The sequence below is a fragment of the Electrophorus electricus genome, chromosome 3 (assembly GCF_013358815.1).
Source record: "Electrophorus electricus isolate fEleEle1 chromosome 3, fEleEle1.pri, whole genome shotgun sequence".
In the NCBI taxonomy this organism is placed as follows: Eukaryota; Metazoa; Chordata; class Actinopteri; order Gymnotiformes; family Gymnotidae; genus Electrophorus; species Electrophorus electricus.
Window position 1 is genome coordinate 17110451 of NC_049537.1, and position 144179 is coordinate 17254629.

General features: G+C 38.1%; 10 protein-coding genes across 15 annotated transcripts in view; 4 read left to right on the forward strand and 6 right to left on the reverse strand.

Moving 5' to 3' along the window:
• Positions 1 to 4312: 4312 nt before the first annotated feature.
• ahcy (adenosylhomocysteinase) lies at positions 4313 to 16876 on the reverse strand. The gene is given in 12 exon segments (XM_027010760.2): positions 4313 to 5313; positions 5963 to 6111; positions 6316 to 6471; positions 6473 to 6511; positions 7288 to 7405; positions 8127 to 8214; positions 8383 to 8590; positions 12818 to 12930; positions 13302 to 13454; positions 14532 to 14607; positions 15211 to 15401; positions 16744 to 16876. Coding segments are annotated over 11 exon segments (1302 nt in total). The 5' UTR covers positions 16772 to 16876; the 3' UTR covers positions 4313 to 5313; positions 5963 to 5979.
• Positions 16877 to 18053: 1177 nt separating this feature from the next.
• On the reverse strand, positions 18054 to 23617 carry chmp4ba (charged multivesicular body protein 4Ba). Its single transcript, XM_027010768.2, has 5 exons — positions 23247 to 23617; positions 20559 to 20736; positions 19923 to 20037; positions 19623 to 19749; positions 18054 to 19457 (listed from the first exon to the last, which is right to left on the reverse strand). Exons 1-5 carry the CDS (start codon positions 23428 to 23430, stop codon positions 19390 to 19392), a joined length of 672 nt encoding a protein of 223 aa, XP_026866569.1. The 5' UTR covers positions 23431 to 23617; the 3' UTR covers positions 18054 to 19389.
• A 1485-nt stretch (positions 23618 to 25102) lies between these two features.
• On the forward strand, positions 25103 to 26041 carry atp5f1e (ATP synthase F1 subunit epsilon). Its single transcript, XM_027010764.2, has 3 exons — positions 25103 to 25219; positions 25633 to 25757; positions 25905 to 26041. Coding segments are annotated over exons 1-3 (159 nt in total). The 5' UTR covers positions 25103 to 25187; the 3' UTR covers positions 25907 to 26041.
• tubb1 (tubulin, beta 1 class VI) lies at positions 25899 to 30211 on the reverse strand. Of its 2 annotated transcripts, none has more exons than XM_027010762.2 (4): positions 30136 to 30211; positions 29220 to 29328; positions 28645 to 28755; positions 25899 to 28320 (listed from the first exon to the last, which is right to left on the reverse strand). In XM_027010762.2, exons 1-4 carry the CDS (start codon positions 30190 to 30192, stop codon positions 27188 to 27190), a joined length of 1410 nt encoding a protein of 469 aa, XP_026866563.1. In that variant the 5' UTR covers positions 30193 to 30211; the 3' UTR covers positions 25899 to 27187. The 2 variants fall into 2 exon arrangements, with proteins under 2 accessions (XP_026866563.1, XP_026866564.1); XM_027010763.2 differs by having other exon boundaries at positions 29220 to 29371; positions 30136 to 30180.
• A 20251-nt stretch (positions 30212 to 50462) lies between these two features.
• On the forward strand, positions 50463 to 74177 carry gnas (GNAS complex locus). 3 transcript variants are annotated; one of them, XM_027010742.2, is made up of 14 exons: positions 50463 to 50723; positions 51106 to 51855; positions 54512 to 54584; positions 56027 to 56081; positions 56221 to 56340; positions 59210 to 59236; positions 60734 to 60831; positions 70527 to 70581; positions 70719 to 70792; positions 71204 to 71262; positions 72146 to 72266; positions 72389 to 72519; positions 72756 to 72823; positions 73041 to 74177. In XM_027010742.2, the coding sequence occupies exons 2-14, from the start codon at positions 51717 to 51719 to the stop codon at positions 73185 to 73187; spliced, it is 1167 nt and encodes a 388-aa protein (XP_026866543.1). In that variant the 5' UTR covers positions 50463 to 50723; positions 51106 to 51716; the 3' UTR covers positions 73188 to 74177. The 3 variants fall into 3 exon arrangements, with proteins under 3 accessions (XP_026866543.1, XP_035379807.1, XP_026866544.1); XM_035523914.1 differs by having other exon boundaries at positions 50463 to 50600; XM_027010743.2 differs by lacking the exon at positions 59210 to 59236 and having other exon boundaries at positions 50463 to 51855.
• A 4302-nt stretch (positions 74178 to 78479) lies between these two features.
• nelfcd (negative elongation factor complex member C/D) lies at positions 78480 to 85775 on the forward strand. The gene is made up of 15 exons (XM_027010770.2): positions 78480 to 78636; positions 78992 to 79104; positions 79239 to 79348; positions 79499 to 79608; positions 79902 to 80009; positions 80309 to 80461; positions 80891 to 81021; positions 81208 to 81373; positions 81676 to 81810; positions 82046 to 82185; positions 82347 to 82461; positions 82968 to 83063; positions 83207 to 83347; positions 83499 to 83628; positions 85278 to 85775. The coding sequence occupies exons 1-15, from the start codon at positions 78583 to 78585 to the stop codon at positions 85310 to 85312; spliced, it is 1737 nt and encodes a 578-aa protein (XP_026866571.1). The 5' UTR covers positions 78480 to 78582; the 3' UTR covers positions 85313 to 85775.
• Positions 85776 to 85996: 221 nt separating this feature from the next.
• ctsz (cathepsin Z) lies at positions 85997 to 90671 on the reverse strand. The gene is made up of 6 exons (XM_027010772.2): positions 90362 to 90671; positions 88649 to 88812; positions 88163 to 88342; positions 87526 to 87676; positions 87177 to 87342; positions 85997 to 86529 (listed from the first exon to the last, which is right to left on the reverse strand). Exons 1-6 carry the CDS (start codon positions 90496 to 90498, stop codon positions 86395 to 86397), a joined length of 933 nt encoding a protein of 310 aa, XP_026866573.2. The 5' UTR covers positions 90499 to 90671; the 3' UTR covers positions 85997 to 86394.
• A 403-nt stretch (positions 90672 to 91074) lies between these two features.
• Positions 91075 to 100524, reverse strand: npepl1 (aminopeptidase like 1). Its single transcript, XM_027010771.2, has 12 exons — positions 100349 to 100524; positions 98681 to 98866; positions 97842 to 98012; positions 97513 to 97602; positions 97315 to 97396; positions 96720 to 96862; positions 95493 to 95570; positions 95316 to 95416; positions 94874 to 94997; positions 93623 to 93799; positions 92461 to 92571; positions 91075 to 91460 (listed from the first exon to the last, which is right to left on the reverse strand). Exons 1-12 carry the CDS (start codon positions 100496 to 100498, stop codon positions 91296 to 91298), a joined length of 1578 nt encoding a protein of 525 aa, XP_026866572.1. The 5' UTR covers positions 100499 to 100524; the 3' UTR covers positions 91075 to 91295.
• Positions 100525 to 100727: 203 nt separating this feature from the next.
• Positions 100728 to 111488, reverse strand: stx16 (syntaxin 16). Of its 3 annotated transcripts, none has more exons than XM_027010758.2 (9): positions 110890 to 111488; positions 106936 to 106947; positions 106645 to 106752; positions 106123 to 106263; positions 103847 to 104009; positions 103408 to 103496; positions 103175 to 103318; positions 102825 to 102905; positions 100728 to 102716 (listed from the first exon to the last, which is right to left on the reverse strand). In XM_027010758.2, the coding sequence occupies exons 1-9, from the start codon at positions 110968 to 110970 to the stop codon at positions 102615 to 102617; spliced, it is 921 nt and encodes a 306-aa protein (XP_026866559.1). In that variant the 5' UTR covers positions 110971 to 111488; the 3' UTR covers positions 100728 to 102614. The 3 variants fall into 3 exon arrangements, with proteins under 3 accessions (XP_026866559.1, XP_026866557.1, XP_026866560.1); XM_027010756.2 differs by having other exon boundaries at positions 110839 to 111488; XM_027010759.2 differs by lacking the exon at positions 106936 to 106947.
• Positions 111489 to 134930: 23442 nt separating this feature from the next.
• apcdd1l (adenomatosis polyposis coli down-regulated 1-like) overlaps positions 134931 to 144179 on the forward strand; it is an 11523-nt gene continuing 2274 nt past the window's right edge. The window contains exons 1-3 of the mRNA XM_027010765.2: positions 134931 to 135311; positions 143269 to 143452; positions 143796 to 144179. The exon at positions 143796 to 144179 is cut by the window's right edge and continues 139 nt beyond it. Coding sequence (XP_026866566.2) covers positions 135251 to 135311; positions 143269 to 143452; positions 143796 to 144179 — 629 coding nt within the window. The 5' untranslated portion in view covers positions 134931 to 135250. The remainder of the gene's footprint in view (positions 135312 to 143268; positions 143453 to 143795) is intronic.

Below are 144179 nucleotides of genomic sequence, written 5' to 3' on the forward strand. Positions count from 1 at the left end.
TACTAAGATTTAAATGCATTTGCATTTAAAAAAGGATAGCCTTTTTGGATGATTAGTGAAGGTTGCTAATTCTTGTTTAAATACCACAATCTATTATAAACCTACAGACTCTCATTCCTATTTCTAATTCTTCACATCCCAAGGCCTGTAAAAACTCCAACCCTTACTCACAGCTACTAAGATTTAAATGCATTTGCAATGAGAATGAAGACTTTAACCAGAAAAACATAGGAATGTGGGAATATCTTCAAAGCTGTGGGTTTCCTGAGGAAGTCATAGATGATGTCTTTGCTCATGTTTTACCTGTTCAGAGCGTATGAATATATGGGATACTTGTAGCCATGCATATTGATGTTATATAACTCCCCCAGGTTTCCCCCAACATCATATCTTGTTTTCTCATTGGTTGTAGTTCAACATCGTGCTTACTACCAGTCATAACCTGGTCACTACAGGATTTGGACTTGCCAAACTATAGGAACGGATATTCAAGAAAACCATAATAAAGAATTTTACAACGGACCATGCCAATTACATTTACTGATTACTCATTTTATCAAGATTATTCAATTGCAGACTTTGAGGAAGGTTCTATATAAATGTTACTTCATTCATTCATTTTCAGGTTGACCTGAACTGTGCTGTTAGTTTTTGCTGGAGCTGAAAGAAGAAAAGAAAAAAATTCATTCAATAAAACTGAACTGTTCAAAGGTCATTCCTAATTATGTTTTGATCATATAATTGTCCATTCGTTTGTCTAGGAACTTTCCTCCTGCTTGCATTCACAACAGGGTTTTCTTTGAAAATGTCTGACATCACTGTGACTGGAATATCCTTCTACATTGCCAGTAAAACTTCATCCTCTCTTCTTTGAAAAGGCTGGGAAGTTTAGTTTTCATTAGCTTTAGTTTTGTGTCATGGTTAGTCCCTCCCAGCTTCCATGTTCCATGATTTCCCTGTCTTCTGTATTTTAGTTCCATGCCATAGTTTCATTTTCTCTGCCCCTCGTTTCTACCTTGTTAAGTTCATGTATTTAAACTCTGTCTGATTCCCTGTGATTCTGGATGTATGAAAGCCCGTCCGTTTCAAAGCTTTCGTTTGTTAGCCTGTTTTGTTATCCTGTTATAGCCTGCTTCCCTTGTTTACCTTCGAGTGTTTGTTTGTTTGTTTGTTTGTTTATAATGTATCCCTGTAATCTATGTAGTGCCTTTACAACCCTGAACTACTCTGATGACTACGACTCTGGATTTGCCCCTAATAAATCTCGCTCCTCTCTGCACATGTCTGCCTCCTTACCTTTCAACGTTACATTTTGAGAAAGAACTTTAAAATTGTTTGGGGGATTTTGCTGGGTCACTTTCTCAAATAAATGCACGATAGCTTGAAGGATTTTCCTCATAATTCCAATCACAATTTCTCCACATTCCCACTCTGACTGTCGGATAGCTTCTTCAATTCCACTGGATGCTGATCAGAGTGCATTTCCTTCTGCATTTCAATAAAGGCAGAATGTTGCTTTGAAGAGTTGGAAAAAACAAATAAAATGCCAGCCCAGATGTTATCTACTTCTATCTTATTTTCTTCCACTAGAGTAGATTTTCAAGAGCATCTGCTTGTTTAATGCACATTACACAACTGTTTCTTGGCACTGAAGCAAGGGTCAGGTGCACAGGATAAAAAAAATCAGGTGCTTGGTATGGGGCAGGTGCTGTGTGTGTGTATAAATGTGTCCCTTCTCCAGGGTGCTGAGAGCACCATGACACTTGATGGGAGATTCAGGCAATCTTTGCAATAGATAATTATAATTAAAATGATAAACACAAAAGCATTATCAAAAAGGCTACTGTGAATATCAATGTGCAAGGTGTCACATTTTTAAAAAATGTGTTGTGTATGCCCAGCCTTGGTCTGGAGCCCTGACTCTGGTCAATTGTTTCAAACTCTCTTGCAGCTAACTGTTAATTAGAATGCTAACACAGGTAAATTACACATTCATGGGAGATCGTTACAAAGAAATATTGGACAGTGAAACACTAGAACCATTCTCACAACAACAAATGATGAGGCAACTTTTTAAAATTGTTTATAGGTGTATACTTTTATGACCAAGAAGCTAAAGAACATGACATATCATGGAAATGCTAATATCACACCCCCCCCAAACACAGGAGTTTGATGCCCACTTGGACCAAATGGCACTGCTATACCAAGAAGACTTTGTAGAGAAATAAGACTCTGAAAAAGAAGTGTAATTGTATGTCTTCAAAATTTGTCAGGCAGAGAAAATAAATTCATTGGTGAGGGGAGAACAGCATTGTAACCCTCTCTGGATGTTGATCAATTATCTAAGCTCCTGCATACACACATTTCCCACCTGAAATAATAGCAAGCAAGCATTATTAAAATATAAACAGCCTACCTCAAGTCATGACAACTTCGGTAATGCTAGAAAACTGTAATTAAACTCCACTGACCACCATACTCCACACTAAAACAGGTAAATGGGTAAACACAAATAAATATTTGTGTTTTGGCTACACTGCCATTTTCAATGTATTTTCCAGAAGTTCTTCATCCACAATAAAACACATAAATTATGGAAGAAAATGAATGATGAGCCTGCATCTTTGTATCTGAGCTATGACTCCTATGTAATTTCCAGCATGGTATTTTGTTTACACACTGCAGTCATTTCAAATACCCATTGAACAAAAACAATCCATCCTGCACACCAAACTGTAAGCCCGAATATTGCAGAGCAGCTAAACGTGCAATTAAAAATATCTACTGCAGTAAATAGTTAACAATAGGTTCAGCCATTTTGAAATTTGTAATAACACCAAAAGCTGCATTTTCATAATTTCAAAATTGGAGAGCAGATTTGAAAAGATGCACTTTCAGTGGGGTAAAACATGATTTTAGTGTGGATGGATGGGCAAAATGTGTGAAAACAAGATTTTTCCCAATGTTTCCCCAATTTACCCTGTAATGGGGGCAGCACAGAGGGAGATAGAGGTGAGGATAAAATGAAGGAGTCTTTATTCTCCGTATCAAAAAACAGTAACAAGCTGCAATGCAGCGACAAAGAAAACAAAAGGTCGTTGAAAGCGTCTGGTTAGCATAGGGCTGGTGAGCAGAACGTTGCTCCAAGGTCCTCTAACGTGCAGTACTGACTTCAGGAACTTGTGGGCTTACATAAGACAGGGGAAACAAGGGACAGGTGAGTATGATTAATAAATGGGTGATTGGGACTGGGGCATGGTATGGTTCTGTGCAGCAGTGGGCATGTCCCTCCTGTTAGAAGACAGGCCTACCGTGACAACCCATGTTAGTGTGGACTAGAAGGAGGATCCAGAAAGGAAAAAATAATAATTCATGTTGTTGTGTTCACCTGCTTATCTGCTAGAGGTGGTGCTTCTTGAATCTTGAATAATGCACCTGTAAAACACCTCCACACATTGTTCTCCACTTTTCACAGAGAGCCAAACTAAATTGTTTGCATTTTCTTTTTTGTCTTTACAAGAACGGCAATTACTGTGACTGATGAGAAAGTTGTAAACCCATAAATGATTAAATATAGCAGTATTGTTTGACAGGAGAGTGAGACAAGCACTCACGCAAACCACATTCGGTTGTTTTTGCCAGACACTGCAGGAACATTGGCAGAGAGAAAACTACTCTTTAGGCCATTTTAGATGAGTGCATGCTATTTAACTTAATTATAGCCTTAATCCTAGCCTTCATCCCATGCTGATAAACCGCTTAACTGTGTTTTCATCAAAGTTCAACTGAGGGTGCAATGCTTAGTTTAATGTATCCCAGAAGACCCGGGCATGCGTTAAGCCATTCTTCCTCATTTTTATATATCACAGCACCAATTGACCAATTGGCTAAAGGATGTGTGTGCAAGTAATATTTCTTTCCTTCACTATTGGTTGGTTTTAATGGTTGTATAACTTGCATTAATGCAAAATTAATTTGATGTGCGATCATCCATGTGTATCAATTATCTCTGCCCTTCTATTTTAACGCTAATGGACACTGCATTATTGACATGTTTGCATTGCTATATATATATATATATATATATATATGCGCGCAGTGTTTTAAGAACATGGGAACTAAAACAGAGGCCTGATTTTTCCATACCCAGATTAAGCCTGGTCATTAAAATACGCATAGAAAAATTATAAACTGACAAAATAATTTAACTCAAGACAAGTTTTTATGCACAGGATGTCATCTTTTAAAGGTCCCAGATGTTACACATGGTTCCTATTGCTTTGTAATGGAACAGCAAGAGAAGAAAAAGAGGAAACCTTTAAAAAGTACATCCTTAGGTGTCTTAAGGGGTGTTTTTAGTCATTCAAATGCCAAATGTCTAATTACTTGCAGACCATTTCTAACAGTGACAACAAAGATTTTACTATGGCACATTCAAGGGACATCTCCACATTTTGAGGAAGACCAAATTACATTGAATCCATACAATCATAAAAGTCATTTCCACTCCCACATCTTATAAAAATATGACTGGAAACTCAATAGGTTCTCATGTAGTTTCATCCAACTTTCAAGCATTGAAGCAACACAAAACTAAATCCAGTTATTTTCACCTTTACTAAAATCTAGTGGATTTTTTAAGTATTTAATTTTGAAAATAAACCAAACCAACAATTTTACAGTATTTAAGTATAATCTAACAGCTATAGGTGCCATATTTGTGGTTCTATAAAAGCATCTTATTTTTAATAATTATAGGCTGCAGTTCAAATTGAACAGGTCCTCCGTGGCACTGTCCTACAAATGCTGTCTCAATATTAGGACATACAAAATAAGATTAACAAGGTCATGTCATTAGTTCTGCCCTGAAGAAATGAACAAGAAAAATACAGTTATGGAATTAACATATAAATATTTGTTGTCCCATTGTATATAACTAATTTTCAAATGTAATATTTTTCAAACATGATTTGTGTGCTGTGATAAATTTAACAATCCCATGCAACAAAAATGCAAATGTTTATATTGGTTTAAATGTTTATTCTCTAAAGAATTACTGTCAAACAGGGCACGCAGTAGCGTAAAAGTATACTGAAATTCATAATAAAATACTATAAGTACATGTAATTTATGCTAACAGATATGTGCAGAAGATTAACTGAGAAGGATATGCCATTTGTGTCCTTGAAACCTCTGAGAATATAGGCTGCGGTTACTCATATTTGAATGATGCGCCATAATGGAACAGCCTTCAGTGACAGTGACAGTAATGGACCTTTCTCCAGCTGCAGCCTAAACTCTGGGACATACCTAACAAAAAGAAAATGCAAACAATACAAAACTAAAACTTTTATTTTATCTTAAAAAGGTTCTAATGAAACATAACATGCAATATTTCATGATGAATCCTTAAGGACACTCAGCATCCACTTTGACCAAAATCAAAGCAATGACAGTCAAACAATTAAAATCACATGATCATTCATTTTAAGAAACTTCCACTTTAAAACATTTATAGAGACAGCTTTCTCTCTCGTCATTGACTATCTTCCAATGTACCAAGATGCCGCACAAACAACTTTTTGGGGAAGGTATGAGGACTCAAAAGTAACCCAGAGAATTCACTTTGCTGGGTCCCAAGGGCCACTCACTTCAATGTGCATTGAATTACATTACTAGCTGCTGAAATCTTATAGCATTTCTCCAAAGTCACCAATTAAGGCAGGAAATGCTAGTGATAAAATTACCATTCAGAAGTCAGTGAAGAACTTGCTGAGGTCATAAAGACAGAAACACCATAGTCAGACTTTGCAGGCTTTCACTTTGTGTGAAAGACTAGAGTGAGTACTTTTAGAGCAACCTGGAAAAGCATCATATATGATAATTCAGGCAGAAAATAACTTCTATTCCTATGCATGGTCACTCTTCTCTGTCCACATGCTTGACTGTGGAGGCTCACCAGTTGGCAGAAGCTCCTTAGTACCGATAGTGGTCTGGTTTAAAAGGACCCTCATGGGGTAGGCCCAAATATTTAGCTTGACTCTCTGTCAACTTCGTGAGTTTCACACCAAGTTTGTCCAAATGGGCAGCAGCTACCTCCTCATCCAGCTACAATTATAAGGACAGTAGAGAAACAATGCGAGTGGAATTAGAACTACACAGAAACAAATCTAACAACCACAATCTTGTCATGTCATAACACTCTTGCATTGCCACATACTGATACACAGTCACAAACTATACTTTATTATACTGAAAATATTTGTGATGAAGACAATATGTTAAAATAAAATAAAAAACTATAAAAAAAACCTTTTTTGGCAGGAAGTAGACTCCAACAGGATATTTGTCAGGATTGGTCCAAAGCTCAATCTGGGCGAGGACCTGATTGGTGAAGGAGTTGCTCATTACAAAGCTTGGGTGTCCCATGGCACAGCCCAGATTCACAAGACGGCCTTCTGCCAGAACAAATGATATGACGTCCATTCTTCAAGTGGTAACGGTCAACCTGATGGGGAGACAGGCAAGGTTATGAAAGGAACAGGTCAGTATAAATTAACTGATTCTTTAGGCAGCACATGGCATACAGAATTTTTCAAGAAAAGACTGGTATCTGACCTTATGACAATGACTATAATAATATATGACATGCTTGACCAATTAAATCTGTTTAAGTGAATTTTCAACCAAGAAATTATCTGCGAGAAATTGGGATTAATCAAAGTCCTGAAGGCCTCATTGATCCGTCAAGATGAGCTGGTACTTTTAATCACTGTTGTCACCCTAAACAGATTTACATTAGTTTTCCTCTTTGTTTTTCCATAAGAATTCTAGTTCATTTATTACTTTCAGCACTTGCTGTGGAGATTGCTGAATACATATTAACAAGTGGTGGCAAAACATAAATAAAGGGGGGGAAAAAAAACCACATTCATCAAACGTACATTATTCAAAAGGTACCCTGTGACTTTAGGTAATTTTAGGATTCAAGTTCATGCATCCACAATGGAAACCTTAGACTAATAAATTATTTTAAAAAATTATAATGAAATAAATGCCATGTCTTTTATACTGTGGAAGGAATTTATGTTGAGTGTAGTGGGATTATGAACCACCAGTCAGTGCAATATTACTAATATGACATTATAGCCCAGTATCAATGATGTACAAGAGAACACTTTGAAAATACTTTAGCACTGTCAATTGTTACATAGCTGTGTCACAGAGTACATAAATACACAAGACAGTGCTCAATAACATGTTTTCTACGCCTCAGTCTACTACCTGAGGTTTGACATTGATTTTCCCAGCAGCATTTTGGTTCAGCCACTTCATGTCAATCTCACAATCAAAATGGCCAATGTTGCAGACGATGGCATCATCTTTCATTTGTTCAAAGTGTCTGGGGTGATTCAGAGAAAGACAGGAAACAAAACACATAAGAAAACATGCAGATAAAAAAAACATGAAAATTCTCAAATTCTTTACTATGGCCAGTTTGAGATTAAATCTATTTAAAGGGCCACTGTTTTTGGCTCTCCTACGAATGAGTCCCATCAACTGAGATATCCTTAGAGAAAGCCAATAGTTCTCACATCTGTACATAATATCTAACTGCAGTCTGTTCCCCCAGCTGCTGCACTTACCTATCCCTACAACTGATCACTGCGCTAGGGCCCAGACACACACTATACAGTCTACAAGCCACTGCCCATTCACACCTCTACCATTGAAAATATTCGCCACAAAACGCCACACTAAGTGAAAAGTAACCAGGCTTCACCTCGACTAAATACCAGCACACCCCACAAAGTATATATGGACTGCCTGTGTTTTCAATTAATATATTTTTCTTTAACTAGTCATTTTTCTATTACCTCTAAAATACTTGCATCAAATCACATGAAACAAAGATAAGTAGTAAGACAGAAATAGAATACAGAAACAGAAATCCATTTATCAAATGAATATCACATGCACAGACATGTGACCAAGACAATAACTTTCATCATTTTCTGGCAAGATGTAGATTTGTGTATATGCGCATATGTACATTCCATTTGCCTAATGCTTTGGGATATGCCTGCTGAGGTTGATGTGAACATTATTTGGAGGTCACACACCTGCCCAGGATAATATCCTCACAGCCAGTAGTTGTCACAAATATATTTCCCTCCTTGCTGGCCTCATCCATTGTTGTCACCTCATAGCCTGTAAAGTAGTAAGGGTAAAGGATTCAAATCCATTTACCAATTACACTGCATCTTTCCCTGTAATTTTGGGAGTTTGGGGTGGGGGAAGGCATACAAATATAATAATTGAAATTCACTTCAAAAATCTTTTTAAACAATGTCAATGTCAAACAAACAAAACAAGCACCTTCCATGGCCGCCTGCAGGGCATTGATGGGGTCGATCTCGGTGACAATGACTCTAGCACCAAAGCCTCGGAGAGCCTGGACGCAGCCCTTACCGACATCGCCATAGCCAGCTACAACAGCTACCTTGCCAGCAATCATCACGTCTGTTGCCCGTTTGATGCCGTCAATAAGGGACTCACGGCAGCCATACAGGTTATCAAACTTACTCTGGGGCAAGACAATATAAGGCAAGATGTATCCAAATCATCACAGAGTAAATACTGCAACTACAGAATGCCAATGTATTTATAAAGACATTGACTCAGTGGCACCATCTCTGGTTGGGATACCCATGTATTCTTCCCACTGGATACCTCCAATGATTACGAAAATGACCCAAATATGATAATTTGATTAAATCATTCTTTGGGGCTGCATTTTGGGGAATTTTAGGTGTTTTTGTTTGAGATTAAGATTTGTGTTTTTGTCACCTAGCCATCAGCCCATAAAAGGCTTTATTGTTACAGCAACACTGGGAGAGGTCAAAAGAAAAATAAACTGCTGATACTGAACTTCCCATTTTCCTGTAATGTATTTTAATCTTTGTTTATAATGCTTAAGAAAGCAATCTCAAATTTAGTTTGTATCTAACCACACAAGAGAACATTTCATACAATTTATACTTATCTAGTATAAAATCCCTTCAGAAGTGCACCTATAAATTGCTGCAATTTATTTTTCCTTTCCGGTTTCACTGATTAACATTTTAAAAAATATTCTAAGTCGCTTCAGCCACTAATGATTCTCAAACAATGGCACTACAATCCATTACACAAATTCTGACATATCTTATGACTGGAGTTTCAGCCTGGTAAGAATATATTAAACAAGTACTTGGGAGTTTTATAAGCAGGATCATGTTTTATTTACCAGAGATCTCACACTGCGCTACCTACAGATATACCGAATTCACAAAACATGGAGAATGAACTATACTTCAATTAAATAAATAATAATAAATTAAAAAAAGGATGTATAAAATAGAACAAATGTATTAAAAGCAAGATTTACATTTATGGCATTTAGGTGGCACTTTTATACAAAGCAACTTACAATTATGACTGAGTACAACTTGAGCAATTAGTGGCAACTTGCCAGCGGTAGGGCTTGAACAAGCAACCTTCCAATTACAAGTCAAGTACTACTGAGCTACCACTGCCCTATGTATGAAGGGTGAGAATAGGGTTAAGTAGATGAGAGGTAATGAGATGGGTAATGAGAGCCAGAGCTAGTGAACAAAATGGTCCTTTCTCATTCTGCAAGAGTTGATGGCTTTGAGACTTCTGCGGAGTTGGAAGACGTGGTGTCCAGGGTGAGAGGAGTCTTATGATTTTGCCTGCAAGCTTCATAAAACTGCTGTTGTAAAAGGTCCTGATATTACATTTTACATCCGCTAATCCTCTCTGAAGTCCTGCTTATGAGCTCGATTTGGGCTCGTTCCTGTCAGGAGATGGAGGCAAATGGATTACTTTCCTGGAACTTCATAATCAAAACCAAAGATCCATTGGTGTGGAGATGGTGTGGAGAGGCGTCACCCCATGTAAACCATTTCTAGTCTTTAGCATCAGGTGGTTGAACTGCACCAGGACATCAGTTGCTCAATTTAATTTCTGCAAGCATACTCGTTACATTTGGATATTAGGCCAACCTCCCTGGTGGCACCTGCAAACCTTAGGATCTGAGATTGTTATCCTTCATAGAGGTCTTATATGTTATCCCAGGCATACCTGCTTCATCCTCCCTTTCAAGAAATCTGAGATCTGAATCAAGAGAGACATCTGCATGGGTTTGAGCATGGTGTTGAGTTCTGTGATCATGTAGGCCTGTAAGCCTTGTTTTTTTTTAGGTACATGGATGATGGGCTTTAAACCATGGGAACAGAGCAGATGTCCAAGGAACTGTTGAATATCTAAGTGCTTTAAGGTGGATGAAAGTACTAGTTTAGACCATGGAGTGTTCCAACATCTAGCCTCTGAAGAGCCTGTAGACATACTGGCTTATGCTTAGATGTGGAAGTGGCAAAATAAGGGAATTGAGTTTGGATAGAAAGGGCAACGTGGAGGTGAGTGAGTATGAGGCTGGAGTTTGCACTTTCAGATCTGCAAGAGCACTCAAGTCATTAAGATGCATTTGTTACCCCCGACCTGTCTATGACCTCCTTAAAGGCCATTTCAGACTGTTGTTGGGCCATAAACAGCAAACTATTTTTTCAGCTTTTCTTAATATTTTTCTGTTGCTGCAATCCCCTTCTCCAACCTCTGTGTAGAGTACTTTGCCAAAATTAGGCATACCTCCATTTCCCCTCAAAGCTGTCTAATTTTGGCTGATGGTACATCACCCATACTCTAGAAAGACAAGTACTTTCTTCACAGAAACTAATGTATTATATCACAGTAGCAGTACATTTGTTCAGGCTGTTTGGGGACAACCCAGTCTGTGGAGTCAGAGCAGTGTTGTAACTCTCAAACATCTCTTGGTTTTTGCCTGCGCGTTACAATGAGGTGAATGACGCTGATCAGCACATGAGAGCCACTCACTTGATGCAATGTGTGTCTTTTAACAGCAATTTTGTAGTGGTCCATATTTGTCCCTTCCTTCATGGCATGAGTAACATGTCTTTTCCTAGGACACTTCTTTCATCAGGTTAGCACTGTTAAAGTCTTCCAGAGTAATAAGTCTGGCTCTTTTTCATTCCATAATGAATGCAAATTGTAGAGAACCGAGATGGTATGTAGGAAATGTAGGAAATTCTTGTTGCCTATAATGCATGAGTGCCCCAGCACACCTTCCTCTCCTTTATCTTCTCATAAGATTAACTAAGGGAGCCCACTGTGAGAATTTTCACAAATCTGTGAAGGTTTGGAAACAAACTGAGGAATAAATGTAGGTGGACTGCTGTGCTGAGATCAGCAACTAATCCTTGCACTGAGGCAGACATTAGTGGCACTATCTTGAAATAACAAAAAACCTATTTCTTTTCCACTCAATCAGGCTGAGAACTGTTATAATTCCACTCTAGTGGATATTTGTTGTCTTAACACTATCGGTTTCTCCAGTTTTCTTTTGCACCAAAGTCTGCACCAAATATTTTAACCCTTTTTTGATAAATGTTTTGCCAGTTTTCTACCAAAATACCAAAAGCTAGCCATCACTGATGCACTCCCTTCTGCTGTAGCACACCACCATCATGAATATGGAAGGCTGAACTGACGTCCTCTAATCCAGTGACTCCCAAACCTTTTCTGCAGTGCCCCTTTTGTATATAATATTTGAGCCCCCCCCCCCCGAATACCCCACTTTGAGAACCACTGCTCTAATCCATGTGAAAATGCCACTGTTAACCGGTCAGCTCTGCAAAGTAAAAGGTAAATATCATCACCTCTCCTCATTTCATCACCAAGAAATATTTGCTAATCCAGAATGTTAAGCATTGTCCAATAGTACAGTAGTAGTAGAGAGTAAAAAGCTTAAACCACCAGCAGAAATGTCCTTGCACAGGGGTGTGAGCATTACATCTCCCAGAATTCCACAATTTATGGTCACATATGAAATCCATCAAATCTCTATATATGTAAAACTTGGCTCTTAATGAACAGTGACATCTGTCTGTCGTAGCCTACATTTACATTTGGTAGATGTTCTTATCCTGAATGACTCATATTTATACATATTTTTTCAGTATGAAAAAATGACCTTGGTGCACGACTGCCTGCAGTCAGTCATAGCCCACATGGTTAATTCAGGTTACACATTTAAATTCTTGGCTGGATTAGTATAAAACATCTCTGTTCTAAGGAATCAGTTTAAGTTTAGATGTGTAAAAGGTAACAACAATCAATGTGTAACCAGGCAGATGTTCTAATAAGATAGCATATCTCCTACAGAGGAGTGGGGAAGGGGTTTGGTCACCTTTCATAACCAAAGAAGAGTCAGTAATGTACTAATTGCAAATTTGGTATCCAGATGACAACAGGAAATATTACATATACTTTGAGACTTTCTACAGACATCTGCACACAAATGTGTGTTTTGATCGAAATTCTATTTTCACATAATCCACACCTTTGGTGCTACAATATTTGGCACTATGGTCAACAAGAAATTGGCTAAAATACTTTGATTGTCCTCTTGGTTAATACATGATGTTCCATCTGCAATGACATTCCTATGCAAATATCCATATTTCAGCACTCAGCACCATATCTGTCTACCCTCTGAACAAAGGTTATGCAAGAGATGTCTATAGAGCTACATTTCAGATTCAATTTTATGTGAAAATGCTAGTAAAATGTTAAATGTGTAAACATGGTGATGTACATGTTATTACAAAGAGGGATCTGATAAAGGAATATATTTGTTTACCATGAATCTGATGCACTAAAAAGTTGGAAGTACCTTAGTAACCGAATCATTCACATTAATGGCAGGAACTTTGAGTTCACCAGTCTTCATCATCTTATAAAGGTTGTGAACCCCAGTAGTTGTTTCCTCAGACAGGCCCCTGATTCCTGCAAAGAAAAATTCAACAAGTTGTGGACTACCACCACCTGGTGGTCATAAAAAAAAAATCTCTAAAAACTGCTTCAATTATGATAAATATGGAACACAGAAACAGAAAGCAATAAACTTCAGCATAGGAGCCAAATCCAAATTTTAGCAGAAGTCATTGAACATCTATAAATATAATAGTTTTTCAATAATGGACAAAAAAAAACCAAAAAAAAAAACAACAGCGCTGATTTTATAAACTTACCAATGCACGGCTGACATATGAGCATGCAAATAAAAATGGATAATAAAAGTACTGCACCTTTTGTTTGGGTATCGACGTAGCAGTGGTATCTCTACCATGTAGTGGTACATAAAGTTTACAATTTACCTTCTAATAATTTTGGGTATTTTTGGTGAACAAGATTGGTCAGGTCTCCTCCATCATCCAGGATCATGTTGAGCGGCTGGCCATCCTTGAAGTACAGGGTCTGCTCAATACACCACACATACTCCTCATCTGTCTCCCCTTTCCACGCGTACACTAAAAATACAGTTGATTATACATTAATATGACAGACTTCACAGAATCAAATATGTCAACTCTATTGCTCACAATAGTGTTTACTGATTCAATAATTGATCTCTGGACTGAATGCCTGGTGGGCTACTGATGAACAGTATTGCAAGCCCAAGGTACATTCAGGCAACTAATGTAAAACTCACTAGCACAAACAGTACAAGGTTAAGGTAAACAAATCTGACCCTAGATCAGGATACCTACTCAGCATGGCTTTGCAAACAGGACAAGTATATAGCAAGAACGAAGTTCGACATGATAGTCACGTTTTAAATAAAGCTGGATTTACCACAAATATTCAAAACATGCCTAGTTAGGCTTAACTAATACCACAAAGGCAGAAACCAAAAGTGAACTCGTGCTTTAGCCTTTCACATTACAGTAACAAATAAAATAGTTGTACTTAATGTTTCCTTCAGGCTTAACCTGCTGAACATTAAAGATAAAACACAGAATGTACATTACAATCTAACTTGCTCATGTCATCTTAAAATCAAACAATGGTAGTATTAAGAAGGGTAGAGGACCATCAGTTAAACACTACAGTTAGCTTAAATGGAAACAATAACAGCCAAATGGTCTGGTACTTCTTTACACAAAGTTCCCCGAGTTGTCCATCTCAGCATAGCAGGCAACTATGACCTTTCAAAATAATTCCACTGGCCTGTGGAAAGCCCCCATTATTTTTGGGGGTTGGTGCTCTGCAGTCAATCTGGCAAAATCTGCATATGTCAAGGTCACATTTTATAAAATATTAACATGAAATTGCATGTACAACTATTATAAACTCATATCCATGCATAAAACTCTTGTAAATGCAGACTGCAAGCAGGTTCAGTGATATATACATAGCCACTGTGTGTATACAGTGCTCAAGATGTAACAGCAGGTTCAGTGGTTGGCACACACACATACACATACACACAAACACCAGGAACACCAGTCTGGGCAGGTTCAGAGTTGTATATATACACACCCACCAGGAACACCAGTCTGGGCAGGTTCAAAGTTGTATATACACCCCCACCCCCAAACACCCACCAGGAACACCAGTCTTGGCCATAGCAGCTGCAGCATGATCCTGGGTAGAGAAGATGTTACAGCTTGACCACTGCACCTAGAGTTGGAAGGGAGGAAACAGATAGAGTAGGGAAAGAGAGAATACAGGAGAGAAAGAAGGAAATTTAAAAAAAAAAACTGGCAATATTTAAAATCTTTACTGGTTGTGCATATAAAGCTCACATTGAATTGATGTGCCACTCAATTTCCAAAAAAATTCCTCTTGCTTACTGAGAGCAAGCACAACTAGTTATAATCTGCTAAGTGTACATTTTGTCCTAAAATTGAATGGCCTTGTGCAAGGACATTCCAAACCCACAGGCAAAACAGAGTAACAAAGGGGCTGAAACATGTAATGAGAGATGATGTAATGATAATAATAATAATGTATATTATTATTATTATTATTATTATTATTATTATTATAATACTCCATTAAACACCAATACCAAGATTTCAGAATATTGACCTTGGTATAATTCCGTCTTTTTTCCCCATTTAATTTACATATATGTGAACAAATATAAAGGGATCTGTTCAGGAATCAAAATGTACTTAAATTTCAAAATGGTATAAAAGGCAATGATTTAATGGCCTTCCCTGTCCGGTTTAAACATAGGTGTTGGTAAAACCATCCTGAGTATGCATTGTTTAATCCCACCTCAGCTCCAAGAGCAGTGAGCGTCTCAATAAGCACAGCTGTCTGTAGGGTCATGTGCAGGCAGCCAGCGATGCGCGCTCCTTTCAGAGGCTTAGACGACCCGTACATCGCCCTCATCTTCATCAGACCTGGCATCTCGTTCTCCGCAATGTCAATCGCTTTACGCCCCCACTCTGCTAGACTGATATCAGCTGAAAACACAAACTGGTTTAATATAATGTTTACTTACTCATTTAAATGAAAAAGTCTGACCAAGCCTGACAACTTTAGCAAGACATTAGAGTGTTATAGCAATGCTTCACTCAAGGAAGAATTAGCTAAGATAATTTTAAACATGGAAATTCTCAAAAACAATTTACTGTAAAAAAAGATGCTAACGAGCAGCAAGATGAGTTTCGTCCTAAGTAGATACAGTTGTTAATTTACACAGACAGACGGACAGACACACACAGGATAAGGCCTCTTTAATATAAAGTAGAATCATCTGTTATTATTACTAGTATTACATGTGTGTACTTGTTATTATAATGTGGATTATTCAGAAATAAGGCCAGCCCTTATTTAAAAGCCAAGCGTCGTAGTCATGCTTCTGAAAACTGAACTTTGGACCATCAAGCCAACTGTGCAAAGTTCAACTAACACTCTGGTATTTAAATACAAATATTGTGTCAAAAACAAACACAGAAGCTGATCAAGAATATAGCAATCAACATTTAACCAAAAAAGCAAGTGGCTTTGTCGGCTCTAAAGGGGTCCTGCTTATTTTAATATGCTGATTGAGTTAACCACTGAGGTTAACCAGTTATTTAAACATTTAACAAGGGAGAAAGAATTGTACTGAATTAATTCAATTTTAAAATCCCTGCCTAATAATATGTGTCAGCCCAATGCGTAAATGTCATTCAAGAAATGCTGTGAGGCACTTCAGAGTATTATGGGCATGTAGTTTATTGACGTCGCGCCCCTATATGCACAAGAGAAGTTTGTACAAAAAGACTACAACTCAATATGGCTACCTCAACTCTTCTAAATGAATCCATGCTCTCCAGAGAAGTGACCAAGTGTTATGCATGCGATATGTGTAATGTAAAATGCGTATGCATCTATACACATCTCGTCTACTCTTCAAAAGGAATAGCCTAAAGTACACAACAATTAAAGTGTAAGCCAACTAGCTGGCTAGCTAGCTAAGTTCATTCACTGTGACTGAACTATAGCTGCTAGCGGTGCAAATGCCGTATGGCCAGCTTCATTACCATGTGGTAGCTGGCTATCTAACTCCATATCTAGCTTCCCCAAATTCTCTGAATATCAAAACACATTGCGTTAACTAGACCAGTCAGAAAACGTTTTAAAAGTATGTCTATAAGGTGCCCTTCTACACCGTCACGTGTTCCAGTAACATCTAGCTAACTACTGAAGCTTTGAATTTAGCTATGCTAATCTAGCTGTCTAGCTCTTAGGAGTAAAACTGAATGTTCTATGATTAATATGCATTATACGATTATTGTCCACCAGTTGAGACATACTGACCAACTTTGAAGGGCAGCTTGTCAGACATGTTTTATTCTTCTTGTTGTGGCTGGTTTAGCTGAAATGAGCCCAGTCCGAGTACTGCTAGCGTTTTGAACAGAGAGGGAAATAACTACATCGGGAACTTGATTATAAGTAGCCTGGCTAGGTAAACCCGCCTCGTCGTAATATTCATGAGATTATGGTTCCAGGTCTCAGTTCTCGTTTTTTGTTGGTGTGGCGACAATAAATATCAACCAATTAAACGTGGAAAGTAGGTGGTGGGTGTGTTTATGGTTTATGGTAGGTGACGTATTTTGTTAAAAAATGGGATTAAGATACATAATTACCATCAAAATAGCAGCAATGTTTAAAAATTAATTTGAATGTTGAGGGTTTTTTCAGTGTTTTTTTTGTCTTGTGTTCCTCAAATAAATATTACTGGATTATGTGTATCAGGCAAATTATAGGCTTGTTTCATTTTACATCAACCAGCTATTTGTGCAAAACGTTTTGTGTAAGGTAGAGCCACATTTAAGTAATAAACATAAGTAAAATTATCACAAATGTGATGCTATTATTTTTACCACTCACATAGTATTTATAGGTGGCAGTCCCGTCGCAACACATTAATATTCACATGGTTGAGTGCTGAGCACGTTTGTACAAGTAGTACAGGATTATCAGGTATGGCAGTATTGCAATGGATTTTAGACGTCGCTGTCACTGCTGTGTTGAACAGCAATTTGTCTCTGACCAAAAAAAAAAAAAAGGAAATGACATATAGAAAATGTGTACTTCACTGCAAATTTAACTACCTCTCCCTCTTTAACTACCTCACTGCACCATGTGAAAAAGAACCAGCAGGAAATACATAATCAATCAGTGAAAAATATTTAATACATTTTAATAACAGTATTAATAAATCTAACATGAAAACATACAAATTATAGATACTGCCTGTACAATCACATTGCATTACCCCATAAAGCATGTACAATCAGACTTTCCGTCAATTTTAATGATAATGAAAACCATCAAAGTGTCACTGCCAGCTACTGAAAGTATGCACATAATGTACCAACCAGTATATTACTAGGTGGAAGCATAGATCAATGGACTAGGGGATACTTTGAAAGGATACTTCAAATTTTGCCAGTTTTCTGATGACAACTAATGACATTGGAAAATCATAATCATTTCATATACTACCAACTGATGCATTCTAAGTTTTAATAATTTAAAGGAGAATTATATATGTTGAATCTATTTTCACTCAAATAAATTAGGGTCAAATCACCAAGTTTTCAACAAAATCTAAGAAAAGGGGATCATTTGGCAAAACATTTAATTTAGGTATAGTTAGAACATTGAAAGGCAAGGCAGGAAAATGTAAGAATGCGAGGGTGTATATGGGAAAACAAGAGAGTCCCATACTCGCAACCAATCAATCATCAGAAAACAAGCTCTTCTGAGCATGACAAAATAAACTTAAGTGTCATACAGATGTATTTATTTCTTTCTCTTTCCATCTCAGGGAACATATTAACAGGAACAGTACATTTTATATAACAAAAATGTAACCTTTGTACCAGGATGAACCTGAGAATATTAAAGTAACCAACTCCACAAAGTAAAACATGATATTAAATCAATCTGCACCACCACCATCTCTTGCAAACCTGTTCAAACACACTCACTTTTCTATCAGACAAAAATAAGCTTGTATTTCATTGGAGATATACAACTCTTATCCCACAACGCAAACCATTTCTAGTGTTAGCAGACTTTGGAGATTATATTTGTATACATGCTCTCACACAAGCATTTCAGAAACATCTGTTTTCAGGGATAGGAGAGAATATATTTTCAATTACTCACAACCAGCACATAAAGAGCTCAGTATGCCTTTGCTGTTTTTGCAAAGTACACATCAAACGTTTGATTTTAAATCATAGTGCCACCTAATGTATGTCCACGGTAGAGGGACTAAAGAAGAAACAAATTTTGTGTATATGTAAACACAGATTTTATTTTCGTTTTCATTGTATCAGCATGATGTGAAGTGTACCTTACAGATACTCAATATATTAAGTTAATTATAGAAAATTAGTGTTCTTTTAACATCGTGTTAATAATTGGGGAGAAAACAAAATGTACAGCACACTTTTACTCCAATCAGAATATTGGAAGGTCAATGCAGATTGTTTGTGGACATGCATGTCTGCAAGGTGGATTCAACTCTGTTGCTCTGCCAACAAAAGCATTATTCTGTGCATGGACAGAAGATGCTTTGCCAGTTAACAACAAAATGTGGATAAATGCATCAAATATTAGGGGATCACAGAAAAACAATTTTACATTACATTAAGCCTTTTTTTCTTCTTACGTCTTCTGTCTTCATGGTTCACAGATGAAGCCACAGCACTGAGAGATGCACAGCCTTCGCTTAGATAACTTGTGCTGACATTAAAAGCATGGCAAGTAGCATTTGAATAGTAGTATTTGTGGCTGAAGTGGTGTTTGCTTTTCTCTTGTCTATTCATGAAGAGGCTACTCATCTCGGTTCCAAAGACTTCAATCTAAACTATAAAGTCCTCCCGGTTCCAACAGTTGTACATATTTGTGTGTGGGGTGTATGCACATATGGATGTAGAACAGCAGTTGTTAATTGGCTGCCCAGGCCTCCAAATCTTTCATGTCATCTTCATCTTCTTCTGCTTTTTGATGCTTTGCTACAATTACAAACACAAAACTTTAAATTTGCAACAATTCTATTATCTTGAAGCTTGCAGTACAGGACTGTAGTAATCTATGTATATGATAGTAATATGTAAATGCCACCATGTTGTGGAACATTAAGTACAAGTGCATGTAGTAAATACTATTAAGAGAAGTACCTGGTCTGGCAGGTAAAGATGTGGAGGGCACATTTGGCAGTGGTACATTCTCTGTGCTTCCAATCTCCAGAAGGTTCTTATCCAGCTCCTCCTGTTCCAGCTCCTCCAATTCAGCCAGTAGCTCATCCTAGAAAAAGATTAAACACACAAAAACGCACGTGCACACACAGTAAGAACAGCTGGAAATGAACCATAACCATAACAGTGCTCATCTTTTATTAAAGAAAAAAAAAAAACATGATGAAAGAGATGTTAGAAGTTGGGTATGTTTAGAATGTCTTGTGGCATGCTCCATCTTACCTCATCAAACTCCTCACCAAAACCAACAGGTTTTGAAATTGCATCTGAGATTTCCTGTGCCAGTTCCTGCTGTTCCGTGATGTCTTGCATTAATTCATCCACTTTGTCTATGTCCCTGAAGAACAACAGGAAACAAAAAAGACACATACATATATACATACATATATATCTATATATATATATACACACACACATACATACACACATACATACATACATACATACATACATACACACACACACATACATACATACATACGCACGCACGCACGCACGCACACACGCACGCACGCACACACGCACGCACGCACACACATACATATACATACATACATGCATGCATACATACACAATTTTGATTCTGAGCATCTATATGGCTATAAACGTACCCACAAAAAAGATTAGGCAAACTGAAGCCCCCTAGCTCTGTGGTGGTTTTTAGAGCTGAGCCCTTTCCTCAAAACTAATTCACTGATATTCGAACTTTGTTGCTTCAGATATGAAATGCATTTAGAAAATGTAGCAAAATAAAGAGCAAATTGCAAATAGACTGCTTAGACTTCAGAATGCAATACTTAGCAGTACAATTTACAAAACCTCTAATCAATACAGGAGATTAGATTATTAACCACCCACATGTTATCATGAGCAGCCTTCATGGCCTTTGCAGCAAATCCCATGTTCTTGATGACCTCAGTGTTAGTGTTGGCATTCTCCAGCGCCTCCCTCTGGAATTCAATGGTGGACAAGGTTCCATCGATTTGAGCCAACTGCTTCTCATATCGCTTTTTACGCTTCAATGCCTGCAGGGCAGCTGTTTCAAACCAAAGAGGACAAACCAATTATTAAAGTTTTTATACATATATATTTAAAATATTCAAAGCGATGACAACTCCTTAGTGCAAATACATTTTATGCCATCATATTCCTTCACTTTTATAGTCAACCCAATCTGACTGATACCCAAGATATAAAAGATGTGGGCTTGAGAAAAAAAAAAAAATACTGTACACATTTTGAGTTTATTTTATACACAGTTTGATTATTCACACATGTAACAAATGAAATAAACCTTGATTACAACCACTTTAAAAGAGTTTCTAACTTCTAATTTCATAATTTGGAGATATCAATGTGATCAAAAGCCAAAAAAGCCTAAAAGCCTGATATCCACAGTCTGCAATAAACACAAGCACTGTCATCAGCACACCAGTAAATAAGGAAAAGATGACAAGACAATTAACAGGAGATGTCTGAGCAGACAATTAGTTGCGGACAAAAAAAAAAAACAGCTCCCAAATCAATAAATTTCATTAAACTCATTAACTGTATTTTCAATAAAATCACAAACATTAATTAAAACTTTTAAGCAAGAAAAGAAATGTCAATATGGCTTCATGACATGGATTTTAGTGATTGGTAGTTCTACTTCAAACCACAAGAGGGCCCATATTACACGCAATACTCTATAGATGAACCTTTCTCAAACTCATAGGAGCTACAGTAGCCTAAATTTAACATGATCTGATTAGAATTCATAAGCATAAAAGTAGAGTTTACAATGCTCTATAAGGCCATAAAGAAACCATGGGCATAGAGAAGGTGAGCCATGATAGCAATCATTATCAAAAGAATTTAGAAAACTAAGATTAATGCTTCAGTATGAAGGCACTATTTATTATCACTATTCCATAACAGGCACTTGAGCAGATATTTGTCATATTTGATTAACAATATAATGCTGAATGAAATAAAAGTGCAAAGGAAAATGCCAAATTGAAAAAAGAATAGATGCATTTGTAAATTTCTACCCCACACCTGCCATTTTAATATATTTTAGGGAAAACAAATAAGCATCACATTAAATAGGCTACATGCCCAAATCTTTACCCACCCTCAAAAATGACATCAATGACATTATAAAGCTAAATCGTGATTTTAATAAGAAATGTCATAAAATAGTAGTAACTGTTTTATATTCAAAGTGGAATTATTGACTCATCTACTTACAGCTTTTTGTACAATTACATCTTAAAACTGTGAGGCACCCGTTTGCTTGCACAGATTAAACCAAATTAAAACCAAGTGCTAAGAAGTAGTGATTTAAGAACTGTCTGCAGTTTCAGGCACCTGAGTGAAAATTTAAGCATGTATTTAGCAATTATTCAACCATTTTAAATAGATGATGTGTTAAAATAATGTGTCATGAAAATAAACACACACTACTACATCAGTCACAAAAATTAACTTGGGTATATATTAAATTTTTTGACAAATCTGAATGGTACAAATCTTCAACCACAAACTCCTCCTATGTGGTATGAATAGAACAACATATCAGATTTCTGCAGTTCTCAAATTTTGCCTCCAACATTACAATAAAGCATTATAAAAGGCATAACTTGACAAGTAAACACATGTGGCTACAATCAAACTGATATTTCTCACCCTCCCACGAGTGCAAGACTCATTGCTGCCATTGCTTATTTGATTCCCATTCAGTAATTTCTCAATATCATTTATTTCTGCTTTTCAAAAAGCACTGCTTGCAAACAAAATATTGCTTCTATTTCTGGATTCAATTTCTAAGTTTTCCTTGCTCTACCATTACTTCGGCCACTTCTGGAGACAAGAAAGAGCCTGCAAAAATAATTTCTGTTATTCTATACCACAAAAAGAAGGACGTGCTCCGTCTACAGTAACATGGCGTGAATCCATATGCCAAGCACCGGTAACTTGTGGGTCTTGTTAAATGATCTTGTTAGTCTTAGCGTGATAATGCAAGACAGGTAATTACCATGGACATCCTGTACTATAAATCTGTAATACATTCTTAAATATGAAAGAAGAACAATCCGTTCTAAATGCCACGTATTGTTTCTTTACTAACTAGCTATACTACACGGGGTCATCTTACTGTCAAATTAAAAAGTAACGTTAACACAGTTATCTAGCTCAGCCTTTTACACCAGCAATTAACAGCAATTAAGCCAGCTAGCTATTTTAATAGCGCATTCCCTCGCTAGTAATGTTACAAATATGGTTTAAAACGGCATCTCTCGAAACTAGCAAATTAGCTATCTTAGCTTAGTACTACTACCTTAGTACTACAGGTAAAATGGCAAGTTAAATTACATAGCTAATTAGCTATCATATAGCTAGATAGCTAATTAGCTATCATATAGCTAGAGTTAGCTAGCTATCTTAGCTATCTAATGTTAGCAATGCTACCTAGCTAACGCTAGGTAGGTAGTAACAGAGCTGTCGTTACTTCCTTCTCCCTGGCAGGTATCTAATTTAATATTAAACCCACCCTGACCTTACCTCTTTTGTTCTTTGTGCCGTTTCTCTTTGCCGTGAGGAGTTCCTGGTCAATCTTCTTTTCCAAAAATTCCTGTTTCTTAGTCAACATATCCTCTGTATCTCGAAGTCGCTGGATAGCCTCTTGAGGGCTGGGAGATTTACCTCCTTTGCCACCGCTACCAAACAACTTTCCAAACAAAGACATCCTGGCTCCTAATTAGAATAACGAATGTATTTTTTCTCTAAATTCACAAAAACTTTTTATTTACTTGTGACCTTAAAATAAATTCAGTAATGTATAACGGTGGCCTCTTTCTGTCACTGACCAAACGGGGATGGGGTTGTTGTTGTTTCTTCTTCCTCTTCGCTAACCAGGCCTTGTGACGATAAAACGTCACGCGGACGTGACTCACGTAGTGATATAACCGAACGTGCGAGCAGCGTAGACTTTCGGCCAATCCAACGCACAATCTACAATATCCAGTATTTTCCCCCTTTGCGGCGGACTTACATGTGCGTTCCGAGAAAGTCTGCAGAGAAGAAGGGTTAATTCTGTCATTCGTGCAGGCCATACGATTGCTAATGCACACTTTTTGCGAGCGTAGTCTTCTTGAGATGCAGATATCCAGGATTTGACGACATAAACGAAAGAAGTTATTTCGATTACAGATTTTTAAATCAGTTTAATTAATACGTTATCTACTAACATATATGTTGAACCTTAGGGCGCTTTTTAAAAAATTTAAATTGACGTATGATCTTCGTTAACAGCTGTTCTTTTCAGCTGCTCTTTGGGGAGAACGAAGGAGACGTTCTTGACAGCCTGCCATAAATCCATTTTACTCCTCAGGTGAGGAGTCACTAGAGATAGACATCGTCGCGTTAAATGCACCATTCAATGTTCATAGTTTTGACAGAGATCTACTACTCTGGAGAGTTTATAACAGCACACTTGCTCTAATATTCAGATGCCCCTGAAAGCTTTTATTACCTGGATCAAACATGCTAGAATAAGGTTGGCACTAAACTGTGCAGGATGGTAGATCTCCAGAATCAGGATTTGGGACCCCTGCATTAAAGTGATTTAGTTGCCGTAAATGACCTACATCATAGTTTGGTAACTTGATAGCCTGAAGTTAGAAACTGTTCTGTCACCCATTTGTCCTAAACTGGATGTTATAGTACTCCCTACAAGACAGTAGCCTGGTAAACTGTGTTCTTGTTAACTGCAGTCCACTGTGATTTTGTGAACCTTCCTCAGGCGTTTTTAATGACATCTACTGTAAGGCTGGAGGTTTGTTGGCAATGATGAGCACTTCTGGTCACAAGCAGAGCCAGACATGCTGCCAGTGAGGATGCTCTCAGTGATGCATCTGTAGATGCGGGTGAGAATATTAGGTGCAGCAAGTAAATCTTACAGAAACTGGGCAGATCTTAGTTTATCAAGCTAACAGCTCTGTTTGGGCAGTGGTAGCTCAGTGATTAAGGTACTTGACTAGTTAGGTACTGGACTGCTCGGGCAACCTAATCGCACACAATTGGCAACCTAATTGTGCAAGCAACCCACAGAATAAATTAGCAGAGAATTCCCATTATATTGTGCTAGTCCATAGTGCCATATGTTTTAAATTCAAACGACCACGATCAAATATTGCAATACATAAATTGTATTGAAAATATATGTGGGTTAAACATTATGTATAAGAATAATTTAATAATAAGTTATTAAATTATTTAATAATAAGTAATAATAAGTTATTTAAGAATAACTGAAGAATGGTTCAAAAAGTAGGGATGGTCTCCCTATTTAAGTGGCTGACGATTGAATGACATTGAAACTAGCCAGTTAAAAATAAGACTTTGGGTGATGACGTCGTTCCGTTTTTGCAGGGTTTTTTTTTCGCCCTTGGTAGCTACTTGTGGTTGGAAGCTCTCATCCGGTGTAGCATATTCGCCAGAAAAATGGTTTCATATTGGAGACAAGCAGGGCTAAGGTATGTTATTAATAATAGTCATTACCAAGCAGTAGACTGTTTATATTCAATAATAGCAATGTCGATGTCCTACGTCCTTAGAAATGCCTGCGTACACATGGCTAATTCGGAGTTTAGCTAGCAGGGTTACAAGCTCTCAGCTAGCTAGCTAGCTAGCTAGCTAAAGAACCTTGGCCGAGCTCATACAGAATTGCATTAATATAAAATGGTCTTTACACGGGCGTGTATCTAAATGCGTAGCTGGGAAATCTAGACAATTCAGATCTAAGTCATACAGTCATAAGGTCATACAGAAAATTAATTTATGCATTTTGCTCAACACAGATACGGAAAGATTTACCACCTTACTCGGGTAAAGCTAGCGTTACTGCATTTCTTAAAATTATTTTGCTAGATAACGTTTGTCTTTTTAGCTATATTAGGTACTCGGCAATCTGCGCCAGGGTCGTACGGGCAGCCCTGAAACCCCAGTTGAAAACAGAGGCTGTGAAAAATGCCGAAGCCAGCGTGAAAGTCACTAAATTGAAGACAGTTTCATGTGAGTATCTGTTTAAGCAAATGAGGATGATATATACATTGCAGTAACCTAGCTATTTGCCCACCAAGCGGTGCGCTAAATGTCAAGAGCCTGCAGTCGTTGTCACCAAATTGGTAGGCTATAGCTCAATTCTCTTTTTCTTTGTAGGAGCTGTGACGGAAACCTATTATCCAAGTTTCATGGAAAGATTAAGGATTAGATATTTCCACCCCACCAAAAGATGGTAGAAGACTTTAGTTTAACACAGTTTATCCATTTAATAATAAATTATGATTAATCCCAAATGTCTCCTTTCTCGTTTATGCTCAACAGCGGTCGCAGTTTTGCTTGTGGGAAATGTATTACTCCAAAGAATGTTCAGATGATGTCTTTATAATAACAATAGTATAAGGCTATTTGTTAAAATGACATTCGCATTCAAAATCAGTTTAACTGTTTGTTTGTTTTTCACAGAAAATTGCAAGGAATTAAACTGTAATACCATGTGCAGCAATGCAGATATACATGCCAGTTTTTAAGTATGCCTTTCTCAAAGCCATGATGGTTTTTGTCTAATTTATCTGCAGCTAGACTTAACTAAAGTCTGTTAAGGGAAACTGTCTTCTGTGCTGCTTATCAATATCTGCAGAGTTGGTGCTGTTTAATCATGTCCTCTCAGGCTGCAAGTCAGGAGAGGGTGACATGCCAGTTCTGAGGGACTGCTCGATGGTTCAGTTTTTCATGAGGGTATCATGCATTGCTTCATGGTTAACATGTTTTCTCTGTTTAATTTCACAAACATTATCGATGAGAATTATGTATAGTCATTTGATTATTTTATTTCAGTATTTACAATGAAGGTTTTCACGTATCCAGTATGACAGTGTATCCTGATACTAATAAAACATGCATAGAAATTTAGAAATGGAAAAAGAAGCAAGACAAGTGTTTTACACAGTCTACAGCAGAAAGTATTCACAATGATCTGAACAATCATTGTGAATAGCAAATTCCTTTGTTTTCAAAAGCTTGAAATCAGAAGTTATAAAATGCTAAACAAAATGAAACATTCCACCTTTGATAAATTCACAGCAAACAGATGAAATGGTTTTGTCATCTTAATGTTACAGCATGAAGCATGTTTCCTTTACCCATTAAAGTTAACATTTATAAATTGTATAAGACAAAGTAGAATATTGTATAAACCAAATTTCAAACATTCTCCAACATTGAAGAGGATCAAGTTAATGGACATTAAAGCATTAATCATTTCTCTCTTTCTCTTTTTATATCAATAAATAAAGGTCTATATTAAAACATGATTTTTAGCCAATTTCTGGACAAACAACGTGCATTGAAAACGTGAAATATTTAAGATATAAGACAATTGGCAGCAAAAAAATGTTGAGAAATCTTATGAAGTCACTCAGCTCTAGTTATTACATTAAGCCTCACACTGTGATGGTAGTTTCTGTCACTGTCTCAGTCTTAATCTCTACCTTAGTGCTTGTTTCCCTTGTAGAAGGTCCCTCCACTTCCATCACTTCCTCATCTGGCTCCCACTCCAGTTCAGCTGTGGCATCTTGGTACTGCTGGTACTCAGACACCAGGTCATTCAGGTTGCTCTCTGCTTCTGTAAACTCCATTTCGTCCATTCCCTCTCCAGTATACCAGTGCAGGAAAGCTTTGCGTCGGAACATCATGGCAAATTGTTCCCCAACTCGCCGGAATATCTCCTGGATAGCTGTGTTGTTTCCAATAAAGGTTGAAGCCATTTTGAGGCCCCGTGGTGGAATGTCACATACAGCTACTTTAACATTGTGAGGAATCCAGTCTACAAAGTAGTTGCTGTTTTTCTGTTGAATGGCAAGCATTTGTTCGTCAACCTCTTTGGTAGACATGCGACCACGGAAAATGCCGGCAACGGTGAGGTAGCGCCCATGACGGGGGTCACATGCTGTCATCATGTTACGGGCATCAAACATTTGCTGGGTGAGTTCAGGTACAGTTAGAGCACGATACTGCTGACTACCCCTTGCAGTGAGAGGAGCAAAGCCAGGCATGAAAAAATGAAGGCGTGGGAAAGGCACCATGTTGACGGCCAGCTTGCGGAGGTCAGCGTTGAGTTGACCTGGGAAGCGCAGTGAGGTTGTGACCCCACTCATGGTTAAGGACACAAGGTGGTTAAGATCTCCATAAGTTGGTGTTGTGAGCTTGAGTGTACGGAAGCAGATGTCGTAAAGTGCCTCATTATCGATGCAGTACGTCTCATCTGTGTTCTCTATTAGTTGGTGAATTGACAGTGTTGCATTATAAGGTTCTACTACTGTGTCAGAAACCTTAGGTGATGGCATGATGCTAAAGCTATTCATAATGCGGTCTGGGTATTCCTCCCGGATTTTGTTGATGATGAGGGTGCCCATTCCTGAACCAGTGCCACCACCCAAAGAGTGAACAAACTGGAAGCCCTGCATGCAATCACAGCTCTCAGCTTCATTCCGGACACGATCCACTACTTGCTCTACTAGCTCTGCCCCTTCGGTGTAGTGACCTTTTGCCCAGTTATTTCCAGCTCCAGAATTCCCTGTTGATCAATACAAAAGAAAATATGTATGAGGAATTTAACTGCAGTTGTACAAACAGAAACAGAACTATAACTTTTAGTTTGTAATTGGTAACAATATAATCCTATTTTGTATCTTTAGCTAACAGCAATATACATCACAACATATTTAATAAAATGGACCATAAATGTTCAATAAATTAGTTTGACAGCTAGATTAGTTACTTTAGTCCTTGCCACTGATTTTAAGTCATATTTATCTCATTTTTTACCAATTTGCTCAATGCATATTAAAGATATTAATAAGGCTCCATAGAAATGAAAAGTACTTCCTTTTGGACTCACCATGTATGAAATTGTCAGGTCTGAAGAGCTGTCCTATGCGACTTCCTCTCACACTGTCCATTGTACCTGGTTCCAGATCCACTAGCAGTGCCCTAGGAACGTACTTCCCACCTGAGGGAAGTATGAGTAATAAAATGCTCTGAATAAGAACTCTCAATTGCTTAAATATTACAGTGCACTTGTATTGCACAATATGCTGTTTCCTTTGCCCTAATGGATCTGATTCAAATTAAGATGTTGAAGACTTAATGAGCTTTTTCTGAAATGAGAAACACTGGTGTAACTTTAAATTGCAGGCTTACATTGATCACTACAACTAACAATATACAATACAGTTGTTTTGTATTTTTAATGGTGTCTATATATTATTTAATAATGAGCCAATTCCCTAGGAAAGGCCTGGTCTTGGATCAAATTGCAGTACCAATAATGAACCACCATTGTAAATTATTTTTGGTCTAAGTAAAGAGTCTGGAAAACTAGTCCCAAATGTTTTACAATTTCTCAATTAAATTTTATCCAAAACTGTTAACAAAAAAAAAACCAATATAATATTCTGAAACTGAGTATTTTACCATGTGCTTCATTAAAGTAGACATTAATCCTCTCCAGCTGTAGGTCCATATCACCCTCATATGTTCCCACTGCATTGATACCATGTTCATCACTGATCACCTCCCAGAACTTCAAACACAAGCAGAGATTTTATTCACCTTTATCAAGAAACCTAGACATAAATACAGATCATCTTCACATACTGGATTTAGCCCCAGAAATAAACTACAGAGAATTTATTACAGTAAATGCACAAGTACTATAAACTAGTATAAAATAGGTACCCAGTCTTGTAATTTGTACCAAATTTTGTCCAACACAGAACTCCGGTGTAGACCTTCTACAATATGGCTGCCTTTCTCTTACAATTGAAAGTTACTTTAGCTGTTCATTATGGAGTTATTGTCTTTCTGTTCTGTATTTGAGACCGTGCCTCACATGTCTTTTTGATAAAGCCACCCCACCCTTGCTGCACTCTTTCTCGTGTGTTATCTTTTAGTTGATATGAATGAGAGGAAACACCCTGTCACTTTGAGTACAAGTGACATTGTGCCATAACTCTATCTAAAAATACTTTATTGTTATAAAAAATTGGCTATTGGTACATTTAAACTGTTATATATAGATGTATATATTTTTTGCTGATTATAAAGTTCATTAACTTAACAGAGACACCATGAAATCCAATATATGATGAATGTAGAAACTACTGCATGAGAAATCTATAAATGTTAATTTTAACAATTTTAACTGGATATTAATAAGAATATGTATTAGTTTGGAAGTGATCATTTTACTTGAATATGTAGGAACAAATTACACTTACACACACATGCATACACACACTATATATATATATATATATATATATATATATATATATATATATATATATATAATAGTAAATTAAATTAAAATATTTTTAATATCTCTTACCTTTGAGCCGATCTGATTCCCACACTGTCCAATCTGAAGATGAACAATTTCACGCATGGTGAGCAGGTTGGCACTTCCTAAGAGAATATACAGTGAAGTGCCCACTGGGAGTATTATATCTATGCTGATGTCACCACAAGGGAGTCACCTTCTCTACCACATCATATAATATTTTGAGAGGTTATTATAGTGACTTTTCATTAATAACACATTAGTGTCTTTTACTATGGTGTTATATCATGAATGTTTATTTAATTAAAAGTTTAATACCTATGATTTGCATTTGATATTATTATAATGTAATACTATGTAATGTTACACTTACCATTAGCAACAATAAACTGAGCAATGTTTTTTTAAATGCACTTCATAACTTACGCTGTGTATGATATATAGTTATATTCTCTTTATGTGGGAAAAAGAAATCATAATAACATGTCATTTATGCTTTTTCAGTAAACACAACTAAAAAAAAAACATTTAGTTTGGCGGAGGGCTGTCCCTGGTCTGTGTATGATAAGACTCTATCTGTAACATTCAGACACAGCCTGACAAAGAGACACAGTCATTCCTGTCAGCATGTGTGTTTTTGCATAAGCATTAAGTTGGTTTAGAGATGGGATGAGTCTATGCTTTTGACAAATAAAACTGTAAAAGCACTAATTCACCATTACAGGCCACTAAAGCACTTAAGAGATAATAGGTTGGCTTTATAGTAGGTAAAACTAAATGATTGTGAATGCATTTCTGTAGTTTTAAATATAATTATCAACATGAAACACAGCTCTGGAAAAAATTAAGAGACCACTCCAATTTTTTCTTAAATCATGTAAATCATGAATCTTTACATGTATGGGAGCTATTCCATTCCCATGTCTGTTGAATTCCAACACATTCTACTTAATGATGTATTGATTAGTTACTATGTTAACCTGAACAACTTATATAAACAATGTGAAAGACTGGTGGAGCTTTCAAAACACATGAAAGCTATGACTGAAAAGCTGGTTATTCCACCAAATATTGATTTGTGAACTCTTTCTAACTTAAAACATTAGTATTCATATAACTTGTTTACTTTGCATTATTCAAGGTGTGAAAATGCATCTTTTTATGAATCTTATTTTTTGGCCATTATTTTGATCATTTTCTGCAAATAAATGCTCTAAATTACAATAATTTGTAGTAGTCTTTATTTGTTCTAGACGATGTAGATAATGGACTTGGTTGCACTAAAGACATTTTACCATGACTTCTGTGTAAATGTCATTTGTAGGTTTCTTTTGGTGTATAACAAAACAATTAAATAAGTTTAGGCTGCAAGTATTTCTGTGCTGTCAGGGTTAGAGTTAGATCAAATCACAGGTCTTACCAAGATAGGGACATACAATATGAAGCTCAGCTATGCTTCTCACCTAATATTATTTAAATAGAATGATTAAAAACAATCAAATATGTTTTTAATTTGTTGTGTCTGGCATTTTACAGCTTGGCAAGAAAAGTTGCATTTATGACAAGCCATTGCCACAGATTGCACATAACATAATTGAGACCCAAACATGTGTCCAACTACTATTAATGGAAGTCATGAAACACCCTATGGTGAAAGGAAGGACTGAGCTATTCCACCTTCAAGGAGCTTGGAGAGCAAAAATAAATTTACTGCAGATGTAGGCTGTCTAACTTAAATGTGTATTCATCATGAAGCCTTTTATGTTAGATCTTTCTCTCTCCCTTTCTCTATGTCTTTGTTTGTTCAGCGGTACTGCAGTAGACAATATGAGGTGGGTACTCAGAAACAGCAGACACACTAATGTGGAGTAGGACAAGTGTTTCTTTTTTGTGGTTATTTTTTTAGGTTCATTCTAAATTAAACACTTCAAATGCTGGAACTTTCATGGTTTTGAGCTGAAATGAAATAAGAGAGAGCTATTTGTATCAATTTCACCTCCGTGTAATTACATTGTATTTCTATTACCGACGATGCTACCTAGTGAGGTAAACTTATATGTAAAATAAAACCACATAATATCCACTGAATCAGAGGTGCACTGGTATTACTTTAATTTTACTATACAGTAGAAATTAAATCACTGCAGTGTTTGCTCTGTCCCTACAGTTAGTAAATAAATGTGGCGATGGTGGCACATAGGAGGTGGGAGGCAAGGTTGAGCCAAAGTGCTCTTTATTCTCCTTTATTTAAATTAGACAAAAACCACAACAACAATGAGACAATACTTAGTCCACTACTTTGTGTAGCGATCTACAACGGGGAAGCGAGCAGTCCGGCCTTTCATTAATGTGCAGCACCTTCACTCGGCTGGTATACAGGTCCGGGCCGTACCCCTCCCAGTCCACCATGTACCCGTTACCTTGCCTCTGGAAATCAAGTAGGCTTTGTACCCTATAAGCCAGTCCCCCTTCCATGTCTATGGGCGGGGGCGGGGTATCCGAGGAACCAGTTTCTTCCGCGAGAGGGCTTTCCTCTTGGAATCTGCAATAAATCTGTGTAGCCACTGATGCGTTTCCTCCCAGACCTGTTTGCTGCATCTTTCCCACTGGTTCGTCTGATGCTGGGCTGTTCCAGGGGTAGAGCGTTGGCTGATATCCTAAAACGCACTCAAAAGGCATTAAACCAGTCCCAACGTGACACAGCGAATTTTGCACATACTCGGCCCAGGAAAGGTAAGTACACCAGGTTTTGGGGTGTTGTTGACTATAAAGTCGCAGTAACTTGCCCAATTCCTGATTGACCCTTTCTACCTGACCATTAGCTTGGATTTGGTATCCAGAAGTCAGGCTGACTAATATTTTTTCTGAGGAGTTCCTTCCACACTCTCAAAGTGAATTGAGGTCCCCTGTCTGAAACAAGGTCCTCCGGTACAATTGCCTGAAGATATGTCGGAAGAGTAGATCAGCTGTTTCTAGGGCTGTAGGCAATCCAGTTAAAGGAATAAACCGGACCATTTTAGAGAACCGATCAACAATCACTAGGACGACCGTATTACCCTCAAAGGCAGGAAAGTCAGTTACTAAGTCCACCATGATGTGTGACCACAGGCACAGGGGAGTAGGCAATGGAAGCAGATGACCTGCAGGAGGGGTGTGAGGTGTCTTGTTGCATGTGCAGTCCAAGCATGAATCCATGTAACTCACCACCTCTTTGTTCATAGCGTACCACCAGTACCGTGTGCTTATCAGCTGGGCTATGCGGGTAGATCCCGGATGCTCCGTCCCTAATGAGGTGTGTGCCCATCTGATAAGGGCATGACGATGTTTGGGGAGCATGTAGAGTCGGTTGGGTGGACAGTGCAGATGGGGATTGGGCGTGGCTATTTGCCGGTCAAAATCCCAACTCAAGGACCCCAGGAAACAAGAGGGAGAAAGAACTGGTCCCGAACTGGTCGACTGAGCCTCTGCGATGTTGCTGCGTGATGTTGTCGGGAAAGAAAACCGCCAGAAGAAGAGTGACTACCTTGCTTGCCTGGCATTCAGTCGTTTGGTAGTCTGGAGGTACTCCAGGTTTTTGTGGTCCATGATCACCATAAAGGGGTGTCGCACTCCCTCTAGCCAATTTCTCCATTCTTCCAACGCAAGTCTCATTACTAGGAGCTCTCGGTCTCCGACTCCGTAATTCCTCTCTGCCAGGCTCAGTTTTCGTGAAAAGTAGACTATGGGCCTCCGTTTGTCCCCTTAGTAGGTCAGTGAGAGGTTTAGCCAGCATGCTTAAGGATTTAATAAATCTTCTATAGAAATTCACAAATCCAAGGAACTGTTGTAACTCCTTATGAGTCTGCGGTCTTGGCCAGGCCATCACAGCCTCCACCTTGCTGGATTGCATACACACGCTGCCCTCCTGAATGATGTAACCTAAGAAGATTACCTCTCTGCAGTGGAATTCATACTTCTCTGCCTTGCAGTAGAGGGAGTTTCGCAATAGGGTACAGAGAACGGTCCTTACGTCTCGCACATGTTGGTCCCAGGAGGAGGAATAGACAACGGATCTACCCAAGACTTCCCTTAAGACCTCGTTGCTGTATGCTTGGAAGATAGAAGGAGCCGTGGCCAGGCCGTACGGCAGTACTAAATATTTATAATGCACTGATGTGCTGAAGGCAGTTTTTCACTCGTCACCCTCTCTAATCCTTATGAGGTTGAATGCACTACGTAGGTCTAATTTAGTGAAATACCTGACTCCCCTTAACTGTTCAAGTACCACTAGAACCAAGGACAGGGAATAGTGGTACTGCACCAGCAACTGGTTAAGACCTCTGTAGTCCACACATGGTCTTAAGCCGCCGTCCTTTTTTTTTTTTTTTTTTTTCAAAAAACACGCCGAGGCTGGCGACTTAGAGGGACGGATGTATCCTTGCCTGAGGGTCTCTGTTATGTATTGCTCCATGGTCTTCTCCTCCTCCTGAGAGAGAGGATATATTCTACACATGGTAGGAATTGATCCCTCCTTGAGGGTGATGGCGCAATTCCCACTCACGATGAAGGGGAAGCTGTGTGGCTTTGGTGGGGCTGAATGCTTGCACCGGGTCTCGATACTCCTCAGGAATGGTGATGTGTTTTTCTCCTCAGGATTCTCTATAGACATTGTTTGGAGTGGAATAACCTGGGTGGTCAAACATATTCCATTGCATGAGGGCAAGGATGCGTTTTTTTGTTCCACAGCAGCTGAGAATTGTGAGCATGCAAGCATGGTAGACCTAGTGTGATGGGGTGAGAGAGAGAGGAAAGGAGGTAGAAGACAATATGCTCAACATGCTCCCCGTTAGTTTCGAGGACAACATGAGGAGTGACATGTGTGATGTAACCCGACCCCACTAGTCCTATGTCGAGTGTTTGCATGCTTTATGGGGAGGGCAGGGTGATGGCTTTTATTCCTAACCTCCTTGTGAAACCCCAGTCCATAACGTTGCCAGCTGCCCGGAGTCGACTAACGTGGATGCAGTAAGTCGACGACCCTGGTGGAATACTTTCACTGGTCATTTAAACATAGAAAGGGTTGGGGAGCAACTCACCGAATTGTTGTGTCTCCGCTGATTCTCAGGCTTGCGGCTTACCCCTGCCATGCCCAGTTGCATCGGCTCCTCTGGAGCTTCGGTCTGCCCAGTCGCCAGAGTTCCCTCTCGCTCTAGCAACCCTCGGTGGAGGTAGCGTCTTCGCTCCTGCAGGAGGCGGTCATATGTAATGGCAAGGTGAACAACCTCATTTAATGTGGTAGGCTCCTGTTTGCACGCTAATTCCGACTGTAGACCAGCCCTCAGTCCGCTTAGGAAAGCATCTATGAAGGCAGGTTCATTCCAGTGTGAGCCCGCAGCAAGTGTTCGGAACTTCATAACATAAAAACACTGCAGTTTGGAATCCCTGTCTTAGTCTTAGTAGGGCTTGTCTGCAGAGTTTCCCCTGCCAAAGATGGAAAAATACCACTTTCAGTTCCTCAATGAAGCTGCGGTAGTCATTCATCAACGAGGAAGAGTTGGCCACGAGTGCGGCTCCCCAGCTGCGTACCTTCTTGGTAAACCTAGATATCACAAATGGCACCTTGGCATGGTCTGGTAAACAGGGTTGATGCCCAAAAAAAAGTTTGCATTGCAACACAAAGCCTTCACAGCTTTCCGGGTCTCCCCCATATGCCTCGGGGGTAGGAATCAAACATCGTATCCCCTCCCGAACAGGTTGGGTAACGGGAGGGGATGGTCGCTGCTCAGGACCCGTGGCCAGGCGGTTGACACACTACCCGAGACTCTGGACTAGTGAGCGGATTTCCCCAATTTCCTGCTCCTGCTGCTCCAGGGCTGCCATCTGGACAGAAAGCAGTTGAGCCCAATCAGGGCTGCTCGCCCCACTTCCAGGTGGCTGCACATTCTGTGTCGATGGTGCCACAGAGGAGGCGGGAGGCAAGATCAAGCCAAAGTGCTCTTTATTCTCCACTATTTAAATTAGACAAAAACCACAACAACGATGAGCCAATATTTGGTCCACTACTTTGTGTAGCGATCTACAACGTGGAAGTGAGCAGTCCAGCCTTTTCACAGCCTTCACTTGGGACCTGTGAGTTTAAATAGAGGGAGAGAACAAGGAACAAGTGCAGGTGATTAATACGCAGGGGATTGGGAACAAGGTAGGTATGTAGTGCAATCCTCTAGCAGGAGTGGGCGTGTCTTCCCTTTTGGATGACTGGCCAACTGTGATAATAAAAGGGTTCACAGTGCAGTTATATCACCTCAATTTCTTTATCTGGTTACAAGATATGGTCATTTAGAAAATTTTACATTTAGATTTGAGAGCAATGTAATTAATTCACCTTATATTATGTGGTGCATTCACAGTATAGGTTTAGATGAATTATTCAAGAGTAGATTTGGAAAAATGCTGCACTGTATGCTGTAACATTATTAAGCAGTGTTTCTGTACTGAAGCCTTTCTTTCTTTCTTTCTTTGTGGGTATGTGTTTGCATGTGGCCTGTATGAACAATGAGCATGTGTGTGTGTTTGTGCGTGTTGATGTGCTTTCCTTTGCTTCTGTTCTATTTCAGCATTCTCTCTGTGTCATCATTCCCATTATTCAGATTCACTCTAAATCAGTAATTTCAAATGCTAGAATGCTAGTACATTAGTTTGAGTTTAAATGAAAAGAGAAAGAGTGGACTTCACGTCTCACTAAATTATCACGATTATTATTATTATTGTTGTTGTTGTTGTTGTTGTTGCTGTTATCAACTTATTTATTTTGTAATGTATCTGCAAAAATGTATTGGCCATTGTATTGCATTTTGATGTACAATAATGCCACCCACAGGATAACCCTAATTACCACAAAATGAAAACATACCAAACAAAGAATGTATTTTCATTGGCATACTGTAGGGAGCCATTACTTAAATAACATAAGGTTAAATGTTGAAAAGAATAATTTTTATGTTAAGGAGACTGTGAATGCTCTGGTTGTATTTTAAGGTGTTTAGATTAAAAACCAGGAAGTAAGTGCAAAACTGACATGGAATCTCAAAAGAGGTTACGAACTCTACCAAATGTGCTCAAATTATCCATGCCACCCCCCCCCCCCCCCATCACACACACACCACACACTTCTACTACTCATACACATACTTCTACACACATTTCAGAACAAATGTATAAGGCAGCATAGAACAAATGTACAATTGTGTAAAAACTGCAGTTGTGTGTAGGGGTGTTTCTTGACCAAGTAGATACTCTGGAGGCCTTTTGTCATTTTGAAATCAAATCTAAGAATTAAATATTTGTACATTGGATTGGCTTATATTCTTGTGTACTGCTTTTCTTGTTTTTTTCTTGTTTGATGTGGTCTTTATTCACTACTATTGTATTTATTTATTGTTAGCTATCTAAACTAGCCATGAATGACTGTGGCATAGCTGGGAATTGATGTCTATACCTGTTTAATAATTATAAAGACCAGTTTGTGGGATGACATGACAACACCACAAAGGATCATTCATTAAAGTGTTGTTTAGTGAACATCTACCATTTTTGTAACACAAAAAAAAACAAAAACAAAAACAAAAAACACAGAAAGTGTGTTTATGTTTTTTAACGTTTATTTTTATTTTTAGGGCTCCTCCAGACATTAGATGAAAATCTTAGTAGCACCGGCCAATTTCAAAACCTTGAACCTTGACTTTGAGGTCATAGGTTACTTTTGATTATTTTTCAAGTAAGTTGTATACAAATGCATGGTATCAGAAAATAAGCTACAAGTTGTATGAAAGAATGTATAGTAAATTGAGATGGCACCATTCCAATACCCTGTATTGGAATCGTGTCAATATCAGCAAAAATCTTGGATTGGATATCAGGAGAAACATTTTTAAGGAAACAGATCTGATACTAAAAATAGGACAGCAGTGATTTACAGCAGCACACCACAGGTCACGTGGTAACGCCCAGGTTAGTTTGAACAGATCCTGATAATAGTTTGCGCACAGTTTATACCCACAAAGCTGTAGAGTCTAACTGTAGAGTTTTCTTCACATTAACAATTAAAACTATCATGTTCAAACTGAAACAACAAGCAAACTGGCCTCCTCTCCCTAGTTTGTTATTTGTAAATGTACAACCCACAGAGAACAAACTTTGCAAATGCAAGGAACGTATTTCCTTTGAACAACAGATGCAGGATTGCTGCATGATCTGTCTCACAGAGACCTGGCTGACTGATAAGGTCACTGACTCCGCTGATGAGCCTCCAGGTTGTTCCATGCACTGCACGGACAGAGCCCGGAACCTCACAGGGATAGGCAAGGGAGGAGGGGTATGTTTCATGATCAGCGACTCATAGGGTGATATAGTAATGTGCACACTGTTAAAACATTCTGCTCTTCTAACCTGGAGTTCATTACAATCTTATGTTGTCCATTATGGTTACTGAGGGAATTCTCTGCTGTAATAGCTACTTCAGTGTACATTCTTCTGCAAGCTGACACTGACCTGCCACTTTAATAAGGCAAACATTAAGATAGTACTACCAAAGTACTTCCAGGACATAATTTGTAGCATGAGGCAGAGCTGAACATTAGATCTCTGCTACTCTCCCATGCGAGATGCCTACAAGGTCCTGCCCCACGCCCTGGGTAGAAGTTAAAAAAGAAAGTTCCAGTTCTAAGACAATTGACTACTGGTCAGACCAGTCAGATGTTTTGATCATGCGGACTGGGAAAGGTTCTACTAACAACAACATCGAGGAGTACATGGAAACAGTCTGCAGGTTCCTCAGGAAATGCATAGATGTTGTTCCAACCTAATCAATAAAATTCTACCACAACAAGAAGCCCTGGATGAACAAAGAGGTTTGCACTGCTCTTAATGTGTGATTCGCAGAATTTAAGACAGCCAGCTATTCCCTTGGGAGAATTATTAGAGCAACCAAATGCATGAGTAAAATAAGGGAATAAAGTTAGCAGCAATTTAACAGCAACAGCAACGCATACCATGTGGTAGGGAATGAATGTCATTGCAGACTATAAGTGGAGTGTTAGGGTGCCTCACACCATCGTCTGTCTGGTGGAGGAACTCAAGGCATTCTATACTCATTTCAAGACTGACAACCTCTGCCACAAGACAACAGACAAGGACACAAATATCATCACCCTCTCTGTCTGAAGAGGACATACATTTTAGGAAAGGGAACATACACAAAGCTGCTGGTACTGATCCCTCTACTGTACTCCATCTACATGCATGACTGTGTAGCCAATAGCAGCTTTAACATTTTTTAAAAAATATACTAATGACACAACAGTGGTGGGTCTCAGTGGCAACAGCACATCAGGAAGAAGTCAGTGTCCTGAGACATTGGTGAGAGAAGAACTGCCTCTCCCTCAGAGTGGACAAGACCAAAGAGCTGACAGTGGACTTCAAGAAGTGGAAGGGAAATCAGATGTCTATCACCATCAATGGGACTCCTGTGGAGAGGGTCAGTTCATTTAAGTTTCTTAGTGTCCGCAACTCCGAGGATTTCACATGGACAGAGCACTCAGATAAGCTAGTGAGACAACAACACATCTGTTTCCTCAGACATCAAAAGAGGTTCAGCATCCTCAGAATATTCTATACATGTGCTATTGAAAACATCTAATTGGATGCATCACAGCCTAGTATAGGACCTACACTGCCCTCAACCTCAAAGTACTGCAGAAAGCAGCGCCCGGAAGATCACATGGGTCAAACTTCCCTCCCTCCAGGACATCTGTGCAGTCCGCTCCCTTCGGTGAGATGGTACTACAGTATCAAGGCTCAGACCGGTCGGCTCAAAAACATGTTCCATCAGGCCATCGCCATATAATCACTACACTTTTATGTATGCATTGTATAGTATCTATCTTACTGCATCTACTGTAGTGTCTGTTATGTTTTGGACATTGCATTGTATTGAATATTGTGGATATTTATTATTTTCCTTGTATATTATATGTATTGTTTTCTCTGTGTTAGCTACACTGCGGTGTAGTTAGGTATTTTCACTAACATGCATCCTGTTGTAGTGATGTGACAATAAAAGCAAATGTCCACTTAGCACTTTTGACCAGCATGGATCTGCAACCAATGGTGATATTAATTTTTCTGTTCTTTAAAAACAAATGATGTTAGTTCCAGTTTGACTATGACGTAAAGTAAGCTCAAAGTTGGGGAATGACCAAAAGCTGCAGAAACTTGACAGAAACCACATAAAAAAGAGTAAAACTTCTGAATATAATGGTATCCTGCTGAGTTTTAAGGTAAACCAGAAATTTTGAATTAAAAGCTAAATAATAAGATAACTTCATGTAACTCCATCCACAGATTATTTTTGGCTAGAAAGAATAATCACATTTCTATTGGTTATAAGCAGAATGAAAAGATTATCATAGTACAGGTAGCCCTTTAGTGCTTGACATACATTCAATAATAAAAAAAAATGCAGATAAACTATAGTGTAAATTTCAGGAGTCAGTGAGTGAGGTTGCCATATTGAGCAGAGAGAGAGGGAGGTAGGTGTGTGTGTGTGTGTGTGTGTGTGTGTGTGTGTGTGTGTGTGTGTGTGTGTGTGTGTGTGTGTGTGTGTGTGTGTGTGTGTGTGTGTGTGTGTGTGTGTGTATTTATGCTGGATGTGAGTAGAGTACAGCTGAGAACTAAGCAGGTGATGACAAGGCAATAAGTATCATCTCACTAAAAGAAAAACTGCATGGCAGTGGGAGAAAAAATAGCTTTTGCTTATTTCTATTTTTTCCTCAAAAAAATTAATAAAAACTTTTCATAAATTCTAAATACTTATAAAAACTACAATTTTATTAATATTTTCTGTAATATCCAGGAATGATGCCTGTAAAATATAACATATATAATACAGTAAGAACTCTGGCGGCTGCATTTTGAACTAGCTGGAGCTTGTTAAGGCACTTAGTGTTACAGCCAGATAGTAAGGCATTACAGTAGTCCATTCTTGAAGTGATAAATGCATGAACTAGTTTTTCTGTATTATGTGAGGAGAGTATGTTCCTAATATTTGCAATGTTCCGTAGGTGGAGAAAGGTGGTTCTAGTAATAATATTTACAAGAGCTACGAATGAGAGACTGGGATCCATAATTACTCCAAGATCTTTAGGAAAGATGTGACTGGGAGACCATTGAGGTTCATTGGGAAATTAGAGAGTGAGGACCTAGCTATCTCCCACATATCCACATATGCAAATATTAACAACTTACCATTTAATCTACTATGATGTCAAATAATCAACCAATATTGTATGGTGATTTTAATATAATTTCCAAATGGTTATTTGGAAGTTATGTGTGCTCCTGTTGTTTTCTAAATACCTCGTTACATTATTCTGTTCATTACATGTCCTTCATTAATTTGTATTATTCACTCATATTACCTCATCTGTATGTTGCTTAACCTCATGCATATTGTAAAAAATGTTACTGACTCTTAGTTGTGCTTACCAAAAATCCTATATGAACCAATTAGACAATATATTAAAGTTAGTAGTTTGTTATATCTACAAACCAGGAAAGTAATTAAACTGATTATCTAAATGCTCTACCCTCATTCTAAGACCAGGAGGTAGAAATGGGTAGGAATATGTGATTTTTTAAATTATTATTATTTTATTCTTGTATTGCTTTATTTCCTTATTTTCCTTATAATTGATTTGTGGTAGATCCTATGTATTCCTGTATTCTTATATCTCTTAAATTCTTTTCCCTGTATCCTGAACAAAGATTACTGAATATCCATGACTTAGGCAGGCCTTTTTTCTTCCAAAAGATAACTGACAAATTCTACCCCCCTAATTCGAGTTGAGAAGTGGAGTTCAGAAGTTGAGAGGTGAAGACAGGAGTTGACAATTTCGAACAATTTCGCAGAAAGGACGCTACTCTGCAATTCAAGCACTGATCTTAACATGTGGCATGCTGACCTGACACCTGAAGTCAAATGGATGCTCCCTTACACTCTTTGCGTTGTCCGGACGATCCAATGGATGACACTCATGCATCTCCATACTGTTCGCCGAGTCATGAGAGTCGACATTTACCTCATATATTACCAGTTGGTATCATTATGAGCATTAGTGTTTATTAATCACATTAGATGCGTTAACTTTTTTCCCTCACCTGTGACACAGCCTCATAACTCTCAATTAGTTTCCCACGTCACTGTTCGCAACAGCGTTCTTTCCTGATCCTCCTATTAGACTGTAGGTATACTTTTATTAAGAATTTCTTGATTAATTGTCACGGTAGGCCTGTCTCCTACCGGGAGGGACACATTCACTCCAGACAGGGGCCGTACCTGCCCCATTCACAATCACCTGCCTTTTGACAGGAGACACCTGCTCCTCATTACCTGTTACTATATATTCCTGCAGGTTCGGAGAGACAGCGCTGTGCATTAGTGGTCGAAAGCTCAAGTGCCCATTGGTGCAACACTGATACTATGAAGATGCTTCATCTTAGAGTGGTTTGGTATTATTGCATTCCTAATGGAAAATAAAGAACAAGTCTGTTCTACCTCGCCTCTTGTTTCATCTGTGCCCCCTGAAAGCGAAGCGAGCAACCCTGACTGGGCTCACCTGCTGGCTGCCCAGATGGAGCAGCAACGGCAGGAAATCGGGGAAGTTCGATCAATGGTACAGACTCTCGGCCAGTATGTCAACGGTATGGCCATGAGCCCCAAGGTATGAAAGACCTCCCCCACTAGCCCACCGGTGCCTGAAGGGGTGAAAGGTTTGATCGTCTCCTGCGAGGTGTACAGAGGAGATCCTGAAACCTGCGAAGGGTTCATAGTTTAATGTGAACTGTTTTTTGGCTACTAGCCGCAACTATCCGACCATGCCAAAGTGGAGTTTATTATCTCCCTGCTCACGGGTAAGGCTCGCGTCTGGGGAACGGCTCTTGTCACCAATAATTCACCACTAATGAGTGATTACACCAGTTTTGTGAGGGAACTACGAGCATGGTTTAACCATCCCCACCAAGGGAGGCTCTTCGGACAAGCGCTTTTATGCTTGAAGCAGGGATTGAGATCTGCGGTAGAGTTCACCATGGAATTTCGGACTCTGGCCACGGGGACGCGGTGGAATGAACCTACACTGATCGACACGTGTGTAAATGGATTAAGGGCAGAACTGCAGCTGGAACTAGCCTGCAAGCAGGAAGCTAGCTAGCTCGTTGAATGAGGTGGTTTACTTCGCCATACCGTACAACTGCCTCCTACGGGAGAAACATCGGTATGCACAGCAGAATTCCACACTACAAGACATTACCGGAACCCGCCAAGCAGACCGACAACCACGAGGAGCCCATGCTGGATGCAGCTGGATGCAGCAGGGGTACAGCCCAGGAGGGGAGCCAACAAAGAGGCAACAATGCGGTGAGTTGTTCCCAGTGTTTAAGGTGCCGGTGAAGGTGTCATACAAGTGTTGGTTGCTTTCTGCCTCTGCCCTAGTTGACTCAGGGGCAGCGGGCATGTCATAGACTGGGGTTTCGCAAAGAGGCTAGGAATCAAAGTCATCTCCCTACCCTCTTGGCTAAGCATGCAAGCCCTAGACGGGGACCCGGTAGGCCCTGGCTATATCACTCATGTCACTCCCTGTGTTCTCCTCATCACCAAAGATGGACACTCGGAGTGCATCACCTTTTTTCTCCTTCCCTCCCTCTCTCATTCTATCACACCAGGTCTGCTGGTTTCTGAGGACTTACAACCCACAGGTGAAGTGGACAGAGCACCAAATCCTGCAGTGGGCTCCCTCATGCAGCCAGAGGTGCTTCCCGAACAAGGCGGTGCTGCTAATGGCGACCTCTATAGAGACCCCAGAGCCGATAAGAAGGACCCTATTCCCCACGAGTATGCAGACTTGGCACAGGTTTTTAGGCCTATGAAGGCCATGTAGCTCCCATCTTCATAGGATGCACTGGAACATGGGTACATCTGCCCCTCTACCTCTAGCCTCAGCTGGAGTCTTCTTTGTAAAGAAGATGGACGGGGGCCTAAGACCTTGTGTGGACTACCGGGGACTCCACAAACTGCAGGTGCAGTACCCCTATCCCCTCCCCCTGGTTCCAGCAGCACTGGAACAGCTGAGAGGAGACAGGTTTTTCACAAAATTATACCTGCATAGTGCCTATAATTGAATTCAGGTCAAGGAGGGGGATGAGTGGAAGACGGCCCTCAGCACGTCCACTGGCCATTATGAATATCTGGTCTTACCGTCCGGTCTGGCCATGGCTTCATCGATATTCCAGGCCTACATTAACAAGGTTCTCAGGGAGTTCTTGGGAAGATCCGTCGTTGCTTACATCGACGACATTTTGATCTATTCCTCCTCCTGGAACCAACATGTGTAAGACGTGAAGGCCGTACTACGATCCCTGTTGCAGAACAAGTTATACTGCAAATTAGAGAAATGTGAGTTCCACTGCAAGGAGGTGGACTTTCTGGGGTACGTCATCCAAGAAGGGAGTGTATGCATGCAACCAGGCAAGGTGGAAACAGTGATGGCTTGGCTCCGACCACTCACATGTAAGGCACTACAGCGTTTCCTTGGCTTTGCCAACTTCTACTGGAGGTTCATCCGATCCTTCAGTTCGTTAGCAAGGCCCCTTACAAACCAGCTCCGTGGCCTTGCCTGAAGGCTCAAATGGACCCCCGAGGTAGAGAAGGCATTCGAAGAGCACAAGACCGCTTTCTCAACAGTGCTGGTGTTACGACAGCATGACTCAGAGAGACCATTTGTGGTGAAGGTGGATGCCTCTGACATAGGAGTGCTATCTCAGCATACAGGAGAGAGAGGCAGTCTATAGCCTATCGCATACTTTTCCCGAAAACTGAGTCCAGCAGAGCGGAAATACGGCGTTGGGGATAGGGAGCTGCTGTCCATGAAGCTCGCCTTCGAGGAGTGGAGGCATTGGCTAGAGGGAGCGTGACACCCCTTTACTGTGTATACGGACTACAAGAACCTGAAATACCTCCACCAAGAGACTAAATTCCAGACAGGCTAGGTGGTCAATCTTTTTTTCCAGGTTCCAGTTCTGGGTCACCTATAGGCCTGGGGAGAACAACACTCGAGCGGAATGCAATGCAGAGGCCCTGTCGATGAGCTCGGAGCCTGTTCTCTCTCCTTCATGCTTTTTGGCATCTCTAGAGTGGGATCTGGACCAACGATTAAAGGCAGCCAACCCACATCCACAATGCCATCCTAATCGCCTCTATGTGCCCCCGAAACATCGGTGAGCTCTCATCACGTGGGCACATACATCTTTGGGGACAGGACACCCTGCGCCACTCACACTGCACTGATTGGGGGGTGCTATTGGTGGCCAGCGATGAACAAGGAGGTGGTGAGATATGTGGCTTCTTGTGCTGACTGCACCCGCAGTAAAATGCCATGCGTACCTCCAGCAGGTAAGCTTCTGCCCCTGCCCCTCCAACCATGGTTGAGCATAGTCAAGCACCTTAACCACTGAGCTACCATTGCCCCTAGGTCACATGACTATGCTCGCTATGTCCACACTGTATGTCAGTACTAAATCAAGCATATGTCTGCCAGTGTGTGGGTTCTCTTACACATTGGCTAAAACCAATTGATTCCAGTATAGAAATAAAGGCCGATCTCAGAGTGTCTTGGGCAACATCAAAGTGAATATTGAAATCACCAACAATAATGGCTCTTTCTAGCAGAGTGACTAGATTAGTGAGGAAATCTGCAAGCTCGTTAATAAATTCTGAATAGGGTCCTGGGGGCCTGTACATCCCAATTAGTGGAAGAGGGTGGGTGGGCTTCTTATTGCTGGCTACATGATTTATCCCAGTAAAAAATAATTTACTTTAATACTAATACTAATGCAAATGTACAGTTTGAAAACTGTATCACTATATTGATGTGACTTGTGCGTGTTGAGAGAGAATGTGACAATAATGAAGTGGCAGTAACCAAAGATTAGGCTCTTCTATCTTGGACAAAACTGAACAATAATATGTCAGTCGGCAGCTTGAGGTACTTGGGATTTTAGCCACTAATTTGCTTTTCTTGAGATTTTGGACACTTATTATTTTTGCTTTTAAAAACAACAGGTTTGCAAACAGATTTCATGTTTCAAAAAATAAACAACTAAACTGTCAAAGTGGGGCTCTTGGCTTAGTTTGCTTTGGGTCCTGCTCTACGAATCTTTCTTTATCACAGGTTTGGCTTGTTCATGGAGATCTAATGCCTTTTGTTCCAGTGTAACACACCTGATCTAGCTGATCGAGGACTTCAGGGGTTCTGAATTTTTGAGCAAAATATATTCGTTATGTTTCAAAACAAAACAGTGTTGTTTACTAAAACACCAGGGAGCAATTTTAGCCACATTTGTTCTAATGTATATCTGATAATTAGCCTACTTAACACTCCATTCCTGAAACACCATAGAAATTTGTCTATCCATGTGATACAAGCTTTATTGTTGCAAAAATATAGGAAATGTCAAGGCTTTTATTAGCAAAGGATTCCATTTTAGGTTAGTGAGCAAAATTAGAGTAATTATAAATCATCCAGACAATTTTCTGGGACAAACAGAAAGCCAACCAGGAAAAAATTGTTTGGCTTAGTGACCCTATTCTTCTTACTTTTAAGTGATTCACATTTGTTCTTCATTTTACTTCTCAAAAAATGACATACTTAAATATTATTTGTTTTAGTTCCCAAATTTGAGTTATATTACTTTCTGTGGTGGTGGAAGGGAGGGAGCAAGACATGAGTGTGGTTGAAGGTAGTTTTTATTCTCCATGATGATAAATACAAACAAAACAACAAAAATAAAGGGAGTAAGTACACTGGCAGTAAGGCTCATAGCACTGCAACAGCAGCCAGCAAGCCCCTCCTTAGGCACTGTTGGAAAGCAATGGCAAAGACTACCTTTGGGCTTTATGTAGGGAGAGGATAAATAAGGCACAGGTGCTCATGATGAGTAATCAGGTGATTGGGAGCAAGGTAGGTGTAGTGTGTGTGTGTGTGTGTGTGTGTGTGTGTGTGTGTGTGTGTGTGTGTGTGTGTGTGTGTGTGTGTGTGTGTGTGTGTGTGTGTGTGTGTGTACACATTTACCATGTTTCAAAGTGAGCAGCTGGTCAAAGAAAAAAAAGTAGAACCACTGCTGATGGGCTATAATTTGTGATTTTTGTGGTAGACCAATCTTATCATAAGGTTCACACCATCATATCAGTAGCATGGTTGTGCATACTGAGATGGTAGTTTTAACAGGTAGGCTACAGAAAGTCTGCAGCACTAAGCATAGTCTGCCACCCAAACTTTTCAAAAATTAACAATTTTCAACAATGTGTGTGTGGGTGTGTGTGTGTGTGTGTCTCATAGTGCTGGCCCTACAGACCAAGACTTCATTCTGTCATCTAAAGCATCTGTATCTGTTTTTAGATTTGGCTGTATTTTACTCAGATTATTCAATGTCAATTGAAGATTACACAATCCAAATAAATTGTTTTGGGTGGACAATTCAATTTAAATTCAACTTAGTGTGCTTGACTCCTAACAAATATTAAAGGAACACTGCCACCTGCTAGTAGTATATTGTACTGCAGTATCTGCACTCTGTGTGCCCTAAACCAATAGACAGTCAACAGTGTGGTATTGTAAAATATAAATGCAGGACTTTTATTCAGAACAAACTTTGCCTTAACAAAGGATCTGAAGAGTATTGTAATTTTGTCATGTTCGTTACATAAACTTTTCAACATTGATTGAAACACAGAAATAGTCCTGAACTATTTAGTGTGAGGGTGTGTGTGTTGTTGTGTTTACATATCTGTCAAGCCAGGGTCTAAACTGTGATGATGGTGACTTATGTGGTGGTCTCTGATTTTGGTTCATCTTGGGCTGTGGCTGTATAGAGTCATGGTATACAATAGAACTGTTTTATACAATTGTGTTATACAATTGTTTCAGTATTTGCCTCACAAACACAGCCTTTGTTTAATTACTGAACATCACACATAGATTAAAAATCTTATGAAAAAAGTTCATCTGATCTATTGATTTTCATAAGTTTTATTTTTCTTTCATAGACAACAGCAAATCACATATTCTCGGCCCAACTTTTTTTATGCACTTGCATTCACACATTTGATTTCAGAATGCAAACTAGACCAAAATGTAGTGCAAAAGTAATAGTTTGCTAATGCGCAAATATTTTTACTCTTAAGTAAAGAATTTAAGAACTTATTTGCTATTTTAAAATAGCATAGCTAGAGAGTACAGATTACTAAATTGTTCACCTACAAATCATCATATTGACACTTTTAAAATTACTTTCAACAAACCTTTTCAATTATATTCCTAAATACCTTTTTAATGTTTTATTTATATACAAAGAAGTTTCAAATATACATAATAATTGAAAAAAGCAATGCACTTTTTTTTTACTCTTTCCTGTATTCCCTCCACTACACAACTATAACTAAATTCTGTTCAATAATTGTGAATGTTAGGTATTATAAAGCAATTCTTTGAAGGCTAAGTTATTTTTATGTTCATGATACAGGTATCATTAAAATGCTCAAATTATATTTCTTCTATGACTATGGAATATAAAGCAAGGGAGATTTTATGTTGACAATAATGTAAAAAGGATTTGACAGTAACCTATTGCTTAGGTTTCTGTGTTGAGAGTGGCAAGTCAGTAGAGTAAAAAATCATTGCTATAATTAGGCACTTTAATACGCAATAAACATAAGCAAAATTAATTTTGAAATTAATTAGACATTTCAAAACTGTGTTTTCTGTTTTAATTGAATAATATCTGTGAGAATATACTCTTAGAAAATAATCTTCTTCAAATCTGGTGATAAAAATTATAAATAGAAAATTAATAGATAAATGTTTATATAGTAAAACTCATAACAACATTATTCAAAGTATTTAAGATACCGTGCAATACAGTAATATTAGTCCACACTTAAAACATAAATACCATTTTCTTGTGTTAACATCTTTGAGGATTTGCTGTCTAGCATATAATACTGTGTAATACTGTAGCATGTTTATGGAAAGCATGTCTTAGTTATACCCAAACACCTCCATCCTTTCTTCCTTCCACAGGTCTTTATTTGCAGAGGATTAGCCTAGATCATGGTGATGTTTACAATATCACGTTCAGTTCAGGCTATCATTGATACTTGTGTAACAATCAATTCACCTCCCCACATAAAACAGTTTTCAAATGCAGAAATATCTGGCTACACATCAAAATTCCTGGTGATAAATGAACTCTTACAATCTTTATTTTGATCAGTTGTTAATTCACTGTAGGGCTTAATAAAACACATCCACATTGAGATGTAAATAAGATATATAACTTAGAACTTCTTAATTTATAAAATATGTTATGTTCATACATTTTAATTGTCTCTTCTTGTGAATGCAAGATCCATTAGCTGAAAAACCACATTTGGGATGGTCAAGGAGTTTCATGTCATGACATCTTGCTCATTGTAACAACTGTTAATTGTTTAATAACATTCTTTTTTAATCTGCTGATTACTTGAAATAGATGTTTTCAAGAGAATGTCATAGAAAATAGAAAACATTGAATACACACACACACACACACACACAGATAGAGAGAGAGAGATAGATAGATAGATAGATAGATAGATAGATAGATAGATAGATAGATAGATAGATAGATAGATAGATAGATAGATAGATAGATAGATAGATAGATAGATAGATAGATAGATAATTAACAACTGCTTTATTGTATACCTTGAAGAGTTATTGCCTGTCTGTTTCCATACAGCTTTTGTTAGTCATCCTCTTTATATTCTTCATTAATGGTTGGGCAATTGTTGAAAAGTTTTGGTGATAGACTACTCTTAGTGCTGCAGACTTTGCTGTAACCTACCTGTTAAAACTACCATCTCAGTATCCACAACCATACTACTGATATGATGGTGTGAACCTTATGATAAGACTGGTCTACCACAAAAATCACAAATTATATCCCATCGGCAGTGGTTCTATTTTTTTCTCTGCCCAGCTGCCCACTTTGAACACGGTAAATGTATGCGCGCGCGTGTGTGTGTGTGTGTGTGTGTTTGTTTGTTTGTTTACGTTTACCCTGTTTCAAAGACAGCTGGTCAAAGAAAAAACGTTTTTGGTGTAGCAAACTGTATTAACTTTAAACATGATCGTGTCTTTAAAGAGGGCGCCTTTTCTCTGCAGAATCGCAACTTGCTGACGTTTTCTGGCTGTCATGTGATTAGCCACTGCCCGTACACAGGGTTCAATGAGAGCTGTTTGCCCCACCCATCTCTTCAACGCTATCTATCTCAATGTACAATTCACTATAGGAAAAATTGCCAAAAATACTTTCAACAAAAGGATTCGATCGCGTCTACCTGAACAGCAACACGCTCCGTCCATGAAGAAATTGCTGTCATTGCGGTATTTGTCCTTTTAAATAGATTATCTTCATGTATCTAAATGCACATGCATAGCCTACCTACCACCCGAGTTCAAATGGGATACAAAGCTTAGCCTGACAGCGGACTCTGCCTACGATACCCGGTAAAATAACGAAGTATTCTCTAAAATTACGTTCTCTGGAATAGATGTAACTGCATCTGCTGTGGTAAAAACCATAAGGATTGTCGTTTGTGTTAAGTCAGTCTACGGATGTGAGAAGAAATTCAAATTGCAGCAGCTAACGGAGAAGACGAAAAGGGCCTCTTGATTTGGACAGCTCAGCTACCATTGCAGAATAGAAGGGGAAAATAAATTCAACTACGGGAATTTTATTTTTCTATCTGACACATCATTTCATAGCGGAGTTTAAAGGTTCATGTCGACAATAGTGCAAAGCGGAATGATCCACATGTCGTCATTTTGGTGGAAATATTTATTTTTTAATGTTTAGCCACCCTTTCAATCTCCCCTTTGCCTCTCACAGTGTTGTGGTGAACGGATCTGACCGAAGAAATACGTTTCGTGGAGTTATTAATGATTTTGATATGAGTGGTGGCTACAGTCGTCATTTTGGAGAGCCGACTATGGATTCACAACGGGAAATTTACTAAATCGACTTTGGATTTCTATGCTTTTATAAAACATCGTGGGAACACCGAAACAAAACCATTCATGTAACGACGAAGGCTGCAGTGGATGCATATTCACATCTAAATACAACTGTATAATTGATTTCGGATATTGTGGTAGCGCGATAGGACTCGGCCGTCTAAAGGCCGGCCTTGGTGTTTTCATTACCACTACAAGCCCTCCTCGCCTATAGTTAAAGCTGAATAGTTTCCCATCGTAATAGCTTTGATATTACTGTCTACTCCCATTTAAAGATTGGTCCTGTTACATCCTTGTACGTTATTCTTATTCAAGGGAGTGTTTATACAGGTATAAATGTCACAATTCTCGATTAATGTGTTTTGATCGGCAGCCAATCAAGAAATTTGCATAGATTTGATTACACGTTATATTCAACCCCCCCTCCCCCCCCCTACTTGTTTTTTGTTGTTGTTTGTTCGGGTTTTGTTTGGGGGGGGGGGGAAGATGGGTTGTTTGGGAAACAGTAAGACTGAAGACCAGCGAAATGAGGAGAAGGCACAGAGAGAAGCAAACAAAAAGATAGAAAAACAGCTACAGAAAGACAAACAGATTTACAGAGCGACCCATCGACTACTACTGTTAGGTAGGTCCTTTGAATGCAGAAGTCCTGCTATGCCTTACAAATGTATGTATATGAACAAATGCTTTGTGATGACCTGGTAATTTATCTGAAATGACTGGAATATTTGTGAGAGAGAAGTGACAGATTGTGAATGTGTTCATGCTTATTTGTACAGATCCCTGAACTGTGCTCACAGGGCACCGGTCCTGTAGGCGTAGACATATAACTGTTAGACATATAACTGCATCACTCTTCTACCCAAATTTGAGTTAAGTGGGGCTTACTGTGTCAGATAATGCAGACTTGGGCCTGGCTGATCGGAGTACAAATAATGTGAAGGAGTTTGATACAGATAAAGCTAACACCACCAATTTTTGATATAGTAGGATTATGCTTTATCATAATCATAACTAAATTCCTGCCATTAACAGCATTTGTTAATGTAACTTTCTGTTAGCCTACTTTAAAAGCCTAGATGTTATTTACATTAGTATCATATTCTTCAACATAGTGATAAGCAATATGCTGAACCCCTCACTGAAGTGTTTGAAAATGTTGAAGAATATGATACTAATGTAAATAACCTATTAGCTGTAGCTGACCTTTCTCATTGTTTTATTTCTGTTTTTGCTTTTCTAAAGAAAATCATCACAGATTATCCTGGGTGGTTTACTTAATTTTATATTTCCATTATATTTCCATTTTTTTGTTTAAAAAAAAAAAAAGCTGAAATGGGTTCAATATTGGTTTTGTGTAGTATCAAAGATCGGTTTGGAAGAATAGGTTTTATCTAATTAACCCCAAATGCAGTTTACATCAAAACAATAGGTTTACACCAATTCTGTTTGGTGGTGGGGTTTGATTTCCTCACATCATTTATCCCAGGTTGAATCTTGGGAATCATCCCATTCTCATGGCTTTGAATGTACCTCCTCAACCATTCCTTTGCAGTGAGGTGAATCTGTGAAATAACAGGAACAGAGTTAGTTTGAAGTGGCAGCCTTACCAAAAATACTCCCTTAAGTCCTCATAGTTTACTGCAGTATAAGTGTATAAGACATAAACAAGTGCATAAGCTATGAGCAAATGGTATTTTGCTAAATGTACTATAATGCTTGTGTTATGCAGTTTATGTGATAGAATTTTGCCTGTTAGGTTTTGGTCCAACTAAAATACAACATCATAACTGCAATGTTGTCTTCATAATCTAAAGTTATGGACATCTTAATTTCTTGTAATATAGTAATTATTTAATTCTGATTATGTATCGAAATATATGCAGTTTCATGGTTTATACCTGCTATAGGGTATTCAATTTGAACCCTGTCCTATTTCTTCTATTTATTCTTTACTTTTTTTGAGCAAGTAACCAGTAAATATAATGACAACCTGCAATAATTCACTGAGCTCCTGTTGCATATGATCCTCAGGTTGAGATTACTCGAATTAGTATAATTCCAGCCTTTATTTATTTATTTATTTATTTTTAACTGATGGAATATTTTTCTGACTGTCTTAATGCCCAGCAAGACTCAGGCTAATCAGGCTAAGATAAGGCACCGCAGGCAGTAGAGAGAGTATATGAGAAGCTGTGTCCACGACTCGCATGTAGAGTTCCATGATTCCACAAAGTAGGCAATACTACAGGGTAGAACATGGGTTGTGTACTGTTCAAATTGTATTTTACTGTACGAACCATGTTTCATTACCAGACTCCCACATGCAATAAGCTACTTTCTGCACATAGGATAATCTATTAATAATGAGTGGATGTTAGCCATTTATTCACAGTATGTGGGGCCTACAGATAAATAAAGGTTTTCAAGGATTTTTAAGTCGATGGTGCTTCATGGATTTGACTGGTAATTGTGAATGTCAGCACAGCTGAAGATTTGGGTTTTTTATGCAATGCCACAATAAAGGCCAACAATAGACATTTGTTTAGTATTGTTATCTACATGTACCCTTTATGTACTCACATTGCCCTTCCTAATAGGTTTGTATGTTTTCATTTTTCTTTTTTTGTGATGTATAACTGATGGCTGACTCTCACTAACCCTTAGATGCAGAGTCACTTTCCATTTTAATTAAACTTCTTTCAACATATTTCAGAGCTGACTGTAACTTTTGTTAGTTGAGCCCAGTGGTGTAACCAAGACTTTACTGAATATTACATTTAGAAATGGAGTCAGAGGGCACCATATATGATCTGTTTTGCCTGAAAGTCAATCATCCTCACAAAGCACACTGCAGTACATGGCAATAAATTGCTGGTAATGCTCTGGTATAGCTCTTAAGATATATTGTCAGGTATATTCATCTTGTCTTTTTTCAATGATTTCAAAGCTCTTTGGCATAGCAATAAAAACCGATTCAAAAATCAAAATTCTCACAATCCTTCTGGGTAATAAGTAATTGGTCATTCAATTTGAAATAATGGAAAATATTGTATTAAATTTGAAAGGATCATGTACAAATGCAAATCACCTTGTACTGAATGTCTAGTGGGGTATTTATCAGATTAAGGGGGGTGGGGAAAGTCAGCAAAGGGGATATATTGAGTAACTGGGAAGTGATTATTTTTTTAAGCGTAATTTTAAACTGCTTATATTTGTATTACTAATGTGTCAATGACCTGATATCCACCCCATGCTTTGTATCTCCTCTTTTCTGTTAGGGGCTGGAGAATCAGGCAAAAGCACTATAGTAAAACAGATGCGAATTTTACACGTGAATGGCTTCAATGCAGAGTAAGTAAAATTGTTTTATGTCTTCCTATGTTTTGTTATATTTGCCAAACAATAAGAAATCCCCTAATAAACTTTTGATTCTCTACCTGAAATACAGTTTCCAGAAAGTTTGCTAGTACCTTTTTTTACCATTATTGCACTTAATGTTTACATTTATTTGCAGCTATATTTTCAGATGAATAACCTTTTACCCCTCTTTTTGGATGATTCTAGATAATATTGATAAGTATTTGATTGTGACATGTTTGATATCATTTTGTTGACACAACCAATTTCTCACAGCCTTTTGACATGATATTTCATTATGTACATATATCAGATAAATAATTTTATATCTTATAAATAAACCACATCTAAAAGACTTTTATATTTTAAAATTTAACCTGATCTGGAATGCTTAAACAGTAGATTCTGCTTTGGTTTGGATTATTATTATTTTTAGCCCTATAAGACATAAGGAAAATGTCTGTACTGTATTTTCTTGTAGGAAAAACTGAGGCAGGGATGGCCCTGGCACTACTTTAGCAAGACTGGTTCTTGAACAGCAGATACTTCTGTCAAATATTCTGTTGCCAAGACTAGAAAGACATTTAGTTATAACATGGTTTAATTTAGCATTTCATTAAGGAAAGCTAGTTTTTGATGGGCTCAAGCGGTATGGCTGTGTTATACAGTGACAGGAACTTGGAGGAAGTTTAGAAGCAAAGAGAAGTTGGATTGTAGGTTTAAATTTAGAAACTGTTTAGAGATTGGACTCTGATCAGAATGAAGGCAAATGTATATTGTTTTCATCATGCTCGATCAATTTGACAGATATGCTTGTTTTCTGGCTGCAGTAAAAAGTTATTTAATTGTAGCCATTTATGTGCCACCCAAAGGGCCACATGAACTCCACATGACTCCAGGCAACATGAACAACTTTGATTGTCCACCTGAAGGAGTTTTTTTCTTTCATTTTGAGTCACTAGAACCAATCTAAGGATTTTTAAAAGATCAATTTGAATAATAAACATGTTCAATAATAAACATGTTCAGTTTTTTCTGTAGAAGTTACATGTGTAAAATATATTTTTTTTCTAAGCTGTAAACATTTGATGTCATATTCTCATATTGATGTCATATTGTTAACAGTATTAACAATAATTGGTCTTATGTGTGGTTCACATTTTAAAGTGTTAGCTGAAGTAATTTCAGCAACCAGCTCATGAGCTGCACCATATTGTTGGACAAAAATAGGTGAAGTCTTTTTTAAATGATTTTAGCTATTTTCATGATTGTAGAGCTCATCACACTCATGGTCTGTGGACAGCAAGCATCTGGGCAAGAGCATATAAAGCACTAGAATCTCAGCAATAGGAATTTAGCTGAAAATGGGTCAACAGAATACACACCGTCTATAGTGCAAGTAAATGTTTACAATTGATGACCTGTTTGGTTTACAGAGAGAAAAAACAGAAAATTCAAGACATTAAGAATAATATAAAAGAAGCTATAGAGGTAAGTGATGACCCTTCTAGGAGCTTAATAATCCTTCTAGAACCTCACCTAATGACCTCCCTTTCTTTATTGAAATCTGTAGAAGTTTTGTATGTAAAGATATGTTTTGAGTGACTGAATCATCTTTGTTTTTCTGCAGACTATTGTGACAGCAATGAGCAATTTGGCACCTCCAGTCAAGTTAGCCTATCCAGCAAACCAGTTTCGAATTGAGTACGTTCTCAATTTAGCCAATCAGAAGGACTTTGAGTTCACCTCGGTGCGTATAATGCTAAATTGTCTGGGTACAATCCATCCATTAGTGTGGGTATGTGCACCTGTCACAGTGTGTGTGCATGCATGCATGTGAGAGAAAGCGAAAGAATAAATGCCTTATCCATAGTTGTATCCTCCACCTGTTCACTCTTCTGGGATGTCAAACGGGTGAATTGAATAAGCTTCCCACCTGAGGGAGGGGTGTCTGTCCTTGAGGTGTCATGGCACAGCCCTCATTACTACTGATTACCTGTAATAACCTCTAAATGCTTCCTTAGAGAATCTCATATGCTCCTCTAGTGTCGTTCAAGACCTTCTTGTTCTCTTCTCACCCAGACAAGAGCTTTGTTCCTGTGGTGTGAGGGGAGAGACCCTAATCTGGCCCACTGGGCTTGTGTCTCATTTAATTACAACTGACTGGGGCTCTGGGGCTCCTTTGGTTTATAATGGAAAAGATGTTGAGCAAGTTCTGCCTTTCATGCTTGACTTGTGTGTTATCAGTGTGCTCTAGGCCAGTTGCTAATGGTGAACATTAGTATTTTTTATGCTTTTTTTCATATTTGTCTGCATGTGTTTTTAAATAAATGTATTGATGACACATGGTGGATATATTTATTAGTTTGTTTGTTTTTTAAGAATAAGCCATTAAATAGTATGTAGCCGTTTGCTAGCCATTTAGCCATTAGCTAAAGACTGTCAGCATGTAATGTGTAGCTTGAGTTGAAGCCATCTTGTGTAGCAGTGTATTTTTTGTTTATATTCTTATTTTGTGTGAATGCTTTGAAGGTAAGGTACAAGTAAATGCTGTCCATGCGCTTTTGCTAGCATTTTAAGTGTTACATTTATTTTCAGAATTGAGCACAGGAGATGGATGTAGTTTTGCTATTAGCTTACTGAAGACCATAAGCTACCACTCCACCCTAGTCTCCCACTACCCCCTGGCCTCAGGGTGAGATGGGAATCAGTGTAACTGATTGATTTGGCTGCTGATAATTCTGTGAGAGAAAGTTAGACAAAAGAGAACACTATATAATATGGTCCAGCAATGTCACTTTGTGCTGTAAAGTCGGGAATGTCCATTTTCCCTTGTAGTTTGTGACTTTCCGCTCTCCATAACTCAACAACCACAAAAATTAATTTGGTAACAATGCATGTGATAGCTCTGTTTGTCATTATCTTGTTACATCATATTGCATCATATCATGTAGTGCAGACCTTTAGTCTAGGTATAGGTATGTGCAACAAGATGACATTTCCCCTTACAGAAAAAAAGAGAAAAGTCCTGATTGCAATTACATGGACGGCATTCACCAAGTTTTTCTTATGGTTTTCTTATGCTAGAACTGTTGTCAAGTCTTTACCATAAGCCAGAATGCAGAGACTGGGAGAAAGAGTGCATCGTGATGTAATTTTCTTTGAAAATAGGCTACAGTTAAACATGGCATCCAAAAAAGTATTAGCTTTAGTTTTCGGCTGGTGTCTGTTAGAAAAGTTTTGTGCAGTAAAGCTCTTTTTATAAAATGCACACAAGTTAGACATATTTAGCAAGCTAGAAAAGCAGTCAAATACACAAAAAACATGATTTGGCACTACAGTTGATGCAACAAATATTTTAATAGTTGTAATCATTGGTTATACCTGTCATGAGGGAAATTTCATAATCAGATGATTTTCAAAGATATTTTTCCTTGTGCAAAGGAGATTTTATTACCATTACCATTACCATTTATTACCATTTTCACCATAGGCCACAGTTGAAACACTTCATTTTAATTTTAAAAACATGCCCTCTCCCATGCATATAAGGAATTTAAATAATGCTTTGGTAATAATAGAATTTTTATCCTTTGTAAAAGCATTATAAAACATTTACAAGTTGATCCTATTATGGCTTGGCACTATTTGTGTATTTTTGACAGTGCCTTTTTTTCTATTGTGTAGTAAAAACAGGAAGGCACCAAACAAATGGCATCATTCTCAACAACAGTAACTTGAATTAGTGTAAGTAATTTGAATAAAACCTCATTCAAAGCAGGAATCAAGCCAGTAATATATCTGTCATTTGAGTGTCTTCCACTATGTAGGTGTATGAATTTCTTTTAAAACTCTAAAACTTTCATCTCCATCAGTAATAGTAATATAAAGTGAGCAAATAAAGAACACCAGGTCTGTTTACACGACATCTCATCTGATGTGAGCATGGGTAGAGTGGTGCAGTGGCTGATGATTGCTTAGTACCATGACTCTGGTGTTGGTCCAGTCTTAAGATTTGTTAATAACCCATGTGCTGAGTGAACATGATCTGTGGCATTGCAGGAAGGACCTTTCAGTCATGAGAATATATTTGCAGAGAGGACATAACGTTTGTAATATTCGTGATGATAAGCCTGTTGAATATGATTGATTACATTGGTATATTGATGTCACTGTTATATTGATGTCCAACTTTATAGGTTATGAATTTTTATATATTTTTTATTTTAATCACGCCAACGAATCGTTGCACTCTTGTTAATGTCAAATTGGTGACAGAAGCAAAGCAGACTGCAGTCTAATGTAAGCATCAATATAGCATCAGCTAATTATCAAACTTTTTATTAGTTAAAGCAAGGAAAACTGTATTAACAGGAATATTTCACTTTTAAATTGTTAATGCTTGCAGTATGTTGTTATATTTATCTGATATGTACTAACTGAGCTAACTTCTGAATAGAAACCTTTTTATATTTCTTTGTGGATTACCGAAAAAGCACCATAGGTTGGATGTTGTGTACATTTGTTATTGACAGATTAGCTATAGCTGAATGGATGTGAGATCTATGAACTTGATTGTCATACAAACAATTAATTTATGAAACCTCTGGCTTCAACAGAGGGAAGGATGCAGATGTCATTCTTCAGTAAGTTTTGATATACTTTAATATACCTCTGACTATAAACATGAGACTGCTTAGTTTTAAGTCTTTAATAGGTGAAGTCCACCATTTTTGGGTGATGTAAATGATAAACAGTAGTCTGATGTCTTAAGTACTAGTCTGAACTGCGATTGCAGCCCCAGTCCTCTGCTGCATGTTTACAACTGCCACTCAAGGCCTGCTTCCAATGTGTCTGATTGAGCCACACACACAAAAATTATGTAGGTTCCTCGGTCGCTCCAATGTGAACCAGGGCACATAAAACACAAGGTGCACTGTGTACTAAACCAGCAAACTAAAGGAGTGAGCAAAATGCACTGCTCCAATTGAAAAAAAATTAGAAAAGGGCGCAGCAGTCAGCAAAATAAGCAAACATGCAAACCCCACCTTAGATATCACTGGATCATGTAGAAATCCATGAGTTTGAACAGCGAAAGCATTGTTCCTACAAATGAGTGAGTTAAGGGGACAGACATGGATGCACCTTGCCATGTGCACCCTGGGTTACCCCAGTGTGTTTTACCCCAGGTTACCCATGTGTTGGGTTATTGGGAGGCTTAGTGGGGCTACTGCAGACTTTCCATGTCCACAGTCAGTGCCTATGCAATGGTGCCAGTGCCTTGTACTGGGCCATGTTGGCACCATGCTTGAGAATGGTGTCACTAGCTATTCAGAATTACATGGTTGGAAGTTGGCATTCAAAAAGATTATATAACCCTATACAGATGTTAACTAGATATGACTCGAATGAGACCGTCATCAAATAAAACCTTCACTTGTTGCTTGAAAACAGTGTGTCTAAAATGGCCTCTATCAGAAAAGCTATTCATCAAAATACCTACCTCTGACTGAGAACTTGTGTTCTTGTTTGTGTTCTTGTGGAATTTGACATATATGACTATGAAGTGATTTAATGTATCAGAGAATGTTCCTCTGTCTAGAAGTCAAATGCAGCAGGATGGTATGAGTTTACCTTTTTGAGACTTAAAATTACCCAGTAAAAGTCTGTGGAATTTTGTCTTGATCCAAATATCTTGCAAACATGGCTCAGACCAGCAGTAGCTCAATCATACTATGATGTTGCTACAGAAGGAAATTGAAATATACTTGTTTTTATCTATCTATCTATCTATCTATCTATCTATCTATCTATCTATCTATCTATCTATCTATCTATCTATCTATCTATCTATCTATCTATCTATATATATACACACACACGCTAATAGTTAAGACATTTTGAACAAAATGAATACATCTAAAAAAATAAATAAATCTCACTAATGTGGTAGTAAAATGTATGTCTGATTCTTGTTCACTATAAATTCTAATATTCCGATTGTATTCACATTTTGGCGAAATAAATGTAATATCAGAAATTAGCATATGTCAATAACATTTATTAGATCATTCTCTTTTGTTCTGGTCTGCCTTTTTGCCATTTTTCTCACACTGTGAACCTTGTTTTCACCCCTTCGGCAGGAGTTTTATGAACACACAAAGACCCTGTGGCAGGACGAGGGAGTGAGGGCCTGTTTTGAGAGATCCAATGAGTACCAGCTGATTGACTGTGCTCAGTAGTGAGTATAGCGTTTTATTGAATACACAAAGCATGCTTCATTCTCTTTCTGTCTGTCTGTCTGTATCTGCTGGGGCACATCTGTGTCCTTCAGAAGTCTCCTAACAGATGGTGTTTCACTAACCTGGTGTTAGTGTACACAGTTGTAGCTCTTACTGGTCTGGATGACGTGAAATGATTACACTAATATCTTGGACATTTATTTCCCTCTCCATTTATTTGAAGGCTATCCTATCTGTATTAATCATTGGTATGTTGCTTGATGTGGCCGAGTTAAAGATATCTACTATTTGTCTGTCTAGTGTTTGTCTGTTTATGAGCTGACATTAATGCACACTTAAGTATGCTTGTGTAGGATTTTCATTCTTGGCCTGTTTTTGTTTGCGTTTCTTATTTTTTTGTTTGCTTGTTTTTTTCATTCTTATTTTTTAATTGCAACATGTTGTAAATTAGAGAATGGTTCCTAGTTTTAACTGTGTCCAAACATTGGTGCTTTTTGTCTCATCCCTCATTTATGGCAGTCTATAAAATATTACCCTAAGCCACGGATTAAACTAACCAATGGCTACTTTTAAATATATTTTAAATAGAATTATATTTTAAATATAATTTCAGAGATCATTAACTTATTCAACTTATTTAACTTATAGTATTTATTAAATGTTTTCAGGAAATGGTTTAGTAACTGGTTACAAATGTGAATATATTAAAAAAAAAAAAAAAAAAAAAAACCTAAATGATGGTGCATGTGTGCATACATGTGCACGCATGTCTTTGTGCTTATGTGTGTGTATATGTATGTGTTTGTATGTGCATGTATGTTTATATATGCATGCGTGTGCCTGCGTGTGTGTTTGTGTGTGTCCTGTCTGCTCAAGCAGCCGCTGGTGCTTGTTGTGGATGAGACCCTGGGCTGAGCCTTTTAGACCGGAAGTGCCCCCTCCTCCCTGTGTGCTTATGTAAACGGAGAGCAGAGAAAGAGAGGGAGAGCTATTTTTAACTCACTCATTCGCTCACTCAGTCACTGCACAAGGAGACAGAGCTTGTATGTGTGTGTGAGGGGAGAAAGAAGGCAAGATTTACAGAGAGATCTAGACAGAGGGAAAGAAGATGGAGTGTAACACTGGTATTTCTTTAAAAAAATAAGTAGAAATTAGAAATGTTAGCTACTTGCTTCTTTGGAAAGGAAATGGCAATGATGCAAAAAGTATGTGTCTACCAAACAACTCCTCCATGGAGGAAGAGTCGAAAAGGTGGAAGGCTGAATAGGGTGGAAGAGGGGAATGATGGTGCAATTTAAGACATGTGCTCATGCACACAGAGAGAGAGAGAGAGGGAAGCAGAAAATTCAATTTCACTGATGCCCCATGATGAGCTCATTTTTCTGTCTGACTGTTGTGAAGGTTCTTCCTGTCACGTGGTGTGTTTGTATGCACACCCATGTGGTCGGGTGCTGTGTGTATGCGCGTGTGCACATGTGCATGTGTGTTTTTCTTTGTTTCTTTAGTTGGAATGATTGTTGACATTGATAGAGAAAGATCATGCAGGCTAGCTCTCAGAAATGGTGTGCATAAAAAGGGAAAGAAAGAAAAGCCCTTAACAATAAGACTAGTCAAGTAGCTTGACCATAAATGTTTGTGTTTGGTTTCTTCTCCCAGTTCTATCACCACCATTTTGCTGCTGCCTTCCTTTTTTCATCTCCATTAGTTAACCTAGTAGTGGGATCACTGTAGGGACTGAAAATGTCTGAGGCTGATTCGTCACAGAGAGAAAGAGAAAGACAGCAAGACAGGTTTTCACTTTTTCCTGAATAATTGTTTTAGGCTACTTTGTCAAACAAATGTTATTTTTTCAAAAAAATGAATTAAATAAATTTGTATGATTTATCCATAAAATTGCAGGGTCTTTGACTATAACAGAAAAAGTAAACAAAAAAGCATGAACAACCTCAGCTACATTTTTTCAGGTAACACAGCTTGTTTCGTATATTTTCATACACATTCTTTTTTTTTTTTTTGCTTTGCTTTGCTTTGCATAAATTGTTACAGGTTATTTATCTTTGTAACCTAGCAGATGATTTCTACAGTGCCAGACAAAGTGCCAGACAAAGCTTTGGTAAAATAATCAATCACAAGCGAGAGGGTGGGGCAAGTTTGTGAGACTTCAGACATCACAGCTCCAATATGTGGTTGGAGTTGATTGATAGTAGGGCACTCTCGAATACTCCAGCACATTGGATTTGAATTGAAACATTGACTTTGGCGATTAAAGAGCAAAGTTTCAAATTTAATATAAGCGTATTTACATCTGTATTGGCTAAACATTAATGTCTCCCTTATTTCAGGAGACCTAAAGCAACTACAAAAAAGTAATTGCAGAAATCTCAGAAATGTTTGTTACTTGATTGCAAATCCTTTGCATTTGTGATGACTGCCTCATTACCAGCCTCTGGTTCTCCTCTGGTAATTCTGCACCAGGCCTAAAATGCAGTCATTTTTAGCTCCTGCCCATTTCCCAGGCTTTTTGCCTTCCCTGTATTGTTGAACTCTGATGTTCAGGTTAAAGTGATTGACTTGGCCAGTCAGGAAAATTCTATTTTTGGCTAAATCAAAAGATAGCTCTCTGCGGTTTCTTTAGTTGTGTGTTTTGGGTCAGTGTCCTGCTGTAAAGGTGCTGCTGATACCTATCCACTCCATTCATAAGGCTCTCATCCCAGATGTACATGCTGTAAGCACTTTTTAGCAAACTGTAAGATGGCTTTATTGATTTGAATTTTTTTATCTTCATGTTGGTCTGCTTTAGTAGACAATACTGGCAATCGACTCCAGTTTTCTGAATATTCTATCAACTTTAACTCTTGTCACCTCTTGATGATCTGCATTGTGGATAAATGAACTCAAATCTAAAACACTTTTGTTAATCATGTTTGGAATAAAGATGCGATGACATGGCTGGCCAGAAACTGAGCATCCAACTGTCCGACAGCTTTTAGGCCCTTAAAAGGGAGGATGGTGATGAAATACCTTAATTTCCTACATGAATGACAGATACAGACTTACCTCAGATTAAGCCATCAATCTGCACATGAAGCTGCCCCCCCCCCCCCCCCCCCCCCCTTCATTTTAAATCTGGGGTACAAAGCAAAATTGTCAATGTCCAGTTACTTACACATTGCACTGTTTTTTCCAATAAATTTGATCATGGTAATTGGATACCATGCATAGGACGTGTGTCCAAAGTGTGGGATTATTTAGTAGAATTGCATATCACAGAAAGAAAATGCAAATAAATCTATTTTGTCCATTTTGTGATTGCAGTTCACCAGCTAATATTAGTGGAGCAGCTTCAGTTTATAAATGGCATATGGCATTGTTTTCTATCATTTGTTGTATTTGTAGATGTTATAAGACTCCCTTATTTGTCCCTTACACTATTGTCATGTGCCTCAGAAATGCAAGATAATTTTTTCTTGTGCAGATCTTCTTGAAACATGGCTGAAGTTGGAAAAATAATTAAAAATATGCCATGATTATTTGTTGAATGTTGAATATTGGATGGTGAACCCACATAAGGTTTTTAAAGAATTCTATATATGATAGCCTAGTTGTTTATGCTGTAAAATAACCCTTTTGGCTTTATGACTTTTTCTGGCTTACTCTGGCAATGAAATACAGCTTCTGTAATGAATAAAGTGGTTTCCCTGCTACAGATGAAGCCTATTCTTTGATTAAAATTACCCTGCTGATTGCCTCATTCATAAGATTTATTAGTCTAGCACTAAGGATATTCTATATCTGGAACACCACCTTGGATTTTTTAGAGCAGTCCAGTGGTTTGTTTTATACTGTTCTTTAGCATCAAGCATGTCATGCCAATCTGTATAATGCAGATTAGGAAGGAGAAAACCCAGAAACCAAATCATTGTAGATTTTGGAAAATCTAGAATTTAAGTGAAATTTAGGAAGCACAGTGATTCTGATGGCATAACAAGCACATTTTTGCATTTACCCAAAATGTTTTTCACATCAATCAGCATATTTAGTATGGGTATCTGAAACTGAAAGAAGATACCTGTGGCCTAAGGCTTCTTAAGAGTAAGATTAGAAGGCACAACAGTAACATGAAAAAAAAAAAGGGGGGGGAAAAAATTTTTTTGAAGGAAATAAATTTTGCTTTTTGGTTTTTGCCCATTTATCTGTTTGCAATTTGATGATGCCCAAATACACAAATATTTATTATTCGGTTAATGTCAAACTGAATCTGATTCAGTTTATTGCCAGACTGAATCTGAATTTAGTTATTGGAAGGCTGAATCTTTGGAACAGAATGAAAGTGAAAACTACAAGATTTAGGATTTTTTTTTTGTCTTTGTGCATTTGGTTGGTTAGTTTTTTACTATACTGTGCCCAAAAATATTTTTAAATATTTTAATTTTCCTCTTGAGACACTTGAATGCAGCCATTTCTAATTGCTAGTTATTATTGATACTCACTAATCTACTTATTTTTAAGTAGAAGGAAAATTTATTAAGTCATAAAATGAAAGGAAAATGCAGCTAGTGAGCATTTGTTAAATAAGTAACAGTAAATTTAAAGAAAGTATGAAATTTAAAGAACAAACTGCTCCATTAACACAATGTGTTATAAAAGGAATGCTGAGGTAGAGCAAAACATTCTCCAGCATTGAAGTCTTTGTTAATGCAGGGTCAGGGTCCCAGACTCTAGAATGGACTTTTAGAATGGACACTCTGTTCTCTTGGCTGTCATTATAAACAGCAGAGGAAAATTCTACTTTGGAAAGTTTCTCAGAAAGACCTGTTTGACTCTAAAAGCGTTTTACTATATTTATTGCATGGTAAAGTGAATCATTAATGTATTTCCTAAATGATGCATAGTTGTCATTTAAATACTTCTGCATTACACACATTAATCCTGCAGCATTTATCCTGTTTTCTCTCCTCCCTGCATGCTCTCTCTTTTCTCTCCTCCCTCTTTTTCTAAGTCAAACCTGTTTTCTCCCCTTCCCCCTTGCTCTTGCCTTCCCTCACTTTTTCACTCTTCTCCATCCCCCCACTCCCTCTGCCTCTTTCCCTCTCTCATTCTCTCGCTTTCACTCTCGTTCTCTCCCTGTCTCTTTTTTTCACCCTCTGTCTCTCCCTCTCTCTCTCTCTCTCTTTGGCCTCTCTCCAGTCACACAAGATTTGGAGCTGATGGTCTATTTATAGTGCCTGTGGTTCTGTCGCTATGACAACCGAGCTGGAGGCCAGGGCGCCAGGGAGCTATTTTTGGAGTTCCGCTGTAATGTCAGACACAGCCTTCTCTCTCTTTTCTTTCTTTTCCACCGCTCCCTCTCTCCTTCGGTCTCCCGCTCTTTTGCTCCTCTGTGTCACTGTAAAGTTGTGTTGTGTATATGTGTGAAAGAATATGCAAGATACTCTAGGACATTTCCAGTCATACTTTAGCACTGCATTCTAAATTAAATATTTTTTTGGTATCCACTGCCAGCCCCCTCCCCTCCCCACTCCACCCACCCTCTGTCCATAGGTTTCATTTCCTGTGGACAGTTTGTTTGTATGTTTTATTTGTTTGCTTGTTTTTGTTTTTTAGTTTGTTTAGTTATTTTTGGTGCAAATGTGACTAAATTATCTTCATTATTACTCTGTTTTGATTATCAGCACAGGTTAGTTCAATGGTCAATAGCAGAATACCAGCCAACTTCAACTTCTGCTCAAAGATTGTTTTCTCTACTGTTCTCTATATATTATATGCATTTACCATTTTCTGCCTTTTTCTGATTATAAATGTATTTTTCTTATAATTAGAAAGCTGCTTTTTACAGAACAAATGTAGATTGAAGAAATAGATAAAATGGAAATTGATCATAAGATTTGAGAGGTTTTGTTCTTTATTCTAAGGTTTGTCAGCATGGTGCATCTGTATTGTACTTTTCCCTAGCAAGTGTCCTTTTTCTTTCAAGTAGTTACTTTATATACATGAATTTCACTGTTCATGGTCAGATTTTCCCTGCTGCAGTGGGATTTTATGTGTGTCATTATGTGAACTTTGGGTTTCACAGCAGTTATAACTAATTCTAAGATTTCAGTGTAATTCAGTAAAAAATGTAAAGATAGAATGTGGTTTTATGGGAAATAAAAAGTGAATTAATTTTTTTTTTTCAATGTACTTCCCTAGTATAAAACTCTGACTTCCCTGACTGTCATTGACTGTCTTTAGAATATGTTTAAATTTTCAGAGTGATTGTTAGTTCCAAGTCATCATTCAAATTATTAAAATAAAGGGATAAAGGGAGAGGTCCTTGCAAGCATTACATATGCTTATATAGGCTTGTTTTAAGTATATAAATAATTTTTACTGGAATATTTAATTTTTCTTTCTTCAAAATGTTTCTATTGCATGCTTTAACCTGGGTGAATAAATTTTCTTCTAGAACCCCTTCTAGTTAAAAAAAAAAATCACATTTAGTCACATGATTCAAATGACTGTATGAGCATGCGCATACATGTGCACGAGCAATGTTCAGTCATATATAAGCATGTGTATACATTTGCATATATTTTTTTCTTTTTATCCTTTGCATATTTATTGTATGTTTCACTCAAGAGTTTGTTTAGATTTTGTGGAATACTGCACATATACATCCATTTCTAAGTGTATATGTTAATAATGCCATGTTCTTTCTCAGGTGGGTTCTCAAAAGGATGCTTAAAAGCTAGGTTTTTGGGTTTTCATTTGTTTGAGCATTGACTTTCTGCAAAACTGATAAAAATAATTTTATTTTCTCACCCAATCCATTGATGCAGTATGTTTTTGACTGCTTCCATAGAAATTCTACAATATCTGGAATTCTAGTGCAGAATTTTCACAAACTTCTAGAATTAGCTCAGGTCCAGCTCTATAGTCTTGTTGCATTTGGCCGTCAGATACTCCGATTGTTGTTCGGTCGGGTTTTGGGGCTTAAATATGCTTGGCTTCAGGTCTGGCTGCTTCCTTTGCCTCAATGTGCTGCAGTTGTAGCTGCTGAACCGTTTTCAGGGTTTGTGTACCTCAAGAGGCAGGAATTGTTGTGTCGTCTGACTGGTAGGCTGAGATATTATTGGCACAGCTCTATTAATAGAAAGAAAGGCTATAATTGAGATATGGTGTTGGACAAGGGCTATGGGAACAAAGCTGGGCACTCAGGTTGCCTGTCTGTCTACCTTTCTGTCTACATGTCTGTTGTGAATCTTTCATAATGTATGCTGATCGGAGGAGCTGTCTCTCTCTGCGTCTCCCTCCATGCCTCCTTGTTGTCATGTGTTGCTTCTCTTTTTCTTTCCTGTCCTTTCTGTCCATTCATTGTGCAAATTACAGGGCCACTGGGTGGGGCATCTCTGAAGGTATCTCTGAAGGTGCAAAATGTCTGATCGCACTAGAAGAATTAAGATTTTACAAGTGTGACCTGCTTTCTAAATGAAAATTACACCACTGAACAATTTCAGATTTTATTTAATTAATTGGATAATTAATTTATTTTGCAATTTTCACATAATTTTAGCATTTTTAAAGTCTTATAAATGTATCAGCAGATTTAAGTGACTTAAAAATGTATATATAGCAGTCCTAAATATACTGATGTGAGAGGAAGTCTTCTGTAGGGTTTTATGCCAAACATTCCAGACAGAACATAAAAAGATAAGGTCTGTTCATAGGAAAATACTGTAGAAGAGACATGCATCGCCTCAAAAATATTGATGGATTGGAATAATGTGCACAAATTATTTTCCCGGGTATTTACTGAATATTTACTGGCATGGTTTAAATTCTTTTTGACTTTTGGTTCTGAATCTTGCTACCAGACAATATTGCTAGGATTATCAGTGAAGGACATTTAAGTTCCAAAAGCACAATTATGTACAAAATGGAAGTATAAAACCTCAACTGAAATCTTAGCTCTTAGTGTGGCTTTTCAAGTGACAAGATAAACCTTCAAAATTAGGTTACCTATGAACTAGGATAAACACTTATGTTTCATTGAATTGTACTGGTCCTTTATGCTTTGTTGACTTTTAAGCTTTTATAGTCACTATTTATAAAAGTTGCACCATCTACTTTTTGCTGTGTTTATGGACTTGGCATGTTTATAGATTATACTACGGTTGCTAGTGGTGAAGCAAATCAGCTAGTAGCTAATTTTCTGACTAGCCTGTTAGTTTTGATCTGCAGCTACCGCAGATGGATTGATTGGATTTGCGTGGCCTCTGATGTGTTTTATTTATCCTTATGTAGGTTCATCATAGCTTTTTATTTTTTCAGTCTGTTTGCCCCTAGCATGTACATCATACCTACACTGTGCAGTCACAAAAGGCTGCAATGTAATGCATTCCATTTTCAAATGTATTTTGAAGTAAAACACATCAAAGCCATGAAATACACCAACCAAAATGGAAATAAGTGTGTTTGGAGTATAGCATGGAAAACGGACTCTATTTTGTTTGTTTATTGGTATTTTAACACTGTCACAAGTGTTGTATCAAGTGTTACCACAGAAGTATATTTCGTGTATATATTCACATTTAGCTGCAATACACACATGCACACACATGGATATGATCTCAGACCAAGGCCTCTATCTGTGTGGGACCTGCAGGTCCGTTGTCACATTTCAACCCTCTGTGTCACATTCTTGCTGTACTGGGGGCTGCTGCATAACTCCCACTTTCTCTCTCGCTCTCTCTGTCTCTCTCAGACTCACTCACTCACTCACTCACTCACTCACACTCTCTCTCTCTCTCTCTCTCTCTCTCTCTCTCTCTCTCTCTCTCTATCTCTGTCTCTCTCACCCTCTCTCCTTCCCTACCTCCTCATGATGTCTGTGTCTCTGTTTACACGTGTCACCTTGGTCAATGTTCAGAGAAGGTTATTGCTTGAAATTTGTAGCCACAGTTAATCTGCTGAGTGTTTTTTTACATTTTATTTATGCTGTGTTTATCTCTCTACCACTCATTGGTCACAATACTAGTTTTAGCCAAAAGTACATTTCCATTATGTTTTATCTCTTCTGAAAGCAGCTGAAATCAGAGAGCAGCTACCTCCTCCCTCTCTCTCTCTCTCTCTCTCTCTCTCTCTCTCTCTCTCTCTCTCTCTCTCTCTCTCGTGGGCTCTCTCTCTCTCTCTCTCTCTCTCACATATTTCCCTATCTCTCTCTGTATTTCTCTTTATGACAGACATTCGTATATTTCTGTTTTATGTTCTGCTTTAGTTCTCTTGCTCCCTCGCTGTTTCCTCCCACTAGACCAGATCCATTGACATGAGCGGCATCTGACTGAGCATACTCTGATCACTATGACTCAGAACCCTGCCTTTGATCAGCACAAACATGTGCCACCTGCTGTCTGTTTAAGGCACTGCAGCTTCCATTCTTGTTAATTTATTTTCTAATGGCTGACTTTCCATGTGTTTATCTGAAATATGTCAGCAGAAGTCCTTTTCAGGTATTTTTTGAAAAAGGTTTTCAAACCATTAAATGTTGTGGTTTCCAATTTCACAGAAGCACTGCTTGATCAGTGCTAAACATCTTAGCATGGGTGCATGTCAGTATCTAGTATAAGAATCTTAGACTATGCAAGAATGTTTGCTTGCATTCTTTTTATTTCCCTTTGTAATGTGACTTTATTAATGAACTCTACCTCTCTTTCAGCTTCCTGGATAAGATTGATACTATAAAACAATGTGACTATACACCTACTGATCAGGTAAAATGTGAGGCTACTGTTGTTGTTGTTGTTGTTGTTTTATTAGCGACTTCTCCTGGGTGGAAAAATAATTTTCTTTGTGTTTTTTCTTCTCTTTTGCTCTGATTATCTCCATCTTTTTGTCTCCTGTCTTTTAGGACTTGCTGAGATGCAGAGTACTCACTTCAGGGATTTTTGAGACAAGGTTCCAGGTGGACAAAGTGAATTTTCAGTGAGTAAGACTATGGCATGTGCCGTTTTCCCCCCACTCATTTAGCTAATACATTAAGGAATGAGGAAAGTGAGATTTATTGTTATTAATATAGTCCTGTTTATCAAGTTCCATAGACTGTTACACAAGGACCCAGTTGCAATGGTCAGTCAGGCTAGCATTCTGTTGTTCTTTTACGATGACCCAACATGACAATAACACACAGGAATGGTAGGACACATGGCCTGAAAAGAAAAATTGTTAAGAAGCTCTCAAGATCAAAATGTCTTTTCTTGAAATGGTGACAGTTTTAATTTTGCTAAAGGAGAAGCAGCAGAAGGAAAACACTTTGGTGGAATGCATTTGTATAATTTTCTTTTTTGTGCATGCTTTGCCTTTTCTTGCACTTAACACTCATTCTCTCATTCTCAGCATGTTTGACGTTGGAGGTCAGAGAGATGAACGCAGGAAATGGATCCAATGCTTTAATGGTAAATGCTTTAAATTTTATTACTGTATAATTGTGACACCAGATTAACAGTGTTTTGTCATTCACAAAGGCTTAGAGATGTATTTTACAGAATCATATAATATTGCTCTTACATCCATTTGTGGCAGCTTTAGTAAACAAATAAAAACTATGTATAGGCAGCGAGATGGTTGTTCTCTCAAGTAAAGCTGGTGGATCTGATTAAAGCATTTACAGGGCTAAATTTAAATCTTTAATGAATTAACAGTTTAATGTACACAGTCAATCTTTCATCTTCTTGCTTTCTATTGTTTTATTTGGGTGCTTTTTTTAATATTTAAGTACTTTTATATAGCACCTTTTATACATAAAAATGTCAAAGTGCTTCACAGCAGAAAATAATTTTTAAAAAAGGGAAAGCAAAATCAATTTTGGATTGGTAATGAAAACAAATAATTCTATAATATTTAAATACAGAAATAATAAAAATATAAACTAAAACAATGCTAATGGAAATAAGCAAGACCTGCTAGCTGAGAAGATTCTGGCAGGCAAATTGAATATGGAAAGATGCTTCCCTGAATTTGCACTTTTTTACCTGCTTAAATTGGTAAAGGGTTCCAGATTTTAGGAGTGTAAAAGCAGAAGGCTGCATCACCATTCTTTTTAGGCTGCATCTCACAATTTCTAGACAGGACTGTATATGAAATATGTCTGCTAGGCAACTCTGTATTAGCAAAGGTGCCTGGCAATTTAATTATAGAAGTTTCTTTATTAATCAATACACATGGCAGAATTAAGAAGGAATACATCCAAAATATATCCTAGAGTGTTTATCAGCATCTAAATACACTTGTGTTTGCTAAAGTATTGTGAGTCTGAAGATCTTGCATGTGTGATTGTAGATGTGACTGCCATTATATTCGTGGTGGCCAGCAGCAGTTACAACATGGTGATTCGAGAAGACAATCAAACTAACCGTCTCCAGGAGGCACTGAACCTATTCAAGAACATCTGGAACAACAGGTAAGGGATTCATCTAGTTGTTTTCAGTCACCCTTAATTATCAGTATCTGTTTATCAGGTAATATGTGGTTGGCCTTTTTTAAGTTGTCTAATGCTCTGTCTAATGCTCTATCTCTCTCTAGATGGCTTCGAACAATTTCTGTTATTCTTTTTCTAAATAAGCAAGACCTGCTAGCTGAGAAAGTTCTGGCTGGCAAATCAAAAATAGAAGAATACTTCCCTGAATTTGCACGCTACACTACACCAGATGATGGTCAGTAAGAACAACTAAATGGTTCCTTTTTCTCTCTCTCTCTGTATGACTGTGCATCTCTCTCTCTCTCTCTCTCTCTGTATTGCTGTGCATCTCGCTCTTTCTCTCTCTCTCTGCCTCCTCTTTCTTTCACACAATCACAGAACACCCAAGGGGCAGCTCACTGTCAGAGTACACTGTCTGCATGTATGTGTGTTTTTATGAGATCTGCTCTTCTTCCTTTTTATTTCAACTAGCAACACCCGAGCTAGGGGAGGACCCTCGTGTTACAAGAGCAAAATATTTCATCCGGGACGAGTTCCTGGTGAGTGGGTTCAGCTGATCCAATATGGTTGTGCATACATGTACATGCTTGTACACACACACATACTGTAGCAAATATTTTACTTATTGATTATGAATTTTCCAAACAAGGTATCCCACAATGGAGTAAATACATTAATTACATATTTATTTTTTTCTTTTTTATAACCTGTATAGTTTATCTGAAACTCATTTGCTTTTATTTTCTCATCCACCAGAGGATCAGTACAGCAAGTGGGGATGGTCGGCACTACTGCTACCCCCACTTTACCTGTGCTGTTGACACAGAAAACATCCGCCGAGTGTTTAATGACTGCCGGGACATCATCCAGCGGATGCACCTCCGCCAGTACGAGCTCTTGTGATCGCCATGGGATTGATGGCATGTGGTTCCAGAACTTCGGGACTAACAGGACATGGATCGGGAACTTCAGGACTGACAGGACGTTGTTCCGGAACTTCGTACAGGCCTCCTGCCCTACTCATGCCCGAAAAATGAAAACCGTGAAACTTCTTACTTACAAGTTCCCGGCACTCCTGTGCGCACGCACATGCTCGCATGCACGCGCACATGCACACGCACGCATGCACACACAAACACACACACACAGGTTTTCTCCATCCTGAGAAATTGAGGCTGAGGGGCAAAGAGAAGATTGTGTTATGGGTGAACAAGTGTGACTGCAATCTGGTTAACAACAACAGAAAACAGCCAGTGGCCACTAATGCTGAATGAGTAAAAGGGGAATACATACACACACAGTGAGAGGAAAGAAAAAAAAAATGAACAAAGAAAACATTAAGCTGAATGTTTGCCCACACTTTGACGTTCTGCTCAGGACCAGGAAGACATTTTGTGACAAACACACTCACACACACACACACACACACACACACACACACACACACACACACACACACACACATTCATACACTCACTCACACCTGTACTCACACACTCAGTTCTGCAGTTCTACTCCTCACCTACAGTCCTATGTATGGCATCAACAGACATCCTATGACATCAACTGTTTCTAATCATATGCCTAGAACACAGACACATTGATAAACATACCACTATTTTGATCCTCCACTCTTTGGTCCAGTTGAGCTTTTAGTGCCTGAGTGGGCCTGGCATCTTCCCTTCTCTCTCAAAATGGGACAGACTGACGGAGAAGAAACGTGATAAACTGATGTAAACCTCTTTTCCTTCTTTTTTCCTTTTTTCCCTTGTTTTGGGAAAGAAAAAATGGGGTGGAAATTTAGAGTGTTTTCTGCCCTGAGTTGCTTAGTGTGTGGAGCAGAGAATGGCTTGAACACAAGACCCATCACATGATTCTCTTCTCAAAATGCAACACAGAGAAGAGGCAAGAGCATACAATGCATAGATTCATGCAGAACAGTGAATTACATGCAGTGCAAAAAAAAGCTATATATATATATATATAAATATTTATATAAATGTGTGTGTGCGCGCGTGCGCGCGCGTGTGTACACGTTTACACGTACATTTACAGATAGTCATAATATGCTCACACACACACACACACACAAATAATATATATTCCTGTAATAATACACTTTTTCTGTTTGTTAGTTTCCCCAGTGTGTTGGTGTACATTGTGCACAAATATGCATTTGTGCACCATTTAAACCTTCTGTTTCACAAGATACCTAATCATTCTCCTGCTCTGTTATCACTCTCTCTTTTTCTCTCTCCATTTCTCTCTCTTCCTGCCCTTTTCTTCTCTTCTGCTGCAGATTTATCCTTATACACTGACCTGGTGGGACTGAGAAAATGTTCTGATGTGGGAATGGGGCTGGGGGAAGTGTGCAAAAGTCGAACAGCTTGTTCAGATATTCTGTCTCGTTCCCTTCTCTACTCCGCCGTCCACACCTATGTTTTGCCCTGTCTATCTTTATTTCTGTGCCGGTTCATTACTCTTGTACAGACTGTAAAATGTATTATTTTGTACAACTTTATTGAAGAAAAAAAGTAACTTGTAGAAGCTCCCTGTGCCTTGATCACGACTGTACGTGTAAAATGAGCTAAGATGTAAGTAAGATATTCATTGCGCTGTTTGGCTCTGCCCTGCCTCCTTCAGTTCCTTTGCAACGTTCACCTCTGACCAGAACCTTGCCAGACTCTGGTTCAAAGTTGCCCTTTTTTTTACAGAACTAGGACCAGCTTCTTTTAAGCCGAGACCTAATCAGAACTATTCAAACAAAAACCAGGGAACTGGTCTTGGGTCATTAGCAAAAGACAACTAACGAGGCCGCTCATCAGAGGAGTGTGGGACAGCTATTGTCATTCAGTCTTTTCTTTTCTTTTTGTGCATTTTCTTTTACCTTTTGTTTATTTAATTTTACCCTGTCTGATACATATTTTAGGATTCAAAGAAACATCTGATGCTGTGTAGTACAAAAAAAACATAATATACAGTATATATAAATATATATTTATATGTGTAAATATATTATTTATATATATTTGCTTGCTTTGTACAGGTTTTATTTTGCTTTTTGTCACCAATAGCCTACATTTTTGGAGGCAGGGGATGGGGCATAACTCCCTTTTTTATAGCTTTAACTCTTTTAGAGGAGAGACAAAAATTACCCAAATGCAAAAATGTGTATCGATACTTCAACAAACCAAATCCCTTTGCTAAAAAAGAGTGAAAAGACAAAAAAAGAGGGAGAAACTTCAGCGTATCCAAGTGTGAACTTGTTCAGAGAGCTACAGTGTCAGATTTGGTTAAATGTCCTCCCCTCTAGTAGTCATCTGTAAAAAGCTGCTTTACAAACACATACTAGAAAAAAAAAACCCAGCTGTGCATCACAGGACAACAGCCTATCATAACTGTCTATACCACAGCTTCCTGTCATGCTTCCCAATCTCACAAGAGCTGGGGCCAACTTATTGGTGCTCTATTGGTCCATCTGATAACAAGCATTATATTTATTCTCTTTTATTTATTTGTCATTTTATACTTTTTTTGCAAAACACCATCCTTTGAGTAAATAACAAAAATGTGATAACTACTGACCAGTCTGAGACGGTCATGTCTTCTGCAAAATGTGGTACAGGTGTTTTTCTGGAGGGATGTTAAGCTATGACATTTTAGTATGTTTTCTTTTGGTGTTCTTTTTCCCCTTGCTGTTGTTTTCTAGTTCAGACTCGCTGCAGCAATAAGTGAGTGAGATTTTGAGTATCAAATGCCCTCCTGCCTGACTCTCTATCTCCAAGATACAAGATTTCAGTGTATATGTTGCCCCCCCCCCCCCCCCCCCCCCATGTCTCACACTTACTGTACATTTTGTACAAAGATTCAAATTATAGCGATAAAGGAAAAGTGTAACAATGTCTGAATTATACACACGCACGCACTTTGACAAGGCTAACCATGTTTTGGCCCCAAATCAATCAGTAAAGACTAGATATAGCAGTGATCCAGTGATCTATACTTTTAATGGCTTTAAAGCTAGATGGACTTATTACGCCTGCTGCTACTAGTTCAAATTTGGACAGCACTTAAAAGCCATGCTTAATACCCTTACTGTAAACCTTACTGTATTGCTGTACATTGACAGGCACAACTTAAGACTTCTGTGTAGTGTAAAAAAGATGGCCTTTTTGAGATGTCCTGGTCCTCCATGTCATATTACATACATTGGAGTAATATGGACACATTTTTCTGTTTTTTAAACCAAAATACTCTGTATATTTTAGTGGTAAATATGTTTCTTTAAAACTGTTTCACTTTTAGAAGCCTTGGTGATCTAGCACATTGACAGGGAGCAAATTTGTTTCAATCCGGTAACATTCTTCTATTTTATTACTTAGATAAGTAGATAGCAAAGCTTCAATGCTACCATCATTTACAATAGAACAAGCTGTTATAGTATTTTACTGCTGGCACAACAATAAGTAATTGAACAAACACCACATTTTAATATTTAAAATTATGGTTATGAGTATTCAAAAAACATTTCCCCACTTCAGTGTATATATGAATTCTGCTCTCCACCCTAACAACAATGCGTTGGTGGGCCCATATTGGTAACACCATATAACCAAGTTCAACAAAAGCCCTCTTGGAAGTTGTGATTCCTGGAGGAAGAAATTAAGGGGATGTGGATTGAATCCTGCAGTTATTTCAGTAAGTCTTTACATCAAAATCACTTGTATGATTTGACTTTCAGAGATAAAGGAGGTAAATAAAATTATACAAGTGCAAAAGAAGTCAAATGTTGAAGTGACTACACTTTACAATTGAGAAGCAACATGTTTCTTATTGCTTATAATAATAATATTGTTGTGAATAAGTAAACTTTATTACTTATATTTATAGAATCAGCTGTCTTAACAAGTCAAATGTTGAAAACATCGGTGCACCCAAAAGTGTTTGGTGGAGTCTGAGGCAAAACTGTTAAATGACAAAAATATGCAGATGTCAGTGGTGGATAAGTAATTTTTAGTATTCACTTTTAAAGCTGACCTAATCTTTATTTTTTTTAAGTGATTGATTAGCATTACAGCTGCCAAGATTAAAAAACAAAAAACAAAAAACGTAGTGTGATGAGCACAAATCTTTAAAACTTTAAATTTTAAAGTGTTATACAGTTTGTCTTTTTAGAAAGTCTAAAGAAGTCTTTAACCCATCTGCTCCTTCAGTGTTCGACATACCATGCCTGGTTTTCTAGAAGTGGTTCGGTGTTTGTTCAAAACATGTATAACAGCATTCCAAGAATAACAGAAGCATTTCTGAAGACAGAAGAAAGGCCACCCTTATTACTGCCATATTCAATTACGACCGGAGCAAAAACTTTTGGTGCACTGTTGTGTGGTCTACATCCTTTAGATCTGAAAATCATTTAGTCGCGAATATGTGGTCATACGGAATATTTCTGTGTGCTGTGTATAGCGCGGCGACTAATTTTGGTCTCCTAGCACATTAGTTTATCCAAGGCCCATCCTCCCAGGAAACAGGAAAAATGTATTTATAAATGTTGTATTTCTTTATTCATTTATGGGTTAAATATCAGCGTAAGAGGTGCTTGCTTATTCTCATTCTGTGACTCTGGATGCTTCTGGACCTAACCGCGTTTTACAATTTTCTTGCTGGGCTGGTTAGCTAACGTTAACTAGCTTGGTTATAACAGCCGGAACACTGACTGTCATATTTAAGAATGATTAACCTTCTTGCCTCAGTGAATGGAACTCATCCAGCGCTCTCTCTCTCTCTCTCTCTCTCTCTCTCTCTCTCTCTCTCTCGGATTTTGTGGCAAAGGGGTGGGGGAATTAAAGGAACCAACCGCAAATAAACAGTTATTATCTCTATAATAACTGCAGTGTATTCTAAATTGTAGTGGGGTATCAAAGGTTTTAGAGGAACATGACGTTTCAGACAAAGGGCCTCCATCAGCTGTGCAAACATGCATATATAATGTATGCGCGCGTGTGTGTGCGTATAAAATATAACATACCGCTAGTGAGACAAAATAGTTGCACAAAAGTATAGAATGTGAAACAAACTGAATGTTACATGTAGGCAATTTGGTTATTATTTATCCAGTATTGCTATTTTGACGTCATGCATTCATCTTTATTCATCCGGTACAGAAGATGCCGGAAGTAGCTAGTTATCTTAGCGAGCGAGCGACATTCGACATAATGACGTGTTGCGTCTGCGCCATTTAGCTAGTTTGTAAACACGTCGATATAGTAGAAAAATTTAACTCTACAATTTGTGACTAATTATGGAAGAATACTATGCGGGTCTTGGCGAGTGGGACGGACAAGATGCCAATATGGTGATTTATGCTGTTTATTTTGCAGTTGGATAAATGGCTTTCTGATAGTTTGCTTGTTTGTTTGTCTTATTCGTACAGGTGAAAGCTAGCTAGTTAGCTTGTTCATCTCGTCTTTTCTAGGTAACTCAGATAGCTAGCTAGCTGTCCCAGCTAACTTACTCTACTAGTCCTTCCTGTCTAAATGCATATGAATTCCAGTGGGAAAGCGGTTAGCTAAGTTCTTATGAATTTTTTCGTGATTATGAAGTAGCTAAAGTGTAGTAGATCAGTCTCAGTGTAGTCTTAGTTTCTTTTGTTATTGAAAGCTCCCTATGTTTTGATTTTACTTGGATCAAAATGAACGTTTTCTCTTTAGGAGGATGGTTACGCGGATGCAGAGGCAGATGGCAAAGTACAGGAGGAATGCTTGCAAAAATTCTCCAGTAGGGACTACATCATGGAACCGACTGTCTTTAATACACTGAAAACGTGAGTACGTTGCAACAGTACCGTATCCAAAAGAAAATGTTTGTATGAAGAAGATAGATTAAATATGAAACATTCCATTTTGTTATTCACAACCCATTCATGGTTTTAAATAATTTATTCTTGTGTCGCCAAAGCTATTTTCAGGCGGGTGGTTCACCTGAGCACGTAATTCAGCTTCTTTCGGAGAACTATTCTGCTGTCGCACAAACAGTAAACCTGTTGGCGGAGTGGCTAATTCAGATGGGTATATATTTATACTTTTATCAGTCATAAGGGATGCTTTATTTGTTATTATTTAGTATTTATTAAACAATTCCATCAATACAGGAGCTTGGCTTTATTAACTGACATTCATAGTGTCAGATCTTATCTGTATATGTTTGTTCATGTCTAGGTGTGGAGCCAGCCCAGGTACAAGAGCGAGTAGAGAATCATCTGAAGAGTCTCCTCATCAAACACTTTGATCCACAAAAGGCTGATTCCATTTTTACTGTAGAAGGAGAGGTAAAGGATTTTGTGACACAGACAAGATTATGTTTTTAAATGTCCAAATAATTTGTAAAATGTCTTATTATTATTGTTATTATTTTTTATTTCTTGTTGTTGACATTATTGTTATTATTATTATTATCATCCTTTTTGTAACTCCACTGTTATACCACAATTCAGACTACTTCTTTTTTTTGGGGGGGGGGGGGAGAATCCACCTTGTAAAATAAATTTCAGTAATGATTTTAAAATATCCTGACCATATTTTGATATAAAATTAAAATTGTCTCTTAAACTTTAATCTTTAGACGCCAGCATGGCTGGAGCAGATGATAGCTCACACCACATGGAGAGACCTGTTTTATAAACTTGCTGAGGCCCATCCAGACTGCCTGATGCTAAACTTTACAGTTAAGGTAACTCAGGATAAAGAAAAGCTTCTCTTCTCTTCTAATGTAATATAAGCACAAAAAAATTAGTAAATCAATAAGCATGAGAAAAGCTGAAAAAGGCCCATGGTAGGAATAAGGTGCACAGCTAGTGTTCTCATGGTCTGTGGATGTTCAGGATCCTGTCCTTAGTGTCAGATTTGTGTTGTTTAGCCTGCTGAAAGAGGATTTACAGGAATAAACAATCTCCTGACCTCCTTTCCCCAGAGCAGCATGGTAAAATTATTTTTTTCTTTTTGCATTTTATTGCTCTTGCTGATGGCCAGCTGATCTCTGATGCAGGATACCAAGGTGAGATCACTAGTGTGTCTACAGCTTGTCAGCAGCTGGAGGTTTTCTCTAGGGTCCTACGAACCTCCCTTTCCACACTACTTGATGGAGGAGAACAAAACCTGGAAAAGAACCTGCCGGAGTTTGCTGTAAGTTTTGCAATGCACCATGTACTACTGTTAATTTCCTCTGTTTAAACCCATGACAGAGTATTAACTAGAACTTAGAAATTAATTTCACTCAATATTACATTTTTTTTCTTTTCATAGTTGGTATAATAGCAGTCACTATGTAATGATCCCTTTTAGTATGACCCATTAGTTAGCTAACAGATTGTGCTAGCAATACATATGGAAAAATGCGCTATAATTTGCTTCACCAGTGTAATTGGGGGAGAAAAGAGCTTTTGAGGTATTGGAAAAGTCTAAGCCCAGTGTTACTCTACTTTTCCTTTATTTGCTGTTTGATGGTTTGTGTTTTATCTTTATAGTTGTGTGTTTATTATTTGCATTCTGAAAACGGCCCTGTTGTTTTAAACATGTGTGTTTGTTTGTGTGTGTTGGTTGGGGGGTGAGCAGAAGATGGTGTGTCATGGTGAGCACACATACCTGTTTGCTCAGGCCATGATGTCCATTCTGGCGCAGGAGGAGCAAGGTGGATCAGCCGTCCGTCGTATTGGACAGGAAGTACAAAGATATGCCCTTCAGAGGTGCAGCAGATATCACACTCACCAGTGATCATTTACTCACAATTTACACTGTATAGTTACAGTCATTGTCCCAGTGAATGTTTTTGCATCTTACAGTATTTGCCATGTTTGTTTGGCTTAGCAAACACAGCTTGCTTTGTACGTTGGGACTTTCTTAATAGGTGTGTTTTGGTGTGTCGTTTCAAGTGGGCATGATGCGAGTCAGATTACATTGGCTCTGGGCACAGCAGCAGTATACCCACGTGCGTGCCAGGCCCTCGGTGCCATGCTGTCCAAAGGGGCACTCAACCCGGCAGATATCACCGTCCTCTTCAAGATGTTCAGCAGCATGGATCCTCCTCCTGTGGAACTGGTTCGTTTGACACGTTCGCTAAAACACATTCGAGTGTTTGAATAAGTGGGTGCTTAAATCAATTTCACTTTATTTTTAGATCTACATTAAGTGTCAGTGCAAAGTAAAGACCATTGACTTTGAACTGTCTGGTTGATGTTATTTGTCATAAACCATTTCATCCTCTACTTCCAACAACAGCTTTTACCCATTCTTTTTTAAGGTTATTTAATTCCATCTTTAGGTTTAGTCAGATATAGTTGGATATGAATTTACAAATTTGCCTAAGTGATATTTATTATGCTTCTGTTTTTGGCTTGAAGATCCGTGTTCCAGCTTTCCTGGATCTGTTCATGCAGTCCCTATTTAAACCTGGGGCCAAGATCAACCAGGACCATAAGCACAAATACATTCACATTCTGGCCTACGCAGCCAGTGTTGTGGAGACTTGGAAGAAGGTACAGATTCACTTAAAAATGTGTTAATGAATATTTATTATGTTAATACAACATATGCAAACAAATAAACACCTGTAATTTTAAGATTAAGATTTTTTTTTTTGATGCATATTCTGTATATGAAGGAAAAAACCCTTTGTGGTATCCGATAGCATAAAACATAAAACCTTAAAGTAAGTAGGTTTCAGAAGAATACCCTTTTAGTTTGTATCTCTGACTCTTTCTTCCCCATCAGAACAAGCGTGTTAATATCAATAAGGATGAGCTGAAGTCCACCTCCAAAGCCATTGAGACTGTTCATAATTTGTGCTGTAATGAAAATAAAGGAGCTACAGAACTAGTGGCAGAGCTTAGTACCCTGTACCAGTGTATCAGGTGGGTGTACTATACGTAAGCCGCCCTTTTCCACATAGAAGCCTTTTACTGCACACACAAACACATGTATATGTTGTTCACAGACAAAAAGGAAATATACCTTTGTGGTTAGATTTTTTTGTTTTTTTTTTGGCGTGTGTGTGTGTGTGAGTCACTGTCAGGTTTCCAGTAGTAGCGATGGGAGTGCTGAAGTGGGTCGACTGGACTGTGTCAGAGCCTCGTTACTTCCAGCTGCAGACAGACCATACTCCTGTCCATTTGGCCTTACTGGATGAGGTAAAAGCATTGCTGTGCATCCCAGCTGGGTACTGGCCCTCTAAATATGCCTCTGTTGGTATTAGTCTGATAATGCCAATGACAAATACTGACTGCTTAAACAGCCTGATGACTGTGGGTGACTGATGTTGGCTAGCAATACATGTCTTTTTGGCAAAGATTTAATGGAATCATTAAATCAGTCTTATGTCAGTGGTCATTAAAATACAATCCCTGGAAAGGATTAACTCTGATGCACACTGACTCATTTAGTGCAGGTAGGTTTTTGATAGCATGTTGGATTCATGTTAAATAATCAGGAGTCAAATTTAGAATCAAGGCAATTCGTACTTAAAACCTACATGGTTCTTTCAGGATTAACTGTTTTTACAAAGAACATATGGAGTTACTACAGCTAACTTCTGAAATCTGCAAAATCACCCTAGGATGTGGTTATGTGTGGGCTCAGTCATAGAAGAGTGTTCATATTTTGCTGAAACCAAAATACATTTGTGCTTCCTTTTTAGATAAGTGCGTGCCATCAGCTGCTCCACCCACAGGTGCTGCAGTTGCTTGTGAAACTTTTTGAAACAGAACATTCCCAACTCGATGTCATGGAACAGGTATATTTACGTTGTTCCTGTGTACACATACCTACCACACCAGACCCTCACATCTCATTGTACCCTCATGAAAGAGCTTATAGCATCTGGGATTTCCTGGCTAGACACAAACCTCGTGTGTGTTTGTGTGTATACCTACTTAGCTGGAGCTGAAAAAGACGTTGCTGGACCGCATGGTTCATCTGTTGAGCCGAGGGTATGTGCTGCCAGTGGTCGGCTACATCCGTAAATGTCTTGAAAAACTTAACACGGACATCTCGCTCATCAGATACTTTGTCACTGAGGTGAGAGGTTGTCATTTAGTAAATAACTGTTTATCTTATTTGAATGTCATTGTGCAGCCCAGAGTCAAATGTTTGAAGTGACTTCAAGTCATTTCTCCATCTATTATCTACAGGTCTGTGATTCATTTTCTGTCTGCCACTGTTTCCTAAGGTTCTGGATGTTATTGCTCCCCCATACACCTCCGACTTTGTTCATCTGTTTTTACCAATCCTGGAAAATGACAGCATAGCTGGAACCATCCGCACTGAAGGAGAGCACGACCCCGTGGCCGAGTTCATAGGTGAGTATTTACATATACGGCATTTAGCTGATGCTTTTCTCAAAAGCGACTTACAGTTCTAACCGAGTACAACTTGAATAATTGAGGGTTAAGGGCCTTAATCAGGGGCCCTTCTGATTACAAGTCAGATACCTTAACCACTGAACTACCAACTGCCCTCAGATGTGTTCAGAAACTTAAGCTTAAAGCTTAAGCAGTATTTCAGTCCTTACTGGAAATGAGGCATGTTGACTGAGTAGTACTGGTAAGTAAGGATAGAAACTTAAACACAAAATTGATATGCCAAATGTTGAATCACACTGAAATATGTTTTTCATATATTACTATAATTGAAGTAAGTAGCAAGAAATTCTATATTTAAAGTTCATGATAAACTGATGACCAATAAAATCAGCTTATCTCACAAATAAATTTAATATTTTAAATTCCCAGTGAACTCGGGTAGACAGTATCTATCCAGTGGATAGTCAGCTCTGCTTGACTATATATTTTATCTCTGACCACAAAGCAATGGGAAAACTGTACTTTTATTATATAGAATGATGTATGTATATTGACATCATAAAATCCCATTGTAGCTTTTGAATCCATTCATTGGTAAAAGTCCATGCATTTTTAAATTTCTAGTCCACAGATACAAGAGATGTTTCTAGATTTGGTCCTAATTCAGGTGTCAGCAGATAGGAATTATTGATGTGTGTTTTCTCCAGTGTAGACTTGTGCCTTTTAAATGGCATTGGAAATGAAACCCCAGTGAGATTGACATTGGCTTGACTTATTATATCTGTTAAGACTTAGAGGACTACCCTACAATAAGGCTAAGACGCAAAGATTAAGTGCTGGCAGCAAAAAACCTTTGAAGAATAGTGTGACTGTTTTGGGGGGTTCAGAGGATCTAGAGAGAAACTGGACATCAGTTGTGCAGTTTGCAAGCTGTGTAAAAACAGGTTCTTATACCAGACCATTAACTTATGGCTCCATATGCTGTCTGCTCACCCTAAAAACTGGATGGGGGTGAGAGTTTAAAACTCATATTACACACAACTTTTGTAACATTTTTATCAAATTTAGCTTTGACTCTCTTTGCAATATGTTTGATTATTCTATTGCAAATTCCTGTACTGAGCTGCACACTCTTGTCATACTTCGTGCATGTACATAGTATAGAATACCTATACAGGTTAATATTTATGCCATCTCTCTATAAGACGTAAAATCTTGGAAGCTTTTTTTTTTTTTTTTTACTGTACTTTTCAACCACCTGTACTCTGGCATGTTGATCCTATAGGTTTACCAGTGGTTTGCATCTTGGGGTAAGATGTGTTGGGTGTTCTCTTTACAGTACTTTTACCAAGACGGTGAAAAATAATTCATTGTAGTTTATGTGCCATTTAACTCTGGACAAGGCACAACAAAAAAAAAGTCCCATAGTGTACTGCAGCAGATGGTCTACCACCCATGATTTGAAACACCTGTGGCTCTGCATAGCCTTGATTGACAGAACACTTCCTGAGTATGCTACAGTTCATTGATTGTGTCTTCCCTACAACTACGCATCTCTGAAGTTGTGTGTAGCTCACATGCTGTTGTTTTCCCACTGCCCTCAGCCTCCTATGCTTGCATTCATTTATTTCTGTGTTCCTTTTCAGCACACTGCAAATCCAACTTCATCATGATGAACTGAAACCAGCTCTGTCTGCACTGCCTAATTTTTGTGGTTGTCTTTGAGTCTACAAGTGCAGGGCTACGTGCTGTTAGGACTTCATAACATCCAGTCAGAGAGCCACTACAACTCAACAGCAGTGTACATAAAGCCTGAAATGCAGCTCCTATGTGCACACACTTGGGAGAATGTTGGTACTAGGGTCACATTTTAACTTTTCAAATTCAAGTAACTGTTTTATGGACAGTGAAACTGAGGTTACACAAGTGTTTTTACCTAGAAGGCTTTATGCAGCTGGGATGACTGACCTCTCACAGGTGACTGGACATTAAAACAAAGAATTGTTCTTCAAATATGCTTGATCATCAAGCAAAAACACATTGTAGCAAACTTCTGTATGGTACATTTACGTTCTAGACTGTTCACTTTTGTAATTATTCCTTTTTGGGGTTTTTTTTATTAATAAAGTTGTTGTATATTGTTGGTTTATTTTAATAGTCAAGGTGAATGGACCTCTAGAAAACACCAGGAGGTATATAATGAAGTTTCTAAATAGTGCCAGAAGTGGTTATTATGCACCAAAGGAGCAGAGCAGACATTAAGTAAGCACTGTGATGGATCTGGTGTAGAAGGTTGCTTAATGTAATGTAATGTAATGTAATGTATTGATCCAACAAGTGAAACATGGACTCCGGCAAAAGCTAAGACAGTGGGAAAACAAGATTTGTGAAACAGGGCTGGGATCTGAATGGGTGTCCACTACAGCATGTTGGCAAGAGGTTAAAAACTCAGCTTTCACTTTAAGCTGAAAGGAACAAAGTGGAATAGTTAAATCAAACTGCAGGTGGAGTGGCCTATTTTTCAGTGCAAAAAGAGACATTTTGCATCCACTACAAAAAAAAGGTCATGATTTAAATAGATGTAGTATAAAGATTCCTATATAACAAACAAATAGATTTTTGGATTCAGCTTTAACAGTCAGTACATAGATATTCCCTGCAGAGAAAACCAAAAGTAGCACGTGGTTGCAGCTCTGGGATCAATCACAAAACACTGAACTACAATTGTTTTAGGCACTGTGCAACTTAGTTGGTCTCCCTCTGCTAAACATTCCAGATGTAGCCTGCTGGTACAATGGGGTCTCCATACATGCAGTCCTCCTCAAGGGCTAGGTTATATTGGCTTCCACTACCACCTTTGTAAGCACTGGTCACGATCCTGAGCCATCCCTTTTCACCCTGTACATAAAAAGGTAGATAAAATACAATTTGTCCAAGCTGTACTGTGCTGTGCTTTTCTTCAGGGCACAGAACAAAAGGTATTCAGATACATCTACTATAGACAAAATGTTCAGAAGTACAGAAAGCATGAACTTCCTGGCCCATAAATCAGAACTGCATACAAGTGATTAATGAACAATTGAGATATATAAAAAGTAATATGCTCTTACCTGGACTCTGCGGGCTGTGCCTACACAATGTCTGCATTTGTGTGTGTGTAATTGTTTGTATCTATCTATTTGCAGCAGCAACTATTACAATGACAATTTCAAAAAGGTGTAGCAATTAGAGATAATCCAGTGACTACACTCTGTTCTACACAATTGTTATGTGATGAACTGGTGTACAAAATCAAAACCAGTTGTAAAACAGTGGGGGGGGATAAATCAGGGTTTCTTTAACTCGTACACAGACATGACTGATCCAAGAGAGCATCTACACTTTGCTGTGGAAAATGTATTCAAATAAAACTAAAGTACTACTTTAAAATTACACATTCATGTTCCTAAACCTGAACTTTAAAAGCAGTGAGGGCTAAGGGCACAAGTGAACAGAACACATTAAAAATAACAGGTGTGATCTTATCCTGTTCAGAGCATGCTTACCCACGGCTCTCCCCAGGAGTTCCGGACAATCCAATACTCTATTCCATTCTCATCGACACCCCAGCCAGCCACAGACACAATGTGGTTAATGTAGGGATTATCCACATACTCATAGTATAGACCACCAGTGTATGCATCCAGCTTGTCAGTAGCCATGATCCCACAGCTATATATGTAAAGAAACCATAAATATAGCCTTAGTAAGTGAAAATATTTAAACACCTGAAGTTTCAGTTTCTTCATTCTACTCTAGAAACAACGACATCAAAATGTACCCCCAAGTTTACTTGAAGCAATACATATTTTTGAAAAAATAAGTAATTCAGAATATGACATTTGGCTTGTGTACCTGATGGGACCCCCAGCATAAATTTCAGCTTTCATCTTCTCTAGGCCACTCACAGAGCCATAGTCTCCAACCTTCCACAGCGTGTAATTCTTCACAATATTACACTGACCAAAGGTTGTGCATGTACCACATTGATTAAAGGGTTTACAATCTGAAAATAAAAATCACACACAAAACACAGCTTTTCCCCCTGTGCCAACTTCACAGTCCTTCAGCAGGATCCTTCTTTCAGGATAAGATTACTGCCACCATCCTCGAACTTGTGAACATCCGCCTGGTTTCCCCCAAGAACCACTATATCCCAATCAGTTTATAAACAGAGTGTGGTCAGTATAGTTATTCATAAATCCTAAGCTTGGAGCCAACCCCATCTGAAAGACTAAAAAGCAAAATGTTATTACTCCACTTCAGGGGAAGACAAGCAGGCACAAATGACAAACTTGTCATTGTAAGAATCAGTCATTTTTAAACTTGTATTTATTAAAACAACAAAAAATCTATTAAAGTTAAATAAGAAACCCAAAACAACAACTTTTTTTAAACAAGACATTCCATAATGTGTTCATGAGAGCTCTCCGATTTCAAGTCGATTTGGACTCTACACATCAGCACATTTTAACAAGTGGATTTCAGTTACCCTGGTCTTTTGCCTGGTAATTGTTGCAGGTTTCGTCAGGGATGCCATTGGAGTGGGCATATTCCCACACGCCAGAGTGATCACCCCCATGACAGGAGCCAGCATTTGCACAGTCAATAACATTCTGGACTGAGAGATATGCAGACGGCCAAGCTGCCTGCCGCTTGATATTAATCCGATCTGAAATAAAGTGAAGATGTGAGTACAAACTTTCATAGAAAATATAACCTGTCAGCAGAAGTTATTCCACCCCCACCCACTGCAGGTCAGGTGCTAAAAGACTAAGCAAAAACATCTCAGCTCACATGACTCTTGTATGACTCACATGATTCTTGTAAAAACCACATTTTTACACAATAGACAACACAAAAACCAGAGATAGCTAGCTAGAGCGTGCATTACATTTATATATTATACACATGCGCGCGCGCACACACACACACACACACACACACACACACTCCACATACTTCATATGACATGTACCTGCAAGTGCACTTGTGCTACCGTGAGCCCAACAGGACCCACAGTACTGGGGGATGTGTTGGTTGCGTGTGGTACTGACAAAGTTGGTGCCATTGATATTTCTCCAGTCCCAGGCTTTGGGCAGCTCAGCAATGTTCAGGTATTCATGTGGACGTGGCACCGTCCTAAGGAAAAAGAACTTGCAGTGAAATGCAAACAGAAAGGAAAAACAGCGGTCTGCTTCAAAGGCAGTTCTAGCATGAACAAACAGGTACCCAAAACCTTGTTGTTTCAGGCAACTTTTGAAATGCCCTGGTAACCTGGCAATAAACACTTACAGGCTTCCTGCATTCAAAAGACATTTCACAGCAAATAGTATGTGACTACAGTACACATTCACCAAACACAGACATGCGCAGGCTATTCATAGCTCAGTACATAAAGGGGGGAGGCAGAGCTTAAAAGCCCTGGTTTCACAATTAGAACCAGGTACACAATCATGCGGATGAGGAACTCATCAGTTTCAATTTACAGAGATTCTTGTGAAATTTTGCTACCTTTTCACCACTCTGTGTTTTTCTCTTAATGATTTCAAACGCCGAATTGCCACGACATGTGACACCTGCAATAAACTGGGTGACATTGGAGTCAAACAAGAAATATGATAAGTGATGTAGTGATTTGAATTCAAGCAAAAAGTGTGAAATTTCAAAAGCAAACAGATCATGCAACTTGTACGCAAGGCCTTAAGAGTGAAATTAGAGTGCTCATAAATCCAAAAGGACTATGGCATGAAAGAAGTGACTCACGCATGTAACAGCTAAGCAAGGTGGAAACATTTACATCACCTGGTCTCAAATTGATGGAAAACATTTCACTTTTATTTACCCATTAAGAGTTACCTGATGGGGTTGGCTTCACAATTCTCACATGTAATACACATTAAATATTTGTGATACTCAAGAATCTCTGGTAAAGTTTCAAATTAATACACAAAAATCACTTCTGTGTGTCTCCCTCTTTCTTATCTTTAAAAAGAGAGATACCTTTCTTTTTCTAGTTTTCACAGACGGAACATCCTCCCCTCAGGATTTACAACAACACACCTGCATTTTTTTAATAAGTAAAACATTGTTAAGGTCCACCACTCCCAAAAGAAATTTACGCCAGTTATCCTGTTCATGACCACCATGTAAACTTGTTAACGGGTTAATTTAAACACAAAATTACCCTTGAAAAAGATTATATTTTTCCATGAAGATTAAAAACATTGCTCATTAACCATTACATATCTACTCAGATATCTAATCAGTTGCTTCTCACGATTTCACTCGAATCAAATGTGCTCATTTTTGGACTTAACGCAAGGCGGTACATCCAGTTTAGGTATAGAGAGACTATACGACAAATAGTGCCTTAATTCTTAGATGAATATACTGATATAAATGGGTCAGTCTTTAATTAGATAAAATTCCTGTTACGGCTTATTGAGTCGCGTCACAGATGGCCGATTTCTACTAGCAAAACAAAACTGAAGACGGTCATGAGCACGTGCAACACGGAGAAAACCCAAGTCAGCGATTACTATTATCATAAAGCAATAGAGGTGATAACCCAGTTATTTAGTTTTAGCTACCTGCTTAATAAAGTCTTTCATAGTTTGTGTAGCGAACATTTTCGCATGCTTATGGCTCTTACTTCCTGAAATTCAAAAAGAATAGCTGAATCACATACTTGATTCCCATTTGACTTCTTCGTGCCAGAGGTCTGTAACAAGGTTGATTCTCGTTAAAATAACGTCCGGCAAAAACACCGGACAGCGTAAACAAAAACAGAAGCAAAACACGAGCCATGTTGAACTCAGTAGTCATATGACCACCTTATAGTTTGTTGGTCTTTTATATAGCTCGCATTAGGGGCGTCCGCTAACACACCACCAATGACGTTTATCTTTAAATGAGCCTTTTGTGCTTTATGTCTCGCTAATCCCCAATAACTCGAGCAACAATTTGTGACGATTTATGTATTACGATGAAAAAAAAAAAACACTCATACAACAGAAACTCCGAGCTCAAGTCAAAATGTTCTTTAAAATTTAAGCCTACTGATTTAATTTGCTTTAAAACACCACTGTAGTCAACCTTTCACTTTCACTCTTTACTTTGAAGGAGCCAACAAGTCACTCATTTGCCACAATTATAACATTGGCATCAGTCAAAAGCAACTATCCCTAAAAAACTTAATATAAACCAACATTCTTTGCATTGTAACCTGCATAATGATGTTCTGCTTTAGAGAGAAATAAAACCAGAGAAATTTGCTATGCAGTTGCACATTTTCAAACTGGTATCATTTGATGCAACATGAATTTGCTACAGTGCCTTTTGATTATAGTTAGTAATCAAGTTAGTAATGACGAAAGCTTCCCTTTCCATGAACACATCATATAACATTCAAAACATCTACTCTTTTATTCAACAAAACATTACAACATGTGATCTGAAGACTTTGAGGGAAATACTGAAGGGAAACAGGAATTTTGTGGTGGTCAGTGTTTGATAGAAGAGAGAGGTGAGTGGTGCAGTGGTATAGGCGAGCATTTAAAAAGATCAATGACTGTGAACTGTTTTTTCAGAATACACAAGCTATAGAGCAGTCAGAGCTGATATTAGACCAGTCTTCTGCGTTTGCAGTCCCTCTCCATCTGGTCCAAAGAAGATGGGTTAGCTACGGTGAAGCCCAGTGGAGACACCATATTGAGCATAGGGTCTTCAGATGCCTGACCAAAAAGGGCCAAGAGCAGGGCCACTCCAAAACCTGTAGCCCGTTCACCCTGCACACAACATAGGCAGGTTATGCCAATTACAAATTGGTTCTGAACTCCTGAAAATGAACTACCGCATATATGCTAATGACTAAGCATTTACAATAAAGCTTTATATCTCATACAGTTAAGGTTGAGAAGTAGTTGTAATAGTTGTACTGTTAAAAACAAACAAACAAAAAGAACCATCCATTATTTGACACCCTGACAGTCAGAGAATGTGAGTAGTGCGGACTGAGATGGAAGTGACAATTTGGCCTAGAGTGAGGAAGGAATTTTCATTAAGCTGGAATGTTGGCGTTTTCTCTCACTCCAAGATTTCCGGTACCTCTCCAGTGCAACATGTGACAATGGCCCATAATTTATTTGTTTTTAATTTACAAGCTTGGAGTTCTGGGAATTTTTGCAAAGTCCTTGAAAATGGTCAAGAATACAAGTGTTTAAAACTAAACAGTGAATATAAGTGCAGTGAGTTTATCACCATCACACAGGATTTGCAGTGTGGAATCTAAAAAAGACATGTTTTGAACATGTCTTTGACATGTACTGGGATGTGTCCCTGCATGGTACACAACAGGACAAAAACAATATTGTTTAAGGTTTTTTTTTGTTATTTTTTTAAGATGAGGAAAAAAAGACATTTTGCAGCCTACTGCTGGTTTTCCCTTCAATTCAACGAAGCATGAAACAGCCTTACTCCTTACCCGTGCTAAATTTGCTGTAATGCACGGCCTTTAATATTTATTAAAACATTAGCATTTTTTCTGGCTTTAGCTGGGAATGAGAAGTGGGAAATAGAGACAACAGAGTGGAGCTGGGAGTTGAGGGATGAGGAAGGAGTGGGAATAAGAAAAGCTGGAGGAGTTGGAGCAGAGTGATTTGAATGATGTGCTCCTCTCCACTCATACTCTGCTGGTAATAAGGGTGAAATATGGAAAGAATGCTTTGGTTCACACCTCTAGAGCTGCATAATTTGCTAGGATAAAAACATTTTAACTTCTCTACTCACAGCATGCACAGGTGAGGCAATATCCACATGCAACCACACTCCAGGCCAGTCGAAGCTCAGGTGAGAGCCGATGAACAGGCCAGCACAGGAGCTTTGAGCGTTCTCACGATCCTGAAGGGAATAAAACATCCTTAATCTCACAGACAAGCAACATGTAAATATGTAGAGATAAACATAAGAACACAAGCACAGGCGCGCACACACACAGCTCCTTGCAAACAAATGTGCTGAAGAGATTAAGGCCACAAACACAGACAAGGGATGTACTGAAAGGTCAAGGCCACAGGTGCCTTGAAGAAAAAAAGAAAGGGAGAAAAAAAAGACAGGCTCCAGTAAACCAAGCACTGTGTATCCCATCAGTAGGATGCCACCATATCTCATCCCAAAGAATTTATATAAACAGAAAACTAAGAGCCCAGAAAAGACGTAAAATACAAATCAGTCCTTGAGAATGAGAACACTTTCCCTGCACGGAATGTTTAATTCCTTCGGACACCAACAAGAGCACAAGACCGACCCTTTTGTGTTCAGATGAGATAAAAGTAATCAGGCAGAATGTTATGAGAAGGGAGGGATAGAGTCTGTCACACTATTAGGACCCCTCCATGAATGAGAAGTTCTGTTCATAAAATGCTATTTTTTGTTCATTATTAATGCTCTTAAAAGTAACAAATTCAAATCACAGATGCTCTATCAAAGACTAACATGAGTCAAGCATTTAAAATTAAGTGAACTTACAACACACTTATTTACCTTAACAGTTAGACCAAGTGAATCTATTAATTAAATCTCACCTGCCTGACCATTTAAACAGGTTTTAAATGCAGACAGTGGGTTAAAGGATGATGTTATTGTTAGAGTGGAATTAGAATAGTGTGCGCTTTTCTGAGCATATTGCTGTTGTTATCGTCAGTACCTCTAAATCACTGCAAACAAAAGATTTAGACCAATATCATAGAGACATTAAATAACAAGCCCCAGTACAAACTGTCAAATGGAAACTACATAGTAAAAAGGACCTGATTGGGCTACCCTGTAATCCCTTTGTATAGCAGGAGCAAATGGACATTTAAAGGCAATAATCTGCATGAAACATAACTTCAGTGTCTTCAGTTACACCAATGTTTAGCCTACTCTTCCTTCCCACATCCTTCCCTCTCACCGCTACAGAATTCTTCATGTCGGCCACTGCAGAGGTGAACTCGCTAAAGTGGAGCTCAGGGCAGTAGACCAGAGGGTGAGCCAGATCACCACTGCTCCGGCCAGCTTTCACACAAGCTGATTCCCATTCCCCACTGTTTGTCATGATGGCTGCATGGTACTTCCCTGTGGAGATGCCCTGCAACCACACACACACACACACACTTTAGGATTTAACATCCAAGGCTTACAGTTTTGGAGCATGCTCAGTTGTTATTACATGAAATATGAATGCATGAAAGCATCAACTTCTCATGACACTAGCAACCAATTTTTGAACTCGAGTAGTTGTATTTCAACGAGAAGGCTTATCTCTGGTGAACCAGAATCTGTATACAAATTGGTGAAATGTGTAGAAAGCAGTGGCATATCTGAATCTGAAAACTTCCCACAGGAGTATAAATCAACACCACTCACAGCTAAAAGGGGCTTGTGCCACCCTAGATTCCAAAGATATGTCATAGGCAACTAATAGTTCCTTTTTCTCTGCTAGTGGTCACATCTAATTGTGACAGCAGAAACAGAAACAAATGAACTACTGCCAGCTGCTATACATAAAATCCTTTTTTAAGGTGCCTTAAAAGTGGTGCTCTGACAAAGGAAAGAAAAAAACAAACAAAAAAAACCCAAAGACACCATGAGTTTTGCTGCATTTACTTATAATGTATGATGGCCATGTGCAGTCAAAGCCCCTACTGTAAGTAACTGGTCTTTGGCCATTGGTATGTCAGCCAAGTTTATTTTTAGGGCCCAAAAATGAGGCCTAATTACGAATTTGTGTATCCAAGACTGCAATGCAGACCAAACAAATCCACAAGAAAATATTCGTATGTAGAGAGTCAGCTGAGCATGGGACATCACGCGTTGTGGGTGCAATGTTCATTTAACCATTTAGTTCCCATAGTGGGGTCATAATGCACTACATGTGGGAGAAGACAAAACAAATAACATTTTATTTATATAGCGCTTTTTACAACAGATGTCACAAAGCAGCTTTACAAATGTCCAAGCCCAAACACCCAGTTAGCAAGCCAAGGGCAATCCTGCAGTTCCTGCCATTCAGAACCAAAGTACAAGTACAATAAAGGTAACCATGTGTGTCTTAAAAAGACTACATATCTGTGAAAAGACTGTTCTGTTTTAACCTACTGTCAGTAGAATATGTGAATAACACCATTAAGGTTTTCAGTTGAAATTAATGGTTGGTACACACCTGAGCTCCAGTCAGAGTTGCCATATCCAAAATTATATCTGCAGAAAGATCCTTACTGGCATATACAACCCCATCAGACAGCACCAGCCTGCCCTCAGCGTCAGTGTTGTTGATTTCCACTGTCCTGTACAGGAGACAGGCAGACAGACACATGAAACAGACTGCCACAGCACTACCATGGTAGGACCAATTTTCCTTATTGTTCACACTTATTTTGGCTGGAGAATTGATTTTGGAGCAATCATGCTCATCTTAACTCTCATGTTGCCATAATGTACACTGCAATTTTCACTGCACTGATGCAATACTTAATCGCAGAATTGTCCATACATTTAGATTTTCTTTCATGGGTCTTCCAATATACAAACAACTATACAAACACAAATCAAGGAGAAAAGTAATATTAGGAGACAAAAATCACAATATTGATAGCAGTTCTTACTTCCCAGAGTATAGTGTGTGGATATCATCTGGTCGTGTGGCTGCAGGCCCCACCGCATTCTCAGCCAGGCAGAACACGGCATGCAGATTATCTTTAAACCCCTGTGACAAACCGCAAAGCACAAACATGTATGTGAGGCTATGATATGTAGCACAATGAGACTTCACTTGTCTTCACCTGTTTGACTGTAGCCTTAAACGCTCCCAAAATTGCAGCTGCTCCTCCACAATCTCTCTTCATCCCTGGCATCGTGGTCTGAGGGGGAATGTGAAAAGCTGTTTAGACCATAACACAATATAAGAATTACCTGAACCAAATGGTGGGTGGGGTCAAAAAGCAAGGACTAGAGTAAATTTGAGATTGTCTTCTTACAAGTCTCCAAGGTGACCATAAAGACCTTCATTATTTTAATTAAAAGTATCTTGGGTGAACCAGTATTGCTATTAATGAATCACAGGTATTAAATAGTAGTATTGAAAATGCTACCATACTATCTTGCTCCTAATTTTCATTCATTTTAGCCATTTGCTGTAAATGTTTATTTATTTGGTTTTATTATGAACTGTTCCATTAAAGGGGAATTATTACGCATTTCCATTTTTCTTTCTTTTAGTGTGTTATATGGCATTTTGTGCATGTAAACAGTCTGCAAAGTTACAAAGCCTAAAGTGCATGCCAGAGTGAAAAACATACTGTCAAGGAAATCACTTCTCAGCTGCCTGAAATGCCTCATTGGAATTTCAGCCATTTTCTATGTTCCACTTCTCTTAACACTTTCCATATTACCCGCCTATAAGCAAGCTTGGCATGCCCTGATGCAGTGCATAGAGACAAGCCACATCGCATCATCTGAGGGAAAACCGCTCCACCCATGGAAGGGAAACAATGTGCAAAGTTTAAATGGGAGTGAATGGCAATGTGCAGGACTATCTTTAAACAGCTTTAACATAATATGTTAACTTCAGCCTATTTCAATACGCTTCCACCCCAAGAAAGGGTCAGATATATAGAGAAAGCAAATCTGTTTGGACTGTTCCCAGCTCCTCAGGAAAGAAGGTTCTGTCTGTAGATTGCAAGACAGGTGTGGAACTGGTGGTTGACCAATCATTGCACAGCTGACTAATTAGAGCATTCCAAACAGAAAGTGAAAATAAATGTACAGTATGAGAAAAATACAGAACACTGAAGCATGCAAATATATTCTAGTAGCCCGCAAAAATAATATTATGAACATTGAAAATGAGCATAAGAGGTCCCCTTTAAATCAGAAATGAAGCGTGGACACCAAAACCTTAAGGGCCATGATTAAATGGGTCTGCATTACAGCACCTAGTAAGCAATAAAGGAGAATCTCTCTCTGCACAGTTTCTGGGTTCACAGCTGGCTGAAGAGCATGTGACCTACTTTGCCTTTGATGCTGAGGCCACCTGTGTCATAGACAATGCCCTTTCCCACCCAGGCAATGGTTTGAGTAGCACCTGAGGGGGTGTGGCTAAGCACCGCCAGAGCAGGGGGGTGCTCAGCTGCTTTGCCTACACCATAGATACCTAAGAGGAAAACAGAAACAAGATACGTTAATCATTAAATAGTAGCATTTAAGGATCGATTTTACAAATTTTATATAATCTGATGTCAATACACAAGTCAATTGCATAATATGTGAAATACATAGTTGTCCAATGTAAATGTGTGTGTTGTTGGTTTCATGCTGTAAAATGCTTTGAGTGAAAATATTCTTAAAATAAGTGTCATAAAAGCTTCTGAATAACTTGCCAAGATGCTGAGCGAACTAGATAGAACTACAGCTGACTATGAAAACACAAAGGGGGGCCAACATGAACAAGCTGTCGTTAAAAGGTAGTTGGTCAAACAATCTTGTGATAGACAGAAGCTTCTCTTTTCGCTTTTATATGGAGAAACCAAATAAAATAAAATTATAGAACTGACCGTTATAAGTTTCTTAACAACTCACACAAAATACTCATTTTTCTCACAATACCTCCAAAACCTTTCTGTTTCAATTCCTCGCCCCGAATTATAGTTGGAGTGATGCCCAGTTCATTCCCCACTACCTTGATCTCCTATACAGAAAGTGACAAACAGTCAAAGTAAAGCTCCAACTGTAAAACTGTGAACATCAGTAAATCATTTCAACAATAAAACCATATGGGGTAACTAGCAGTGGGAGGGAGCTTGCCTCCAGAAAATGATCAGTGTTCATCTCATTGCAAGGAGTGTCCACAATCCGTGCTGCCAACCGAATGCCATCAGCTGCATTGGAAAGACACTGGAAGTAAACATTTACCTGTTAACATGGGTATAACATCACAATTGTGAGCAGGAAAGCAGTTTTACATGGCATTATGGGCTGTTCTAAAAAAACAGTTAGAATACATGTCCTAACAGATCTGGAGAGTCCCCAGTGTGTATACAGGGCTTACTAGAGACGTCAGATTTCGGGTTCGTTGAACTTCGGAGAAAAGGTTTTAAATTTGGTGCATACTTCCTGATGCTCAGCAGCCTTACCTCCAGTGTACAAAGTTCCAGAGGCCCATTATCCTGGCCAACGGTGACAAACTCTACAGTCACGTGCTTCTTCTCCATCCTGCGTGAGGAGGTTGAGCGGCGGGTGAATAGAGGGAAGGCACGGGCAATGGCGCATGCTGATGCAAACACATCAGACCGCTCACACACCATCTGATTAAAACGGAAAAAAGAAAATGTAAAACTAAATGATGGATGGTCTGTATATGCAAGTGGTCACTGTGACAGAATCCCAAGGATGATTATAGATCAGTAGTCCTCATTTAATAGTCTTCCTTTGTAAAAGTCCAAACCTTCCATGAAGTTTGGTGAAGCCTAGATATTTCAGGCCTAAAAGAAGAATAAACACACTATGTCCCATAATTAGGCAGACATATCCAAAGGTTAAAGGACACTAAACACATTAAGATTATAAACATTAATCACAGACAGAGTTAGTTACTGACACAGAAAAATCAGGAAGCACTGATTGCACAACTAAGGAAGACGGGGGGAAGGGGGAATGGCCACTTGCCAAATTAGACACAAAAGAGCAAACAGTTCTCCAACAGCTAGACCAAACTGCAAAACATGCAATGTACTGTGCACTTTGCTCAGCCCATATTGTTCTCTCTTTGTGCACTGACAAGTCTAGAAAGTTAGTGAAGTTATATTTTGCATCTGATAGCAATACATATTAATCTAAACTGAAAAGAAAAAAAATGTAATCACTCAGTGAGAAACACAATCTCAGATCAGTATAAAAAGGAAATGTAATCCAACATTATAAAGAATTGGGCTGTTATTTCAACAGCTGAACACATATGTGAAGTGAGACTAACCAGGATGCAGCGATTGTTGCCAGCCGGCAGGCAGGTGCGGACCAGACGAGTAAGGAAGTGGCCAGCTGAAGGGCTATTGTGGCGGCTGACCCGAGAGGGCAGTGCTGCCACAGTTGCAAAGCTCAGATACAGCGGGCAACTGTCCGTAGGATTGGGATTAAGAGCCCCCAAACCTGACTGCCATATCTGGAACCAAAACATAAAACATTACTTTGCCAGTCACTCACTCTCATACACACTGTTCCGATTAGCCTTGGGTCCATAAAAGATATTGTTAGTCGCAATAAGTTTAAAAGTATGCCTATGAGTTTTTTCCTCCTTTAAAAGCCAAAAACTTTTATTTTCTGAAAACATTGGTGTCCATGCTTTGTAGAAGTACAACACCAAAGCACTGATTTGCAATAGTTTAACATTAACTCAAATAAATTAAAAAGAAAATTGTTTTCCATCATTTTATATGGATCATCAGCATGAATATGAGGGACGTGTTTCCCTAAGTCACTGATGTTTTGTTTTTTTAAGTTTGGTGTTATTCATTTATTATTTATTGTTGTTTATTTATTAATTTTTACCATGACTCTTTGCATGTTTTGTATTAGTTATGCTACAGTTAACTTGTATAGTAGTTATGGTGTTCTAACACTGGCCTATCCTCACTTGATGTGTATTTGAGAGAGACTACAAAGCACTTCTGTAAATAACTATGGACAAGGGCGTCTCACAAATATAAGTGTAATTTATTTAATGTTTACTATAGGTACTATTTCTTATACACACGATATCTCTATATATAGATATGTCTCCCTCTCTCATATATATATATATATATATATATATATATATATATATATATATATATATATATAGATATATATATATATATAGATAGATAGATAAATATATAATTATATATATATATAATATAATCTGTCTATCTATCTATCTATCTATCTATCTATCTATCTATATATCCATCTGTATCTATCCATCTCTAATCTATCTATATATAAATAATCTATCTATCTATCTATCTATATAGAGTGATCTATCTATATAGATATTATATATCTATCTATCTTATATATATATATATATATATATATATATATATATATATATATATATATAGAGAGAGAGAGAGAGAGAGAGAGAGAGAGAGAGAGAGAGAGAGAGAGATATCTATATATCTAATATCGCTCTCTCTCTCTCTCTATTATATATATAAAAAATATAATATATACACACACACACACTTTACATTTAATGGCACGTAGCTGACGCTTTTATCCAAAGCGTCCACTGAAAAGCTACGCGAACCGACTAGGTTAGAATATTTGTCATGTTTCACAAAAATGAGTCAGTCAGCTTAGTGTTTATAGAAGGGTTTATAGCTCGTATTAGTAGGACAGTAATGTAACTACAACTGGAAATGTTATCTGGCTAGAACAAAGATATATGGACTCATTGGGTAAGACACCCCATTGCTTGCTTGCATTCTTGCTAGCTAAAAAGGTAGACTGAGAGTTCAAAGTAAGCTAACCTAGCTGGTTAAGTAGCAATCTAGCATAATTTAGCACGCTAGCTATATGCCTTGTACGTGCTAGCTCTGCCTACCCTAAGAATCCAAGCTAACTAGCAAGCTATCAATACATTCAAGAATGCTATTACCTCTTTGCTGATCACTGGCTGCAGTTTCCCTTTAATTTGACTCCAGTTGATTTGTTGGAGGTTTCCGAGCTGCCCGACGATGAGGACTGGTCGGCTCTGGGGCTCCGAGTCCCCGGCAGTAGCTTTAAACTCGAGCACCACGTTCGCCATCTTCGACTCGAGCCCGAGTAAAGCGATTCCCGGTAGTGGGTGCACTTTGACCTCCCTGGCTCCTGATGCGTATCTCGCGAGTGTTAGGCGCTTTAAAAATATTTTGTGAAACATTTGTCTTTTGCAGTTCTTCACTTAATCTTTTTTTGGTTTCGTTCTAAGCATATGTAAGAGTAACAATTTAACCATATACATAAGTTAAAACAAAGCAAATTAGAAACCATACACACACGATCAAAACATTATGTTTAATTTTCTTAAAAACCGACCAACAACCATTCCTTAGAAAAGATCAAATGTCAGGTAAAATAGGTTACAGTGCCGTAGAGACACATTCTTTCAATAACGCACATCAAAATCAACCAAAGCTGAAATAGCAAAAGATGGGTGGTGGTGGATGAGACCCATACAGGGGCCAGATATAATGAAAATACCAGATCATTTCCCCTTACCATGATTTAAATTACCCTTCCTCTATTTAAAATAATTTGTTGAAAGTATGATGGATGAAATGAAAGTCCATATTTTTTTCAAACCACCTAGGAATGTATCTTTCATACAGTGAGGGTAGACACATAAACCCATTTACAAAAAAAATAATTCATGATGAGGGGGAAAAGTATCAGTTTGAACATTCATACTACAAGCATAAGCAACTTTGTATATAATTTAGCATTTCCCCCCACACAGAGCTTCAGCATCATTTTCTCAACAATCACACTCCACATATTTGTATACATTCCTGCATTATAAATAAATAATTTCATATTGTACAAGAGACAGCAGTAGTACAGTCACATGATCATATGCAACAGGTATCAGTCCAAGCATGTGCAGAGATTAGGAGACAAAGTTCAGTCCTGCATAAGGTCATGCTGATGAAGGTGGCTGGGTCATCAACCAGTTGGGAGAAACAAACAAGCACAATAAATAGAATCACATCACATTACCTAAGCTCAACAATAAAGTGTTCACTCCCTCAGAGCTTGCTGAGCCAAGGCTGGAGTAAACTGATCCATTTGACCCTGGATATACTGGGTGGCTACTCATACCAAGACTGACAGGATGACAACACTGCAGATTGAACAATAAAAGTTATAGTGTATGGTAAAGTGCCATGTGAAGCTCAACAGTTCAGAATGTCAAGACACTGGAACATTAAGCTCATTCTACTGCCTCTCGGGGACAAGGGTTACAAGTGTTACAGGAAACCAGTCAATGTGGGTGTAAAAAAAAAATAAATAAAATAAAAAATATGTGGGGAAAAAAATTCAAAAGTGACTGAAGCATGTGATAATCATGTGATGTGTGTTCCTCTTTCTCAGCCTAGGTACACTGTCTGTGTTTCTTTTCTTATGAAGCAAAAGCTATAACTGAATGAGGAACTGTAAAGGATCACACATACAAATAAGCACACACTCAGTGTGCACTGTGTGTGCATGCACATTAAGTGGGAATTCCAAAGTGTCAAAAAACAAAGAAACAAAAAACACTGGTGATATGTCTTGGCCATAAATCAAACACAAAATGTTAGAACTATAACTGCAAAAAAGGGCTAAAGCAAGAAATAAATCATTGCTTTGCAGTTTTTCTTGTTTCTGCTGCTGTTACAAGTGAAGTTGAGGCAAAGTACATGAAGCAGAGAAAATATGATAAGATCATAGTCAGGAACAAAGCCAGACAAAAATATATAATAAAAATGATTGATGTTTCTTTGAGAGCTAATTTCCTAACACTGGATAGCGACAGCTAGGGTAAAAAAGCCACGATTTTGCTTACACCTCTTGTTGTTACAGAGAGCTTGACAAGACACGACAGAAGGAAAATCTCACTCAAGCATACACAAGTGACTTGTAAGCCAGTATATCAGAAAGGTAAATGTCACACTGCTCCCATCACTGGGATTATATAGGACTCCAGACATTACTCACAGTGACCACTAGAGGACACCATTTTGCCGTTTATCAATGACTGTCAGAGGGGAAATACCACACAGAGGGCCTTGATTCAAGAGAGCACCCAACACACACTCACACACTCTCTCTCTCTCACTCTCTCTCTCTCACACACACAGACACACACACACACAGACACACACACAGACACAGAGAATACATCAAAACTTTGTTGCAAAGAGAATGAGTATTAGAATTACAATTATGACAAAAAGGATTAGAATGACCAGCATCTTGCGATTTTTCTTCTGGTACTGTTCAGCCTAAAGAGAAAGAAAGAAAGAAGAACTAATACACAAGGTGAATTACACTGCTGATAAAAAGGCAAGGTTACATCAACTAATATTAGAAACTTTACCAATAAGCTTTACCTTTTGTAATTGTTTTAGTCCTTCCTCTGTTTTGACACAGGATTGCTCCACATTGAAGTCAATCCGGTCAAGAACTGTACCCTGTTTTAAGCACACAGACATCTTTGCTGATTAGTTAAAACCTTGTACTGAAAGACTAGATGTCAGTTGGCTGATTCTGCCAATTTTGTCATATTACTGTACAGTGATGCAAACCCATAGGTAACATTGCATGTTGGGAATCTATTTATACCATATTTCCGACACCTATGTAATCGTTTAAATATCTCATCCTAATGTTAAAACATTTAAACTTAAATCAAGAGAACAGGGAAAAACCTGTTTCAGTAATCTGAGACGAATGCACTGACCTGCTCTACCACCATGCCAGCAAGGTCCCGGAATATCTCATTGAGGTCAGAGATGGACTGTACGATTTGTCTAATTTCTCGCTCTCTCTCCTCCACCATCATGGTGTTCTGCGCCACCAGAGCTAGCTGGTCATCTGTAAAGCCCTGGCATATATATAATTGTATTTTTTTTAACTTCTGAATCTTTTCACTTTGCCAAAAAGTTTAGAATTCTATTTCATCATCCTTCTCACCCTGTCATATAGTGCTATGTCTTCATCATCCTCCATCAAAGGACCGGAATCAAAAAAGTGCTTTGACCGTTCCTCACGATTCTTCATGCCTGAAGTAGATAGCAAAAGGGTTGTGGACAAAGGTAGCACTCCATTTCTTAAACAGATGACTCCATGACTGCTGATATTCTATGGGATCTGTACCCTTTTTGAAAGTTTGCCACCAAAATGTAGGTTGCTTGTCTTATAAAAAGATAAACAAGGCATATATGTACAAGATGTAAAGTTAGCTATTTGCCTAAATTAGTGAACATTCACTTTTGTTTCAAAAATTGGAGCATTCCACAGCATATTGAAGCATTATGAGACATATCTATATTCTACACAGTACTGAAGTTCAGTGCTAGTATTTGTATTACAGATGCCAGTATAATGTATTTATACGTTTGTTTGTGCTCACGTTTCAGGTAACTGGACTGTGTGTGTCTAAAGTTGGTGGAAAGCTCCTGAAGACTTTGAGCCAGTGAAGAGACCACATTTCTGAGCAGCCTCTCCTCTTGATGTGTACAGTGACCACACCGAGCCTGCAACCCTGTTACTGCCCTCTGACACCGGTGAAACATCTGCGTACGCATGCACACAAACACACAAACATCACAAGTGCTGCCAAGTTTTACTACGTAATCTATAGCCTATTTATGATTTCCTGGGGTTAATTCTTAAATAGTGTTGTATATTTTGAAAATCAAACTGAAGTGTTTTAAATATTTTGTGTTGGTGCATTGCATGTCCCAAAAATATTTTGAATTTATCTATATAATAAACAAACAAAAAACATTACATAGCATAAAATATACATTTCCCACATATTGTTCATGGCAAAATTGCCTCCTTTTCTTGGAATTAATTTGTCCATTAGCACCTAATGTTTAAATACTTAATGGTCACTGACATATATTGACAGACATTTGTTTAATAGAGAATATATTGCTTAACACACACACACACACACACACACACACACACACACACACACACACACACACACACACACACACACACACACACACACACACACACACACACACACACACACACACACACACACACACACACAAGCTTGTATTCATGAAATTTTTCAGAATTGTAGTGGTGATCTGAGATCTGTTCCTGTTATTAAAGTCATTGTAAATAAGAGCAAAATCTGATCCTATATCAGCATTCCTACTCAGACACTTTATGAATTCACACCTTGGTGTGTAATGATAAAATTAATTCCATAAACTTTAAATAATAAGTGTTAAAAAAACAAGTTTATTAATAAAAATTTCCCATATTATAGTTCCATTTTCTAGAAATTCCACGCTTGTTGACATTTGCAAAGGAACGTTATGGTCCCCACTGATTATCCTAGAACCTTAATCACCTTTTAAATCAGCTTTTTTAATGCAAGAAGCCTAACAGCTGCTAATCAAACAAGAATATAGTGTTATAGTCAACACAAGATGTTACCCAAATATAGTCAAATGTTCATATATTCTAAGACTTTAAAGAAATGCCAGATAAACTTCAGAGCACTCAGGCATATAATTGTAGTATATTCTAGCTAGACTGTGCACAGAAATTGGCATACATTTCTGCAGCAAGTGTTTTAAACCATTTAAATTCTTCTGGCATGCAGCTGTGATTTTTCAACAAGGGCAGTGATTGACCAAGAGAACAAACAGTAGCTAAAACAAAGTTAACGTATGTTGAAGAGAACATACTCAGAGAATGCCATAATTTTTGTGTCCATTTTCACACATTCACGCTGCATTTTCACTTTTGCGCTTCCTCACGCAGGTTTTATAATAGCACTTCACAGGATTCAGATCTTATTCCTGGGGAAGCCACTGAAGTACACACACCAACAAGGTTACAGATGACCAATACAAGATAGGTAAACTGTGGACATAAGGGAATGCACATAGTCATAGCTTGATTGGTTTCAGAGGGCTGAATGTATGCAAAGAAAACATTACGCACACCATTACACGACAGCCTGAACAGCAGATACATGGTTGGTCGAGTGTGTCCATTCCAAATTATGACTCGACTATCTACAGGTCGAAACAGAAATTGAGATTCATCAGACCAGGCAACATTTTTCCAATCTTCAACTGTCCAGTCCAGTGAATGTGTGTCCACTGTAGGCTGACAGGAGTAAAATGCAATGTGATGCTTTTCTGCTCACTTATAATTGTAAATTTACTCTTACTTTAGCCTTTCTCTCGGCACTGAGTGCTGAAGTGCCACATACTGCATTTGTCAAGACTCGTGGAGAAAATCACAGGAGATGAGCAGTTTCTTCAGTACAACAACAAGCCCATCTAGTATCAACTTCCATGCCACAGTCAAGGTCTTACAAAACCCATTTTCTGACTGAAGCTCTTGGTATATGTCTGCATGATTTATAGCATTGTGCTGCTCTCACATGATTGTCTGATTGGATAATTACATGAATGAGCAGGAGTACAGGCCTATCTAATAGAGTGGACAGTGTTTGTATGTATGTATAATTTACCCCACCTTAGCCATTTTAAAAATAAGCACTTTCTCTAATAAACATGAACTAAAATAACCTTTGGTCCAATTGACTCTAAAATGCATTCCAATGGTAAACTCTTACAATATTTAGTTATCAGACTAGCAATATTCTGTGTGGACCCAAATAAAGTATTTGAAATTCAGGTTTACCTGTGTGATTTCCTGTGTAGTGATCTCTATGGCATGCTCCTCCTCGCTGCTGTCATCCAGTGTAGGCCGGTTCATGTGTTTATCATGCAGACCAGCCAGCTCCTTCATCTTCTGCCGTATACGTGTGATCTCATACTGAATCTTGTGGAATAACAAACTCACTGTTAGGCTCAAATTCCACAACCAGACTGAAGAGAGCTTTAGTTCAGCTGGCCCTCACTTAGAATGATGTGGGAGATATAGTTTCTAAGTTACAAATTGCCCTTCATTTCAAATGATACGTTCTGAATACCTATTCGACTTCCATCTTGCCTAATGCTTTAAAGTAAACTTGAAAAATTAACTTGTTCCCTCATTTTACACACACACACGCATATATATATATATATATATTTATTTATTTATTTTTTTTATGAACTGCAACTTGAAAATATACATTTTTGTAAGACATTTCTAGCTGTAAAATATATATACTTAGTGTACATTTACTTATAAAAATAAAGCTGAACAGTGTTAGTTTACCTCATCCACACCTTCTACCCATTTGGGCGGGAGTTTTTTAGTGACTCCAATAGCAGCCTCAGGATCCAAATTAATTCCAGATACCAGAGCCATCCGGTCATCTGCCAGCTATGAACAAGTAAGAAGGAAAGAAAGAGAGTGAGTGTTTATGGTAATAAAAAACACACTGATTAATTCATTTTAGTATTAAAGCTTTCTGTATTGGGCCTAGCATGTTAAAAAACAAAATAGATTATTTCCTAAGGCACTGTTGACTGACTCCCCATTTGAAGGAAAATCATTGCACAGTACCTCATCATACTCCTAATGTGATTGGCAGAGCCCAGTGGATTCCCATCCAGGGAGAGAAGAAGAAGGAAAAACAGGTAGAGACAAGAGGAAGAATGAGAGCAAAGGAGCCCAAGACAGCGCAGAGATCAGCATCAAAAACACACACACACACACACACACACACACACACACACACACACACACACACACACACACACACACACACACCAACTGGACTGGACAAATCTATATTCATAAAGACATCAGAAAACATGAGCTTCAAATCTTATAGTAAAATAGTGGCCCAATTTGAATTTTGCATGTTAGATTTGTCCTGTCCAAATAGTTTCTAAATGAATTATTATGGTAGAACATAAACTCGGCTAGTTTTCAGTGAGCCACTAAAAAGAAAGATGACATTCCAATCCCATTCCATTTAATGATTAAAAGGCATCTGAGACCCTTGGCACTCTGAGAACTGTAGCCTAAACTTCTTTTATATAATAAAAGGTTTAAAATTCGATTACATCAATAATTTTAATTGGAATGGGTAAGAAACCCCACTGTTCATGACAAAGGAATATTCGGATTATATAGCATGCATTTAGGTTCTATCTAATGCAATATAGCTAATAGAGACATGCTCAACTGAAATTACAGAGCAAACTAGCATGCAAGGTGCACTTCCCACAGGACACGTGCATATCTCCTTGAAAAAGCAGCAAACAGACAGGAAGTAAGCGAAGGAGCCTCTACACCACCGTTATGACAGAGAAACACGTTCTCTCAGATTAAAGCCATAGGCTATGGGTCCAGTCATGTTGAGTTCCACAAGGGCATCTGGATATAGCACAATTTCATGGTGAAATGATGTAAACACTATGTGAGTAAACAATTGCTTTTTAACGATCGCCAGAAATAACCAAAAAGCTTTATGGTTGAAAGTATTTTATCAGGGATTAAATATCTGTATTTGGATTGCTTACTTGCTGTTAACAGCCTGTTACAGGCATTAGTCTTGGTTTTAGTGGTTGCATGAAAGGAGTGAAAGAGACAAGGTAAAAGATACTTTTACAGTAAAATACCACATATTAAGGTTGAAGAATAAGAGCAAAAAAATAAAAAGTGTAGTTGATCAAGCTTTTAATAACAGTTAATAGAATATTATAGTGCCGTTCTTCAATTATTGTAATATTACTGTTACAAAGTGAAAAAAAAGGAATATTTAAAAGGGCTTGAAAGTGAGTAGCTAAACATAAGCATGGAGAAAAGGAAATTATGACATAAAAGGGCCATTTTATGGCAAAGTACACAGGCCCAGAACAAACCCATTACCCAAAGTTCCATGAGATACAGGTGAGAACCAATTAAGAGTGGATGATTTTGTATCAAGCAGTCTGAGCACCATGGCAAAGAAGAAAATATTTAAATGTGACTTAATTGTATTTCTCTACTAATTTATTATTAGTTCTTAAGTATTATTTGTTAAGTAACAAGCACTACAGTGAAAACCACAGCTAACAAAGGCATGCTTTTAAAGTGTGCCTGAGGACAAAAAGGTCTGCACACTGTTGATGTCACCAAAGACTGCAGGGTTTAGATAACCATTTAGGACTGGTTAAGATGATTACAGCACAAAATCCGTGTTAAAGGTTAACTGGTATATCCAATAATTTTACAACATTATCAGTATTGCAAAACAAAATATTGTGGTAGTGATTAATAAATGATAAAACGCAGGTTTAAAGCATGTAACAGAGCAAATTCTATCTTAGATTTAATCAAATTGTCGTATATGCCAGCAACGTTAACATTATCTCAGAGAAGTAAGAGGCCAGTTTTAGGCATAGTCAGTGACATGTTGCAGTAGCAACAATACCATTCACAGAATTTGAGCTGTAGCAATTCCACATAGGCTTTAAGGCTCATGATGCTAAATAACTAAAACTAATAAATTATCAACTTGATAACTGCTATTAATGGCTATGTTTACAGGCCCGTTTATCTGATAAAGATCAGACTGATAAAGATCTCAATCGAAATATGAAGAAACTTCATATAAAAATTCAGTTCAGATTACAGTAATCTGATTAAGATAAATCCGAATGAAATTTCAATCCGATGAAAGAGATGTTGTACCCTTTAATAACCCGATAAAATGAGCTTTGTAAACTCTTGAATCGTACTGCTTTTACAAATTGAATATTTTTGTCCTTTTACAAATGGAATATATGAGATTCTGTTAGAAACTGTATCTGAATTAACCTCTGCGTGTGTGCCTGTCATTTATTTATCCTCCCCCCATTGAACTTGAGTGTTTTAAACTGAATCTTTTGCTGTTTGGCATAAAGCTGTTAATGAAATGTTCATAAGCAGAAACTATATCCCCAAGAGTCTTTTTTTCATGATGAAGCTACAATACTCATTCAGATTGACTTGAATCTTATCATATAATCCCCCATCGTATACACAGCCATCTATACTGTTTATGATAAACTGCCTGTCATTTAGACAGACTAGGCCTATCTGTTAGTAAAATCCGGGAAGGAAAAAACAGCAGACAAAACAAAATGCCTTCTACTGAAGTCACAGCCTTTCAAAGCCCAGAAAAACTACAAGTGGTCAAAGCTGATGGCTGAACAAGTAACCTCCATTTTGTGTACAAAGCTATATAGTGCTTTCCAGTCAATTATGTATCAGTATTTATCTAAAGGCGTGGATTCTCATGTTACATGCATCTAATCCTCAATGAAAGGTAGGTTATTTTTGTAGTCGTAGTCATCTCCACTTGGGTTGGATACTAGTTTCACAGCTTAACATGGTTGTTAAATGCCACACCTACCTAAAAATTCACATCAACAGAAAGCAAATCTACCTACCCTTTGTCATTAGTAGTACATATGGAAAAACCTCCAGAGAAATAGGCCTACCTATAGCACTTTGAGTTCATACCTAAATGAACCCAGATGAACTCTCACTTAAAGTACTGCATATTTCTATAAGGTTTTTTTTTGTTGTTGTACACAATTGGTAAATGTGAAACTGCTGTCCCACAAACTGATTACAATGGTTAGATAAACCATTCACTGTGGGTGACTTGTAGTCTTTGCAAAGCATGGCACCATAAGTAAAATGTTCAAACCTTATTGGAGCACTATGTAGCCTCAATGGAAAGCACACATTACTCACTCAGCTAAGATGGTTAACGATGTACTACCCTTGTATGTCAAAGATACATTTAAATCATAGATGTCAGTGAATGTGACAGACAAATAATGTACATTACATGCAAACTAAATGTTAAATGAGATGCCTTGTAAAACATCACTTTTGGCTAAGCCCTTGTGTTTGATGTATAATAACCATTAAGAGGAAATTGTTCATTTCATTGAATGACATTAATACATTTCCAAGCACCATTACTAAAGACATTTCATCGCGTCACCACAAGGGTGCCTCTGAGCAATGCACTTATGTAAATCCTGAGGTCTACACATTATAAACAAAACGAATTTCCTGTAAAGAATAGTTTCAAAGTGTGTATCGATACATGTACAATCTTCAAATGCACCCAAATATCAATCGTTCCGCGCCACACTCTTGCAACGTAAGCATGGCCCATACGAATGGCTATCGAAGTGATTTTATATTAATGACTAACGTTACAGAGACATGTCAATGTAAACTAATTTTAAAAGCATCAAGACAAAGTTTGATGATAGACAGCTCCTTGGCTTGCTACGTAAGGTACACAGCAAATTATATCAGGCAACATTTGCTGAAGCAGTCAGCATACAACAAACTAGCTAGCTAGCTAGATAAGACTTTGCTAGCTAGCCAGCTAGCTGGTTGGCTAGCCACACTGCTAGCTATCACATACACACTCCAAACAAAATCGATTCAGACTATTAACATTAGACTCACCCCAGCATTGCTATGTGTATTCAGAGTACGACGGGGATCGTGTGTACTCACTTGCTCAGCCAATATCTGCCGGTTTTGGATTGCATTGTTCCGCATTAATAAGAAGGCATCGGTCAGGCGCCTAGTTGCCATGACTACTTTCTTTACACAAGACGGCGCTAACTAGGTTAGGGTGATCAAATAGCGGCAGGTTGCCACTTGCTTCTAGCTTCAGATTTGCCAGCTAGCTTGCTAGCTAAGCAAAGCTAGCGAGCTAGCCTGCGATCTGAGCAGGCAGGCTCGCCCAGCAAGTTCCTCCAATAGTTTGCCCCTTACTTTTCCGACCACAGCGAGTACGCTATATTGATTTCTAAAGAAAAACATAAACCCAAAGACATAACACGTCCGATTATGTATCCGCTTCAATTTAGAACATAAGGTAATGCCATTATGGCCCCCAAGACGTATAAAACGTAAATATGACCTCACAGAGTCACATCCGTTTTAAACAAAGATGCTCACGATAAGGGCCAGAATGAACAAATAGCATGCGCAATGTTGACGCTTCCAAAGAACAGCAAAGACAATTCTTTGTCAAATGTATCCTTAAGTTCGTTTAATAAAACATACTAAAGTAGTTTTACTCATACTAATATTACACTAAGGTTGTGTTTGAAAGTCTTTTTCTTTCATTAGGTTATATTCAGTAGGACATCTCGTTTTTCTGGGCTCTTTAAACATCATTTCCGAATCAAGTATGGTGGCTCAGAGAGATCAAATAGTGAAACTCAACACGACCTGCTTATAGCAACCCTGACCAGATAGGGGCAGTATTTAACTGAGACGAAATTATTTCTAAGCGTTGAATGGGTGCTGTACCAATATTTTATAAAATAATGTCTAACCATGCATAACCACTAAACAAATAGGAACGTAACGGGACGTAATTTACTTTGCAGGGCATTTTCTTTTTTATTCTATTTTAGTTGTTATACATTCAAACCAACTAATATTGAAAAGTGGAATCAATTGCATAATCTGATTTGTGTATGCTGGAGGTTTGATGATAGTTTTAACACACTCTAATCTGATCTGATTTTCCAGTACCCGATTTAGACTTGCACTACTAATGCAATGTGGATTCAGCATGGATCTTATATTATTATGTCTTCTGGAAATTTTAGATTTAGGCCAAATTCAAGTTTATTATATGCTGGTCTCACAGTACACAGTAATAGTGAGTACCAAGTTCTAAAAGAAAAAAAAACAATAGGGTTCCAAGCACTATGTGCTTGGAACCTAAAGAAAAGGGAAAAAGGTGTTCTGACCTCTTTTTAATGTGTTTTATTCTAAAATGGAATTGACCTCTCATTATATTAGATTTCCTCTCATCAATCATCTTCATTTTGTTAGTGTCTACATAGTAAGGGGGAAAAGTGTAAGCCTAGGACAGCATCATGAACATGATAGCCTGCTATAGGAAATAGCTAGCTAGCAGAAATCTACCTATTATGGTCATATTATTGCTAGTAAGACCAAAGGTAATTTGTAAAGGTAAGTTGTAAAAATACATTTTAGCTACCTCTAAGGGGAGGAAGAGAGGAACTGAAAATTTTGCCCTCTTTCCCTATGGAGTCCTCACCAGTGAGTAGTACATAAATTAACAAATGTCTTTCTAATATCCTACTGAGAGCAAACTAGTAAAATTTGTGTATCTATTTATGTACACACAATGAACATTTGTGAGAATAGGGCAAAAATACATGTGTGTGAGAGAGCAGTGCAAGTGTGTGCATGTCTGCGGGATGATTTTCCATCTTCTATACTGCACAAGTCATTCATCTCAGTTATCTTGACAGTGACAGAACTCCATCTGTGATAACAGTAAACATGGTAAGTCATACTCATCTTTTATTTTCTCTCTCTCTACTAGCCTATTTGGTCTACCACCACATGTCCCTTTCAGCAATATACTTTTATTCACAACAGATACACTTGTAAATAAAGAAAAAACACTGAAAAGTGACAGTTAGCTCCTAGGCATAAACTGCTTTCTATTTGGGAGAAATACAACATTTATTTAATTTTATACTAGATGTCAGTACATTAGTACAAAATTGAATATACGTTGCCCTTCCTCCAAATGCAAAAGTAGTAGGTAAACAAAAGTAAGTGAACAAAATTCTATCAGTAACCACAAATTAGTAGGCAAGCAAGTTTCTTTAATCAACAAATGCAGTATTTTCACATCTCTTTGTGTCTTTCATTAAAGGCTGTCCATGGTGCTGAAAATGACAAATTAGTTTTTATGACATACTGTATCTACTGGTTTGGAAAATCTAAGTAACCTTCATGTCCAAACATATATTTTAGGTTTTATAGTTCTTTTATAGTGTAATGTTGAGCGGTAAGGAGGTGGATGCATGTGTGGAGAAGAGCGAGATTTATTCAGGGCAAATCTAGAATCAGAGTCGTAGTCGTAGTCCAGGGTCATAGAGCCAACACGGAGCCATACGGGGATACATGACTAAACAAAACAAACACAAAGAGGCATGAAAGCAAACCAGGGAATCAGGCTATAACAAAAGACTTGGGGAAACTTGGGCCTAAGGCTAGGAGAACAAACTTAAACATAATGATTCAATTATACATACACAGAGTCAAGAAACCAACACATTCACAAACACATAAATGCAACCATTCAAATGAACAGCAAAACACTGGGATCCAGACAGGGTTTACATACATGAACTTAATACTAGAAACGAGGGACAGGTGTGAAAAATCAAACAAGGAAAGGAGAAAACAAAACTATGGAACGGAACTCAAAAACACACGACAGGGAAAACATGGAACACAGAACCTGGAAGGGACTGATCATGACATGTAGTTCTGTTTCATAGTCACTTAATAAACTTAAGTCATCATATCAAAATGATCAAATCACATGATCACAAATTAATTTCTAGCTGGTTTTCCTCAGCTGCAAAGTCTTTGGCCATTACCAACTATTCCCTCCAAATCATCTTTACACTTCAATTCAATGCCACAATAAATTATTGAATTTATGGCGATTCATACTTTAGGGGCATAATCATACCTGAGCTAAATACACATTAGATGGCATTAAGATAATACACATTATTCTTAGAGCCATATGAAATAGTAACAATGCCATTATTGTCTAATCCTTTTTGGGCCTATGCAGCGAAAGTAGTAGGTAAGCAAATGCACAGATGCCTAAGCAACACACCGAAAACACCACCAAAAAAAAAAGCAGATTAAGGTGGTTATTAAACTAAATGGTCATTTAAGGTATTAATGCTCTAATGTTGTTTTGGAAAATAGTTAACACCACCCTAATGGCAATTCTTGCCATACATTTATTAATGTATTTGTATTCTGAAAGGTAGAGAGTAGCCTTCACAGTGACCCCATCAAGGATAGATCACCTCTTAGGAAAGAGTAGTGGGCAACAATATCATGCACAGTTCAAAGTCACTAACAGCTTTAAGATACATATTACACAAAGTATTCAGGACATTAGGGGCATCTACCTTATGGATGTACCTAACAGCTACTATACCACATCTATGAGCTGTAATACACCTTATTTATGTATAGCATAAGTATGACAACCTACTATTGTTTTGTAAATTCAATGTTTTGATTTACAGCTTGCTGGTACCCGTGATTCCAGAACAGCTTTTGATATGGTTGATCATGAGATAATTATCGGTGGCTTTGAAGGATGGGTAGGATTACACAGGGCTGGGCTTGAGATGGTTTAGATCTTATCTCTACCACAGAAAGTTTTCAGTGAATATCAGCATTTATTTCACCTCCTTGACCAATGTGACTTGCGGTGTTCCACAAGGGTCCATACTAGGGCTCATCTTTTTTCAGCATATATGTTACCATTAGGACAAGCTATTAGGAAGCACAATGTCAGCTTTTGTTATGGTGATATACAGCTGTACCTTTCCATCAGACCCAATGATAACAGCTTTTTAATGTCTATCAACAACTGTCTTGAAGATATTAAGAAGTGGATGGCTAGTAATTTTCTCCAGCTAAATGATTATAAGTCAGAGGTTATTTTTTTGGTGTTCTGCATCTCATTACCAGTATTCCCAATAATATTGGTTATTTGTCTGTGTGTGTTAAGTTCTATGTGAAAACTCTTGGTGTTTTCTTTGAGTCAGATCTCAGATTACATAAACAAATGAACTCTGTAGGAAGCAGTATTTTCTTTCTACTTAGAAACATTTATGGGTTTATTTCTTCCAGAATAGACTACTATAATTCTTTAAATAATGGGATTGCCCAGTCTCTATTGCAATGTTTGTAGTTAGTACAGAATGCTGCCACCAGGCTATTGACTAACATCAAGAAAAGAGACCATATTATGTCACTTCATGATTGGACTACTGTAATGCCTTACTATTTGGCTGTACCATTAAGTGCATAATATGTTCCAGCTAGTTCAAAATGCAGTGCTCCCACACTATTTAATAAACTTCCTATAAATGTTCAAGACTCAGACACAGTCTCAATATTTAAGGCTAGGCTGAAAACCTATCTGTACAGTCAAGCATTTTATTAGCTACTTCCCATCTTAGGTAAAGGTGTAGATCTGGGGGTCCATGGGCATTGAGAGTTATGGTAAACTGGGATGTTATGATGCTGTCACTTCACCTCTCTTTTGTCACTCAAGTTTGTTGACTGAGAGCGACAGAGTGCGGATGTTTCAGGGTACTCTCATGCCTGTGGTTCCATCTGGTTCTATCCTTTTAGCTATCCTGCCATAGCTAGATCTGTTGGAGTCCATCTTTGCATATTATAATTCCCTAATTTACACACCCTCGTACCTGGACATGCCTAATAATCTATTCTCTCTTGCTGCTGAGGTACACCTACCCTGATGTCATGATGTTACTGAGCCTCAACCCATCTCAGATGCCATGGCTACTCCTACCACCCCCTGATCTCCCCTGCCGCATTAATTGCTTATTCTTTTATTTTATTATTATTTATTTAGCTCTTAAAATTGTTATTATTGTGTTGACTGTTAGACTGTTAGCCCCCCCCCCCCCCCCTTTGTCAAGCTCCATCTATCTTAGTTTTTAAATCAAATTTAAAAACCTATTTATATAAACTTGCATTTGAACAGTGAGAAGCTGTAGAGATGTTGTTTTTAGGGTCTTTGTTTTTTCATACACAACAGTATATTTATGTTTTATATCTTTTTACACATTCTTGACATGGCAAAATCCAGAAGGGCTATATTTAACACAAGTTCCTTTAACCCTCTGTAATGGTGAGCGGTAAGGAGGTGGATGCATGTGCGGAGAAGAGCGAGATTTATTAGAGGCAAATTCAAAATCGTAGTCGTCAGAGTAGTCCAGGATTAGTTTACTAATACGGAGATTACAAGGATGTAACGTCCCAAGTGCCGAAGGGCGAGAGGCAGGATTCCTTTGATGTGGATAGACTTTAATTAACATGAAATGAAGACAACGATGGCACTCACACATGACAGAAACCGTGAACAACTACATACATCTAACAAGGGTGAACATAGACAACCATTTACAAGGACAGACATAGCAAAGACCGACCGCACTGCACTCCACGACACGTGTTTATATACACAGACACAACACTAAACCGGTGCAGGTGTGCAGGCATGGTCCTAACTAAACAGAGTCCCTCCCACTGCATGTGGCGGGCTAAACCACGTGACTCGCGGGAGGCGAGCATTTCGTGACAATGGATACATGATAAACCAAAAAACACATGGAGGCAAACAGGGGAAGCAGGCTATAACAGATTCTAGGATAAACTCGGAGGCTAAGAAACACAAAGGCTAGGATTAACACAAAGGCACGGAGTACAAACTTTCATACGTACAGATATGGATTTTCAAAAACATCCATACAGATCCATTCAATGAACAGCAAAAACACTGGGAATCAAACATCATAGAACTTTACAATGAGGCCTACGTCTTGTTTAATATTTAAACAAATATTTATTCTATAATATTATATAATAAGGCCTACAGCTGCTTTTAGAATTTCAGAATGGAATCCCACTGTTTTGTCCAGTGAGATATAAAGATTGAAGAGGGAATTAACTGTAACAGGGAAGAGAAAATGTGACCAAGTAAGTGAAGGATTTTTTAAAAGCAGTATTCCTCTTTCACTGTGCCTAGGTTGCTTATTTCAGATATCCTATATGATAGACACAAGCAAAACAATTCTCCCTTAGATTCAAAGTTATTTTTCTTCTTTCATATTTAAGTGATATTGATGTTTATTTTAGTGAAATTACTCTTAGATTAGCAGTAAAGTATTTCAAAAAGAATTAAATCACTATTTGTACAGTATAACAGATCAATACTGCTATTGTAGTGTTAATTGTTGGCCAGAGGAGGATGGGCCCCCCTTTGAGTCTTGGTTTCTCTCAAGGTTTTTTTCTCATGCTCTAGGGAGTTTTTCCTTGCCACTGTCACCCTTTGCTTGCTCACTGGGGGCTTGGACTCGGACATTTGTGAAGTTGCTTTGTGACAACAACTGTTGTAAAAATCAATATATAAATAAATTTGACTTAGACTTTTACTTTGATAATGCAAGGAGATGAAACAAAATTTTATCAAATACTTTATGAAGTACATATTACCTATTATATCAACGGTTCTATCTCTGTGATACCAATATGTGCTTTCTCTTTATTCATTTTACTCAGTGTTAGTATCTTCCCATCATGATTTGTGTTCCATGTCTTAGCCTTCTTTCTTTCTCCATCCATTAATTTCTCTCCTCTATTTCTCTTGCGCCCCATGCTTTCACTTAAAGATTCCCTCCTTTTGTCTCATCACTCTTCTTCATGAGTCACTGAGAATCTCCACTTAGGGGCTATTCTTTACCCCCTCTTCCTCTGAAATCCAGATGGCAGCACACACACGTACACACACACACACACACACACACACACACACACACACACACACACACACACACACACACACACACACACACACACACACACACACATATAGTGGACCCAGCAGGAGGATTCATCATCATCTATTGGCCCATTCATCACATCCCCCTGTGCTACAGAGAGCATCTGGCATACAACTATGAGGCTTAGCAAACATGCCCTGGAATTTAGGGCTGTGGTCAGACTTTTAATGCACTACAGCAGCTCTCCTGTGCAGTACATAATTCCCCACAGTGGAAGACAGGGAGAAAGAAAAAGAAGGAGAGATAGAGAGAGATATATTGTGTGGTGCAGGAGGGTGGGCAGAGATGATGGTGTTAAACTACACATTTTGGTTTAGCTAAAAGTGCAGAAAGATGCATGAACAGGTTATATTATAACAATATTATAACATATATTTTATCAATATGTTATATTATTTCATTTGCCATGATTGTTGTTGACATATTTAAAAGTATTGACTTACCAATGAAGTCAGACACTGGTAATCTACAAACTGTGTCCTAGTTTTGACCAAGGAATAGGCAAGGTTTTTCAAAATGGAGTGCACATCTTTTCTAAGATTAAATCCATAGTAGTATTACTCCCAAGGACATAGTGTGAACACAACAATACTGCAGTAATACTGAACAGTATCATTCCCAAGGACATAGTGTGAACACAATATACTGCAGTAATACTGAACAGTATCATTCCCAAGGACATAGTGTGAACACAATAATACTGCAGTAATACTGAACAGTATCATTCCCAAGGACATAGTGTGAACACAATAATACTGCAGTAATACTGAACAGTATCATTCCCAAGGACATAGTGTGAACGCAGTAAAACTGCAGTAATACTGAACAGTAGGTGGACTGTGGGACAGAGCCTCTGCTTGCAGGCCATCATGCTCTTGCAGTGCACCTGTCACACAATACTACTGCACAGCATACACACACACTGGCTCAACAGACATTCTTTCTGTGTCAGTCATAAATCACCATTACCACACCACTCAGGTGGCCTGACGTCTTGCAACTTAACACAGGCAAACAGATAACATATACAAACCAGGGGAAAAGTATTTTTTGTAAACATTTTTAAGACTAAACATATTTTGTGTGGCACTTCAAACATGGGCAGTTCAAACTCATAATGAAGTGCATGAACATTTAAACATGATTAATGGTGTGCAACAGAGAGTGAATCGTTACTATAATCAGTGTTAACATGGCAAATGAAACCTGACACACCTTACAATATCCATGAGTCACCTTTCAGTGAATATGTTTTCCAACAAACATGTGATTTATGATTACACGATTTATACATGCAACACTCATTATTAATGTATTCTTTTTTATCTCACTAATTTAGGTGAGATCAACACAGGCTTATGGATTATTGCTTTTTAAATAATGGCCACTGGCTGTTAGTGCAAATAAATTTTGCACTAACCAGAACACTACAAAACAGTACAACATATCTTCATTTGTTTTATCTTCTCTGCTTTCAATGTCAAAACAGTTTGCTGAAAACATTCTCAGTGCTAAAAGCTTGCAGCTCACACTCTTGTGTTTTCCTTGCTTGTCATGGTCTATTACCTTTGATAAAACATCCATTACTCTTGTTTATGAGCAAGGCCAGATATGGGAGCAAGAAAACCTCTGCTGTAACAGGCACTGTGACCCTCATGGCTGTTTCCCTGGGCTGTGGTGGAGGGCTGTGGATCAGATATCAATGTGAAATTCCTCATCACTTAGCTACCTGTCCTGGAAATTATTGGTCCACATCCCAAAGAGCGGTTGCAACTGTGCAGTGATTAGCTAGGTGTTATAGACTAGCTGGAATCTGAAGGGCAAAGGTTTAGGCCATAAAATATGTAACACAATCTGGGCATGAGACAGTTAGAGAGGCAGGAGCACACAGAGCAGAGCGCAGTAAAGCAGGGAGAAGGTTTCTTTCAAAGGTATTTGTGCAAGTGTTCCTCATTGTAAAATGTGATAAATAATAATGTGTTTGAAAAACTGGCCTGCTGTCTCTCCATCAACCAATGTCAAAAATAAAAGACTCTGTATACACAGACACATACACATGTGATTCCTGTGTGCATACGTACAACAAAACACAACCTTCGTTGCAAGTCACATTGCTTGGAAAAGCATAAAATTACACAATCATTTGGCATTGGCCCAATTCTAGTGTTTCTGAGATGTTTATATGTGCTGGGTAAGAGGAATGTATATGTGCTTGTGTATGTGCGGATGAGAGATTTCATCTTGCAGCCAAACATAACAGATGTTTTTCGAAGCATTTTCACATCTACCTATGTTCGGCATGTGGGTGTACGTATGTGCATATGTGTGTGCAAAAGTCTTGGATTTAGCATGATTTACATCTTGCTTGTTTTTCTTGGTCATCACTTCCTATTCCAGATTAATATCAAATCACTGTTGTGCAGCCTAAGGAGTACTTAAAAGTGCCTCATTTAAATGCAGTATGTTGTAGGTCACTATGCAGTACATTGCAGGAATACACTTCTGGGGTCCACTGTGCACTGGTCTCACAGGCCAAGCAGCCATTTTACATTAAAGTGAAATATATTCTGAAATAAATATATAATTATGAAAAATTTAAATTGTTACATTAATATGAAATAAAAATAGAAATTTCCAGCATATAAGTTAATGTTTTAGTTAATCTCTCTTGAATTTAGATGGTTTTATGTATTTTACCTTTGACCTTAGGAACCAAATCATGATGTTTTGATTTCAGGCAGGCAGTGGTGGTATAGGTTGGTGGTATATAGTTTTTTTCTCTTGAAAAGGAAAAACATTAACAGTGATGGGGTGACAAAGTGTGTGTGGGTGTGTGTATGTGTGTGTGTGTGTGATAAATGTGGCATATTATTTAGCTAGCAGAGTCTGATGTGACTCGTAGATGAAGTGATGTGGAAGGAAATGCTGAAATGGTCTGTGTCTAAAAGAGAACAGATATCCTAAAGTATGAAAGTGAGGAATTCACTTTTTCAGCATGGGTGTCAGTGAGCTAGTTGGAAGAGTTGCTTTGAGTGTGTAAAGCGAGTACTAGACGCATAGCTGGAGACTCAAACTCTAAATAACTCAGTGACAAAATAATGACATGTATAACAAGTTGAAGAGAATTATATACTTTGTGCTGGGCAAAAAAGCTATAGATATGCATATATATATATATATATATATATATATATATATATATATATATATATATATATATATATATATATATATATATATATATATATATATATGTGTGTGTGTGTGTGTGTGTGTGTGTGTGTGTGTGTGTGTGTAGGCATATATAAGTTCCACTCCCACAATACTCTCTCTGTCCTCTGTCTGTAACGCCAGGGGAGTTACCGAGCCTATAGGTCTGCTTCACTGATTGCAAGTTTATGGTACTTGTTTACTGCAAGTTTTTAGATTGAGATGTTATTGGTTATAAGATATATGTGTATTTGTTTTTTCATTTTCAGTTTTATGTAGATATTTTGGACAGCAGACCTCAGCATATGCCAGACATCACCAAATGAGGTACATATTATGATGCCAAGAGTCAGAATTGGATGCAAGCTCAGAGGTTATTAAATCCAGTGATCACAAAACTAGGGAACAGTCCAGAATTTAAAACAAAAAAACAAAAACAGAACAAGTCGGAGAGGTAACCAGGCAACCAGCTTCCAAGACACAAAACCAGAAACAATATCCAAAGAAACAGGCAGTATATTTAAAACCCAGAATTGCTATCAGAAGTGATTTGACAAGACTTTGCAAATATTGAGGCAGTCCTTAAATTATTCTGAGAATGTAAAACAGATGTGAACAGGTAGTGTCAGTGAACAGAAGGCCAGGGAGACCAAGTGCAACCAGTTACTTCCAGAGATGTGTGTGTGAAATCTACAAAAAACCTTTATACTCTATACTCCCTTAAATCATATTTATAATCTACATAAGTTGTCTACTTGCTGGTTAAGTGATTTTCCACTACCTTGGCCTTTACCAAACTCTTATAAAAGCTGTTGTAGTGGAAATTTTCTCTGACTAGATAAGAACATTGTAACAAAATTGCTTTGGCTGAGATAGACAGATTAAAGTGTGGCATGTTTGGTTTGAAGAAAAGGGTAAAGTTTGGTGCTAAGGCAACAAGCACTGAAGACAACATAATAAACGAACACAAAATTCCATACACACAGTGTAAAAATACCAGCTCAGAAGACACATGAAGTGCTTGAGGTAACCAGGGTAGTAAACACCAGACAGAACACAATATAAATTGAATGGTGTGCATATAAACCAAGGTGAAAAAAATAGACAGATTGTAATATGAATAAAAAGACTTCAAATAGCAATTTAACCAATAATTTGTGTATATATTTTTGTTAACATACCTTTAGCATTTAGTTTATTAAATTCATGTTAATCATCGTATGACCTAAGCTTAATTAATGTGCACCATTTGTAAAGCTACAAATCAGGAAAGTCATTACCATCACTTTACCTTTTGTTATTTGATTTTCAGATTAAGCTTGATCTAATAAGACAACCAATGCATTTAGGTTATATAAGAGCTGCTACAGAATAAGAACATTTCTTATAGAAGTTTTGACAGAATTCTTTGTAGTATGTTACATTAGTAACTGTATATGCAAAATATATTGAAGTTGACAGCAACATATTTGTTCATTGTTTATATCTACATTTTGCTTTCACACAAAAATACCCCCAAAATACAAGTGTAGTTTAAAAGCAATCTGGACAAGGAGAGGCCACTTAGCCTTGTAAAGTCTTGCATGTCAATGTGACCAAAATATTAATGTTTGATGTTTCAGTTGAATAAAGTATAGTTTTTTGAATGCTAGAGTTACATTGGACAGCCCAGTGGTCGTGACAGTTCTTGAAATCTTGTTAGCTACACTGGGTATTCAGGGATATACAAGGTCTAGAGAACCTTAACACAGAGGATCAGGAACCTGTGGGTTATCCACACACTTAATCTCAAGGTTCAGACCATCCAGGAGCCTGTTTGTCTGTCTGATCTAGTTATTCAAAAACATGACAAGAAAGATATATTTTGAACTGCAACTCTGACCACCTTTGAAAGCTTGAAGTATTAAATACAAGGTATAAACAACTTTTCCAATCACAAAACTGTAATTAGCATTTCAGCCTATACCTGAAATGCTGCAGGGAAGGGATTTTAATCTCTAACTACAACTGCTCCATTTATTGTCAGTGAATTGCTTTGTAACAACCTCTTGTAATAAAAAAATCCCCAAAACATTTTTAATTTTATTGAATAAAATTAACGCTCACAGTAGACCAACTCATTTTATTTATGATCTGCTTAAAAATTCCATAGCATGAAAAATGTCCTTTTTACTTGTTCATGCAGTGTTGTTTTTTATGATTATTCCAACAGGGATATGGAATAGATCAACCATTCCAACAAGGAAAAGTTTTCTTTTGATGGATCCCTAAATTTTTACGGTAATCCTATTCCTGCATATCTGCTTTCCCATATCATTGTGGGACATACGTGAGGTAAGGACGGCATTGTAAATAATCACTGAGCTACCCTTGGCTGTTATTTCTCTACAGTATGGTGAATCATAACGTGACTGGCATCATAAATTTAGCGTGGCAAAGAAGTTACAGTGGAACCTTGAGACTGAGATGAGGGACTGTTTAGCAAACCACAGACAGGTCCATAAATTAGACATCAGGAACAATGAAGCAGAATGCCGTTTATTTCTAATAAGATGACAGAATTGAAATATTTTCATGTGTCCTATAACATCATGTAGTAGCTGGTTAAGGTGGTTGCTTAGTACTCAGAAGGTTGCTGGTTTAAACCCTGCCACCACCAAGTTGCTGCTGTGGCTTCCCTGAGCAGGGCTGTTAACTCTCAGTTAGTTATGTTGTACTCATTCATATTGGTAAGTTGCTTTTGATAAATCCATCAGCTAAATGCCAAAAAAATTTAAATATACAGTAGACACCCGTGTAGTTTTAAAAGAAAGAAATATTTGTTTTCAGGTCTTTGAAGCTGAGTCAAAGCCAAAATAGGTTTTCTTCTAAATATACTTTCTTACCATAAATCAAAGCATCATACATGATCGATCTCCTCTTTTGGCCATTGCTACACATGGCACATTTTCTATTCTGTGTTGTCTCACTTACCAGAGCATTAAGTGTTGCTAAAACTAATTCTGATCAAAACCAGTCAAAAAGAAAGGCAAAGGTTGTATGAAACGATTGTGGTAATTTATGATGGTATTTTGTCTACGACCGCAACTAAATTTGATACTTTTATGTAGCTCAGGATATGCATCTTTACACAGAATATCTGACACAAATGAACAGGTATGGAAGCATTATACGCCACCGTTGGATTAGATACTGATAATTTTTCTGTAACTTAATATAATTGTTCCACAGTAAATGGTAATTTTTCTGTAACTTAATATAATTGCTAAAATTGCTAAAAACCTAGGCCACCATATGGAGCCATTACATAAGTGTATTGGACCTTATGGATATATGAAACGGTCATCAAAACATATGAACAGGTTCTGTCTGAGACAGCAGGGTCTTCTGGAATCCTCATTGTGCATAAAATGTCCATCAGATATCATGTATAATTTTAAAGTAATTATTTTCTGCAGAAGAATTTTTTTTTTCTTGAAATGTGTGATCTGTTTGAGCAGATTTTCTTGTAACCATTTAACATTAGTTATAACTACTTCTCAGCTGAATGGAGATTAAAATGTTTTCAGGAGTGAAATGAGGGGCAGTGGGGAAGTAAGGCTTCCCTTCAGAGCTTAAAAGGCTCCCCTTATTCTCTTTCCACACTCCCTCATATGCAGAATGTGCCTTTGCCAAATTGCTGTCGGCAGGTATGAGATGAGAGCAATTGCTGGCACTTTACCTGTTGCGTGATACTCTGAAACACTGCTGCTGTCTGACACTTTCTCCATCATCATTAACATTAACAAGTAAATTACTGCAAGAAATGCAGCCTGCAAGTTTAGAAGCGTTTACAAAAAATAAATGTAAACACAAAAGGCATTCAGTAGCGATAAGGAGAGGGATATGTTACCCTGTGGGATTCTCTTTTCCTTTCTTATGTTGCCTTAGGGACATACATCCCATAATGGGAAGATAGCACTGAATCAAAGGACACTGGAAGCTCACGGTTATTTGTCTGAGGAGAGTTAATTAGGCATGTAATGACTATTTTCATGTCAGTCTACCAAACATGAAAAGCAAAAGAAAGGTTAACAATTAGTAGATGTTTCAGATGATGAATAGCAGTAGCCCAGACATTAGCTAGAGCTAATTATGGCCATCTCTATGACGTTTTTCTCCCCCTCTTTAGCACCCCCTGCTTGATGTTTTCTTCAGCTGTTGTAATTAAATACTGGAGGCCCCCAAGGGATCTTGGGAAGAATGCTGTGGTCATGAGCTCTTTGAGTCTTTCACCCTTTCAAATTGAGCAAGAATGAATAGCAACATGTATGCAACAACAACAACAACAACAACAACAACAACAACGACATCAAAATAATAATAATAATAATAATAATAATAAAAATATAATAATGATGAGTATAAACACTTGGAATTAAGCAATGCTGTGGGACATATTTTGTCAGGCACAGTGAGATGTACAAAGCTGAGCTGTAATTAGCTCCTTTAAAAACAAGTCAATTTTAAAATGTATTTCAACATAAAGAGGTAGCCACTTTAAGAAACAACTTGTGCCACTTTAAGAAACTACTTGTGTCTCAGACACAAAAACAGAAACAAAAGATAGCAAAGAGCCACCATAGTTTCATTATCAATATGTATAATCTAAGGAACTTTGATCAGAGTCAAGTATATGCTGATGATATTCAGATCAGTACTGTATTACTTCTCCTTTCCTCCCAGCTTCATGTAGGTCATTGAGCAAATGCATCACAGATTTAAAACACTAACTGATTAATAATTTCTTGAAAGTCAATGCTGACAAAACCAAAGTCATTAATAAACCTGAAAACTTTAGTTTCCAAATATTTTGACTTCATTATTCATGCTGATAATGTTATTAGATCAACACTAGTTATATAAAACCTTGGGGTTTTTTTTGTTTTATATCTCACTGTCACAGAATGCTCCCCTTCCCACTTATCACATGGCATGGCCCACCATGTGCAGTGGGAGTTCACTGACTGTCTTATTTGTAACCACACCCACTTGTTAGCAAACACCTGCACCTGGTTCATTGTCATTTATGTATGTATTTAAAAGCTTGTTGATGTGCCTCTTTTCTCTTCAACACTGTTTGAGTGCCATTTGTGTTTATCGTTTGTGTTTCATCTAATAAATCTCTGTCTCTGTTGAGAGGTCTTTGAGTCCTGCTCCATGCAGCACTTGGGCCATCATTCACATTTGAGCTCTGTATTACTGATACAATAGTTTTGGCTCATTTCTTTGATTAGTTTTAGCATTCTCAAAGCTCTAATTGCATTTGAAAACAGATTATACAGTACAGCACAACACCATACTTTAACTGCAAAAGGTAACTCGCATAAGACATTTAACTCATGTTTCAAAATGTAGCTTTTTGCAAATAAGTCAAAAATTACCTTTGGCATTGCATAAGCACTGATTATCAAAATTTTGTAGACTCTAGAAACATTCTTTACCTACAAATTTAAGTAACTTTTTTTTTTTTTTTAAACGGACTTGGAAACTTTATGGTAATTATAACTATTTTTTTTTCTAAAAGCAAAGGGGTACAAACATTTGTATGTAACTGTGAACATTGTACAACACAGTAGACAGCAAACCAGAAAACATACAGAACAACACAGTAATACTCAAATGCATCAATACAGAAAAATAATATACTGTTGAATCAAATATTTCAGTTATATGTATGACTGTAACACTAAAGACAAGGGTGTGAGGGATTTTCTTTACTTCCTTTCAGTTCCATTATTGATAGTTACTCACTAACACGGCACTCATTCATCTACACAGTATAACACACCACTGCCCAGTGAAAGTGATGCAAGATGACTGTTAAACAGCTTAATTTTCTCACACATTGATTATTGCAATTCCCTCTTTAATGGTCTTCCTGTTCAGTTGCTTAACAGGCTTTGGTTGTTTCAAAACTCACAAGCCACATCCTCACACATACCAAATGTACGTTTCACATTAAGCCTGTATGGTCTTGTTCCTATTTACCCCTTCATTCATACTTTAGAAAAAGCAAGAGCTTGGTTTCTCAGGAATGGGACTGCCAAGCAGCTAGGTGTTTGGGGTCTACGTGTAGGTAGCAAGGCAGGATTGATAATATATTGGTTAATAAGAGCACTCTAATTGTTTGCTATAAGTGACCCAACCCCTAACCTTATTGTGTACTAAAAGTAACTAAAAGTAAGCATAACCTAATTGTGTGACCTCTAAGTGACCCTAACCTTATTATGTGACTCTATAAATAACCCTAACCCTATCCTTATTGTGTGACCCATTAAATGACCCTAACCCTAACCATATTGTTTGCTAAAAGGGATCCTTACCCCAACCGCAGTGTGTGACCATATAAGTAATCCTAACCCTAACCTTATTGTACGACCCTATAAGTGACCCTAACCCTAACCATATTGTGTGCTAAAAGGGATCCTAACCCCAACCTTAGTGTGTGACCATATACATGACCCTAACCCTAACCTTATTGTGTGACCCTATAAGTCACCCTAACCCCGACCTTATTGTGTGCCCTAAAAGTGACCCTAACACTAACCTTATTGTGTGATCCTATAAGTGACCCTAACCCTAACCTTATTGTGACCCTATAAGTGACCCTAAACCTAACCTTATTGTGCTCGGTAAGTTACCCTAACCCTAACCTTACTGTGAGACCCTATAAGTGACCCTATAAGTGACCCTAACCTTATTGTGTGACTCTATAAATAACCCTAACCCTATCCTTATTGTGTCACCCTATTAGTGACCCTAAACCTAACCTTAGTGTGTGACACTAGAAGTGACATAACTTTATGTGTGCTATAAGTGACAATAACCCTGACGTTATAGTGTGATCTTATAAGGGACACTAACCTGAACCTTATTGTGTGACCCTATAAGTGACTCTAAGCCTAATCTTGTTGAGTGCTATGACACTAACCCTAACTTTATTGTGTGACCCACTAAGTGACCCTAACCTCATTTTGTGACTCTATAAGTGACCCTAACCTTATTTTGTGCTATAAATTACTCTAACCCTAACCTTGTTGTATGACCCTAACACTAACCTTATTGTGTGCAATAAGTGACACTATCCCTAACCTTATTGTATGACGCTATAAGTGACCCTAACCTTATTGTGTGAGCCTAAAAGTGACCCTAAACCTAACCTTATTGTGGAACCTATAAGTGATCCTAACCCTAACCTTATTGAGTGATCCTAAAAGGGACTATAACCCTAAACGTATTGTGTTACCCTTTAAGTGACCCTAAACTTAACCTTTTGTGTGCAATAAGTGACCCTAACCCTAACCTTATTGTGTCACCCTTTAAGTGACCCTAATCCTATCCTTATTCTATAGTAAAACGGACCCCAACCTTAAACTTAGTGTGACCCTATAAGTGACCCTAACCCTGAACTTATTATGTGCTATAAGTGACAATAACCCTAACCTTATAGTGTGACCTTATAAGTGACCCTAACACTAACCTTATTGTGTACTACCTTATTGTGTATTACCTAACCCTAACATTGTGAGTGCTATAAGTGACACTAACCATAAACTAATTGTGTGACCCTATAAGTGACCCTAACCTTATTGTGTGACTCTATAAATAACCCTAACCCTTACTTAACCCTAACCTTTAGTGTGTGACCATATAAGTGACCCTAACCTTAAACATATTGTGTGCTAAAAGGGATCCTAACCCCAACCTTAGTGTGTGACCCTATAAGTCACCTTAACCCTATCCTTATTTTGTGACACTGAATATCTTAATCCTAAACTAATGTACGCTATAAGTGACACAACTATTGTGACTCTAACCTTATTGTGTACTATAAGTGACCCTAACTCTAACCTTTTTGTGTGACCCTTTAAGTGACCCTAACCCTAACCTTATTGTGTGCTAAATGTAACCCTAACCATAACTTTATTGAGTGACCCTATATGTGTCCATAACCCTAACCTTATTGTGTGACCCTATAATTGACCCTAATCCTAACCTTATTGTGTGACCCTATAACTGACCCTAACTATCCTCATTGTGTGACTCTATAAGTGACCCTAACCCAACTTTATTGTGTGCTAAAAGTGACCATAACCCCAACCTTATTGTGTGACACTGTACATGACTCTAACCTTATTGTGTGACCCTATAAGTTTTGCTAACCCTAAACTTACTGTGTGACAATTTAACTGTCCGTAAACCTAACTTTTTGTGACCCCATAATTGACCCTAACTCTAAACTTTTTGTGTGCTATAAGTGACCCTAGCCCTAACCTTATTGTGTGAGTCTATAAAGGACCTTAACCCTAACATTTTTCTGTGCTATAAGTGACTCTAACACTAACCTTATTGTGTGACCCTTTAAGTGACCCTAACCCTAACCTTATTGTGTACTATTAGTGACCCTAATTATAATCTTTTTGTGTGACCCTATAAGTGACCTTAATCCTAACCTTATCCACCCCTCGTTTGATTGCTTGCACCTGTCCCTCGTTTCTACCTTTGGTTCTTGTATTTAAACACTGTCTTGAGGCCTGTGTTTTTGCTGTTCATTTGAATGTGTTATGCTTCATTGTGTTTAAGTGTTTGGTTGTTTTGATGTTTTTGCAAGCCCGTAAATTTGTACTCCGTGCCTTTGTGTTAGCTTAGCCTCTGTGTTCCCTAGTCTTTGTTATAGCCTGCTTCCCATTTGCCTTCGTGTACTTTTGCTTTGTGTCTCCTAGCTTTCGTGTATCCTAGCCCTTGTCTTGTTAATCATGTATCCCCATAGACTCGGTGTTGTATCTATGACCCTGAACTGCCTTAACGACTCTGATGCTGGATTTGCCCCTATTAAATCTCACTCTTCTCCGCACGTGCGTCCACCTCTTTACCGCTCAACATTACAGTATGGCTGCAGGGTAATACAAATTAAGTAGACTGGCCGCTTGTTGCAGTCAAGTAGATATAAAAACAAGAAATGGACATACTAAAAGTGAACAATATATATCATCCATAAAAACAACAAACCATTGCTTGCAAGCCCAAATTTCACACTCCAAAAGTCGAGCCAGTGCATTAAGATATTGACAGGGGTCACTTGTGGGGTTCAGAAAGCTGTTTTTATCCAAAAAGGACAAACATTTTAAAATAGAATCTTTTTTTTTCTTTGTAAACCCATAATTAGAATATGTCTTTGATGTTAAGATTGAAAAATTATTATATACTTTCTTAGGGATATCATGCTGTGACGGTTCTGAGGAAGCGAGAGGCAAGCTTGCACCAAAATGCTCTTTATTATCTATTGTCAATATGTGACAAAACCACAACCAGTAATAGACGATACTCGGTCCTAACACTCTGCGTAGTGATGTACAGGGTGGAAGGGAATAGTCCGGCATTCCACTAATGTGCAGTGCTTTCTCTCGGGACCTGTGAGTTTAAATAGAGAGAGCGAACAAGGGATAGGTGAAGGTGATTAGTAGGCAGGGGACTGGGAATGAGGCAGGTAGGTAGTTCAATCCCTAGCAGGAGTGGGCGTTTCTCTCTTTCTGGATGCCTGGCCAACCGTGACACATGCATATAATTTTAAAATAAATCATTAATCAAATAAAACTATAACATTTAAAGTCTCTTTTATTTGCTACATAGCACAAGAACTAATATGTATTATAGAGTGTGACACCAATCTCTTGACTTTATTCTGAAAGCTTTGTGAGCAGAAATAGAAAGGCTACATGCACACAGTATTTTAGTCCACAAAAAACCATCACTCAAGACCAGTAGATGCAAGGAAACATTTGATACTTTTCCCCTTGCTACTGATCCAAGACAAAGGTTTATGGTTTTCCCATATAACTGTAGGTACAGCCTTTGATAGGAAAAGCTGGGTTTAGATCACCGTGTAAATGCAGTTTCAGTCATCTCATGCTCAGTTTAGATGTGCCACCAAAAAAATAGATGCTAACATCACTGAACTGCTATTCTGTTGACTGTGCCAGAAACAAGCCTTATCAACCCCAGACAGTGCTTGAAGAACACGTTTGGGAAGGCTTTGTGGCATCTAGGAATTCCACAGAGATTGACGATAAACATCCAAAGTATATTCAAACAAAAGCTGAGGATCTGTGATCGTCCTCTTGGCCTGTGAGTTAAGGAATGTTTTTGAGGTAACAAAAAATGTGCATACACACTTCCCTAGGAATGTAGAAGAATATCTACTGAAGGGGGACATTGCACCATTGATATGCTCAGAGAATTGTTTTGGACCACCACCATGTTCTCCTAGACAAAAAGGAGAGTAGATTCTCATTCATAGGAATTGTAAAATATATAATTCATATAGTTGGCTAATGTCCCCATGCTGGCTTGCCTAATGATGTATTCGTGAGTTTTGAGTTCTGTATCTGAGAAACCACAGAGTGGTTCCATACTGTTCTTTCTGAGTACATTAATCATACGTAATTAGAAAATAAAAAATAATTTTGAGTTCAGCTTAAACAGGAAGCCATCTAACACTTTTTAACAGACTGAAACTCATATAAACAGGAATTTGACACAATACCATGACTGTATCTTCACTATTTCTTATTTATGTCAGAAAACTGTTTTGGTAATGTGAAATTAAAAAAAAAAAAGTGGTAATACTAAGGATTGTTTAATGACAGACCTGTGATTTGGTCAGAAGACTACACCAGGAATATTTGGAACACTTTACATAGGATATGGTAAATTTAAAACCTGATCTGAAAATGTGCACATGTATTTACTTTACTTCCCTGCTGATCTTGTTCCTGTGATCCTGTTCTGTTAGGAATACTGATGCATTCTGTATGCTCTTTATGCTAGCTGAAGGGTCCTCGAGGTGAGCCTGTCATTGAGAATATACCTACTGGTAATATGTATAAATGGTTAAATGACATGTTACTGTTGACAGTAATATTTATGTATAAGTATTTAGACTGTTGCCTTATTTTCTGTTAACCCCAGTTGCTGTATCAATGACTTAGTTTAGTCTTATTATGAGTTTAAAAGGGGTGAAATTCAGTCTAAGGGGAGATAGAGCAGGTGAGATGTTGAGATGCTGTTATGAGTAATTGGCCTTGCAGTTTTAGACAATGTACTAATTTAGGAGCTAAGTCAGGCTTTTTTCTTTTTTTTTAATTCAATGGCTACTTATGGGCTGGAACAGGTCAGTTTGAGTCTTTATGCCTAGAAACTGTTTGTACTTAACAAATTTTCTTTTTCTACACAGTTTTTTTTTTTCTACACTCTTTTGTATGAACAATAATACATGTACATCCTGATTGGAACTTACCTGGAAGTGATGAAGCAATCCTTACTTGGTGAAACGCGGTTTCCACTCCTTACACAACAAATAATATATTTTTAAGTCCTTACATAGAGAGAGAAGAGTGGTAGTAAGAGTGACCTAGATAAAGTATCTGGTCATGACAAACAAACCTTTGAATTGACAACTGCATGGCAAGAACACAAATGCACACACATTTAATGCATTTGTATGAGTGCCTCTTTGTGAGAATATGAGTAAATCAATATGTATGTGGTTGTATAGGGGTAATAATTGTCATTAGCTGTAAGGAGCATATGTGGTGTATGTGTGTGTTTCTGTGTGAAGGAATGTTACAACCATGCCTAACAGTTTGCTGCACTGTTGGGACAACTTGTTACATTCTCTCTAGGTGGTCTACTTAAGATGTATATATTTGTCATGGTCTGTGTATGTAAATTCCAGATGAGGTTTCAGTTGATTGGAGATTTAAGAATTTGGCAGAAGGCCAAATTAAAAAAAAACAAAACGAAACATTAGATGCCATTTGATGGTCCACTGTCCCTCGCTAAGATCCGACCAAGAAGATTCTTTGTAGGTATGAATATGTATGATCTTTCATGCAGCAACCAGGCAGAATACTAGGATGTGAATGTGTGATAAAAAGCTGTTCCAAGTGTTCCAAACCCCCACCTTTCCTGAGCAGGCAGGCACACTGGCTTAGTGGGGTTCTTGGAACTTGGAAGCCTGCCACACGTTAGCCTCCACTAGTTTGGAACCACTGCAGCATCTGTCTTTTAAAGACTAGGGAAAAAAAACTTTTCATATCGTAAGGTTTCATACCGGAGTAACAACACAGCACAGATCCCTACAGACTGACTTCAAATCTTGCAGTGATCAAACTGATGACTGATTATATAGGCCTCCTGTAAGATATTGAGAAAAAGATGAATAAAGAAGGCTTTACACTTCAGTGCCACCAAGTGTGACAGAGGAGAGAAAAGGAAGATAAAGACCAAGGGGTAAGTGAGGAAAGAAGAAGAAAAAATAAGAGAAAAAGAAAAGATGAATGACAGAGCAAAAGAAATCAAGAAAAAATAAATAAAGGATTTGATTAGAGCGATGTTTGTGGTTTTGGTCTGTTAGTGTGTGAGATTGGAAGCCACCCCAGATGGCTGCCATCATACACAGCAGAATGCAGGAGAGAAGGAAAGGCAGAGGGAAATACTTGCACACACTTAAAAGCCCCTGTGGGGGGCATTGTCAGCATGGCTTGTAAATCATTTTATCTTTTATATGCACATGAGTACACACACATACACCAGTCCAATATGAGACCTGACTTCTGATTTTACAGGTCACTCCTCTTAAGCATATGTACTGCCTCCAGTTGGCCAACTAAACAGAGTGGTTTCCAGTACTGAGCTGAGAACATAGATGTTTTCTTCTAACAATTCACAGTCAAATTTCAAAGTCAAATTAATTCATGTAGCACTTTTTACAAGATGTTTAACAAAATAGCTTTACAGATGTCCAAGTCCAAGCCCCCAGTAAGCAAGCCAAAGCTGACATTGGCAACTTTCTTCAACTCCCTAAGAGCATGTACAAACCTTGAGAGGAATCAAGACTCAAGGGGGAGCCCATCTTCCTCTGATTGACACCACAGCAGGAACAAAATAAACAAAAATGAAATAAACAATAAGAACAAATAAGCAATAGAAGTCTATTTTGGGTTCCTAAGAGTTCTAGTCTGGGTGCAATGAGAGTATGTGTGTCTGAAACCCATCTGGTGCAGGAAAAACCCAGGAACAGCTGCCCAGTCGGCCTGGAGTATTCTCACTGTTCTGTCAGGGGAGGGAACCAGGGCAACAGAGAAGTGGGTGGGTGGGGAGGAGCCACAACAAGGGAACAAGTTGGAGGTGGAGGAGCCCACCTGAGACCAGCTGAGACCAGTTGAGACTCAGTAGCAACATCAGGAGTAGATGTATCTCAGCAGAAAGATTATTAGGTATGGTCATATACTGCAGTGTGTAAAATATGGGCATATAATGTGCAAGTGTTCACTCTGGCAGATAGAGCCAGAAGGTAATCAGAGCCAGACACAGGCTCCTTGGAACATCAGCACTCTGCTGCTCCCATCCAAGAAAACCGAGTGACAAAAAGAGATGATGTGAGAGTATCACAACATCCCAGGTTACCATAACTCAGTGCTCATGAACCCCCAGATCTACACCTATACCTAAGATGAGAGCAATTCAAGTTAGAAATTGTTTTAGAAGACAGTTTAAGGTCAAATCTTATTCTAGATGGCTTTGTTTTTGTTTGCCATTGTTCTTAATCTGCCCAGTTTTATTGCTTTCAAGAGTTTGTGTCTTGGGCTGCATGTTCCCTAGAGGGTGAAGTTTGAGAAGTTAGTCCACTCCTCCTTTCTCTCCTTCCCTCTTGCTTTCATCCCCACCCTCCCCTTCTCTTTCACTCACTCTCATTCTTCTGTGTCTCTTTATAAGGTGTAGCGGAGTAACCAACAGGCAGCGTACAAACACTACTCTTTTTGCCTGAAAATGACAGTGAAAGCAACTGACAGAGACGGAGAGAGAGACAGAGAGCATGTATAACTGATTGATTTTACAACACAGACCTAAAAATAATTTTTTTTTGTAACTTTTTGATGGCTGACAGTCTTGTGTGGAGAGGACACAGACAGAGAAGAAGTCTCTACAACGTGGATAATAATTGCCTTAATGTACTGTATTTGTCAGTAATTTGTATAAAAAGCCCTTGATATGGTTATCTTTCCTTGTCTTCTGGGCTGACAAGAGTGTTTCAAAGTTGGAGGTTTTGATTTATAGGAATTCTGGAGCATTTCTTTTAGTTTTTAATAATGTCTGGAGGAGCACTTATTCACCTGCCAGAGTTACTTTGGATGATGTGTCTCTGTCAAGGTGAGTTAATTGATCTCTTTCTCTCTCACACACACACTCTCAGCAAACATGTTTGAAAATAAAAACAAACAACATCTATGTCAGTATGTGAAGTTTTCCCAGTTCAAAACATCATTAACATCTTTTATCCTTTAATCTTTTACATCCAAACTAATAAAACACACATTCTTTGTCACTACATTTTATTAATAGAGCCTGATGGATAGTTTGTTGGTTAATGGGATAAAAAATAATTGCCTCTGATCACAAGTGCTGCCATAAGACATTTTTAATGGAAACCAAGCAAACCTTTAGATTCTGTTTCAGTGAAAATAAATTAGATTACTCCCTTGTTTTCTCCTGGCCCATTCAGAGTGTATTTTGTTTGAAATCAGGCAGATTGATAGTTCTTATGATAAGATGGTTGAAGTTTAGACTACAAGTGAGTATGACAGTGAGAGTAGTTTTGGAAAAGCTGAACTGGGGCAATTTCTATTCAGATTTTTCATTACTAACATTTGGAGGTAAGCAGTCTTATTCCTTTAGAAAGATTTGACTAAACACAGTTGAACCCAATTTTTGTGTTTATGTGTTTCTGATTAGTGCACTCAAGTGTGTGTATGTGTGTTGAGGGGGTGTGTGGATCTGTCTCGCATATGTCTAAATCTCCAAGAGGATAATTGCAAGATATGTGATAACTTACTAACAAAAACCAAACGCAATAATGTTTTACATGGTAAAGCTGAATATTTTGAAAATACTGCGTGAAGTATAATGCACAATAATTTAAATTACTGTACATACATTACAATGTATAGTAATTACCACAACAAATAATATATTTTTAAGTCCTGGAAATTTTATCCACAAAAATCTTTCTTGAGATAATTCTAGGTCAACATGAATGCTTTGGATTACTGTTTTCTTCAGCACTCCATTGAAGCTGCAGCATGTGAAGGACACCATTGTTTCCTTTAATGCCACCACTGCAATAATGATTAGAATAACAGACCAACAGCATGTATCACCCTTTTCTTTTGTACAGTATTTAATGACTTGTTCTCTGCAGCCTCACATCATGTATGGTTAAGGTGATGAAAGAGCAATTTCTTAGCAATTCCTGTTTATCAGTTTTCTCTTTCCATTCTCCCAGACAACAGATCCATGTGTTATGATATTATGCTTTGCAGAATGCCAACAAATAACTAAAAGGAGGAGAGAGATCTTTCAAACATTGCTAGATGACAATACAATTCTTGAATGAAGGGTGACTAAAATGTCTGGTATCCCCCTGAGGATAAAATATGAGTTATTTAATTAACTGAAACATTAACAGACCATCAACTATCTGCCCACCAACTTACCTGTAGATGCAAGATAAAGTGAAATACAACAGTCCATATGTATGTAGAGCTACTCAGAATAGAACAGAACATTATCGTCCTGCCAGGAAAATGCCTCACCTGGCACAAAAAATACTGATCTGCAACAATTCCATATAGTTAGGTAAATACACTATACATTGGTATAATTCATAATAGTAATTAATAATAGTTAAATAGATTGTTGCACTGAATGAGTGTGTGTGTGTGTGTGTGTGTGTGTGTGTGTGTGTGTGTGTGTGTGTGTGTGTGTGTGTGTGTGTGTGTCCTGTGCCCACTTTGTCTCCTATGCTGCTGGGAAAGGCTTGGGCCTCCCACAACTCAGTTTAAATAAGTGGTTTAGAATATGAAAGAATGAATGGGTTGTTGCAGTTGTTAATCAAGCTCATTGCACTAGGAAAAAAAGCTCTTTTTTGTCCGCTAGCGGTACTGTATAACATTGAGAGGAACAACAATTCAACACACTAGGAGTGTAGGGTTGTCTGTCATTCTGTATGCAGCTGTGTTACACAAGCTGTCCAGTGTCATTTGTTAGCACTTCCAACCAACCATTCCCAACCATTCTGATAAAACTGTTCATCTTATTTTGCTTGTTGTCATACATTAAAAACCAGGATGCTTCCATTCAGACTGACCTAAACCCTTTTCAGAACATTTCAACTGACACAATCGCCTTGGTTTCCTAATGAGAGAGTTCAGGATATTAATCACAAGGTACTTAAAACAGTTAGTATGATATTTCTGCTGACAAAAGAGTGAGCTGCAGTTGCCAGGAGTGAGAGATCTTTAACGAAAGCAAAAGACAAAGAAAAGAAACAAGGCTTGATAAGCAAACTTAAGTGAAAATAACATCTCTGAGACCTGGTATGCATTAGTCTGTGGCAGGCTAAAGCAATGCATCAAGAATGGGGACCTGCAGGAATAAATAGGGCAGGAACAATGAAAGGAATATGATAATAAGTGGGGAGGTTGTGATCTGAAAAGTGATTGAGCACTGTGATTGGTGGACATTTAGCAACTGGTTTAGTTGGGTGCTTACTGGTGTGTGACAGTTAACAGTCTACAGGATGACAAAGATTCAGTGAATTAGAAGGGTCATCATTATGTAAAATAAGTTACCTAGAATTAGGTTCCATTTTTAACCGTCATTAAAATTAAAAAGTCAAACACTGAGAGCCACTCTGCTCCTTTAGGCTTCTCAGAGCAGCAGAGACCTTATAGACCATAAATATATGCTGTGACAGTATGAGTGCCACAGGGCAAGGAGCAGGATGCACAGATTTCTCTCAATGAAGACAGACAATTATACAGACACAATGAAACACTTAGACTTAATTTTTGTTCCAAGGCTTTCACAGTAATACATTAATATGAAGTTTAGTGAGGATTGTCATTCTGTATGCTGCTGTGTTATACAAGCTGTCCAGTGCCATTTGTTAACACTTTGTTCCAAGGCTTTCACAGCAATACATTAATATGAAGTTTTGTGAGGATTGTCATTCTGTATGCTGCTGTGTTATACAAGCTGTCCAGTGCCATTTGTTAACACTTTGTTAACAAGTGTCATTTGCATTTGTGTGAGGACTAGAATTGGTACATTCTCTCTACATATTAACTTTTTCTAGCTTTTTGGGCTGCTACACTCAAACTTGATACTGCGTTAACTAAGTTCAGACATGGTGAAGAACTCTTCAGACCATGCCAGGGGGTGGGTATGATGAAGCCTGAGAGAGACAATGTGTCTGGAGGTTGGGAATCTAATCTCCATTCAAAGTAAATGAGCTGTAAATTTTTTTCAACAGTTTTTTCCAACACAGGTGAAGTAATCAAGAGAAAGGTGGGTGAGTATGAGTGTGTATAAATACAGCCAAACTGTCTGACAAAGACCTGCGATCACTCCTGTATTACAGGCTGTGAAATGAAAGGCACATAGGTAAATTAAAAATGGGAAAAGAGCCACAGAGATTCAGCAAGGAGGAAGAGAATGAAGTGCAACTTTTTATTTGTGCTGTTATCATCATGATGAGACATGAGAGAGATGGTGCAAAAATCATACTCATAAACAAAAATTGAATAAATGCCAGTCTCATCAGAGACCCTCCTTCCACAAATGTTTCCTCAGTCTTACCTCTATGTGTGTATGTGTAAATTTAATTACACTATTTTGCATTTACATCAGAACTACTGGCTAGCAGAAAGGGGTGAGAGAACAGAAGAGAGAGAAATAGAAAGGCAGAGAGCGAGAGAGAGAGAGAGAGAGAGAGAGAGAGAGAGAGAGAGAGAGAGAGCATGAGAGAGAGACAGCAAGCATGCACTCTTCTATTTCCCCCTCTACTGGATGTCAGGATGTATAGCTACTTAATAAGTGAGCTGGGCTGTAGGGTTCACAACATCCCCTGTGAAGTTCTTCATGGCCCATTAACCCTGAAGTATCAGGTACACTCTGGCTATTGGTTAATGCTTAGTACTTAGTTACTGCTACAGTGTAAGCATACCATTAAGTAGAGTGTGATATACTGAATAACAATGAATAACACTACATTTATACTTTTTTACAGAATGGAAGACTATCAGTGGGAAGAAAGTACACTGTAACAGGCTGTTAATAGTCATTGTTGCTAATTATAATATAATTAATGCTACACTTACATTGTAACAGTGGCTATGTAATGTAAAGTGTTACTTGTAACTGGTACTATTAAGTACCCACTGAAATAGCATCAAAATTGTCTATGTTGGAAAGGTTGAGACAATGCAAGTAAGCTAGGAAAACTGTCACAAAGAGCAAAAATAAAGAAATAAAAAGAATACTTATATTAGTTTGTGTGCAGAACATAACATTTTTGGTTGAATTAAAGAAAAAAAATATATTAAAAATCATCTATGCCATTAGGTTGAAGGTTGTGAGAAGTGACCCTGCATCTAAAATCTTGACCCAATAGAAAAGGATAGGAGTTGGCCAGTACCTTGACTGGTACTATAGGATTAGTCATTTCTTGCTCTTGCACACGAGGGGGTATAGAACTCAATAGAACTCAGTAGAGAATAGAGAATAGAACTCAAACTGTATACAGAGCCTTTCTGTTGTTTAATTGAACTTTGTTCAGAGATTCAGAATCATCAAGGAATAGAATCCATAATGTCAAACTGATGTGGGAATGTGGATTTGTGCCAATGCTAGTTATCATAGCCTTCATAAGTTTAGGGAGTGTGATATATGCAGTAAATGATGAATTATTTTGAACCAAAACCAAAAGGCTGATTCTCTAATTCATTATTTAAACATTAAAATTTATTGTCCACGCTTGTCTATACTCCATATTGGGTATCCAAAACTCCCATTCCACAGCATCGCCACACTGTAAAAAATTGAAACATGAGCATAGCTCAATTACCCATCTTTCTGAACCTGTCAATCTGAAATACTTCCTGTTCTGTGACAGCTCTGCGCTGAAGCCTACATGGACGATATTTACTAACTAAACAGATGGCTATTGCCATGTTCACTGATCTCTCTCATTGGAATGATGTTTGCATTTCTTTTTAGACAATAGGGCAAAAGACAAAAAAGTTGATATATAGTTGCTGGCTGATTACATATACTTCCTTTCATCTCCCCTTAAAAATGGTACATGTGAGTTACAGGTGTCATGTGACTGAAATGACAAGTCAAACCTCTGGCCTACTTCCTCCATGAAGCCCTCCAACATATGTGGTCAGAGTGTCATCCAGACTTATATATGGCTCTTATCGACCCATCACTTCTCGTTACTTGGAAAATTACAGAAATGCTAAACCATTGGAGCTGCCCAGAAATATGTTTTGAACAGTAAAAGAACACAGAGGAAAAAATCTCTTTTGGGGGCTTTTTAATTGCTGATCCTACTGGAGACAAACCAGGGCTCTGAAGCATGTTGTTTTCATGAATGAGCTTAATTTAGCAGGAAATATGGCATTACTGGCTAGAAAGTTAAAAGTTGATAGGTGCAGCAGTCTAAGTTGAGGATGTCAGTGAATCTGGATATATAGTATCTCCTCTGCCATTACATCATTGCAGTCCTTGTACACTGTAATATGTTATGCCCAAAGTCAGTTTGAAGTCTGACTGGATCTGGCTTGTGATACAGAAATTCTCCCTATATCAGATAACTTAAAATATTGTCATATGCAAAATCTGATAAAGCTAAACCAAATATGCATAAAATGTCCATATCCATTTACTGTTATGACCTCATCTAGGCTCCAGGCCATAACAGGAAGTGTGAGGAACACAGCTAAACAAGTGTGTAGTGGAAATGAAGTCAGACAGCAACAAACCAAAGTAGTTCAATGATATACAGTGTATTGTGCAACAGACAGTGTGATATATACAAGAGATAGTGTGACACTGGACCATAATGTCAGGAGTGACCCAGGCCAAAATAAACAAACCCACACTAGAAACCAAAAGACACTCACTATACCTAAACAGTCAAAAGAAAAATACACACAACTACGCTTACTCCCTAGGTGGAAAACATAAGCAAACCCACAACCCAAACAAAATGAGTCCTTCCCTACTTACTGGTGAACAAAACAAAAGTAACAAAGTGGAATATATACAAATATACAATAGCAAAACTATCTATTAGGGAAAAGTCAAGGACAAAGTCAAAATGGGAAGCAAGGTCATACACTAAGTCAAATATCATATATCAAATACTATTAACAACTGTCTCACACAAATATCACAGCCCCTCTCTCTCTAGCTTTTTCCTCTTTTTATTACTCCTCGGGGTGGGAGGAGTCTTGTCTCCTGAGTTGCTGCAAACAAACTCTCTAATGGAATATGGAACTGGATCGGAAATTGGCTTTAGAATGAAACAGACACACACAGCTACACCAAAAGAACACAGGACGTAAACCCCCCCCCCCCCCCCCCCCCCCATAAGAGTGAACTTCTAGCATCTATAATTCAGAAAATAAAAACATCCAACTAGCACCTTGACAAAGCATCAGCCACCACATTGTCTATGCCCTTCTTATGCACTATGTTTAAATTAAAGTGAGTATAACTACCACATCATCCAAGTAAGCTTCACGGTTAGGCACATCGCCTAGTACCAAAGACATTAGCCGCTGAAAGTGGGATGAAGCATTACGGAGACCAAAAGGCATGACAGTATATTGGAGAAATGCATCAGGTGTGGCAAAGGCATATATTTCTGATGCACGAGGGGTGAGTGGCACCTGTCAGTAACCTTTCATTAGGTCAAATTTACTGACAAACAGGCTGACCCAATATGATCGAGGCAATCTTCCATTCTAGGCATTGGAAACGAGTCTGAGACGGTAACATCATTAACCTTATGATAAACTGTACAGACTAAAAGTATCATCAGATTTTGGCACCAGCAAACACGGAGAACACCATGGACTACAACTAGGGACAGCAAGATCATGTTCTTTATGTCGACGGACTGGGGTAGCTAATACATAATTAGTGGGAGATATCTTTAATTTCACAGCATACGGGCCAGAAAATCATGTATTAAGAGAACCTGAAGTGGGCAAAAGGGCAGACCAATCCCTTACACACTGTTTTGACTTGTCTGAAGGAAAAACAGGCACCCCCACTCAGCAACAGTGCTACTTCATTCATTCTCATCAAAATATATAACTGTAACTACAAGAATTGTCTTGACTAAACTGATGTAAATCACACACTAACCCTTTGTGAAATGACTACTCTTGTCATTAAGACTGTCATGACAAGGGAGAATTTAGTGGAATCTCACAGACATAAAAAGATATAAAAAGGGAATTAGTTTAATCACCAGTGCATAATGTATAATTAAAGTGTTTATTTTTAAGCCAATTTTCCCCATATTCATATCTTCAATCTTCCAAAATACACGTCACTCCCTTCCTTGGCTTTCATTAGCTGCCTGCATCAGATTTCAAACCTTGATGCTCACCTGCAAAGCCAAAAATAGACCAGCCCTTCCATACATGATGCCAATGATCAAAGCCCAATCTGTACCTTGAATACTTTGAACCTCAAGTATTGGTCAGCTTGAAATACCATGCTTCCAGTCTCATGGAAGATGAGCATTGAGACTATTCTCTATCCTGGCTCCCAGATGATGGAACAAACTTCCTTTGGCTGTCCAGACAACAGAGTCCCTTGCAGTCTTCAAACAAAGAGTGAAGACCCATCTAGTTGTGGAATATTTAAATGACCATTGATCCTGCACCCATGTTGGGTAACAGAAATGCTAGGACATATTGAAGGGTATTGTTTGTTATTGCACCTATCGTTGTCTGAGATAGAGCTTATACATGTTTTGCACTTCTAGGCATCAGCATTGATTCCTGTATTTCAGCAGTATTCTAGTTCAATGGTATCTTGAACTGTAACCTACTGTACTGGTAGGATACATTCTATGAGTAAATGACAATACGCTTTTGTAAATTGCCCTGGATAAGAGTGTCTGCCAAATGCCGTAAATGTAAATGTAATACCTCAGTGACTGAATGAGATCAAAGCAGAACAGTTACGTTCAGCAATACGTAATCTGTTCAGAAACATTTTCATTTCTCCCATTTTTTGACAGCTGTGTGTGTAAAGGGCAGTAACCTTTGGGACGTGCCCACTAGCCACCTCCATCCATCCACCAACTTTAGTTCCAAGCTATTTTGGGAGCCACAGTGCCAAACTCAGCTCCGCCATCTGCAGGACAGGACCAGAATTACAGCTACCATCCCACCAAGGTTGGATGGTCACTGGGTCTCATCCAGGTGAAAATGTTGCTTAAAGAAATTGCTCAAAAGATTTTCTTCAGTTTAATGAAAAGCAAAACAACTTGATTTCTGAATATAAATTATTTACTGTAATCAGACTATGGTTTACTTACCTGTTTGACAACTAGTACCAGCTGGTTCAGGTTTGAGCTGAATACCTAATTTATATAATGGAGCATATGTTGGTAGAATGATAAATAATGTTTTACTTTACTGCCAGTACCAAAAACCCGTAGCAAAGTAGAAATTAACACTACAGTTCATTTTTATCATCATGTATATTGTATATTTATAGTTAGGTTTACCTTAACTTTAACTACATTTTCTATTCCTGTCTCAGGTGTGAGGTGAGGGCTGGTCCAGAGTTTCTCACTCGCTCTTACATCTTTTACCCTACACGACTTTTTAAAGCCTTCCAGCACTACTACTGTGACAGTAACTGTCATGTACCAGCCTACTCTCTTATAATCCAGGGCAAATTGCGACTCCGTCAGGCCTCCTGGATCACACATGGGGCCACGGAGGCAGAACACAATCTTCAAAAGGTCACTCTGGTGATCCACAACCAGTGGGCTGCCCATCGTCTTGAAACCCGGCTGCCCTCATCCTGCCTAAGACTTGGTTCTGGAGTACAACTGGTTCCTAGCAAGCTATATGAGCTTTTCAATGCCAAGGCTAAGAGAGACTGTCTGGGTGCTCTGCACTTTTCCATGATGGAGCTGGA

Bases quoted from the DNA above. Each gene is read 5' to 3' on its own strand.
- atp5f1e (XM_027010764.2), top strand. From the start codon at position 25,188: ATGGTTTCATATTGGAGACAAGCAGGGCTAAG. The intron at 25,220-25,632 runs GTATGTTATTAA...TTGTCTTTTTAG, and splicing joins TGGAGACAAGCAGGGCTAAG to CTATATTAGGTACTCGGCAA.
- gnas (XM_027010742.2), top strand. From the start codon at position 51,717: ATGGGTTGTTTGGGAAACAGTAAGACTGAAGACCAGCGAAATGAGGAG. The intron at 56,341-59,209 runs GTGCGTATAATG...TGGCTTCAACAG, and splicing joins AGGACTTTGAGTTCACCTCG to AGGGAAGGATGCAGATGTCA. The intron at 71,263-72,145 runs GTAAATGCTTTA...GTGTGATTGTAG, and splicing joins ATGGATCCAATGCTTTAATG to ATGTGACTGCCATTATATTC.
- npepl1 (XM_027010771.2), bottom strand. From the start codon at position 100,498: ATGGCGAACGTGGTGCTCGAGTTTAAAGCTACTGCCGGGGACTCGGAG. The intron at 96,863-97,314 runs GTATTGTGAGAA...TTTTCCTCTTAG, and splicing joins GAAACAGAAAGGTTTTGGAG to GTATCTATGGTGTAGGCAAA. The intron at 93,800-94,873 runs GTGTGTACCAAC...GTGTGGTTGCAG, and splicing joins CAACTCTGACTGGAGCTCAG to GGCATCTCCACAGGGAAGTA.
- chmp4ba (XM_027010768.2), bottom strand. From the start codon at position 23,430: ATGTCTTTGTTTGGAAAGTTGTTTGGTAGCGGTGGCAAAGGAGGTAAA. The intron at 20,038-20,558 runs GTGGGTGGTTAA...GTTGTTCTTCAG, and splicing joins AAGGCTGCTCATGATAACAT to GGACATAGACAAAGTGGATG. The intron at 19,458-19,622 runs GTACTTCTCTTA...TTGTAATTGTAG, and splicing joins ATCTTTACCTGCCAGACCAG to CAAAGCATCAAAAAGCAGAA.
- tubb1 (XM_027010762.2), bottom strand. From the start codon at position 30,192: ATGCGTGAAATTGTTCATCTTCAGATTGGACAGTGTGGGAATCAGATC. The intron at 28,756-29,219 runs GTAAAATACTCA...TACTTCCCTCAG, and splicing joins CTACTTTAATGAAGCACATG to GTGGGAAGTACGTTCCTAGG. The intron at 28,321-28,644 runs GTGAGTCCAAAA...ATTGATCAACAG, and splicing joins ACCTGACAATTTCATACATG to GGAATTCTGGAGCTGGAAAT.
- ctsz (XM_027010772.2), bottom strand. From the start codon at position 90,498: ATGACTACTGAGTTCAACATGGCTCGTGTTTTGCTTCTGTTTTTGTTT. The intron at 87,343-87,525 runs GTACACAAGCCA...TTACATATATAG, and splicing joins TATGCTGGGGGTCCCATCAG to CTGTGGGATCATGGCTACTG. The intron at 86,530-87,176 runs GTAAGCATGCTC...TTTTATGTACAG, and splicing joins ACTCCTGGGGAGAGCCGTGG to GGTGAAAAGGGATGGCTCAG.
- nelfcd (XM_027010770.2), top strand. From the start codon at position 78,583: ATGGAAGAATACTATGCGGGTCTTGGCGAGTGGGACGGACAAGATGCC. The intron at 82,462-82,967 runs GTAAAAGCATTG...CTTCCTTTTTAG, and splicing joins ATTTGGCCTTACTGGATGAG to ATAAGTGCGTGCCATCAGCT. The intron at 83,064-83,206 runs GTATATTTACGT...ATACCTACTTAG, and splicing joins AACTCGATGTCATGGAACAG to CTGGAGCTGAAAAAGACGTT.
- stx16 (XM_027010756.2), bottom strand. From the start codon at position 110,970: ATGGCAACTAGGCGCCTGACCGATGCCTTCTTATTAATGCGGAACAAT. The intron at 106,264-106,644 runs GTAAACTAACAC...TTATTCCACAAG, and splicing joins GGGTAGAAGGTGTGGATGAG to ATTCAGTATGAGATCACACG. The intron at 102,717-102,824 runs GTAAAGCTTATT...CTTTCTCTTTAG, and splicing joins GACTAAAACAATTACAAAAG to GCTGAACAGTACCAGAAGAA.